The sequence below is a fragment of the Mercenaria mercenaria genome, chromosome 9, assembly GCF_021730395.1.
Source record: "Mercenaria mercenaria strain notata chromosome 9, MADL_Memer_1, whole genome shotgun sequence".
NCBI classification, from domain to species: domain Eukaryota; kingdom Metazoa; phylum Mollusca; class Bivalvia; order Venerida; family Veneridae; genus Mercenaria; species Mercenaria mercenaria.
The window spans coordinates 46,455,033-46,561,136 of NC_069369.1; the positions used below are offsets into that span (position 1 = coordinate 46,455,033).

The 106,104-nt window shown below is 35.8% G+C and overlaps 4 protein-coding genes across 4 annotated transcripts; 2 read left to right on the forward strand and 2 right to left on the reverse strand.

Annotated features, from left to right (window-relative positions):
- Nucleotides 1-5,383: 5,383 nt before the first annotated feature.
- LOC123547037 (WD repeat-containing protein 54-like) lies at nucleotides 5,384-23,602 on the reverse strand. The gene is made up of 9 exons (XM_045333786.2): nucleotides 23,317-23,602; nucleotides 20,855-20,920; nucleotides 19,947-20,016; nucleotides 19,397-19,453; nucleotides 18,814-18,891; nucleotides 15,885-16,017; nucleotides 12,319-12,478; nucleotides 11,632-11,697; nucleotides 5,384-9,459 (listed from the first exon to the last, which is right to left on the reverse strand). Exons 1-9 carry the CDS (start codon nucleotides 23,542-23,544, stop codon nucleotides 9,331-9,333), a joined length of 987 nt encoding a protein of 328 aa, XP_045189721.2. The 5' UTR covers nucleotides 23,545-23,602; the 3' UTR covers nucleotides 5,384-9,330.
- Nucleotides 23,603-23,630: 28 nt separating this feature from the next.
- On the forward strand, nucleotides 23,631-44,697 carry LOC123547036 (cell division cycle protein 23 homolog). The gene is made up of 13 exons (XM_045333785.2): nucleotides 23,631-23,744; nucleotides 30,996-31,077; nucleotides 31,411-31,591; nucleotides 33,346-33,445; nucleotides 34,828-34,960; nucleotides 35,996-36,173; nucleotides 36,558-36,737; nucleotides 37,159-37,323; nucleotides 37,736-37,844; nucleotides 40,253-40,390; nucleotides 40,880-40,958; nucleotides 41,541-41,666; nucleotides 42,229-44,697. Exons 1-13 carry the CDS (start codon nucleotides 23,644-23,646, stop codon nucleotides 42,412-42,414), a joined length of 1,758 nt encoding a protein of 585 aa, XP_045189720.2. The 5' UTR covers nucleotides 23,631-23,643; the 3' UTR covers nucleotides 42,415-44,697.
- A 5,851-nt stretch (nucleotides 44,698-50,548) lies between these two features.
- On the reverse strand, nucleotides 50,549-87,095 carry LOC123547034 (ectonucleoside triphosphate diphosphohydrolase 7-like). Its single transcript, XM_045333783.2, has 11 exons — nucleotides 86,982-87,095; nucleotides 70,585-70,958; nucleotides 68,305-68,455; nucleotides 66,315-66,478; nucleotides 65,619-65,749; nucleotides 65,045-65,144; nucleotides 63,700-63,844; nucleotides 61,034-61,445; nucleotides 59,883-59,965; nucleotides 59,367-59,528; nucleotides 50,549-58,040 (listed from the first exon to the last, which is right to left on the reverse strand). Exons 1-11 carry the CDS (start codon nucleotides 86,987-86,989, stop codon nucleotides 57,779-57,781), a joined length of 1,992 nt encoding a protein of 663 aa, XP_045189718.2. The 5' UTR covers nucleotides 86,990-87,095; the 3' UTR covers nucleotides 50,549-57,778.
- LOC123547035 (syntaxin-18-like) lies at nucleotides 79,086-105,871 on the forward strand. The gene is made up of 13 exons (XM_053551329.1): nucleotides 79,086-79,339; nucleotides 83,361-83,475; nucleotides 87,102-87,323; nucleotides 90,578-90,645; nucleotides 92,932-93,047; nucleotides 94,261-94,338; nucleotides 95,155-95,221; nucleotides 97,040-97,167; nucleotides 99,262-99,344; nucleotides 101,501-101,559; nucleotides 102,930-102,999; nucleotides 103,699-103,779; nucleotides 104,882-105,871. Exons 3-13 carry the CDS (start codon nucleotides 87,171-87,173, stop codon nucleotides 104,975-104,977), a joined length of 999 nt encoding a protein of 332 aa, XP_053407304.1. The 5' UTR covers nucleotides 79,086-79,339; nucleotides 83,361-83,475; nucleotides 87,102-87,170; the 3' UTR covers nucleotides 104,978-105,871.
- Nucleotides 105,872-106,104: the final 233 nt, after the last annotated feature.

The window sequence follows — 106,104 nt, forward strand, 5'->3', positions numbered from 1 at the left end:
AGTGAACATTACTCACGATGAGTCTTATACTCAGTGAGCATCATCCATGGTGAGTCTCACTCAGTGAACATTACTCACAGTGAGCTTACTCAATGAGCATCACTTGTGGTGAGTCTTACTCAGTGAACATTACTCACGGTGAAACTTACTCAGTGAGCGTCACTCATGTGAGTCTTACTCAGTGAACATTACTCACGGTGAGTCTTACTCAGTGAGCGTCACTCATAGTGAGTCTTACTCATGGTGAGTCTTACTCACTGAGCATCACTCATGGTGAGTCTTACGCAGTGAACATTGCTCACAGTGAGTCTTGCTAAGTGAGCATCATCATGATGAGTCTTACTTAGTGAACATTGCTCACAGTGAGTCTTACTCAGTGAGCATCACTTATGATGAGTCTTACTGAAGTGAACATCCCTCATGGTGAGTCTTACTCAGTAAGCATCACTCATGGTGAGTCTTACTCAGTGAACATCACTCATGGTGAGTCTTACTCAGTGAGCATTACTCACAGTGAGTCTTACTCAGTGAGCATTTCTCACAGCGAGTCTTACTGAGTGATCATTACTCACAGTGAGTCTTACTCAGTGAGCATCACTCACAATGAGTCTTACTCAGGGAGCATTACTCACGGTGAGTCTTACTTAGTGAGCATCACTCATGGTTAGTCTTACTCAGTGAACATTACTCATGGTGAGTTACTCACAGTGAGTCTTACTCAGTGAGCATCACTCATGGTGAGTCTTACTCAGTGAGCATCACTCATGGTGAGTCTTACTCAGTGAGCATTACTCACAGTGAGTCTTACTCAGTGAGCATCACTCACAGTGAGTCTTACTCAGTGAACCTTACTGTGAACTTACTCAGTGAGCATCACTCAAAGTGAGTCTTAGTGAGCATCACTCATGGTGAGTCTTACTCAGTGAGCATCACTCATGGTGAGTCTCACTCAGTGAACATCACTCATGGTGAGTCTTGCTTAGTGAAAATCACTCATGGTGAGTCTTACTCAGTGAGCATTACTCACAGTGAGTCTAACTCAGTGAGCATCACTCATGGTGAGTCTTATTCAGTGAACATTAGTCTTACTCAGTGAACATCACTCACAGTGAGTCTTATTTGGCGAGCATCACTCATGGTGAGTCTTACTCAGTGAACATCACTCACGATGAGTCTTACTCAGTGAGCATCACTCATGGTGAGTCTTACTCAGTATTACTCACAGTGAGTCTTACCCCAGTAAGCAATACTCATGGTGAGTCTTACTCAGTGAACATTACTCACGGTGAGTCTTACTCAGTGAGCATCATCCATGGTGAGTCTCACTCAGTGAACATTACTCACAGTGAGCTTACTCATTGAGCATCACTTGTGGTTGAACAATACTCACAGTGAGCTTACTCAATGAGCATCACTTGTGGTGAGTCTTACTCAGTGAACATTACTCACGGTTAGTCTTACTCAGTGAGCGTCACTCATAGTGAGTCTTACTCACTGAGCATCACACACGTTGAGTCTTACTCAGTGAGCATCACCCAAAGTGAGTCTTACTCAGTGAACATCACTCGCAGTGAGTCTTACTCAGTGAGCATCACTCGCGGTGAGTCTTACTCAGTGAACATTACTTTAAGTAAATACAACTCATGATGAACATTACTTGCAGTGAACTTTACACACTGAGCACTACTCACTGAAACTAACTTAAGGATCCACAAATAGGTAACAATTCGATGCCTGGTGACCTTATGTTTTTTTGGTATCATTTGAAAGAGTTGTGTCTGCTGAACAAGAATTAGTAAACAAGATGACCATAAATAATATGCACAAATCACTACTGTAAATAAGTCATGTTTTCTGACTGCGAAATGATAAATCTTACACTGTAATAACTGGATTTCTGTTGGAATATCATTGAAAACTGTACAGTAAAAAAACAAGAGGACCATGATGGTCCTGAATCGCTCACCTATCCTCACATGACCCAGTGTTGAACTGAGTATGACGTCGTTATTTCTATTATTTGACAAAGTGACCTAGTATTGAGCATATGTGACCTAGATATCATCAAGATAAAAAATTCTGACCAATTTTCATGAAGATCCATTGAAAAATATGACCTCTAGAGAGGTCACAAGGTTTTTCTATTATTTGACCTAATGACCTAGTTTTTGAAGGCACGTGATCCACTTTTAAACTTGACCTAGATATCATCAAGGTGAACATTCTCACTAGTTTTCTTGAAGATCTCGTGAAAAATATGGCCTCTAGAGAGGTCACAAGGTTTTTCTATTTTTCGACCTACTGACCTAGTTTTTGACCGCACATGTCCCAGTTAAGAACTTGACCTAGATATCATCAAGCTGAAGATTCGCACCAATTTTCATGAAGATCCAGTGAGAAATATGGCCTCTAGAGACATCACAAGAATTTTCTATTTTTAGACCTACTGACCTAGTTTTTGACCGCACGTGACCCACTTTTGAACTTGACCTAGATATCGTCAAGATGAACATTCTGATCAATCTTCATCAAGATCGCTTGAAAAATATGGCCTCTAGAGAGGTCACAAGATTTTTCTATTTTTAGATCTACTGACCTAGTTATTGACCGTACGTGACCAAGTTTCGAACCTGACCTAGATATCATCAAGGTTAACATTCTGACCAATTTTCATAAAGATCCTATGAAAAATATGGCCTCTAGAGAGGTCACAAAGTTTTTCTATTTTCAGACCTACTGACCTAGTTTTTGACCGCACGTGACCCAGTTTCAAAACTGACCTAGATATCATCAAGGTGAACATTCTGACCAATTTTCATGAAGATCCATTGAGAAATATGGCCTCTAGAGAGGTCACAATGTTTTTCTATTTTTAGACCTACTGACCTAGTTTTTGACCCCACGTGACCTAGTTTCGAACTTGACCTAGATATCATCAATGTGAACATTCTGACCAATTTTCATGAAGATCTCATGAAAAACATGGCCCCTAGAGAGGTCACAAGGTTTTTCTATTTTTAGATCTACTGTCCTAGTTTTTAAACCCACGTGACCCAGTTTTGAACTTGACCTAGATATCATCAAGGTGAACATTTTGACCAGTTTTCATGAAGATCCATTGAGAAATATGGCCTCTAGAGAGGTCACAAGGTTTTTCTATTTTTAGACCTACTGACCTAGTTTTTGACCCCACATGACCAAGTTTCAAACTCGAACAAGATATCATCAATATGAACATTCTGACCAATTTTCATGAAGATCTTATGAAAAATGTGGCCCCTAGAGAGGTCACAAGGTTTTTCTATTTTTAGATCTACTGACCTAGTTTTTGACCCCATGTGACCCAGTTTCAAACTTGACCTAGATATCATCAAGGTGAACATTCTGACCAATTTTCATGGAGATCCATTGAGAAATATGGCCCCTAGAGAGGTCACAAGGTTTTTCTATTTTTAGACCTACTGACCTAGTTTTTGACCCCACGTGATCCAGTTTCGAACTTGACCTAGATATCATCAAGATGAACATTCTGACAAATTTTCATGAAGATCTCATGAAAAATATGGCCTCTAGAGAGGTCACAAGGTTTTTCTATTTTTAGATCTACTGACCTAGTTTTTGACCGCATGTGACCCAGTTTCGAACTTGACCTAGATATCATCAAGTTGAACATTCTGACCAACTTTCATAAAGATTGCGTGAAAAGTGTGACCTCTAGAGTGGTCACAAGCAAAAGTTTACGCACGCACGCACGGACGCACGGACGACGGACGACGGACGCCACGCGATCACAAAAGCTCACCTTGTCACTTTGTGACAGGTGAGCTAATAAAAATTCTATAACATATTTTTGTCATGTTATTTACATTTTTTTTTTTCAATACTGTAGACAATACACTTTCAAATGATACCAAAATTATAGGAGCTTACCAGGCATCAATATTTGATATATTTTAACAGCACTGTTATATAGAACTTACTTATTTGTGGAGCGGATACCTCAACTTGCCAAAAGAAAATATCACTCATTTCATTATCTTTTTAAAAGTGTTTTCGCAGCTGTATGTTATCTATGTTTATAAAACTGTAAGTTTAAATTCATGCATTTACAGATTAATTAATTACATTTAAAAGAATGTTTTTTTTTCAAACGTTAACAAAACGTTTTTTTGTGCACTACTTGTGATAGACAGGAGTAGGCTTTGATTTGATTTGGTAGTGATAAGCTTATGTAGTAGCTAGATTTGATTTGGTAGTGATAAGCTTATGTAGTAGCTAGATTTGCTCAATATTTTTCTATTTTAAAATGATTGTTTTTACTTTTGCTTATAGACTAGCTGCTAAGTATTATTGTATTCAGTTAAGAGTTTCATTTGTCCATTCTATGCTTATGCCATAAATGATTAATGAATTGCTTACAAATTACTAGGTTGATGTCAAGTGTTGAATTTTTGTTTTGGTAAGGCTGTGTGAGCAAGTTTGGTTTCAGACAAATATGTGAACAAGTGCTTCCTCGTCAGCAATCAAACTTCAGAGGGCATTTTTTGTACAGAGGATTTTCTATGAAATGTCAGTGATCATCATTTTCAGGAAAATGTTTAGTGTCAGAAGGTCAAATGTCAAGGTTAATGTGAGAAATATAAACAACATCAGGTACTAATTTGCTGCCAGTAGATCAAAAGTCAAGGTTACAATGATAATGATTTTCAACTTCATATTTATGACAACATTCTGATTTAGAGTCAGAAGGATATAAGCCAATTACCATCAACTTCCTGTTTATGACAACATATCAATCTGGAGTCAAAAGCTCAAAGGTCAAGATCAAAATGACAAATGTCATTAACTTCATTTGAGATCAGGTCAAAGGTAGAAGTAACCTCCAAATGTAAAGTTTTTGTAACTACAAGCCTATACAGAATCAGTAGATCATGGGCAGTGGCAATGGTTAATTTGAGGCATACATTATTAATGAACATACACATATTTGGGGTCTGTGGACCAAAGGCCAAGGTCACAGGTTCAATGATCGAGCAATCGCTGATTTCAAAGGCAGATTGCTTATAAACATATACTGATTCAAGGCCAGTTGGCTAAAGGTTAAGTTGACTCTCACAATGAGGTTTGGTCAGCAAGTACCTAAATGTTTGGCCTTGTAGATATCATTAGGCCAGACTGTTAACAGTACTAGTGTTTTGATTATACTTTTAAATATCACACATATGTTCAAGTTTTTTTAAAATTACTCCCTATAGATCTAAATGGAAAATGAATGGAAATCTAGTAAAAACATATTCTGCTATGTTTTGGTTTTCTTATACTGTCACCAGCTAATTTTTTGAACAACTGAAGGATGTTTCAGTACAAACAAGATCAACAAATGTTCTTTTCTTAAAGACATTTATTTTCTTTCTGCATCACAAGATAAAACAATTGCACATAAGGAAAGAGGAAAGGGTGTTAATGAATGACAGTGTGGTAAGGTAGGGGGACAAACAAAACAAACAAGCTATTAAATAAGTTTGGCCATAGTTTGCTAATTATGTTCATTTCTTTTCAACCTGCAGCTAATAACACATCAACTCGAATGACTAAATAAATCTTAGAAAAGCTTTATCATGCATTATGATTTGTCTGCTAAGAACTGTCTTCATTTTCACAAATATGTTAGTTTGCATAAGGTATGATATGAAAATGTATAGAAAGAAAAATAAGTGAAAAAAGGAGTGCAGCATCTGAAAAACCTATTTCCGTTTATTATATTGAAAGCATACTCAAACTATTGCTATCACTAAATGAGCCATGCCATGAGAAAACCAACATAGTGGGTTGGCGACTAGCATGGATCCAGACCAACTTGCACATCCACGCAGTCTGGTCAGGATCCATGCTGTTTGCTTTTAAAGCTTATTGGAATAGGAGAAACTGTTATCGAACAGCATGGATCCTGACCAGACTGCGCCCATGCGCAGGCTGGTCTGGATCCATGCTGGTCGCAAACCCACTATGTTGGTTTTCCCATGGCACGGCTCAAATGTGGTTAATACTCCCAAATAAAGCTTTCAGGAAAGAAGCCAATTTTGAAACCCTACCTCATCAATTACTTTAAGTAATACTTCACTGGAATTATTTGATTTTCTGGCAGAAAGTACACTTTCTCTTTAAATACTGTGAAAATAAAGTGTATACAATTTCATGTTTAATATACAGGTACCACATGAAACAACTGAATGTATCAACAGAATAGTTCAACCACTTAAAGAAAGGCAATTTTCTCAAAAAAGGACAAAACAAGGCCAGTACATTTACAGCCACAATAAAATCAAATGGGCAAGTTTATGTGTAAACTTTTTTTTTTACAATAATCCAAAATATTTTTACCCTGGATGGCACAATAATAACTATCTGAGCAATAAGCATGGAACAACATCAAGCTGTAGACCACAAGTGCACACACTGAATATAAACACAGACTGTTTAAAATGGAACTTCTTTTAACAAGCAGAGCACTGGAAAAAACTAATCTTTCTCCTAGTACAAAAATTACACACAAAATTCATGTTGTGCCATAACCTAACTACTATTACTTAAACCAAAATATATAAGTATAATTTCAATATAGAGATTTCTGTCATAATTCAGAGAAATACGATAACACAATGTTGCAAGGTGAAAATACAAGATGAGATCAATTTTTTATATAGAAAGATATAAGAAATGGACAAAAAAAAAATATCTAGATTATTCTACAGGCAGAGTGTTCTAACTTTAAAACTGAATGTGGAAACTAGTCTCTAAACTGTGATGTTATAAAGCTGACCTTGTATATCAGTCAGGAAACTCCAGGATGTGATTGGTTGAACTGGAGCTCAGTCCTGAAACTGACCAATGGCTAATCTGAGATTGGTCTCAACAGAGTGGACACAGTCGCTTAGTGTAGTGACTGACTACAAAACCAGGGGTCATGAGTTTGAGCCACCACTCCTCCAACTAAAAATTACTAACATTGGGACAAGAGTCCCGTTTATGTGTGCTGTATACCTGGCCTACTATGAAAACAAAAAATCTTATGGAATTGGAACATTTTATACATCTTGCACTTTCCTCCAGCTAAAATTACTAACAGTCTCCTGGAGGAATCACCTATATGGGGTTCCCTTGTGGGGACTTTAAATAAGCTAAATATATACACACAAACACACATTGGTCTCAAAACATGGTGCTGTAAACTTGGTTTTGTAAACTTGGATACTGCTGTTGGTAGAGCTGAGCACAATTTGGAAAATGAATGAAGTGGAACAGTAGCGTTTTGGTCATGGTCCTCAAACTAAACTTACTGACAAGCCTTGAGAGTGGGGCCAGCTGATACTTTAGAAATTTATGTGCATGGTGACTTTATGACAAAATTAAGTGAAAATGAAAATAATAGTAAAAGCTGTAAAAATTTAAATATCAAAACAAAATGGATTTGGTTCACTAATACATTTTTGTAATTATCACAGTGTACAACAGACAAAATACAACAGAATTGTAAGCACCTGCACTTGTAAATTTTGACCATAAACTTCTCTGTCTGTATACCTATATAAATATACATTCATTACATTACAAAAATGGAAAGCACAAAATGATAATTTCTAGCTGTAACAAGCTCATTTGTATCTTTTCCCTCCATGGAGTGGACATTTCTATATTAAAAATTGTAACATACATGTATCATAATATCTGCAAACATTCACAATTACGACTATCAAACGAAATACTTTAGCGTGAACATTATCTGCTAAAAAAACATTATATGATGTAAAAGAATATTTGCTATCATGAATATCCATTCATAATCTTGCAAAAGAACCATGAAAACATTTAATTTAATTTGTGGATTCTGCCAAAACAGCTATTTGGCTAAGACACAGATTGATGGATTTCAAATTTTAAGATAAACACAACAGTTACAAGAAAATCCACAAAAAAATGACACTGCATTAATGGTAAATCAAAGTCATGAATGAGTCTCCGAAGTAAAAAAACAAACATTTTATTTGTAAACTAGACATATAACCCTGTAAAACGGAAATGTAAAATTTTGCTCCTAAATGTAAGACATGCATTCACTGCTGACATAACATTTTAAGCCTAATACAGACAGACAATCTAAAGAAATAAAAACATCTAGATTGTGTAGAAATTCTTAAGTGACATGTTGGTAAGAGTATAGTTAAATTATTCTCTTTTGTTTTACTTCCAACAAAATTCTAGCATTGTCCTTGGTTTAAGGTGGCCACACAATGCCACCCCCACCCATGTATTTCTGTGCAGGGTCAGTCAATTTCCATGCTGGGATAGCTTAAAGGTAAGTGGTTATTATTGGGTTTGTTAGTGACCCTCCATAGTAGTATGTTGGATAAGTATGATAAATATGGGGACTTTGTTAACTCCTCAGCCTCCATTTATCATACTGACCCAACATATTTCTGTGAACGGTCATTAACAAACCAAATAATTAATATACCTCCTGTGGTAAGATTCTATTTCAACTGTTTTTTTTTTTCTATACAGCTGCAAAAAAAAAGTTAATACGTTATTTTCCTTAAAATGTTAATACAGCAATGTTATCATAATCAAATGAGGCGAGTACATGTATAAGGCAGATTGGACATGAACAATATGTTACCTATACATGTACATTTACATGTACTCCAAAATAGGAGAAGTAATTTAACAATAACAGACTGTAAATATTCAGCTATTTGTGCCTTGTAAAAGTTTCGGAAGTTTTAATTTTTTTTATCAATTCCAAAATTGCTTAGCAACAAAAACAATGCTTACTGCATAATAAAACAATATCTGATATGTGATACAATAAAGTATGATATGTCACAAAAAACAATATCTGGTATATGTATGTCTTAAAACACTTCCAGTAAATCATATCTAGCATCAAAAGGCCATAACAAATAAGCTCAACAAACATCTTTATGGAATCCATTATATTATTACATTTATATGTTTCAGATAGACTCAACTCTCCATTACAAAACCCTTTCATTTTAAACCCTTAAATGTTCATTTTTATTAACACATATTTCATTAAATGCAGTAAATTTATTGTCTTATATTTTTTCAATTTGTCCAAACCTTGTCAAAGTTCATTTAGTATTCTAAGATTTTTTATCTTTTTAAACAGGTTTATTACATGTTTCACATTTTGTCTTGGAGATATAAAATCATAAGCAATGATGTTTTTATACAACTATTCTTAGAGATTCTTGTATATTTGTTAACATGATTTCATTAAAAATAATTTGTTTCTAATTTTGGTTATCTTGACTATTGCAAAAAGAAGTTCAGGTCCGAGCTGTCATATCCCGACACTACAAATCCTCGACCGGCAGGATGAATAAACTGTACACCTACGAGTTGTTGGTCTGTCACTGATTCGGCAAACTTGAATTCAATCTATAAAATAAGTCATAAAACATAAATAATAATTGTTTTTTCATATATGCATGGATATTAAAAACAATGGATAGTAAAATGATAAATTACATTAAATCTTAATAGTGATGGAACATAACATATGCCTGGACAACTCGATAAAACAACCATTAACCTTTATGGATTCCTAACATAAAAGAATCTGACCATATCAGTATTTTCAGAGCTTTTTCATCAGGAAATTGGACAGAAATCCTAGCCTTTCAAATTGAGACAGTCTGGGAATAAGGACATGTTACTGAACAGGACATCTGGTCCTGCTGTAATACAGGTATAAAATAGCAGCCAAAATTTGTGGTTTCCAATTAAAAAAAATGCTTATTATCCTTTGTGAAATATAATTGCCAAAGTAAAAATCAAGAGCACCGCAATGCAGAGCAATATACGCCCGAAGGTATGACCTTTGACCCCTGAGTGTGACCTTGACCTTGAAGCAAGCCATTTGAAACATGAGCTATGCATGTCGTCTCGATGTGGTGAACATTTATGCCAAGTTTCTTTAAAATCCTTCAAGCAGTTCAAGAGTTATAGAGCGGACACGAAACAAAGTCATATGACATTTGACCCTTAAGTGTGACCTTGACTTTGAAGTGATCCATCCAAAACAAGTGCTCTGCACATTGTCTCGATGTGGTGAACATATTCGTCAAATTTCTTCGAAATCCTTCAAGGGGTTCAAGAGTTGCAGAGCGGACACGAAACTGCTTACAGATGGACAGACCGGCAGACGGACACTGGCATAATGTAACATAATACGTCCCTTCGGGCATATAATAAGTATTTTTGTTACATTTTACAAATTAGGAAATGGCTGAAAATCAATCTCTAATATATAAAGGTTTCAGAAAAGTCCTGTGACAGCATTTTGTCTAAAATCATTGATTTTGTCCTCCACCTCTGACTCATGTGCAGAGGTTGGCTGTTACATATTTTTACCTTGAAATCGTACTGAGCTTTAACTGAAACTGAAACTGTTTAATTTAATTAAAGGCCTATTTCTATATAATGACATATTCAATGGCATTGTACATTTAATTTAACAAACCTTGAAAATACAAATGATGAAATGTAAAAACTCATAAAAAATTTAACAAGAGCTGTCTCCATAGGATGACACATGCCCCCGATGGCACTTTAAATGAATAGTTATGGCCGATGTTCGAGTTTAGGACCTTTGACCTACGGAGCTGGGTCTTGCGCGCGACACGTCGTCTTACTGTGTCACGCATTTATGCGTAGTTATTTTAAAATCCATGCATGAATGACAAAGATATGGACCGGACACGCCCATCAATGCACTATCATGAAAAAAGACCTTTAACATCTAAGTGTGACCTTGACCTTTGAGCTACGGACCTGGGTCTTGCGCATGACACGTCGTCTTACTGTGGTACACATTCATGCCAAGTTATTTGAAAATCCATCCATCGATGACAAAGATATGGACCGGACACGCCCATCAATGCACTATCCCTTAATGTCTAAGTGTGACCTTGACCTTTGAGATACGGACCTGGGTCTTGCGCATGACACGTCGTCTTACTGTGGTACACATTCATGCCAAGTTATTTGAAAATCCATCCATCGATGACAAAGATATGGACCGGACACGCCCATCAATGCACTATCCCTTAATGTCTAAGTGTGACCTTGACCTTTGAGGTACGGACCTGGGTCTTGCGCGCGACATGTCGTCTTACTGTGGTACACATTCATGCCAAGTTATTTGAAAATCCATCCATCGATGACAAAGATATGGACCGGACACGCCCATCAATGCAATAACCTTTAATGTCTAAGTGTGACCTTGACCTTTGAGCTACGGACCTGGGTCTTGCGCGCGACACGTCGTCTTACTGTGGTACACATTCATGCCAAGGTATTTGAAAATCCATCCATCGATGACAAAGATATGGACCGGACACGAAAAATGCGGACAGACTGACAGACCGACAGACCGACGGTTCAAAAACTATATGCCTCCCTTCGGGGGCATAAAAACTAATGCCTGCTGTGATTTACTTTTGCGTAATGGGAACGGCAGTTCATTCCACAGTTTTGGACCGATAGTACAGAATAGCTTACTGGGCAGGCCTGCTATTAATGACAAAAAAGAAAATAATTCTGACTTACAGATGGAGAATTTCCAGGGATCAGCTGCCATACTTTAACATAGGAATCCTCACTTGCAGATACAACCTGTTAAGTAAGTACATGTAACAATATACCAAAGTTCCAAGGACAAAGCTTTACACTGTAGTGCCTTTATATTGTTGTATATAAGTATATATCCAACAAAGAAATCTTTGACCACTTACTTATCAGTATTTTGCAAATACCATTAATGTTAACAAAATACTGACATTTAAACTACTGTGAAACCATTATTATTCATGTTGGACTAAGTTTCAAGGATTTCACAGTTGAGTCAATTGACGAAATCAAATCTCCGTGTAAAGAATCAACTTCCAATTCATTTTATCTCCAAAGTTTGAACTCGACAAAGTCTTACCCCTAAGAAATAGTTGTTTTGGCTAAAAGCATGATATTTTATATCAACAAAATTAGATGATTTCACAGTACATGTATATATCAAACCATAAAATCCAGTATTATCGGTATTCCTTTTTCAACCTGATGCTAGTTTAAAGACATAGAATAAACAAATTACTGTACTGCATTTATTAAATTTGTTAATTCAAAATTCTCTAACTTGCAAGTTATCAGTTGCTTAAATCGTCTTGAATCAGCATGTAATGTGGCTAAAAAATTACCACTGACAAATAATTTTTTGTTAAAATATCAAAACATGTAACTTACCATTCCTGATTCTTTGGCAATATCTATAGCATTAATCCATCTGGCATGAGCATTTACTGTGGCCGTGAGTTTACCAGCGGCAGTGTACACACATATCTGACCATTACCAAATGATGCAACAATTATACCCTTCCATATACCCAGGCTTGTACATGGCTCCCTGTGAAAAACAATTCATCTATTTGGTATATCACAATGTATATATGAAAGAAGCATTTCAGACAAAAGAAGACAAAAAGCACAAATAAAATGGTAGATTTGTTTTAACCTGGGCTAGACAGATATCACAATGTATTTCAACATCAGTTATAATATAGCAATTCCAATTTCCTATATTTCTAACAGTAACTCATTCATTGCCAGAAAGAGTCTGTTAGACTTTCTCAAAATGTAACAACAGCTGAGAATGACCATGATGAAACCATTTAGAAGACAAATGCTATACAGTGCTTTGTGACACTATGGCATGGTCTTATTTCAAACAATTTCACTGTAGACAGTGTGGTTTTAAGGTAAATTTCATTTTTATAAGTAAAAAGGTAAACAGTGGTTAACAGTCATTTTCAGATAATAGAAAATTTTTCTTCACCAAACAAATGTCTAAATGAATTCTAAACCTGTAGCTACTACAAAATTTGTGGAAGAATAATAAAATCTGTGAAGGTACATTACAAGGGAGACTATACAATTTTACATGATAAAACACTGATATATATCTGGTCATTTCACAGAGAAATACATCAAATACCTTTTTTGCTGGTACAGAACTTCAATACCAATAAGAATTGGTGTAAAGCAAAACAAGAGCACTGCTATGCGGGTGCAGACACTCATCTGATTTTTTTGTCTCTGTATAATAGAAATATTGTCCTGCCCATGATCTTCTAAGTCCAAAAGGGGCCATAATTCTTGCAAAAATCAATGCAAAGTTACAGTACTTGCTGTGCAGAGTCAGCTTTCAATGGCGAATAACTGCTCCCAGTTTTAAAGCAATAGCTTTGACTGTTAAGGAGAAAAGTTGACTTAAAAATAACACTTAACCAACAAATCTGATATTTTCTAAGTCCAAAAGGGGCCATAATTCTTACAAAAAGCAGGATGGAGTTATGTTTTTTTGCTGTACAGAATCAGCTATTGATGGTGAACAAGTGTTGCAAGTTTTAAAGCAATAGCTTTGATAGTTTAGGAGAAAAGCTGACCTAAACATAAAACTTAATCAGGCAACGCCAATGCTGACGCCGACCAAGTGATGACAATAACTCATCATTTTTTTTCAAAAAATCAGATGAGCTAAAAAACATAAAACAAAAAAAAATATGCTTGTCATGAAAACAAGCTCTTATATTTCCATTTATGGCTAAACCATTGCATCTGGCATGAGGTATTTCCCAAAGAAATCAATGAAATAATGGAGTCATAAATGTTCATAAATAAATAGATAGCTGCATGCACTTGTGTCTGTAGATACATTTACATTAAAAACATGAACAATTTACCTGTCCACGACATAAAAATACCTGTTAATGAGTATTTTCAGTTCCAACAATCGTATAACCAAAATACAGCTAACACATGTTTATTTATATATTACAATTTTCATTTGCATGCAGACCTTGACCTAAATCATCATCCATTATATACAAAAATTAATGAAACTTAAAGAAAAAAGGCCAAGACAAGTTTAAAAGATATAAATTGCACATTTAAATGAAAGACAAAACTTAGTCATCTAGTGACTTTATACGTCCTGAAAATTACTCACTAATCCAGTATGGCTGTTTTGCCAAAAATAGCAGAAAATTCTGAAAATGTTAAAATAATTTCTGTCCAAATTCAAAACATAAAAATCTTTTCCAATTTTTGTGGTTCTTTTAAATATAGAAAAAAAAGAATAACTCGACATAATGGGTAGTAGTTTGCTGACTATTTTCTGCTTAATTTGACCAAAACAGCCTTACCAGTGGTAATTCAAGGAAATTTTTGGGGGCATTCAAAAGTTTGCACAGCTAAATTTTGTCACTTACAGACACTTGCAATTTAACATCCTGTAAACTTATTTAACCTTTTTTTTTTGAATTTCTCATTTATAGGAACTAATTCCACCCAAAGTCACACATACTTTTTTCAAGATGTATTTTACTAGTGCAAACTGTACCTCACCATAAGACACCATCATAGTTTGTTAAAAAATAAAACTAGAGTTCAGAGACCAGTCTTAATAACAAGCATGCTATTGGTCAAGTTCAAGATTGAGTACAGAATCATCCAGTCAGATGCTCGAGTTCCCAGACTGGTCCCCTAACCTAGTTTTATAAATTCTGATCCAATGAAGCAGACCAAAAAGCATAATTAGAAATGCAAACTAGAATTTAAATTTCAACTGAGCAGAAATAAATTCTTATTAGAGATTGTTTTTCACAAAAAATGTTTGTCTTCCACAACTTATCAATCACAAATTGTAAATGCCACATATTCAGGGCCATAACTCCAGGGAAAATCACTGAACCATAACATTCAAACAATATACACAACTAGGCATGGCAATGGTAACTCCTGTGAAATTTAGTGAAATTCCAATCTGTAGTGTAGGAGTCATAGCAAAAACATCAAAGAATCAAGGTCATGACTCCGCTGAAAATCATTAAATCAGAACATGATGATGATATGCACAATTACGCTTTACACTAATCACTCGTGAGGGTTGGCGAAATTCAGCCTTTTGGAATACAGCATGTAGTGTAAACACAGTTAATTATGGCAAATCAAGGGGCATAACTCTACTGAAAATTACTGACCAGGAACATGCCAATGATATGTATAACTAGGCTTGGCTCTTATAACTCCTGTAAGGTTTGATGGAAATCTGTCTAATCTGGTGTAAGAATCATAAAATTTGACAAATAAAGGGCCATAACTCCCCCGATAATCAATGAACTGGAACAAGCGGATAATATGTATAACAAGACTTGGCGCTGATCAGTCCTGTAAGGTTTGGTGGAAATCCACCAAATTATATAAACGAAGTGGCCAAAAGGTCATAAAATTTTAAGAATTAAAAGCCATTAAGGCTGAAAATCACGGAATTAGAACGATTGCTGACAATATGCAGAACTAGGCTTGGCAATTATCACTTTTGCAAATTTTGGTTTACTGGAGCAGTTGCGCATACAAGGTAAAAAAGACAAGTCAAGGGCCGTATCTCCACTGCAAATCACTGTTCCGAAACAATGTTACATGCAAAAAATCTGCACTATGAGGCTTGGCACTGATCATATATAATAAAAGAGATATGTCCAAAACATTATAAAATTTGTTGAATCAAATACCATAACTCAGCTGAAAATTATCAAACCGGAAAATGCTGACGATATTTACTACTAGGCTTGACAATGGATACTCTTGGGAAGTTTGGTGTAAATCCCCTTAGTGGTTTCAGAGGAGTTGCGTGGACAAACTTTGTGACAAACAGACAGACATTATGACTGACAGCACTAAATCAATATGTCTCAAAGTAGTGGGAGACTTAACTATTAAATCAATTTCCACACAGAGGTCAAGGAACCTACCCATTTCCTGGTATTTTGGCAGTCTGTTGAACACTTGTACCAAACACTTTCCAGATGATTATGTGACCGTCTTCATCACTACTGACTAGAACATCGCCTTCTGCAGCCAAGTCACACACTGCCCTGTTATGACCTGCAAATAAAGCTTTTGCATAACACTGCTAGTTACATACACTTAATACACTTTCAGAAATATTCATGTGCACTAAACAGAGCTGCAGCAAGTAAAATTGCATTATGTAAAGTGCTAGTCTAAATTTCAGACAATAATTTTCTAGTGGATTTCATACCATTTTCAACAGTATTTCAGTGATGAAATGTTGGTCAATTCCTTAATCTTGTATTCCTTAATTCTGTGAAAATAACTTTGTTTGACAATTTACCCACATGAATAAGAGACAAAGACATGTGGATTTAAACACATTGTCTTCTGTAAAGTTGTCACAGAAAACATGGCCACTGAGGTACCAATCTTGTAAACTCATAGTTCAGTCCTTTGCTCTTCCTACCGCCTAAGATCATTGATGGATACATGCCCTGCATGTAGCTTTATTTACAGTAGAATCTCATAAAGTTTAAATATTTTATTTGTTTGTTTTGTGCTTAGCACTGATTCTCAACAGTATTTCATTCATGTGATCGGGGAAAGTTAACCTAGCCAGTGTTCCTGGATTCTGTACCAGTAGTAAGCTGTTCTCTGCAAGTATCTGCCAAACTTCTCCACATGAATCATAGGTGGAGGATGAATGATTTTATACACAATGACTCTCATCAAACATAAGCCTCAACCAGGGATCAAACTCCCAACACCTCAATCCACAGATATGTGCTCTCCCTATTGAGTTAGAGAATGGGATACTAAGCTAGAGAATGGGGGCACAGGCAACCAATAACTCTCCCTTTTGAGCTAGAGAATGGGGGAAAGGGCAAACCATAACTCTCCCTTTTGAGCTAGAGAATAGGGGAAAGGGCAAACCATAACTCTCCCTATTGAGCTAGAGAATGGAGGCATAGGCAAACTATAAAACTCCCCATTGAGCTAGAGAATGGGGGCACGGGCAACCTATAACTCTACCTATTGAGCTAGAGAATGGGGGCAAGAGCAAACTATAACTCTCCATATTGAGCTAGAGAATGGAGGCATGGGCAAACTATAAAACTCTCCACTGAGCTAGAGAATGGGGACATGGGCAAACTATAACTCTCCTTATTGAGCTAGAGAATGGGGGCACGGACAAACTATAACTCTCCCTATTGAGATAGAGAATTGGGGCACAGGCAAACTATAACTCTCCCTATTGAGCTAGAGAATGGGGGCAAGAGCAACGTATAACTCTCCTTATTGAGCTAGAGAATGGAGGCATGGGCAAAGTATAACTCTCCCTATTGAGCTAGAGAATGGGGGCACGGGCAAACTATAACTCTCCCTATTGAGCTAGAGAATGGGAGCAAGAGCAACCTATAACTCTTCCTATTGAGCTAGAGAATGGAGGCATGGGCAAACTATAACTCTCCCTATTGAGCTAGAGAATGGGGGCACGGGCAAACTATAACTCTCCCTATTAAGCTAGAGAATGGGGGCAGTGCAAACTATAACTCTCCCTATTGAGCTAGAGAATTGGGGCACGGGCAAACTATAACTCTCCCTATTGAGCTAGAGAATGGGGGCAAGAGCAACCTATAACTCTCCCTATTGAGCTAGAGAATTGGGGCACGGGCAAACTATAACTCTCCCTATTGAGCTAGAGAATGGGGGCAAGAGCAACCTATAACTCTCCCTATTGAGCTAGAGAATTGGGGCACGGGCAAACTATAACTCTCCCTATTGAGCTAGAGAATGGGGGCAAGAGCAACCTATAACTCTCCCTATTGAGCTAGAGAATGGAGGCACGGGCAAACTATAACTCTCCCTATTGAGCTAGAGAATGGAGACATGGGCAAACTATAACTCTCCCTATTGAGCTAGAGAATGGGGGCAAGAGCAACCTATAACTCTCCCTATTGAGCTAGAGAATGGAGGCATGGGCAAACTATAACTCTCCCTATTGAGCTAGAGAATTGGGGCAAGAGCAACCTATAACTCTACCTATTGAGCTAGAGAATGGAGGCATGGGCAAACTATAACTCTCCCTATTGAGCTAGAGAATGGGGGCACGGGCAAACTATAACTCTCCCTATTGAGCTAGAGAATGGGGGCAGGAGCAACCTATAACTCTCCCTATTGAGCTAGAGAATGGAGGCATGGGCAAACTATAACTCTCCCTATTGAGCTAGAGAATGGGGGCACGGGCAAACTATAACTCTCCCTATTGAGCTAGAGAATTGGGGCACGGGCAACCTATAACTCTCCCTATTGAGCTAGAGAATGGAGGCATGGGCAAACTATAACTCTCCCTATTGAGCTAGAGAATGGGGGCAAGAGCAACCTATAACTCTCCCTATTGAGCTAGAGAATTGGGACACGGGCAACCTATAACTCTCCCTATTGAGCTAGAGAATGGAGGCATGGGCAAACTGTAACTCTCCCTATTGAGCTAGAGAATGGGGGCAAGAGCAACCTATAACTCTCCCTATTGAGCTAGAGAATGGAGGCATGGGCAAACTATAACTCTCCCTATTGAGCTAGAGAATGGGGGCAAGAGCAACCTATGACTCTACCTATTGAGCTAGAGAATGGAGGCATGGGCAAACTATAACTCTCCCTATTGACCTAGAGAATGGGGGCACGGGCAAACTAAACTCTCCCTATTGAGCTAGAGAATGGGGGCAAGAGCTACCTATAACTCTCCCTATTGAGCTAGAGAATAGGGGCACAGGCAAACTAAAGAGACAAATTCCTACTTAACTCAAACAACAATGTGTGGTGCAGCAGTTCACTACAAAGATTTACATAGATTTCAAACTATAAATGTTAAACTGTAAACATTACCTTGACATGTAGTTGCTAATGATACACTAGCTCCTTTTGGTGGAACATCAAATACTAAAATTTGACCTTGCTGAGTACCTAAAATACAAAACAGGACAAAACTATTATTTAATTTGCTTTATCATATATTACTTAAGCAAGTGGCAGAGGTTAACTTATAATAACTTAATAACTTATGTCATTTTCATGACTCCAACAAGAGTATGAATCACTGAATGGCAGTCATGATATTATTTATTCTAATAAAGAAAATAACACAAGAGAAGTTATTCAAATACAGTCAAATGTGTCTGCAGACCACCACTGGGAAATCAAAGTGCCCTTTGTCAACAGGTGGTCTCTTAACACAGTTTACATTATTAACAGTAAACCTGGAAGAGAAAATAGTGACCTTTATAAGCAGGTTTTATAGTAGTGGCTTTATTGAGAGGTGGTCTTCAGCACAGACCTGACTGTACATAAAAGGGAGATTTGGTAAAGGTGTTCAGCCATGGAGGTTACAAGTTTGAAAATATAAATGTAAATATATATTGTTTTAATTGACTGAACAAAAAAAAGAGCTTATAATAAACTAAATACATACCAACACAGACTAGACCATCACCAGCTGCAGCAATACCCCTTCCAAAATTTGCACTTTCTGCAGCAAAGAAAAACCATAAATAATACAAAACTTTGCTTTTCAATCATTGTTTCATCAGTTTGCATGTGGTAAGTTCAAAGTATGCATATTCTTACTAGCTCACTTCAACAAACTAAGCAAAGTAGATAAATATAACTAAGCCATGTATGGAATCATGTTATGTCATCAAATAATAATGAAATTTAGAGGTCATAAATGTCACCTTGGATATATTATAGCCTTCATCTGCATGCTTGTTAATTTTACTCTGTTTCAAAATTACACAATCATGTTCTTAAGGTGGTGAACTGGACTGACAATCAGCAAGTTCAGATTGATTACATATTCTCTGTTTTGGCATTTCCTTACTGGTACATAAAACTTAAAGATGAGCCACATTAAAAATGCTGAAGTAGGTTATGGAGAATGCATAATCACACAGACATTGCTGAGTGTTGTAACTGGTTACTTCCCCTGAACGTTTATAAACTTATATAATGGCCATGCTTACCTGAAGATTCAGACGATACATCTCCTGTAGCATGCCAGTAAATCATTGATGTTCCATCATACTCAAACATCTGAAAATAATAAGTTTTAAAGATACTGTACACAATAGTGGGACCGCTTGCAGAAGCTTGATTGGTATATCAATGAAATGGTATTGAGAGGCCCACACTGAGTTCTTGTACAAAGGTAACAAAACTCAGTTTTGTGACTTTTTCCTGAACTAAACTTAAACAGTGATCAGTTTCAAGTTTGGGCTCAAATTCAATCATTCAGGTCAGGTCTCAAAATGTTCGTGAGTTTATGAACCCTGTCTGACAGTACACTTTTCTGCACCCACATTTCTGCATCCAACATACAACGATGACCGTATTAAATAAAACTGCTATAATTATCATTATTGTGTAATGGAAAAGTAAGACACAGTAGTGTAATTCATCCATATTATCATATTTTGGTCAGAATTAATGTGTGTACACTACCCAACAGCAGAGTATTAAACATGTTAGAATGGTTCTAAATTATTATTATCCTGTCACATTTCTTGCTACAGATCATTTCAGGTAATTTCAGAATCAAGAATGCTAAACAGTCATATATCATTCAAGAAACTATTGATCATGAAATACAACTGATATCAGCCCTACATAGATAGCGAACTAAATCAACTGAAGCAATCTGACATGTAGCTCTGCACATATTGATGTTTTCTGATGAATATTTCATTATCTTAATTGAAAGAACCATTTAACTTGAATTTTCATCATGGCTTTGCATTGTGCTTATTTTGAAACTTTTAACATGCTGAACACAACCGTAAAATATTAATGAAATGTTTAGACCGTATAAGAGCTATTATATCAAACTTTAAAAAGACTTAAACAAACTTTATAAAGAATTAAACAAACTGACCTGAATTCCTTTTAAAGATGTTAAAACAAGGACTGTTCTACCATTTGCTAAGTGTACCCATTTAGTCTGAAAAAATAATACAGAATTAAGCTTCATGCTATGTATTATTCAGGTAATAGCATAAACTGCACAAATAAATTGTCAGCTGATGTGGACAGCAGTTCTATTCATACAATGAATATTCAACATATGCATGCATTGTAATACAATACAAACATCAAGTCAGTAGTCCAGTAAAATGTAAAATAATTTTGATTTCAGTCTATTTCAAAGTGGCGTTGCAAGTCAGCATCAATGAAATAAATTGTTTTGGACAATCTCTATCAATCAAACTAAACATTGCGAGTGGTGGAATCAGTGCTGGATATAACTTTGTAATGACTGATTCTCTAAAACAATGCTAATATTATGCGGGAATTTATTTTGATACTTAAACTTAAAAAAAATTCATAGCGATTCATTTTGGTAGTGAACAAGGCAGTCTGAAAGAAGCTAAATCCCCCGCCACTGTTATGGGCAGTGAAATGGTAAACCTTTGATCTTGAGCTGTGACCTTGACTTGAACTGACATGGCTGACTCATGAATTCTGCACATTGTCTTGATGAGGTGATCATTTGACCCAAGTTTCATGAAAATTCTTCAAGAGGTTTAGGAGATACAGAGCTCAAACCTTTGACCTTGATTTGTGACCTTGACTTGACATGGCTGACTCATGAGTTCTTGATGAGGTGATCATTTGACCAAAGTTTGATGAAAATCCTTCAAGGTGTTTAGGAGATACAGAGTGGACACAAAATGGAAGGCTCAAACCTTTAACCCTAAGTTGTGACTTTGACTTTAATCGGCCTGGCTGACTCATAAGTTCTGCATATTGTCTTGATGAGGTGATAATTTGACCCAAGTTTTACAAAATTCCTTCAAGGGGTTTAGGAGATATAGAGCGGACATGAAATGGAAGGGTAAAACCTTTGACCTTGAGTTGTGACCTTGACCTTGAGCTGGCATTGCTGACTCATGAGTTCTGCACATCGTCATGGATAGGTGATCATTTGACCCAGGTATCATATGAATCCTTCAAGGGGATTAGGAGATCCAGAGCGGACACAAAATGGAAGGCTCTAACCTCTAACCCAGAGTTGTGACCTTGACCTTGAGCCAACATGGCTGACTCATGAGTTCTGCACATCGCCTTGATGAGGTGATCATTTGACCAAAGTTTGATGAAAGGCTCAAATCCTTCAAGGGGTTTAGGAGATACAGAGCGGACACAAAATGGAAGGCTCAAACCTTTGACCCTAAGCTGTGACCTTGACCTTGAGCTGACAAGGCTGACTCATGAGTTCTGCACATTGTCTTGATGAGGTGATCATCTGACCCAAGTTTCATGAAATGTGAAATGTCAGATCAAATCAGACATGACCATGATGACTAGATCTAGTATAATGATAATCATAGGATCTTCCTAACAAACCAATATATAGCTAAAGTATACAACAGCACATAATTATGTACTACTTTCAGTACTATGTCTCCCTGAAATTTCAAATGACCCCTAAATTCTAACCCTAGGAGGACATAATATTTATGTCCCCCATTTTGAAAAGTCTAGGGAAAACCCTGGAATAATTTAGATTAATTAGAGTATTGATTTAGAGTATTAATTTAGAGTATTGATTAAAATTAAATCTTGTCATTTACAACCAAATTCAAGATGTAAATAACCAATAATATCTGGAAAAAGGAGGTTTATACTCCTAGAATCCTTGACCAAATTGAAAGCGTCCAAAGGAGAGCCGCCCATTGGATCAAGACCGACTATGGCCGTACTTCCAGTGTAACAGACATGCTACACTCCCTAAACCTTTGTCGACTGAATTTAAGGCGTACAGATTCTAGGTTATCACTCTTCTATAAGATTCATCATGATCTGGTTGCTATCCCAATCATAGATTACCTGACCCCAATGACCCGTTGTGTCCGCTATGGCCATTCCCTAAGTTACAGGTTAATTATGGTGAATTACTGCAGCCACTGACTATTACAATTTTTCTTATTTTCCGAGAACAGTGTACCATTGGAACCAACTTCCCCCCAGTGTCACCCATCTCCCTACCCTAGAGCAGTTCATTGCTGCAGTTTGCAGCCTTGAACATGTCTCGCCCTAGTTATCCTTCAAGCTCAAGTTTTAACATAATCACCAAAGTTATTTTTAGTTTCTTCCACTCTACATTTTTATCACTATATTCTTTCTCTTTTTGATTTTGACACGCAAAACGTCTACGTTCCCGCAAGGGGTTTGACGTCAACAGCAGATAGATAGATAGAACAGAATCTTACTACCCTAAAATCTTCTTCTTGTGGTACGGATCCCTAGAAACTTCCTTCCAAATAAATTTAGCCACAATTCATGAAAAAAAAATGAAATTGTTAGTTTGGTTATGCTAATTTTCTTTACATTTACCTGCATTATCATTGAACTACTTTGTTGTGTGGCTGATGGCTCTTTACAGATTACTTGTTTATGTGTGACTTGGGAACCATCTGTTGAGGTAGACACCATGTTGATCAAATATTTGTGGACTGATGCATAATTTAATGAGCCGCGATCAGCATTGTTCAAAACTGTTAGGTTATTGCCGATCATAGATGCACTGCTTTTCAAAGCAAGGGATTTCGATTTACGATACATTTTAACAAAATATGTTCAGAAAAATTCCGGAAATCTTGGTTGCCGAGAACGCTTTCAATCCGGTGTTCGTTAATTTGACAAACTGTGCGAATTACAATCATGGCGGACATTTCAAGCTGGAACCTTTCTCAGATTAAAAATGACCTCGTTTTAGCCAACAGGGAGTTTTCATCTCGACGATTAATGCACAGTGCCAAATGGTTAATATCTGACAATAACTTGATGCACAGAAGACCATTTTGACCTTATTTGTTCCTGTTTTTACTGAAAGTGTCTCAGTATTCGGATGCAATATAAATTGGAAGTGGCTATTCCTACGGTCCCGTAAGAATAGCCTCACAGGCTATTCCTACGGCTCTCCCGTAAGAATAGTGAAATAGCCCGTAGGTGGCTATTCCTACGGCTCTAAAGACAGTTTGTATGTCCACCTTGTATTGCATTGTACTGAATTAATTCAACTGGTATATTTTCGAACAAATTGTTTACCTTTCAGTTTCACGCCCAGGGCGCCCCCTCCCAATAATTTGACCAATTAAGCTAATTCTCTTAACAATCTTTTGACAACGAGTCAATTTTAGCTGTGTCCTGCAGTTTTGTAGTTGTTTTTGAGGTTTTAACAACAACTTTTTTTTTTTAAAAAAACACACAAAAAAAAACGTTGTTTAACATTTTATGGAACTGGGTTTGTTATAGGTCGGCTGACTTTCAAAATGTACGCCGCCCTAGCTCCCGTCCCCACTCTAAAAATGCTTCCTACGTGCCTGCCTATAGATTCTACTTTTTGCACAAAAAAATTTTTCACCCTTATTTTTGGCTGGCATTTGCCTAAATTTGACGTAAGATTTACAATGGGGTAGGGGTAGGTAATTTCAAATATCTATGAAAGTAGATCAGACTTGGTTTTGATATTTTCCTGAATGACACATATAACAATAAGCTGTAACTGAAATAAAACTCTTCAAGATAGCTCTTTATTTTATCTAGAAAATATAGATTAAAACAAAAAGAACAAAAAATATCAAAATTTACCAGTTTTTAACAGTTTTTTCTTAATAAATCTCTTAGATGCACGGTGACCCCAACATTTTTTCTGTCCATTTTGAAGCATTTTTGTATGTCATTAAAGCTGCAAAATATTTTGAAAATCTTACCGTCAGAATTTTTTTTTGCAGATCTAAAAACATTTTTTCCATTGAAAATAAAGTGGGTGGGGTAATTATGTCAACATGTAAAAATGAAAGAGATTTGTTCGTGACATTTATGCTTATATAATACTGATATCACCTTGTATTCATATTAACCTGTAAGACATGAAATCCCATTAACATTAAATGGGATATTATATGTTTTATAACATACCACCATTTTTACAGTTTTACAAAATTTCAGAAATGCTCTAACACGGGGTGAAGAAAATGCCCTATAAAAATAAAACGAGTTCGGTGACCTGTGTTTTTTCTTCTCTTGTTTTTCTTAGAAACTAATGTTCTTCAAGCTCACAGAGCATGAAAAAATTCTGACCGTTAGAAAAAATTCGCTCCTACATCCTTAAGCCACGTCCTTTAACAAGTGCATGTACTTGTTTCACATCTGCCAAATAAGTATCTATTGTGAAATTGGCGAATTCACCCAGATTTTCCCCTTTTCAATAAAAACATGAAAATGTACTCAGAATGTGAAACCCCTTATCTAATGCATTGTTTTATAAGAAGACTTATAATATTTTCTACATGTTCACAAGCACAGGCAGTAATTGTGGTCTAAACTGAAGTAAAACTCTTAAAAAGAAACTTTGAAAAATTAAACAAATTCCTTGAAAAACAGTACAAACTATTATCTGATGAATTGTTCTTCCACCGCTATAAACCATTTATCTACCTGGTACTAACAACATACCGGTAATTATTGGTTTTTAACCGATATTTGCGCTAAGTTCAGTGATTTGAATATTACTTCCTTTTCTTTAAAACAATGTAAAATAACACTTACATATCTTAAAGACAATTATATCTAAGTGAACTGAAAAAATAAGGCAATTAATTTGGATGGCAAGATATGGGAACCACAAACTGTGGTTTGAAATGAAATGATAATAACTTTTACCAAAGTGCTCCCTGTAATCTTTATGACTTTATGACTTGATTTTGCATGTCGATGACCATCTGGCAAAATCAACACTTGTATATACTTTTCGTTTCTAATTAATACTTAGTATAAGTATATTTTTTCTTGAAAATTGGCATGCACACGTAGAAATATATACTTAATAAAAGCTTAAAGGGATTTTAAAAAGTATTCAACACTTTAGATTTTATGTCTTGATTTTGCCTTTTACTTGAGATTTCTTCGCATATAAATTCTGTCCAAATCAACACCCTCAAACGTTTTTCGTGAATAAAAGCTTAAAATGATTCTTTAAAAAATTATCACTTTAAATTTTATATCTTGATTTTGCCTGTCATTTAAAATTTCTGCGTATACAGTAGAATCTGGTGAAATCAACACCCGTATATGTTTTTCGTTTCAAAACCACCTTATATATAACTATTTTTTCTTGAAAATTGACATGCAAAGTTCTCTCTCGATGTGATACTAAAAGGTAAACAATTTGTTCGAAAATATACCATTTAAATTAATTCCGTACAATGCAGTTCAAGATGGACATACAAAACTGTCTTTAGAGCCGTAGGAATAGCCACCTGCGGGCTATTTCACTACTCTTACGGGAGAGCCGTAGGAATAGCCTGTGAGGTTATTCTTACGGGACCGTAGGAATAGCCACTTCCATATAAATTTGGCAGTGGCTAGAGAACCGGAATCGGTTCCCTAGACTGCGAACTTATTCGTCCGGAACCGGTTCTCTAAGCAAAATACCGTGCATAGGCTAGGGAACCGGAATTTTATTTCTATGCACAATACTGCCGAAATCCACTTTGTTTCTTGGTAAATGTCATGCATATTATTATCTTAATTAATTTTACCATGCCCTTGCATTTATCTGCGTTTTCTGTCTCCCAGAGTGTACTCGCCGCATATATACCGTGTCTGCCGTATTCAAATGATATAAACTAGTACGAATGAATGCGTGAAAACTACTTTGCAGTTTTTAAATGTTATTTGCTTTAAACCTGTATTATGTTTAAATTATTTAAATATAAAATAATACTGGTTTGTATTTGCGTCATTATATGTTTATAGATGAATAAACTAATTTAATTGCCCTTAAAACTTCATACATATTCTTTGATCACTTTAAATACTGGTTTGTAACACGTCGGCATTTCACGTTCAAAGATATGTAATCAATACTGAAATTACTTATTTTGTTTTAATCGTTTCTTTTATTGTCTTATACCTTTTAAGTTCAAATTTCAAGTTTTTTCGGCTCCAGTGTCGACGATTTCGCATTCATTCGTACTAGTTTATTTTATCATTCCAATATGGCGGACAGTATGCGGCGAGTACACTTCTGGAGACACAGTAAACACAAATAAATAAAAGGGCATAGCTTGCTGAAATGGTAAAATTAATTAATTAATTAAGATAAGAACATGCACATGATACTTACCAAAAGAAACAAGGTGGATTTCGGCAGTATTATGCATAGAAATAAAATTCCGGTTCCCTAGCCTATGCACAGTATTTTGCTTAGAGAACCGGTTCCGGATGAATAAGTTCGCAGTCTAGGGAACCGATTCCGGTTCTCTAGCCACTGCCTATAAATTTTGGATAATTTGCATACTTTAGTTATTCAAACTTATTGAAAAAAAGTCAGTATCTTTAGAAATAAGTCTCTCAGTATTTGAATTCCTTACAGGATCAAATGCAAAGTTACATTTATTGCATAAATATGTTGTAGAAATGTAGTCATTTAAAATTAATAAATATGATATTTTTTTTAGGAAGTGTTTATCGGCACGACGTTTGTGCTGATTATTTTTCTTATTTGCATGACGGTCGTGCCGATTAGTATCTTTATCTGCACGATGGGTGCTTTGATAGCTTTCTATTTTTGACGTGAAGTATTATCCTAGTTAAAAGACTATTTCATGTTTATTGTTTTAGATGTTAAATCACTATAGTTAATTAGGTATTAAAACAACACCATAAAAATGATAATATAACATACTGTTACTCTTTTTATTAGACTGATTAATTATAAATTCATCAACTGCAGAAGAAATAAATCAAATGAATGCACAGAAAACTAATATCTGCATACCTTAATTTGTTCATTATCATACCTTATTTTTGTGTTTCTAATTTTTACATTATGGTTTAATTAAAAAAATCAGATATGAGTTAATCAACATAATAATTGTAGGCATCGTAATCATGGGTTTTTAACTAACCAAAAGGTGCATGCTAGAAATTGTCAAAAAATCGATACTATGGGATCTGTTCAGCAGTGAAAAACTTCAGAAAAGCTTAACTAAATTTTACATAAATAAAATAACGTATGTATACAGATTGTTTAGTCATATGGATAACAAAAATAATTGGCATGACTTTCAAGGCATGATCATCATGGGAATAAGGAATATAATCGGTACAACTGTTGTGTGAATAACGAAAATAATCGGCACGATGGTCGTGCGGATAAAGAAAATTATCGGCCCGAATGTCGTGCGGACAGTCTCGGCCTTTTTTTTTATTCTGAACATATATTTCAACTTCCCTGTTTTCAAACTGATGCAGTCAGTCCGGGTCTCGAACCTGTCACCATTCACTTTCAGTGACTAAACTAACTACCTGCCTGACACATGATTCTCTCAATACCGTAACGTGACCAAGTCCGTACCATGACATACACCCCCACAAATTGGAAATTCATCCTCTAATTCAGGAGGTACATAATATTGCATGCGTCATAAGACTGAGCAAGCAAGCATGCCATGGCCCCATGTTGGGTGCCAAATGTCACTGGGTGGTAAAAAAGGGCAATCTGTCCGGCATTCAATCCGGGGATCACTGGCTTACAGGGCGAGTGCTCTACTGACTGAGCTAACCGGCTGCCTGACACATCAGGGTTTTTTTCTAGCTAATTTGGGAACATAGCCTATACCCCCAAAATGTTCCAAATTGGGAAATATTTGGTCCCATAGGATATAGTAAGGATGTGTTTAAGCACTTTCTCATACGCTTGTTTCACATTGTACAACCTCTTTAAATACATACTTTTTGGCATTGGGAATATAGCTGAATAACGGCTATAAAAACGGCCAAAAAAAACCCCTGCACATATTCTCCCCTTACGTTACCAGCCCATACTATGACATACACACCCCACTGGCCATTAATCCAATGTCGTAGTCTGGGTTCTTACGCCTTGGGTTGGATGGGTACTAAAGTAATGGGTCTTCAGCAAGTAAAGGCATGATAAAATCATGTGAGCCACAGTATTCTCTATTTACTGAAGTGCGCATGCGTGACTTTAGATTGCGGGAAAGTTGAAAATGTTTGAGGCAATGTAAAAATGAAAATGACAGATATATGAATGACTGTATTGGATATATATATAGGGATATTAGCAATATAGGATGATACACAATTGACATTAAGACAGTACATAAGGATAATACATAAATTATACCAAAGACAGATACAAAAATAAAGTGGGTATCAGACCCTGTGGCAAAACAGAACATGTTTTCAAACCAAAAACATATTCTCTGTTTATTAACTCACCTGAGTGAGCACAAAGTGCTCGGGGTGAGCTATTGTGATCGTTCACCGTACGGCGTCCGTCCGTCTACACTTTCCTTTAAACAACATATCCTCTGAAACCGTTTGATGGAAGTTCATGAAACTTGGCCTGGATGTTCCTTGGGTGGTCCCCTTCCAAAATTATTCAAAGAATTGAATTCCACACAGAACTCTTGTTGCCATGGCAACCGAAAGGAAAAACTTTGAAAATCTTCTTGTCCAAAACCGCAAGGCATAGTGCCTCAATATTTGGCATGTGACATCATTTAATGATCCTCTATGAAGATTATTCAAATTATGCCCCTGGGGTGAAAAGAGGCCCTGCCCTGGGGGTCCCAAGTTTTACATAGACTTACATAGGAAAAAACTTTAAAAATCTTCTTGTCTGAAACTGCTTTTGATATTTGGTATGTGGCATTGCCTAGTGGTCCTCTACCAAGATTATTCAAATTATGCCCCTGAGTTGAAAAGAGGTCCCACCCAGGGGGTCCCAAGTTTTACATAGACTTATATAGGAAAAAAAACTTTAAAAATCTTTTTATCTGAAATCACAAGACCTAGGCCTTTAATATTTTGTATGTAGCATTGCCTTGTGGTCCTCTAACAAGATTGTTCAAATTATGCCCCTGGGGTGAAAAGAGGCCCTGCCCTGGGGGTCCCAAGTTATACATAGACTTATATAGGATTTTTTTTTAAAAGTCTTCTTGTCTGAAAGTTCAAGGCCTAGGCCTTTGATATTTGGTATGTAGCATTGCCTAGTGGATTTCTAACAAGATTGTTGAAATTATGCCGCTGGGGTGAAAAGAGGCTCTGCCCTGGGGATCAATTGTTATATAAGTTATATAAAAAATTATTTGATCATATTTCCTAGAGTGTTTAATTATAATTACCTGATGACACCAAGTAATTAGGGGTCACCTGACTGTGACCTTGACCTACTGACCTACTTTCCTGTTTTTTAAGATACAGCCTTGAAATTTGGATGACATGACTGTACAGTTTTGCACACCGATCTTAAAACTGACTTTCAGTGACCATGAATATGACCTACTGACCTACTTTCTTAATATTTTAGTGTTAGTTTGACATTTGAAACATGTAGTTCATACTACTCAGTTGAGCAATCCATGGTCATCATGACCCTCTTGTTTTACTTTTAGCAATGAATGATACCAAGAGTGACATTTGCAGGTACTCGGTACATAAGGTACCTCATACAGCAGCTACTTTGTAGTTTTTGAGGTTGCATTAAAGACACTTGCTGCAGTTTCTTGTATGAGAGATGGGGCAAAAATTTCCCAATAATAGAATTTGTTCAAACTTTGTATATGAACACAGTTTCATGTTAGAAGCAGAAAAATGCAAAAACAATCATAGGTTACGGTGCTTGTTTTGGAATTATCTGCCCTTAAAACTAGATTTTTCTTCAAATTTGCATATTCAAGGGCAGATAACTCCTGAACAAGCATGGTGACCTTCGATTTTTTCTAACATGTACACTGTGTTGATGTACAAAGTTTGAACAGATCCTGTTATTGGGAACTTTTTTACCCAAAACTGCCGCAACCTTAAGTCAAAGGTCATGGTTATTCAAAATTACCTACCCAGATGTCTCTGACAGGCCATTAAGGGAGCGTTATAATGTTTTACAACAGCTCTTGTAGTTGAAGGTCAAGTAAAGTTGTAAACTGTTATTTTTCTAAACTTTAAGAAATTATAGAAGTGTGATTAATTGCTGTTTTCAGGTGTGCAGAGTTATCGCTTGCATTGAGCAAGTATGCAGATAAACAGCAACTACTGACAGTTCTACAGAAAGAGGAGGATGAGGTATGGACCGTATTCCCCCCAAAAATATGCCTCTGTGGCATTACATTTTGAAAAAGGGGGTATTTACTAAAGGACCTAACCTGATAAAAATAGAAATATATGTCATGTCGAGCAGTTTTCAGTGGTATTAAAACACACTGGAATACTGTATGGCTAAAAATTAAATTGACCACCTTATTGTGACAGAAATACTGATCCTGAAAGTCAAATTTAAACCAAAATGCAACTAAGACATTATACTGTAACTGTAATATTATAAATAAGTAATATATTTTAACTATCTGTCATATATCAATTTGTGAGAATTTGTTTTGGCAAATGTTTGCTTTTCAGAAATTTTTGTTGGAATATGATCAGTTTAGTTTGGCAACATCCTACTTTGATCTGAAAGAGTATGACAGAGCAGCATTCTTTCTGAAGGAATGTACAAGCCCAAAGTGTTATTTTCTCTACATGTACTCCAGATACCTGGCCGACGAGAAGAGGAAACTGGACAAAGCTTCAGATTCTATTGGTACATTGTAACTTAATAAGTACTGTTTTGTAAAAATCAAAAACTTGGTTTATTAGACTGGATGGATTGGCGTCATCATACCTTCATACCCCTAATGCTTACCACTACCCCCACTTCTTCTACCACCTCCTCAGTAATCACTCCCTTCCCCCCCCCCCCCCCCCCAAAATAAAAATAAAAAAACTTTCTGAACACTAACTCACATGTAATGTTCTACCTAGATTCCTTCACACCCTTCTACAAACCTTCCAAACCCTCTTGCCACCTCACTGCTTTTGACTGAATCCCAGGTCAGTGAAAATTATTTCACTTTTCACACTTCGAAAATTGGTGTTTTTTTCTTAAAATGTTGTTCATTAAGTCAACTTTTCAAAAATACTGAAAGAGCATTGTTACCTAATACACTTGTTTATCATCATGAGTTGAATAAGTAGACTAAGAACCATGAGTGATGCATTTTGTCAAGTTCGATCCTCGGGCGAAGCATATGTTCTCCGTGAATATTTGATAAACGACATTGTGTCTGATTTCATTAGTCCGCCACCTCTGATTCATGTGGGGAAGTTGGCAGTTACCTGCGGAGAACAGGTTTGTACTGGTACAGAATCCAGGAACACTGGTTAGGTTAACTGCCCGCTGTTACGTGACTGAAATACTGTTGAAAAATGGCGTTAAACCCAAAACAAACAAGATTTTGTCACTTTTTATACGCCCGTCTCTGAAAGAGCAGGGCGTATTATGTGAACACTTGTGGCGGCGGGCGGGCGGCGTCCGACTCCAAAGCATGTCCGCTTCTCGGTCTAACCGTTTTCATCGGATCTTCACCAAACTTGCTGACAATGTTTGTGGGCATAATATCTCAGCCAAGTTCGATAACCAGCGAAGTCGTCCTAGGCACTCTTGGATTATGGCCCTTGAATTACTCGAAAAACAGCGAATTTAACCTTGTCCGCTCTCTAAGTCCAACAGTTTTCATCCAATCTTTTCCAAACTTGCTGACAATGTTTGTGGGCATAATATCTCGGCCAGGTTTCATAACCAGCCAAATTGCCCCAGGCATTCTTGGATTATTGCCCTTGAATTACTCGAAAAACAGCAAATTTAGCCTTGTCCGCTCTCTAAGTCCAACAGTTTTCATCCAATCTTTTCCAAACTTGCTGACAATGTTTGTGGGCATAATATCTCGGCCAGGTTTCATAACCAGCCAAATTGCCCCAGGCATTCTTGGATTATTGCCCTTGAATTACTCGAAAAACAGCAAATTTAGCCTTGTCCGCTCTTTAAGTCAAACAGTTTTCATATGATCTTCACCAAACTTGCTGACAATGTTTGTGGGCATAATATCTGGGCCAACCAAATCGCCCCAGGCTGTCCTGGATTATGCCCCTTGAATTAGGCCAAGTTCGATGACGGGCGTATTTTATGACAGTCTGGCACTCTTGTTTACTTAGGGAATAATGGGTATTTCTTGAAAAAAATATTGTGTGAACTATAAGTCTTGCATATTGCCTAATATCTGGCCCTAATTTCAGAGGAACGTTGGCACAAGTAGGTGATGCTCGTGTTTTGTTTCATTTTGCAGTAAGAAAAGAACCATTTCATGAAGGTTGACACTACTAAATTTTGCACAAAACTTTATTATTTGCCATTATCCCATTATCTCAGACTTACCAGAAGATGTTTATAGCCTCTATTGCGCTGTATTTGAAAAAAAATGTATTTTGTAGATTTTTATCAAATGTCTTTCATAACAGGACCCCCTGACCACTTGGAGAATGAACATTTAAAGACATTGAGGATAGAACTAAGCAAGAAGTATGCTAACAGAGAACTTGATGGCTATTCCCTGTATCTGTAAGTCACTACTAATTGATCAGTTATGTTTGAAAAATATGACTTCTTATCACCATACTGGTTGATATTAATATACAAACTTACATGTACTTGACTGAAAAAAAGTTCAATGAATGTAAAGTAAAGGGCTTTATTGAATTCATTATGCCACTCCATTGATCAGATATTCAAACAGGCAGAACTTTTGTCCTCTCTTTATTACTTCTTCCAGGCAGTTTTAAACTTAGAAAATTGAAAAATCCTGAGTATGGACATTGGTTTTAGATTTTTATCATGTTGTTGAAAATGTGTTCTGAAGGTTTTGTTTCTCAGTATTTACAGCTGTCAGACACACCAACTCAATTGTTTCAAACTGACAGCAGTGAGAAGCATGTGATTTAAAGTCAGTGACCTTAATCACTCAGTCACAGTGACTTTAATCACTCAGTCACATTGACCTTAATCACTCAGTCACAGTGACCTTAATCACTCAGTCACAGTGACCTTAATCACTCAGTCACAGAGGCCTTAATCACTCAGTCACAGAGGCCTTAATTACTCAGTCACAGTGACCTTAATCACTCAGTCACAGAGGCCTTAATCACTCAGTCACAGAGGCCTTAATCACTCAGTCACAGTGACCTTAATCACTCAGTCACAGTGACCTTAATCACTCAGTCACAGAGGCCTTAATCACTCAGTCACAGAGGCCTTAATCACTCAGTCACAGTGACCTTAATCGCTCAGTCACAGAGGCCTTAATTACTCAGTCACAGTGACCTTAATCGCTCAGTCACAGAGGCCATAATCCCTCAGTCACAGAGGCCTTAATCACTCAGTCACAGAGGCCTTAATCACTCAGTCACAGTGACCTTAATCACTCAGTCACAGAGGCCTTAATCACTCAGTCACAGAGGCCTTAATCACTCAGTCACAGTGACCTTAATCACTCAGTCACAGAGGCCTTAATCACTCAGTCACAGAGGCCTTAATCACTCAGTCACAGAGGTCTTAATCACTCAGTCACAGTGACCTTAATCACTCAGTCACAGAGGCCTTAATCACTCAGTCACAGAGGCCTTAATTACTCAGTCACAGTGACCTTAATCGCTCAGTCACAGAGGCCTTAATCCCTCAGTCACAGAGGCCTTAATCACTCAGTCACAGAGGCCTTAATCACTCAGTCACAGTGACCTTAATCACTAAGTCACAATGACCTTAATCACTCAGTCACAGAGGCCTTAATCACTCAATCACAGAGGCCTTAATCACTCAGTCACAGTGACCTTAATCACTCAGTCACAGTGACCTTAATCACTCAGTCACAGAGGCACAGTGCTTAAGGAAACACTTGTTTAGATCAGATATGTACATAAGGACACCTATTTCATGTTATTATATAGGTATGGCGTTATTTTGAAAAAGCTAGACTTGCTGAAAGATGCCATAGAGATACTGGTGGAGTCCCTGCAGGTGGAACCGATGCACTGGGGTACATGGCAGGAGCTAGTTCCCCTCATCACAGACAGAGAAATGGTAAGATTTTGTAAGAATTTATGGCACATTGGGGCTGAGATTCTTACCAAGGCTCAAATCAAGCTGCTTTCAGATGAAAGTCATTTTAGAAAATAAAGTCAAAAGCTGCTCTAGTCTGATCACTAAGCTCAATATTAAGAGCGCAGATTTTTAGATTGCGTTGTTGAGTTTGATCCCCAGGCCAGGCCTATGTTCTCTGTGATGAGTGATAAAAGACATTGTGTCTGAAATCATTTGTCTTCCACCTGTGATTCATTTGGGGAAGCTGGCAATTACTTGCAGATAACTAGTTAGTGCTGGTTAAGAATCCAGGAAAATGGGGTTATGCTAACTGCCCGCCATAACAGAACTGAAAAAACTGTATGAAAATTGGCATGAAACTCAAAGCAAACAAAGCAAGCAAAGCTGATCTCTAAGACATATAATACTCTTTATTTGGTTGCAGAACGGAAATAGATTTCAACAAAGGCGTTATGGACCATAAGTTGGTTTTTAGGTCGACTATTCGAAGAATAGAGGAGCTATCCTGCTCATTAGCGTTAGCGTTAGCAGGAGCGTCACACAAATGTTAAAGTTTGCGTACCACCCCAAATATTTTCAAAGTCCATTGAGATATTGCTTTGATATTTTGCATACTTGTTTACCATCATGACCCCAGTCTGTAAAAAGGAGGAGGCAACTCTATCAAGCATTTTTACTGAATTATGGCCCCTTTTCGACTTAGAATATGCTTACTGTAATGTTAAAGTTTGCATACAACCCCAAATATTTTCAAAGTCCACTGAGATATTGCTTTCATATTTTGCATACAGTACTTGTTTACCATCATGACCCCAGTCTGTAAAAAGGAGGAGGCAACTCTATCAAGCATTTTTACTGAATTATGGCCGCTTTTTGACTTAGAATATGCTTATTGTAATGTTAAAGTTTTACTCATAGCTTATATTATACTGTCAAGCACTGAGAATAGTCGAGCATGCTGTCAACTGACAGCTTTTGTTTTTTGACGTAGTTTTGTCACAATTGTTCTTACAGCTGGTGTCATTAAGCTTGCCAAGTCACTGGATCAAACAGTTCTTTGTTGCTCTTGTGTACCTAGAACTACAGCTGAATGAAGAAGCATTGAAGATATACCAGGACATGGAGGAGAATGGATTTCATAAGAGCACCTATATTGTAGCTCATATTGCTGCGGCCTATCATAACATGAGAGGTGTGTAGACATGTTGAAGAGAGCGGCCTTTTTATTAGCATTGTTTTAAAAAATTGGCTTAGTTATTAATGATCAGGTTTAACTTGATTTCATGAATGTCTGAATTAAGATTATTACATCATGTCAGTAGATACACAGTTTTAACAGCATTTTATTTCAGAAGCACTCCCTCTCTGTCAACATTTAATAATAAGACAGCCTCTCCTAGTTTGGCTTTGTTGTGTTAGAGCTGAATTTAGGATGTGAATGTCTAATTGAAGAAGTTGAATGAGTGTGTGTTAGTGATGGTTTAAATCTGTTTCAGGAGAAGTTACACTGTATAGTTAGTTACTCATACTGTAGTATTGATTTTGAAACTTTATGTTAAAATTATTTTTTCTTCAGATGTTGATGCAGCATTGAATTCATTTAGTGAACTACAAACGTTAGATCCGTACCGTTTAGAGAATATGGACACATTCAGTAACCTGCTGTATGTGAAGGAAATGAGATATGACCTCGCTCATCTTGCACACAAATGCTGCGATATAGATAAATACAGGGTAGAAACCTGCTGTGTTATAGGTATTTTATTATTTTTTATGAATTTTATATAATCATTTTACATCAGATAAACTCCAGAATTGATTTATGACTGATAAGTCTTGGTTTAAATAATTTTGCCTCTTGCCATCAGATTAATCACCAAGGTTAAATACTTGTTATTCTTATAATTAAATGTAATCTTTGTAAAACCTTGTTTGTTTTCTTATATACATGTACAAACAATTTAATCTGTGCTCATTTGTATTATATTCAGATCTCAACAAAAGAACTGTTTTAGGAATAACCACAAAATTTTATACCCACGGAGTTAAATGATTTCACAGTATACAGTTGAAGATATAACTGATGTACAAGGGGGTAGTCATTGAGTCAAATGTATCTGTTGCTGAATTTCAAATCTAGGGTCTGTGTTTTTCAGAATGTTTTGGTATGATTTCAGGTAACTACTATTCATTGAGGTCACAACATGAGAAGGCAGTGCTATATTTTCAAAGATCAATCAAGCTCAATCCCCTGTATCTGTCAGCATGGACATTGATGGGACATGAGTTTATGGAAATGAAAAATACAAATGCTGCAATACAGGCGTACAGGCAAGCTCTAGGTATGTTGTTTAGTTTTATTACATGATCACATTAACATTTTACAGGTACCAGTAAATAGTCTTTCTTGCAAGGTTGCTAGGAAAATATTTGTCTTGTTTTATGTCATTTTTGCTTTTGTGCCATAAATGTAGAAGCTGTAATGACAAACTGTTGCAGATAAAATAAAAATTTAATTGTCTTGGGGCCTTTCCAGAAAATGTACAGGTTTTTGCCAATAACAAGTTTTGAAATAAAGTTCATGGTCACAGAAGGCAGAAAAGATTGCTTTGTAATCATGTCACAATTTCTGTCAGTAAAATTTAATGTACATTTTGAGGTCTGAATGCAAAACTATTGTAACTACATGTATATATAAATCAAGAACAAGATACATTAGTTTTGTGTTTAGTCCTTGATATTTTCTTATTTCAGAAGTTAATAAGCGTGACTACAGAGCCTGGTATGGTCTAGGACAGACCTATGAGATTTTGAAGATGCCATATTATTGCCTGTACTACTACAGGAATGCACAAAAACTAAGGTATATTTAGATGTCCATACCTGTCCAAATCGTATATTACACCCTTCTCCAAAATCCATTTACAAAATTTGTCATCTAAATTGTTATATAGAACAATATTGAATTACTTAATGCTTTATCTACCTAATCATTTCAGCATTTTTCACTAATTGCCACTTCATTCCACAAGATCCGTATGCAAGTTATACATACAAGGCTGGAAGTAGGATCCTTGCCAAAAATTAATTTTTGTAGTAGTAAACTCCATTGGGGCCTGTATACTGTAAGGATGTGTGAGTTAAATTTTCATTGAAGATTCCCTACAATTTTGATAAAGGATAAATATTCTTAGTACAGAAAAATATTCTGGAAATAAAAGGTAAAAATACCCTAGTTTGATTAATAACAGTTCTGCCCAAAGCCCAAAATGATTAATGCTCAGATTACTTACAAAATAAAGGGTGTGGGATAAGTTGGCTAATTGACTGGGTAAATAAGGCATAGGAACTACAGCTCAATATATTTATACCTACAATAATTTTACCTTTGATGAACAACACCTGTTCATAACCGACATTTTTTACATGCCGTAATGTAGTATCTTCACTGTAAAATACTGAGTGATACATCATGTTATTATTGAATTGTTACAAGTTAATTTTTAAGTAAGTTAGATGACAGAAATATCTAATGCAGTGATTCAAAGGTAAAATATACACAGATGAATTTACCTTATTTGCCTTTGTTGTGGAAACAAATTGTATATTATGTCTAAAGCCATTTTCATTTTTAGCTCATCTGATTTTTTGAAAAAAAATGATGAGTTATTGTCATCACTTGAGCGGTTGTCGGCGTCGGCGTCTGCGTCTGCGTCGGCGTTGCCTGGTTAAGTTTTATGTTTAGGTCAGCTTTTCTCCTAAACTATCAAAGCTATTGCTTTGAAACTTGGAATACTTGTTCACCATCATAAGCTGACCCTGTATAGCAAGAAACATAACTCCATCTTGCTTTTTGCAAGATTTATGGCCCCTTTTGTACTTAGAAAATATCAGATTTCTTGGTTAAGTTTTATGTTTAGGTCAACTTTTCTCCTAAACTATCAAAGCTATTGCTTTGAAACTTGGAATACTTGTTCACCATCATAAGCTGACCCTGTACATCAAGAAACATAACTCCATCTTGCTTTTTGCAAGATTTATTGCCCCTTTTGGACTTAGAAAATCAGTTTTCTTGGTTAAGTTTTATGTTTAGGTCAGCTTTAATCCTAAACTATCAAAGCTATTGCTTTAAAACTTGCAACACTTGTTCACCATCATAAGTTGACCCTGTACAGCAAGAAACATAACTCCGTCCTGCTTTTTGCAAGATTTATGGCCCCTTTTGGACTTAGAAAATATCAGATTTCTTGGTTAAGTTTTATGTTTAGGTCAACTTTTTCTCTTAAACTATCAAAGCTATTGCTTTGAAACTTGCAACACTTGTTCCCCATCATAAGCTGATCCTGTACAGCAAGCAACATAACTCCATCCTGCTTTTTGCAATAATTATTGCCCCTTTTGGACTTAGAAAATCATTTTCTTGGTTGAGTATTATGTTTAAGTCAACTTTTCTCATAAACTATCAAAGCTATTGCTTTAAAACTTGCAACAGTTTTTCACCATCATAAGTGGACACTGTACATCAAGAAACATAACTCTATCCTGCTTTTTGCAAGAATGATGGCCCTTTTTAGACTTAGAAAATCATGGGTAGGACAATATTTCTATTACACTAAAAAAAATCAGATGAGCGTCAGCACCCGCAAGGCGGTGCTCTTGTCCATTTAATTACTACTGTGCAAGTGAAGTAAACTAACAGATATCAATGCTTGTCAGTACCTGATAAATACCTACACTTGAGGCAAAAATTGTCGTTCTTCGCAAACACTGGAATGAAAAATGTATCAAACTTCAACATTTGATTCAAAGAACTTTCATGAAATATTTCTGTAAAATAATTCTTAAGTAAGTTATTTGAAGGATTTAGAAATCAAAAATTTCTATGCTTTAATTTCATGTGTTTCTGTGTTAAGGTTCTACCTTATAGGTAATTTACAGACCTTTCAATCTGAGCCACGCCATGAGAAAACCAACATAGTGGCTTTTCAACCAGCATGGATCCAGACCAGCCTGCGCGGATCCACACTGTTCACTAATGGTTTCTCTAATTGCAATAGGCTTTGAAAGGGATCAGCATGGATCCTAACCAGACTGCTCGGATGCGCAGGCAGGTCTGGATCCATGCTGGTCGCAAAGCCACTATGTTGGTTTTCTCATGGTTCAGCTCATTTATTCTTCATTAGCAAAATGAGCTAAGTGGAACCTGAATATATCACGTTGATCTCAATATTTATGGGATAAATAGATGCGGATTGTTATTTCTGTTTTCAGACCAAATGATTCTCGAATGATAATGGCTCTAGGAGAATCGTATGAGAAGTTGGATAGATTACAGGAGGCAAAAAAATGTTTCTGGAAAGCACATAGAGTTGGTGATATAGAGGGTGCTTCATTACTCAAACTGGCCAAGTAAGATTGTTTCAGAGTGAATTTGTTTTAATTTGTTCAAACAGAATATTTATGATTTCTTGTGCTGCCCTTAATGCTCTCTATATTCACTGGTATATGCAGTATGTGTGCCTCTCAAGGAAGCTTTTTAATAGGATAGCACAGAAGCCTATGGTGAATAAACTTAACAGCATGCTTATCAGCCTGCGGTCAGGAGATGACTCCCAATTTACTTGGAGTATTCAGTTAAAGGTCAAGGTCACAGCATTATTTAGACTGAAAATTACATACCTAGTATATTCCTACAGACCTTCATGTTGAAGATACATGTATTACAAACAGTTCTTGTTTAATTTTTTACTAGATACACTTACATACTAGTCTTCAACTAAAGATATATGTATACATGTATGAAAGTAAACTATAAAATTGGGAATACGTAGACAAATCATGCTTTTCTACACAATTTTCTTTCAGTTTATCAGTTGTTTTCATTACACTGTATTTCAGGTTACATGAGAGACTGGGGGAGGAGGAACAAGCTGCAGGAGCATATAATGAATTTATAAAGGAAGCCAATGCACAAGGGGTAGGGAAATATTTGACATTTCTGATCGGTATTTACTGCACTTTTGGTGTCCTGTAACCTGATAGTGTAACATGCACTTTGCTTGTAATTTTGAATGACTGTCTAAAAGCTGCTTCCAAGTTTGAAGTGTTTAGATTTACCTGTTTCGTTTTCTGGCTGTTCTTCACTTTGGAAAGAGGTGATGTAGGACAGAATTGTTCAGACTCATTTTAACATATTTGAACAAAATCCTTCTTTCCATATTTTTGAAATATGAATTGTGCTTGTATTATAACCATGAATTAAGTTTATCATATTTCAGTAAATGAATTTTATTGTTCAAAATTTAACATAAGGTATTTTAAACTATGTAAAAATTAGTGGGAGGTGTGAGATTTTGTCAGGACACATACTGTGTGATCTAAACATTATCATGAATACTCATTAAATGTTATGGATGTTTTTCTCACTTTAGAATAGTTGACTCTGATTAGGCTTAATCCAGACTTGGGAACAAGCAGTTGATTATAACAAGTCAGTGACCATAGCCACTTAAAGAACTTTTGATACAAGCAAGATTTAAAATACATTTTTATGTTGCAGCTTGGTAAATCCTACAGTTACGAGGGTCAGAGTGAAGCTTACAAGTATCTTGCCAATTATTACCTGAAACATGAACAGTTAGACGCAGCCTATCAGGCTGCACAAATCTGCTCGGAGTACACAGAGGTTAGAAATTAGTAGTCTAAGTAGATTTCCACAATTTAATTTAAATTTTCAGACAATATCAAGAATTGGGATTTGCAGACTCGCGTCCTTTCTCAAAAAACGTTTTGCCACTTATTTATCCTTTTATGTGCTTTTATGGTAAAGTTTTACTGATATTAATGCAAAGTTATATCTTCTTAAATAAATAAGCAATGTTCTTTATTTTAACTAGGCAGATACATGTACTTCTTTAACCTTTAGCCTGCTGCCAGCAAGTGATTATGTCTTTGCGACAAGACCCAAGATCAGCTTGCACATCCGTGCAGTCTGATCATGGTCTGCACTGTTCACTATTCTGTCAGTAAATATTTTGTGAAAACCCCTTCGAATAGTAAATGGTACTGCCCAAATTGAATGATGGACCAGTATATTTTAGAAATTTAGCAGGGTAAAGTTTAAAAAAACTGTATGGTGAAATCCTTTATAAATGTATATGTACAAGCATTTAATCTTCACCTCTGTGGAAGAGATAAAAAAAAATAAAAATGTTACAATTTATGGAAATATTAATAATATTTTTTAGACACGTGAGGAAGCTAAAGCCATACTGAAGCATATTCAACAGTTACGACAAGAACGTCCTAACCGACAGGAAGTGAGAATGGATGATACATTTGGCTCGATACAAAATGATTCCTTCCAGTCCCACAATAATACACCAATCATGAACTTTCCACCTGTTATGAATCTCAGATTTAATACACCTTGATATATAATGTGTGGATTATTAATTTTGTAGTTTTAAGTGACGGTTAGTGCAATGGAAAGTTATGTTGTCAATGAGACGCGTTGTACAGTTGGTGAAAATACAACACTTAAATGTAGATCTTTTTTTAACAGCTGATGAAAAGGTTAAGCTTTAAGTCTTAATTTTTTTTGTTCTCTGATTATCTGTGCTTCAGAATGCAAAAATCTACAATTTTGGCCTTTGTTGATTGTTCGACTGTGGATGCTGTTCAGGAATGTGGTTACCCTCCCTTGAGTTAGAAGACATCCAATAAAATCCATTGTTACAAATGAAATTACTGGTTCCTCTGCTGCTTTTCATACAGCATAAGACCAGGAACCAGCAGACTCTGGTGTGACTATGTCAGACCTACATAAGTCAGTCAACTCACACACCTTTAGTGCTGCAAGTGTCAGTCAGTTGAAAATTTGTACCCTAGTCAAAGTAGGCACTTCGTGTTTGAAGCAGTCATTGATGTTGAGTATTGTCATGCTTAGTTGGGAGAAATTCAGATTGCCAGAGTAGACTAGAATTTAATATCCTAGTATATATTGCAGATGTAGTCCAGCAAGTAACTGCAAGATTTGTCCTCCATCTTTGCTTTGTAGAAACTTTGTCAGCACTTGTTGGAAAGCTGCAACAATTGATAATTTATGAAGAGCATTAAACTAAGGTCACTTTATATCATTCACTCTGTGAAAGGTTTAGGTGTTTGAAAATAGAGTAAATGTATATAAGAGAGTTGAGAGATGCAGAAGCTAATATTTTATTTTTCTGCTTCTCAAATGCATGGATCATTAAGGAATGATGTTGTTGGTACCAGTCTATAGAATACCAAGGTTATACAACTGAGTTTATAGACCAGGCTCAAAATACAACTTTACCATTGGTAAATTGTCGAGAAACAGCCATTCAGATGCAGGAGTTTTGAGACTGGTCAACCATGTTAGATTTACAATATTAAGCTCAGTTTCCCAGGGTGTAAAACTGAAATTGGAGACCAGTCTTGGAATACAGCCTTACCATTGGTCAATTTCAAGACCTGAGTTACGAATGAACTAGGCAGATGCTGAAGTGTTGAGACTGGTCTCAAATGTCAGATTTATAATATTGGGCCCTGGTGCCCAGGTTATAAAACTGAAATTGGAGACCAGTCTTGGAATACAGCCTTACCATTGTTCAATTTCAAGACCTGAGTTAAGAATGAACCAGTCAGATGCTGAAGTTTTGAGACTGGTCTCAAATGTCAGATTTATAATATTGGGCCCTGGTGCCCAGGTTATAAAACTGAAATTGGAGACCATTCTTAGAATACAGCCTTACCATTGTTCAATTTCAAGACCTGAGTTACGAATGAACCAGTCAGATGCTGAAGTTTTGAGACTGATCTCAAATGTCAGATTTATAATATTGGGCCCTGGTGCCCAGGTTATAAAACTGAAATTGGAGACCATTCTTAGAATACAGCCTTACCATTGTTCAATATCAAGACCTGAGTTACGAATGAACCAGTCAGATGCTGAAGTTTTGAGACTGGTCTCAAATGTCAGATTTATAATATTGGGCCCTGGTGACCAGGTTTTAAAACTGAAATTGGAGACCAGTCTTGGAATACAGCCTTACCATTGTTCAATTTCAAGACCTGAGTTAAGAATGAACCAGTCAGATGCTGAAGTTTTGAGACTGGTCTCAAATGTCAGATTTATAATATTTGTCCCTGGTGACCAGGTTTTAAAACTGAAATTGGAGACCAGTCTTGGAATACAGCCTTATCATTTTTCAATTTCAAGACTGAGTTATGAATGAACCAATCAGATGCTGTAGTTTTGACACTGGTCTCCAGTCTTCAGTTGATAACATTTGAGTCTAGTTGACTTAGGAGTCTAAATTAAATGGCACATGAGATATAGATCTAGTTCCAAGGTTATGAAACAGAATCATGAACTCTGCCTCAGTACTCTTGCTTCTGACTGATAAGCTTAGTCTTGAAGCTGACCAGACTTAATGACAAAGCTGCATTCTTGAGGCTGGACTCAAAACTCATTTTTTTTAACATCTGAGCAATTTTTGACCACTTATTACATGCAGGAAACTACCATGAAACCAGAAATGAGATTGGATAAATTTTAAAATGTAAACTGATGTTTGTAATTTTCAGTCAAACCATTTCTTTCATATATTATTGTATTGCTTGTTGCGCCTTGAATGAGGGAAATAAAATTGAAACACCATGGCATTACACCATAAATATATATAGAAAAATGATATTTTTGTTGAGTTGCCTTTATTTCATACCCGGATCCTGAATTGATGAGAACGCCAGTATTTGACTGCATATAATTTCTCCAATCTATCTTCATTTGATTACAGATTAAAAAGACGGCACGGACAATTTCCAGATTGAAAATGTCTGTTAATTTAAGGGGATGGAATGTCTGACCAGAAGTTGATTTTGTGTGAAAGTCATTGACCAGACATCAATAAAGCTGAAAGAATTTTCAAAATCAGACAACTGTTGAAAAGACAAGGCAGTTTGAAAACTAAGAAAATGACTAACCATGGAAACAGTCACTTCAGGGTGTATGACTTCATTTAAAACTGCTAATTCATTAATTTACTTATCGAGTTTTATGAAGATCCATCAAGCAGTTTATGAGAAGATGTTGTTTAAAGGTTTTTCTGTTTTTAGACCAAGTACGCCCATTTGAATGAATTTCGGAGAAATCTTATAATGGTGCTACAAATAGAAGCCCCCAAAGTTAGGAGAGGACCTTAAAGTGATGTCACAGACAAAGTTTGATGAATATCTATCAAGCAGTTCATGAAAGGTTGTTTAAATATGTTTCTTTTTTTGGCTCTAGCAGCCCCTAAGGGCGGCCAAGTGTTTCCAGAGAAACTTATAGTGTTGCTATAGACACATCAATGATCCATCAAGCAGTTAATGAGAAGAAGTTGTTTTTGAAAGTATTTCTTCTTTACGCTCTGTCGACCACTTAAAGTGGCTGAGTGTCCACATTTGAACCTTATAATGATACTACAGACCAAGTTGGATGGAGATCCATCAAGTGGATCATGAGAAGTAATTTAAAGGTTTATTTTTTTTTGACCCATTTGAACAGACTTGAGAAAAGACCTTGCGGGGATGCTACAGACCAAGTTTAGTGTTATTCTGACTAGTTTTTTCAGAGGAGATGAAGTAAAAATGTTGATGATGGAAGACGGATGCTGAACCATTCATTTTTTTAAGTACAGGAAAGGACCACAGTTGTGACAAAATGCAGGTCACAGTTACTGTTTTTGACCCGTGTACATTCTGACAAAATAAATGTAGAAGTAATGGTTCTTTGACAATATACTCCCCAAAATGATAATAAACAAAGCCCTAATAATGGTGAACAAATTTGCTAAATTTCAAAGCTAAGAGCATTTAAGTTAAGTGAACCTCAACAAAAAATTCTAACCAAGAAATTCCAATTTTTTGAGTATAAAAAGGGCCATAATTCTGACAAAATGCATGTGAGAGTTATGGCTCTTGCCATTTTTAGCTCGACTATACGAAGTATAAGGAGAGCTATCCTACTCGCCCCAGCGTCGGCGTCGGCGTCTTTCCGTGTCCCCACCTTGGTTAAAGTTTTTTAACACTTTCTCTTTTTTCAACTTATCTCAGTAATTACTTGATGGATTCGATTCAAACTTGAAATACTTATTCCTCATCATCATCCACATCATCTGAGATAAAGGCCATAACTCTTGCACCAATATTTCATGAATTATCCCCCCTTTTCACTTAGATTTTCAGGTTAAAGTTTTGATTCACTTTCACTCTATCTCTGTTATTACTGAATGGATTTGATTCAAACTTAAAATAGTTGTTCAACATCATCACCCACATCATATGACACAAGGTGCATAACTCTGGCACCATTTTTTCATGAATTATTCCCCCTTTTTACTTAGAATTTCAGGTTAAAGTTTTGGTGCCTTTTCACTCTACCTCTGTTATTACTGAGTGGATTTGATTCAAACTTAAAATAGTTGTTCAGCATCATCACCCACATCATATGACACACGATGCATAACTCTGGCACAATTTTTCATGAATTATTCCCCTTTTTACTTAGAATTTCAGGTTAAAGTTTTATGCACTTTCACTCTATCTCACTTTCACTCTATCTCTGTTATTACTAAATGGATCTGATTCAGACTTAAACAATTGTTCAACATCATTACCCTTATCATATGACACAAGGTGCATAACTCTGGGACCAATTTTTCATGAATTATTTCCCCTTTTTACTTAGAATTTTAGGTTAAAGTTTTGATGCACTTTCACTCTGTCTCTGTTATTACAGAATGGATTTGATTCAAACTTAAAATAGTTGTTCAACATCATCACCCACACCATATGACACAAGGTGCATAACTCTGGCACCAATTTTTCATTAATTATTCCCCCTTTTTACTTAGAATTTTAGATTAAAGTTTTGATGCACTTTCACTTACTGAATGGATTTGATTCAAACTTAAAATAGTTGTTCAACATCATCACCCATACCATATGACACAAAGTGCACAACTCTGGCACCAATATTTAATGAATTATGCCCCTTCTTGCTTAGGATATACTTATATAGTGTTTTGATACATTTTATCTTTACCTCTCTTATTACTTTAAGTTGATATTTTTGACTCGGGCTATTGTGCAATATCTTCATCCACAATTGGAGTCATGAAACACTCCAGTGACAGCTCTAGTTTCCTCAGATGTGCCCAGTTTCACTATCCGGCATCGAAATAGTCGAGCGCGCTGTCTCCTGTGACAGCTCTTGTTAGCTCACCTGTCACATAGTGACAAGGTGAGCTTTTGTGATCACCCTTTGTCCGTCGTCAGTCCGCCCGTGCATGCGTCCGTCAACAATTTCTTGTCTGCACGATAGTGGTTTCATTTATGATTTTATTTAAACCAAACTTGCACACAACTTGTATCACCATAAGATCTCGGTTCGTTTCTTGAACTGGCCAGATCCCATTATGGGTTCCAGAGTTATGGCCCCTGAAAGGACCAAAATTAGCTATTTTGACCTTGTCTGCACAATAGCAGCTTTATTTATGATTTTGATTTTTACCAAACTGGCACACAACTTGTATCATCATAAGATCTTGGTTCCTTTCTTGAACTGGCCAGATTCCATTATTGGTTCCAGAGTTATTGCCCCTGAAAGGGTCAGAATTAGCTATTTTGACCTTGTCTGCACAATAGCAGCTTCATTTATGATTTGATTTTAACCAAACTTGCACACAACTTGTATCACAATAAGACCTTGGTTCCATTCTTGAACTGGCGAGATTCCATTATGGGTTCCAGAGTTATGGCCCCTGAAAGGGCCAGAATTAGCTATTTTGACCTTGTCTGCACAATAGCAGCTTCATTTATGATTTGAATTTAATCAAACTTGCACAAAACTTGTGTCACCATAAGATCTTGATTCCTTAGTTGAACCGGCCAGATCCCATAATGGGTTCCAGAGTTATGGCCCCTGAAAGGGCCAAAATTAGCTATTTTGACCTTGTCTGCACAATAGCAGCTTCATTTATGATTCGATTTTCCAGCCAGATTTCATCATGGGTTCCAGAGTTATGGCCTCTTAAAGGTCCAAAATTGGCTATTTTGGCTTTTGCAGCCATATAGAGACTTCATTTATGGTTTTATTTGATACAAACTTCCAAAATAACTTCAACAACTGTTACAATAATTCTTGGATTCCATGACAAATCAGTTCCAAGCGTAGGTTCAGTTATTTTATTTTTATTACTTTCCTTTTACGTTACTATAAATAGCTTATATTTAGTAACTTTTTTATTATTGGCCGTAGGGAAAAACCGAGACCACTTTTCTGTGGTACAACATGGATGGTACCTCCAATTTTTAGGTGTATTTTGACATATCTGTATCTTGTAAGAATTTTTTTTCCTTTTTGGTTAAATTTCTTCCCTTTGTTGTTACTTGTCCTCAAGTGCAATGATAACAGGTGAGCAATATAGGGCCATCATGGTCCTCTTGTTACTCTTCTATTGATGAAAAGTGTAAAAGCTGTAGCTGAAAAAAAAGAGGACCTAAACACAAATCTTACTTTGCGTAGATGCTGACACAGACAGTCAAGTGATACAATACCTCATAGATCTTTTTTAAAAATCAGACCAGATAAAAATATCTACTCCCTAATGAACTAATTTTCAGAACAGCAGAAAATAAATAAAAAGTATACCTAATCAGGTAAAATAGATGCTTATTTGCAATAGTAACATGCAGACTCAATCAATGCTGTTTTAATTAATGAATGCAAACAGTTCATTTTCATCTTGCTTAAGCAATACAGAATGTTAATCATTTGTAAACAGTGATAAATTTTGTGTTTTCAAATTGGACACTTGGATAAAAAATATTGTATCATCGACATATTATAACCCTATCTACTTCAGACTGTAAGTAAATATGTTTTTAGGTTAAGTGTACCTAAAATTACTACCTATTCTTCTGTGTCAATATTCTGAAACCAGAAATATTGTGTAACTATGTAATGGTACAAAAAGTTAGAGTATAAGGGTGCTCATAATGATGTCTTGCTATATGAGCTAGCTTTTATGAGGACATTGTAGCGTCCACTTTGGGTGAGAGAGGTCATGGGTTTGATTCCCAGTCGGGGCTTACCAGTGGTAAGTATTTTCAATTGGTTACAATTGAAATATGATATATTCAAAAAGATACCCCAAGTGTACAGATTAATATTATATTGGGAATCTGAAACATTAGTGAAATTATGATAAAAGTGCTTTCAGTAGGGCCCAGTTGTGCAGGTAGAAATGTATGAACAAGGGTGATAATCCCTTAACATTTTATTTACTGAATCCCAATACAGCTGTTTATTTTGTTTTTGTTGGGGGTTTTAAATCACACAGACACAAATTTAGGTTATAGGGTGACTGCAGCTTTTGCTGGTGGAGGAAGACTGCATGTGCCACTCTGGACATTATTTCAGGCAAGAGCGTATACCTGGGTAGAACCATCACCTTCCATTAGCCAGCTAAACTGTCTCCATTCAACATGGCTAAGTGAGGTTTCTAACCTACACACACACACGTGAAAACTAATACAAATCAACAATATTTTTGTTCTTGCATTTATTTTATTTTCTAAAAGACTTCAACATATTTTAAAATTATGTGTTTAACAAAATTGTACATCAGAATCCCTGATATATAAACAACAGAAACAAACCATTATATCTACACAAATATATTACCCCTACAATATATAGATATTTAAAATCTTTAAACACTTAACATGTGAAAGTAATACAAACCATACAAGTGTTAAAGGGTTCCTTTGCATGTAGATAAAATATTAACTGTATACTTGACCCAAATTTCATACATGAATATATGAACTATTACTACATACAGTTTATGTAAAAACAGTACTATGCATTAAGTTTAAAAATAAATATATAGCTAAACACAGTATAAATGTGTGCTACCACTAAGTAACTGCAATTTTTTTATTAACAAACTAGTGTTACTGCATGACTTTTAATTATGAATGTAGCTCCACCTACATAATTTTATATATTTAGTAATGTTAAATATAATTCATGACGATTTTCTACATTTGAAGTAAATATGTAACAATGAAATCTATTATAGTGAAAGATCAGCATTGGACAATAGTAAAAAATAGGAGTTCAGCCAAACATGTCTGTATAGACTATGGTTGAAACTATACGAGGTCAGTCTCAAACTTCAATACCTTACTGGTTGACTCGAGGCTCAGTTTGAAACTGACCAATGGCAATTTTCAGACTTGGAATTTAATGCTACATTATCATCAAAATTTCATTAAAATGCAGAGGTGTGTAAGTATTGGAAGAAATTTTTTTTTTTTACAAAATTACAAGTCGGGATGGCATGAAAAATATGGAGGTGGAGTGAATGATAATCAAACAATAAATTTATCATGGCCTGATAAACTTTGACTAGAGAGAATGCAAATAGAAAGTGTATAAACTAAAATATACCTTATGAAGAACTAGCAAATATATACTATAATGTATGGGATGAAGAATACCTTTTCAGAAGCAGTGCTTGTTCACTTAAATGTATATAATGTGGCAAATATTTTATATGTAATATCATGAATTAAGCATCGCAAATCTCACATTCTATAAATAGTAATGTTATAGTAGTCAACAATCTTATCTTTCACATTAACACTTGATTATCTTAGTACTTCCCTTTACTAAATACATCATGTTAAAGCCATTAGACCCTTATTAAATGAACATCTGCAAGTCTCTTGTCAAATATTACCCTATATTCCATACACCTCTCTGCCTATACAATGTACTTCACAAGGCATAAATATAAGCACCAAAGTTTTATCGTTGTTTGGAACCAGCCTGAATGTGATTAAATTTTACACAATTTTACAAAGCTGTTTTGCTGATAACATCACAATGACATGATTTTATGTCATATGGTGACTTTACAGCTTTCAATGAAGACTCCAGTGGCCCCTCTAGGTAGAACCACCAACCTACCAGAAGCCAGCTCCTTCAAATGAAAGAATTCTACACCACATGTAAGATTTTGAACTCGGAGAGGCAAGAGACAAGCTATTCAGGCAGTAACCTGCACTGCTTGCTCCAATAGGTCCCTAATTTAACAAGTGACTGAGTATTGCAGTGGCAATACTGAAGTTCCCTACCGGTGAAAAAACAATATTACTTGACCTTCAATAGTTACCTTGAGCTTTGACTGACAACCATGGGTCATGTGCGCGACAAATAGCCTAATTATGGGGAACATTGCTGTGTAGTACTAAAAACTACAAGCATAAGTCATGTATGTGCATAATCTACATATTGCCCTCTATTCACATACCAAATTTCATGAACTTAGCTTAAATACTTTTTGAGTTACCGCAGGGTCCAGATTTGCAGATGGACAGACAGATTGATGGATGGAGGGCATTCCATGAGTACCCTCCGGTGTTCCAACTAAAAATGTCTGTTAGGTATAGGTTTTATGGCTTAAATACATGACTCTAAAGAATAAATATTATTTACTTATAAGGCCACAAAAATTGATCAACTTTCAAAATATTTACCACTCCAGAAAACAAATTTTTGGATGTTTTCACCGGACATATGCACTTGTCATAACAAACACTGACGATTACCAATGTAAAAGCCGCACCTATATTTTAGGCATTTTTTCATCATTTAACATAGGAATAAGTTATGCATATCTAAATCACTTATCAAATCAGAAAATCATTTGATAAAAAAAATGAAATGAACAAACAAATGAAAGAAAATGTACAAACAAAAATGAACAAGAAAGGCCTTTTCTATAATATTATAACTACAGTTTTTTGCATGATTTCAAGAATTTCCTTTAACGAATTTGCTTCCCTGTAAGTTTTCATATGTCTGTCATACTGATACATACCATCCTTGATTATCATTCAGTAACAACAAACATGTTCTTTGTAAAAATACAAATAATCGTGTTAAATACCCTCAGCATAACAGTAACTTTTACTGATCTATTCAAAGAAAACCCTCAAATTCCTTAAAATATAGCTTATGGTTTAAAGAAGCTTTTTCCAGTATATAAGATCTACTGGCCCACAAAACAAAAGAGGTTATCTACTGAACATAGACAATAGTCTTAAGAAGTCTGACTACTTACGCCTAAAATTCTAATAATTTTCAGTTAAGTTTTTAATCTTTCTTTTTTACTGTGTATTTAAGTTCAATAAAGAATTTTGAAAAAAGAACAAGTAAAAAAAAACTTCTTCTATTTTACTCAAAATCTCATAACAACTGGGTCATGATGACCCTATATTGCTCACCTGTTAAACTTGGCTGATAAACATTCTGACCAAGTTTCATGAATGTGGCCTCTACAGTGTTGACAAGCTTTTCCTTTGATTTGAGTGGTGACCTAGATTTTGACCCCACATGACCCAGTTTTGAAGCTGGCCTAGGAATCATCAAGATAAACATTCTTACCAAGTTTCATGAAGATAGGATCATAAATATGGCCTCTAGAGTGTTAACAAGCTTTTACTTTGATTTGACTGGGTGACCTAGTTTTTGACCCCATATCACCCAGTTTTGAATCTGGCATAGGAATCATCAAGATAATCATTCTGACCAAGTTTCATGAAGATAGGGTCATAAATGTGGCCTCTAGGGTGTTAAGCTTTTCCTTTGATTTGACCTGGTGACCTAGTTTTTGACATCATATCACCCAGTTTCGAACTTGGCCTAGAGATCATCAAGATAAATATTCTGTGCAAGTTTGTATCAAATCAAAGCATAAATGAAACCTCTATATGGCTGAAAGGGCTAAAATAGAAAATTTTGCCCCTTTCAAGGGCAGTAACTGTAGAACCCAAGAAGGAATCTAGCCAGTTTTCGAAAGGAATTGAGATCTTATTGTGACTTAAGTTGTGTGTAAGTGTGGTTTAAAATCGAAAATAAAATGTCACTTCTATTGTGTTCGCATGGTAAAAATTAACAGCTCTATCAGGGGCCATAACTGTGGAACCTATGACTGGATTTGACAGATTCATCATGGAATCCAAGATCTACTGTTGTTAAAGATATTTTTTAAGTTTGTATCAAATAAAACCATAAAAGCCAAAATAGCAAATTTTAGCCCTTTAAGGGGCAATAACTCTGGAACCCATGATGGGATCTGGCCAGTTTTCAAAAGGAACCAAGATATTATGCCAACACAAGTTGTGTGCAAGTTTGTTAAAATCGATTGCAAAATGTGGTCTCTATAGTGTTCACAAGAAATTGTGGACGGACAGATGAAGGGCGATCACAAAAGCTCACCTTGTCACTACATGACAGGTGAGCTAAAAATATGGTCCACCTGAGCAAGACACTAAAAGTATTCAAAATTCATCCAGTTGAAATGTATGATATATAGAGGATATTTGTAAGTTTCAGTGTGTGATTGAAATATCTTTCACAATTGAACACTAGTCTAAGATGCAATATTTTCACGTAGGAAAAATGTAACATATGGTGTTCATGAGTGAAAGATATTTTGATCTTACATGTAAAACACAAATTTTCCTTTTATTTCATGATTCGACTAAAATTACCCATTTCACAGTGAAAATATCAGATATATTTCACTCTAAGATATCAAAAATTCACAGAAAAACGTAATAAATGTAAGATATAAATCGTCACCTCAACGCAAGAAGCGGTTAACTGCATTGACTTAAAGAAGGACTTATTCACTTTTTGCGCTTAGGTGACGAAATATTCTTCAACAACAGCCTGCAGTGTCAACATTTGTAACACTGCTATTTTAACAAGTTTTGCATACACATTCATAACACACATGTAAAACGTAATTCTGCCATTCAATACAATGTGCATATAGGTGTAGTGAGTTTTCTGACTAACTTTTTAAAAAGGAATGCAACATTATATACAGTTGAACCTCTGCTAAGTCCATCTGTGAACAGAAGCAACCTGGCTCTAAAGAACATTTTGTTTTCCTTGTAAAATTTGCAGTACATTCTAGCCTGTGAATAAAGAACATTTGAAAATAACAACCACTTTCCTGAGGGTGGTTTTTAAAGACGGGTTTGACTGTACAGAAAATCTGTTATAACAATTTACATGAAGATGTACAAATCGCGGGTTAAATTCAAAATTGCCATAACTTCTATTAGATAAAGTAGCTATAACACTTCAGTGCTCAATCCACTAAATAATGAAATATGACCCACTACATTATGTGCAGAGCATAGATATATTACCCTAATATGTGACATTAAATGTGGCAGTGATGATTTAGAGACAAAATTACCAACAATGAAAACAAGACAACAAATTACAATAAAGTACAGTATACATATGATATCACAGTAAATTGTAACAAACCGGCTCCTTCATACAAACTGTTTCGGAAAAACAGTTTCTTATTAAAAACTAAAGCTGTCACTAAAGGCACTGAATAACCCCAGATGCCGAATGGATACAGGAAAAGTAAAATTTGTTATCATGACCTTTGACATTCGAGTGTGACCTTGACCTTGAACCTAGTGAAATGGGTTGTGCACTCGGTATGTCCTTTAGATGAGGTTGAAAACTGATGCTCATTTTATGTAAGTCGTTCTAGTGGTTCAGAAGATATGGAGTGGACACATATCTAAGCTATTTGATCTCTGACCTAAAAGTGTGACCATGAACTCAGTGACCTGGAACATGATCACCAAAAATGCCCTTGACCTTCAACCTAGTGATGTGCTTTGCAAATCGTCTGGATGAGGTCAATACTTAATGCTAGTTTTATGAAAATCTTCAAAGCAGTCAAGAAAATATGGAGTATCACAAACTTAAGCTATTTGACTGTCAACTGCCAAGTGTGACCTCGACCTTGGATCTAGTGCCTTGGCTTGTGCACTCTGCATGTCACCTGAATGGGGTAAAGGAAGGATGCTAGTTTTATGAAAATCTTCCAATAAGATTTGAAGCAGACAGAAATTTAAGCTATTTGACCTCTGACTTCACAGTGTGACCATGACCTTCAACCTAGTGACCTAGGTTTATAGCTCTGCATTTCATCTTGCTGGAGGAAATATTGATGCAAGCTGTATGAAAATCTTTGGTTTAGTCAATATGGGGCAGATAATGATATTTCATCGGTTTTTTTGGCATAAATTTTTAAGGCTTACTCAATCCTAGGAATATCTATCATACATGTACACCAATAAGACTGGAAGACATTTTTTTAGCCTGTTCTTAATACTTTTCCTTGAATATTATGCATAAATATATTTTGCTTCACTTTTCCAAGGGACAAATTTAATAATGCATATTCCAACAGAAGTCAGAAATAAAACCATTTCTGATATATTTACTGAAAATGCACTCTAACTCAAATAATAAAACTTAAAAATATTTTTTTTAAATTAAAACACAGTGATAAAAAATCCACTACTAAATATTCTTTGGTTAAGCAGGTATGAGCTATTGGTATATGTACAGTCCCTTATACCCTGGACAAAAATTGCTTTTACTCAGGCTGACATAATCTCACATTTTCAACCTATTCCATGACAGGGTTTTTCATGAATTGCAGCTTCATGCTACAAGATCCAGACATAAACTATACATCATTCTGAACATCTCCAAGGATGGTATAAATATCTTTCATAATGTTAATTTTACTGCCCAAAATGTATTGTTCTCATTGTAAAGATTCAACAAAATCAAAATTTCTATTTATTTTTAGATTTTTTTTTAAATGTCTGCATAGAAATGTTGCATTTACGCAAACTAAGACATTCTGAAAGTTTTATAATGATCCATTCTAAAATAAAGTCAGAATTCTTCAGAATGATGCATAAACTAGATGGTATTGTGTGATATTTATACAGATATCAAGAAAACCTATTTATACAAAAAAGTGGACAGTAAGTTGACATTTTATTGGTATGATATAAATAAGCATTTTGTAACAAATGCTATAGATACCTTTTTTTCTGAAGTCTACAAGTACTACCACCCTCAGAGACCTTTAGAATGATGTGAGTTTATGGAGGGATCTTGCTAAATAAAATTGCCATTCACAACAAACCATGTCACAGATTAGTTAGAACAAACAGTAATGATATATGTAATTAAGAATCCTGGACTATTTGTAAATACTGCTGATGCTTCATATTTTAATTAGATGTATGAAACAAGAGCACCCCAATGCGAAGCAATATACGCCCAAAGGTATGAGCTTTGACCCCTAAGTTTGACATTGACCTTGCAGCTAGCCATCCAGAACATGTGCTCTTGCACATGATCTCGATGTGGTGAACATTTGTGTCAAGTTTGTTCGAAATCCTTCAAGGGGTTCAACAGTTACAGAGTGATGACCTTTGACCCCTAAGTGTGACCTTGACCTTGAAGAGAGACATCCAGAACATGAGCTCTGCATATCATCTCAATGTGGTGAACATTTGTGCCAAAACTTGGCACAAATGTTTACAATCCTTCAAGCAGTTCAAGAGTTACAGGATAGACACAAAACACACTCATTTGACTATTGACCCCTAATTGTGACCTTGACCTTAAAGCGAGCCATCCAGAATATGCGCTCTGCATCATCCTGATGTGGTGAACATTTGTGTCAAGTTTCTTTGAAATCCTTCAAGGGGTTCAAGAGTTACAGAGCAGAAATGAAACTGCAAACAGTACCATAAAAATTTGATTTTCTACTCTTTTCCAATGCTAAAAGATAAAATATATTGATATAAATACACACATTAACTTTTTTAACAGTATGTCTATATACATTTAAATAAAAATTTACTGTATTATTATCATAATATTATATATAAAATATAAAACATTACCTCTTGATTCTTACATTAGCCTGCTTAATGCAAGTATATTTTTCAAAGATTAACTTTGGGACTGAGTGTTGACAACATTACAAAAATGTTGTCCATTTCATCATTGGAAGACTAAACTATCTTCAAAAAGAAGCACCATTTTTACTGTATTGTTTAGCGATTGAAAAGAACCACAGCAGCATATAACCAAGTCCTTTACAGTTGTCAAACAATCCAGAATTTGATAAATTATTGTTACATGCAACTCCTTTCTCAGCTGGCTTGATAAAATAAGAATGGACACGCCTGCTTTGGTTATAACAAATACTTTTTTGTAGAATTAACCATTGCTGAGCACAAGTGTAATTCTTCATCAGCCTGACTCCCTTCTAACACTGATCTATTTCTGTCATAACCTATGACACTGACATCACACAACATGTGTCAGAATGCTGCAGCTTTGATTAACATTGTTTTAAAAACTGAATATGTTCTGGACATAAATTAAGGATAAATATATTACGACTATGACTAAACACAGATCTGGTGCACCTGATATATTACAAACTCCAGTATATACTGGATTCACACAATTTGAATATCTTGTATCTTTAATGTATGTATTTTGTAACCCTCGTAATGCTAACCCTAACCTTTAGTCAGTATGCTATACATATTGTACACTGAATGCCTGCAGACATGCAAAAATCTGCATATTTTTGCTGTGCGCTCCAATGATAATAATTTTGTGACATGCGCAGAATGACTGCACCAGATCTATAATGAGAAACATCGATATATTACTTCCTGCTCAACTTTATCCATTCTTGTAACAAAATAAGACATCCATTACATGACTGATGTCAAAATGCTGCTGCTTTTATGGACCCGATTTTAGAAACCTAATGTGTACTAAACTATATATCATGGATGTGTATAACTGTTCATCAGTCGTACTCCTTGCTCAACTTGATCCATTTCTGTCATGAAATATGACATTGACGGCACACGGCTCATGTCAGAACGTGGCAGCTTTGGTGAACACAGTTTCAAACGTCTAATGTAGATACAAATTGCCATGGCCACAACAAAAAAGCAAACAAGTAACAGGTATTCATTGTAAATGATATGTGAAGTTGAAAACCAGCTTGGCTTGAAATCTGATTCCCCATAACCCTCGATTTCTCTGAAAGAGAAGCAAAATTTATACCTGACACATAATATTGTTTAATGGATAAAGGTTGATATAATTCGGCTGAAATAGCTCTAAATATTCTGTTTAAGGGGCATATGCCTAGAACATTTTTTAAATGTAAGAAAGTATATATCAAATTATAAAAGTATATTTGTTTTGCTGGGTTTTAACATTTACTGACACAATTCAGGTTATATGTTAACTTTCCAACTTTCAATAGCAGAAGAAGACCCAAGGTATCCGTGTGGGAATTATTTCAGGCACCTTAGGTAGAACCACAAACCTACTACAAGGCTGTTGGATGATTTTCTCACATGACTTCACAAACAGAAATCAACCCACAATGGTGTGGGGCAAGTCAATCAAAGTCAGCAACCTTAACCACCCTGCAGTGTTATTTGTTAAGACTGACTTGAAAACATTTTGTCCTAAGGTAAATTTTCACAATGGGTTTCTATGTAAAAATTCCGCTTTTAAATGTCATTTTTGTATACAGAAAAAGTTCCAGTGTATGAATTTTAATTGAACACTTCACAGTGGTAGATTTTCCTATATTCAGTAGTATGGAAAAATAAAATGTATAGATCTTTGCTCGATTTTTCACAATTCGCCTGCCAAATATCAGTTGCGGCCCTTACATTGCTGCTTATTTCATGTTATTACTTTTAATTACTTTAAATCAAAACCAACCTATTGTCAAAATTAACCTCAAGAAAGACGGTAGTGCTGACTGTTTAGTACTAAATATACTGGATACAATGGATTCCCCACAACATTTACGTTACCTGTAAAACAGCTACAAAGGATTATTCTAGATTTTCTGGATAAATGACCTTATCCTGTCACTTCCCGGTTAATTGTTTTCTATTGTTTTTTGTTTACAGTGTAACAAAGTTCTTTCTTAATAGAAAACAAGAGATGTCACTAATGGTGACAAATGCCCCCGCAGCGCCTTGACCTTTGACCTGGTGACCTTGACTTTTGACCTGGTGTCCCCAAAGTCAGTAGGGGTCGTGTACTCAATAAGAACTATCAGCATGTGAAGTTTGAAGGTCCTGGGTGCAGCGGTTCGCGAGTAAAGTGCCTTCATGCAAAAAGTTAACATTGTGACGAACGAACAAACTAACGAACGAACGAACAGACGGACAGTTGAAAACTAATATGCCTCGGTTCGGGGGCATAAAAATAATTACTTCAGAGATGGCCCTGAAAATTCTTTCTGAACATAACTTGTATATTTTAGGCCTTTACTTAATGACTGGAGTAAAACTGAAGCCCGTAAGAACAAAGAAATTCAGTACAGTAAACAATGAATACCTGAGAGGTAAATATCGTGTTCTGTGTATCAGAGCTCCGAGTGTCCACTGAACATCTCTGTTGTTCACAAACTGGACAGAAATCAGGTTTTTGTAAGTTTCAGGAAACTTGAGGCCTCTGTGTAATACTGTAGTCATCCAGGCTGACTTGAAGCACTGCATTCTGCAATAATATCGTGAAATCATACATAATGTTTTTACACAGATTTTTAAAATCTGCTTTTGAAAAGTTTCATAATCATATCACCATCTAAGCCTACTTGCTTTGTTTTCATTACACTTCATTGTTTACAAGCCATAACTGCTTTCTTCCATCTTGTGTAAGAACCTGGGTAATACCTCTGACTCAAGCAGGAGCCTGGATAGAAACAATGAACTGGAATTCAACAAGATGAGAGTATAAATGACTCTCTAGCTTTCACCATCGGCCAAATTATCTCTAATTTGAAAAGCATTCAGGAAAATGGATCATGGATTAGTCATTTCATAACTGCACAACAAGATATTAGATGCTCACCTAAATCTGTTTTCATCAGCTTTTTTGTACAGTCCCTTATTGTATCTTTCTTGTAAAAGTGACCATCTCTTCTCACAGAAATCCTAGCAAATAATGAAAGGTAAATACATGAATAGGGTATGCCCCCAAGAGTTAACATTTGGCTTATATTTAAACAAAAATCAATTTATTTTCCTATTCAACAAAGAGGACTGAAACTGTGACAAAATTATGCGGCCAAAATCACTATGTATGTCACAATTATTATGTCATAGTGTCAAACATCATAGCTGCTCCTTGTAAAAGAAAACCATACAAAACAGGACAACAAAACATGCAAATAATTGCTGGATGTCCTCAACGATGTAGATAATAATCCTTGATACTGCGTTAAAATCGAGAAAATGATTCTGTCACTGAATAAAATCATTGTCCTTCAGATCTATATCACTTTACCATTCAGGCTGTATCAATGTAATATAATCTTTATATAAATATATAATGATTTATTCAATGGCATTCTTAATTAACAACTAATTTTACAAGTTAGGTCACAAAACTGTGAATTTAACATTACAATTTGCCATGTCCAATATCTACAGAAAATAACATTTCAATTCTCAATGAAGCTTGATAAAAATTTGATACAGCAAAATCTGACATAAGTACAAAGGTCAGGGTTGGTATTATCTTCATGAACAGGTATCAGGTTCTTGTAATGTATATGATTAAGGCTTGGTGCCTTCTGGGTTTCTGACCAGTAATATTTGTGGATACCTATTCCATGACTGAATGGTTTTCAAATCTATTACCTCTAGTTAAAGAGTAACACTTTATCTCCAAACTAATGCACCTCCTTTTAACATAAGGGAACAAGTTTCAAAAGAGTATGAAAAACCTATACATAAGACATTTTGCAAATACCATGGCATTTATTACTCCTGATTTTGTTAAAAATACCAAGCAAAAATAATGAAAATAATGTGAAATACTGATTGCTTAAGAATGCAAAAGGAGGAAAAAAAGTGCTTAAATTATCCTAGACTCAAGTGATCTACAAACAGAAATGTAAGGAAAATGATGGGGGACCACATAATTTCTTGGTGGAGTCCCAATGCTCAAGCAATCAGTGCTCGGGCAAGCAATGTTCCACTGTACATAAGTCTACTTACTGTAGCCTGTGCATCAAAGACATCGTGTTCATACTGGCCGCCTATCCTGAACACGTCTTCCATCGTATACCACAACTCGGCGAACCCATAAAACTCACTGTTGCCGAAGGATATTTTTGGTTGATGAACTCCATTCATTGAACACGGGGACATATCACATGGCTGAGAGAGATTCAATAGGGGTAGTACCGCTTCTTGACATTTATGATATTCCCCTGTTCCTGAGAATGTCACCTTTTTACCGTTGATCGAGATCTCTTTTGCTGGCAAAGTAAGGCCTGGTTGCAAACATGGGTCAGGAATGTTTTGGTATGGGTCTGTGGAAGGGGGAGGGGCTTGCTGCAGTCTGACAGCTGGTCTATCTCTCCTCCCTGATGATTTTATAACATATTCTGGGGACTTGTTGAACAATCTGTAAAACAAACAAGAGCTGTCAGTGGGCAGCGTGCTCGACTATTCTCAGTGCTTGATAGTATAATATAAGCTATGAGTAAAACTTTAACATTACAATAAGCATATTCTAAGTTGAAAAGGGGCTATAATTCAGTCAAAATGCTTGATAGAGTTGCCTCCTCCTTTTTACAGACTGGGGTCATGATGGTAAACAAGTATGCAAAATATGAAAGCAATATCTCAATGGACTTTGAAAATATTTTGGATGGTATGCAAACTTTAACATACAAAAAGCATATTCTAAGTCGAAAAGGGGCCATAATTCAGTCAAAATGCTTGATAGAGTTGCCTCCTCCTTTTTACAGACTAGGGTCATGATGATAAACAAGTATGCAAAATACCAAAGCAATATCTCAATGGACTTTGAAAATATTTGCGGTGGTATGCAAACTTTAACATTTGTGTGACGCTCACGCCGACGCCGGGGCGAGTAGGATAGCTCCCCTACTCTTCGAATAATAGAGCTAAAAACAGCAGAATCAACATCTAATTAAGGGTGTTAAAATTTGTGTCAAAATATTACACAATCATAACAAGTATATTTCTGTAAATGAAATTATTAAATTTTGGGCAGTTCTTTTTGCAGGGAAAATGGCTTACATGCACATAAATATTGGAAAACATACTTAAAAAATTTGACCCTGACTTTCTACAAGACTGCAAACAACAAACAGACCACACCATGTGTTTGATAGCTCTACACTAAAATTTGAAAAAGGAGCTGCGTTCAATAAACGCTTGATGGCCCCAGTGGCATCCTTGTTGATAGATTTTGCACCTAAGTCCAAAACGAGGTCAAGGTCAAACTGAGGTCTGGTGATGTTTGAAGATGAGGAATGGTCACAGGTTACATCTGCATTAGTATCAAGTCATTCTAGTAAGGGGTATTGATGCTAGACGAAACGGTCCCATTTGGTTAACCAAGAGATGGCCCATATAAAGCAACCTAAGTCCAAAATGAGGTCAAGGTCAAGGTCAAACTGAGGTCAGGTAATGTCTGAAGATGAGGAATGGTCACAGGTTACATCTGCATTAGTATCAAGTCATTCTAGTATGGGGTATTGATGCTAGACGAAACGGTCCCATTTGGTTAACCTCGTATGGACGGCAAACGGACGGACAAACAGACTGACAGGACAATCACTATATGCCTCCCGCATCAGTAGATGCTGGGGGCATAAAAATTTATATAACTTAGCTTTACTACATGCGTTCTTATAAAAATTGTCAGTCCATAGTTTGTGATATATGACCAAACCACATTAAACTATATATTTTGCTAAAAATTTTGCTCTATTTTCTTGCAACAATTCACTTATGGTTGCTGGTCAACAGTTTTTGTTACTGACTAGCACGCCATACAGTAAGTGTAAAAGTCTGATTAGCTCAGCAGGTATTGAGCTTGAGTAGAATCTCCAAGCTACTTTGATCGCCTTGAAGTCTTTCTCTGCCTCAAATTAATGTAAGGAAGTTGTTTCTTAACTGCAGGAGTGGTTGGGTTCGTTTTTTGTTCAGTTTACAGTCCGGCAAACACAAGTCCCCAGGTGCCCTCCGTGCATTGTTTCATCATGGGCGGGCACCTGTGTAGAGCCACTGCACCTGTGTAGAACCACCGACCTTCCGTAAGCCAGCTGGATGGCTTCCTCACATAATGAATTCAATGCCCTGAGTGCAGCTTGAACCCACATTGGTGAAGGGCAAGTGATTTTCAAGTCAGCAACCTTAACCACCTGGCCAGGGAGGATGCTTGTGGGTTCAAGCCCAACTGGAATCACAACAATGCTTCCTCCTATGACACATATACTGTTTTTTTTTAGGAAACAAACTTGCGAGAGATTCAAATAAACATTCTAGCTTTCAACAAAATCAAGCTAAAATAAACCAGTATAAACTAATTGCACAGAACAAGCTAAGCTTGTACAGACTCCAAGAAAACCAGGCAGGTAAACGGACCATTGTCACATAGCAAAAAATACTGTTACATCATTTACTTCCGTGGACATGAAATTTCATGGCCAAAATGTACATTTTGTAGGGGTATGAATTTGCGGAGATTGAATGAAAGAGAATTTTATTTGTTCATTGGGATTTAATTTTGTTGTTTGACTCAACCATCAATCCACTGCAGTCAGCCCTCCATAAATGTTACTGATTCCACTGTACTGTTGAAAAATGGTATTTAACAAGTACGAACCAAACAAACAAATACTTACTCTTTGGCAATAATTTCATGTTTTTCAGGGAATGATTTATCTCCAACAGCTGCTCTTCTTACTCTATCACTGTCTTTTTCTTTTTGTTTTATTTTTGATACAAGCATTGCTTCATATCTCTCCCTGGCTTCATTAGCACCATAACCTAGGAAACAAGAATATGTAAGAAGGTCATGTGTTAATACTAGTTTTTCAAGGCAACATCCTTTTCAGTGATATTTTCAGGTTATTTCAAAATCAGCACTCTTAACCATTTCAAAGTCAGCATCATTTACCATTTTAAAGCCAGCACCCTAAACTATTTTAAAGTCAGTACCATACAATTTCAAAGTTAGCATCCTTTACCCCTTTTAAAGCTAGCACCCTAAACTTTCTTAAGGTCAGCACTCTAAACCATTTCAGAGTCAGCATTTCAGAGTCAGCACCCTTTACCATTCCCTTGACCATTTTAAAGTCGTAACATGTTCCTTTCAAAGTCAGTACCCTTAACCACTTCAAAGTAAGAACACTTAGTCACAGAGGACATTCTAACTAAACAAACAAGAGGGTCATTGACCCTCAAGCACTCACCTGTGTACAAGGCTTCAAGTGTGTTTGTATAAGTACAGAGTTAGGTTTCTTCTACGTTAGCCTATATTATATACATGTCACAAACACTTTTGAACCTAGGGCAATAATTTGAACAATTATGGTAGACATTACAAATCTGATATCACATGCCAAATATCAAGGCTCTAGCTATTATTGATTTAGAGAAGAAAAGTGACCACGCATTCTGGCAGCCATGGTTTTTGACATACAAAAAGATTTTTAAAGTTTCCACTAAAAACATCCTGGTAAAGTGACCACGCCCTCCAGTGGCCATGTTTTTTGACGAATCTGTATAATTTGAACAATCTTGGTAGAGGGTCACATAAGGACCATTTGTATGAAATTATTTCAAAATCGGACCATTGGTTTAGTAAGACATGTCTATTTTTAGCTCTGGCAGCCCCTATGTGCAACCAAGCGGAACCGTTAGAATAACTTTGGTAGAGGACCACCCAAGGAACATTATGGCCAAGTTTCATTAAAATCCATTCATTGGTTTTGGAGGAGATGTCGTTTAAACACAAATGTTGACGACGGACTGAAGACTTGACGGACGGACGGACGCACACACAACAGACGCCGGATACATCGTGATCACAACAGCTCACCATGAGCACTTTGTGTTCAGGTGAGCTAAAAATTAAATATTATGAGTAGATTTAAGCATTAAGACTAGTCTTAAGTTTTCATTAAAATCAGCTTACACAACATTAATTTTACAGATACAATTTTACTTATAAAGATATTTCATTACCTAGGAAAGTTGTTACATAAACTCTGTATGTGTGGTCTACATCTGAGTTCAGACACCCTAGATTGAATTCAGCTATCAAATGCTTTGGTACAGAATCAATCTGAAAAATAAAATATCAGTACATCTGGTCAGGAGTCTTGCAAATGATCCAGGAGAGCGAAAACAGAACCTCCCCTGCCACGTATTTGTAGTGTTTATCAATCTGAGTAAATGTTTGTCACCAATTTCTTTGGTTCCCTTGAGAATACCTTTTCTCTCCAGTATGGTTACAGTAGAGTAAACTGTCAACAATGTTTATTTTTCATGCTATGTTAGAATATCTGTTTCACTTGGCAACTCTAGTCAACAGCAAAATAAGCCCCCATAAAAACTTTTGTATTTTGTAAACGTTACTCACTGACTCAATAAAATTTTTGGAGGGCTCAATATTTGCCAATTCAGGCTTAAAATCATATCATTTCTATCTGCTCTATTTTTACGACGAAGGTCATAGGTCTTAATGAAAGTTTTAATTTGGACAAGTTTCAGTAATCTCAAAGACTGAATAAAAGCCACGAGTATTTACATCACTTACATTGGCTGTTAATTCATAAGCAATCTGCATAGATCCACCTCCGATGTCAATCATTCCAACAGTTCTCCGCCTTACATGCTGTCTGACTGCCCCATTTTCACCAGGAATATCCACAGCAACCAATGGGTGATCTAGAGTGAGAAAGACTGGAAATGTTACACTTCATGACCTGCATTCAATTTGATTTATGATTTAAACATTAACTTTCACTGGAGACTAAACTTTAGTTTTTGTTAATTTCTTGGTTGTATCAATCTATAAAATAAAATCCCAATGAAAAAAGAAAATTCCTATGTACTTTCTCTTCAAACTTCGAAATCTATGAATTTTAGCAACCATGAAATAGTTAAAACCACAAAATTTTATCCATTGGCAAGTGAACTTAATATGAGTTCACAGTGTATCAAAACTGCAGGTCAAGCTAGGTATCAAACTGAATGAAATTTACAATTAGTTTGGCGACCACTGGACAAGAATTACTCTAGTTAGAGAGCTGACATAGTCCATATTTGCAATATTTAGTAATTCAATTGCCATAACTTCTGAGTCTTGTATAATGCCATCAACATACTGAATGCTGATCAATGCTCAAGTTAGTGAACAACTTCAAAGAATGTGCCCGCCCACGCAGCAGGTGACCAAATCATACATAATATCTACAGCTGCAATACAATCATCGTTAACAAGAAACATTACCATCATCTCCATGACTGAACTTCTGTAGGGCATAGTTGGCAGCAATCCATGCATAAACCCCCTCTTGTTTACCACTGATTACTTCAAAGTTATTTTCAGCGACAATAAAATCAAACTGTTTTGGAATGTCCCTATGTAAATCTTGCAGAATTGCTTTTTGTGATCTGAAAGAGAGAAGTAGAATAAAATTTACTGAAGAAGTTGTGGATGCAACAATTTCATTAAGCTGATATAACACCGATTCATTAAATGAGCCACACCATGAGAAAACCAACATAGTGCATTTGCGACCAGCATGGATCCAGACCAGCCTGCGCATCCGCGCAGTCTGGTCAGGATCCATGCTGTTCGCCAACAGTTTCTCTAATTGCTATAGGTTTTGAAAGCGAACAGCATGGATCCTGACCAGACTGCATGGATGCGCAGGCTGGTTTGGATCCATGCTGGTCGCAAATGCACTATATTGGCTTTCTCATGGTGCGACTCAAATAAAGGTCCTAGTATGTCCTCTACCCAGTCTCAAGAGCTAACATTAAAGCTTTTCTTTAATCATAGCTGTTAGTTAGATTTAAACCAGTCAGAACCCAGAATACACATATATCTGCCCTAAATGGTATGAAAAGGATATTGTCACTAGTAGTTGTAAATAACAAGTGCCCTTACTTTTGATCTTGGCCTCAAAGGTACAAACCTGACTCTTGTGTGCAACATACTTCTCATGATGCTTAACCTTTAGCCTGTTGGCGGCAAGTGATTCTGCCTTTGCGACCAGTGCAGACCAAGATTAGCCTGCATATCTGTGCAGGCTAATCATGGTATGCACTGTTAGCTATTCAGTCAGTAAATTTTCAGTGAACACCCCTTTGAATAACTAGAGCTATCACTAAAGGTGATGAATGTACCCCCCACATGCACTGACACAGTACATTGCAATTTGACGCACACAAGATTGCATAATTATGTGGACTGTATGTATATAGACTGTATGTACACAGTATATTAAACAAAAAACAAAGTCCCATAACTATGCAGAATATTTACCTAAAAGAACGTAACATGCACCATGCACAACTAGGGTTGGTACTGATCACTTGTGTGAAGTTTCATTAAATTGTGTGCAAGGGTTCGGAAGATTAGGCGCTCACAAGATTGCATATGCAGACTGTATGTACATAGTATGTAAACAAGAAACAAAGTCCTGTAACTCTGCAATTTTTGTCGTTGAAACAACCTTACATGCCCCATGCACAAGTACTGTTGTTACTGATCACTTGTGTGAAGTTTCATTATATTGTGTCAAGGGGATGAGGAGAGATGGTGCGCACAAGATTGTCTATGTATATAGTATAGTAACAAAAAACAAAGTCCCGTAACTATGCAAATTTTTTTTCTGAAAGAACCTAACATGCCCCATGCACAACTACTGTTGTTACTGATCACTTGTGTGAAGTTTCATTAAATTGTGTCAAGGGGATGAGGAGAGATGGTGCGTACAAGATTGTGTCTACGGACAGACAGACGGACAGACAGACAACCTGAAACCAGTATACACCCCCTTACAACTTTGTTGTCGGGGGGTACAATAATAAATGGTATTGCCCAAATTGAATGATGGACCAGTTCATTTTAGAAATTTAGCAGGGTAAAGGTTAACAATCATGTAAAGCTGAGACTCACAGTGTTAGTTATAGCCCTTTTGAGGCATAAAAAAGCATCAACTTTAGACTTGGTAATATGTGCCACTGTTTTAGCTAAATATGTACTTTCCGATTCAAAAACAGTCATTAATATTGACTGGAATTTTGACCAAAATGTAACCAATCGAGAGTTACAAATTCTTAAGAATACAAATAAGGGTGCTGACTATCAAATCATGAAATAAATGCCATACAAAATATACATAATCCACATTATGCCAATGCTACTAACTGTTCCGCAAGTATGTACAGTAATATCTCTATGCATTTTTGTATATTTGAACTGTACTAACTGTTCAGGTAGTAATCTCATTCCTGCCGTGGCAAGTATATACAGTAATGTCTCTTTGTGTTGTTTCTTTGGTATATGTGAACTGGCAAACTCAAGCAAGGGACGTAAATATTCACTGGCATCTTCTGGATGATCTTCAAAAGTATCTAAGCCTGAAAATAAATTGGTATGCAAATATAATAACTGAAGATGTGTTTAACACATTAAGGTTTTGATCCACGTTTACATACTTGAAACTGAACAGAACCAAATCATCTAAAGTAGGCATTTTTTTATATGAAAACTGAACCTCAAAAGTAACATGTCATTTATGCTACCAGATTACTGACTAATGCCACAGAATCTGAAAAACAAACTCCAGGAAGAAGCCATCCTTCAAGAAACAATCATAATAAATCCAGATAGTTCAAAGTTTTTCATATGATACTGTAATAGTCCTAGAACTAGATCTATGTATTTTTTCATGTATTTGCAATAATGGCAGAGCCCTAAAATTGAAAAATACCTAAGATTTTCGTTGATATAGTAATTTTTGCTGTGAGTGAATATGAAATTTTTGACAGATTGCCATTTGCCATTAAATCCAAGAAACTACTTTAAGAAATGAACATAATGACTTTATGAAATTGACATGATTCAACCAATAAAAAGTAAATACAATGTACTGGTATATTAATTATAAACAAGGAGCTGCGTTCAATAAACGCTTGATGCCCCCGGTGGCATCCTTGTCGCTACAAAGCAACCTAAGTCCAAAACGAGGTCAAGTTCAAGTTCAAGGTCAAGGTCAAACTGAGGTCAGGTGATGTCTGAAGATGAGGTATGGTCACAGGTTACATCTGCATTAGTATCAAGTCATTCTAGTTAGGGGTATTGATGCTAGACGAAAAGGTCCCATTTGGTTAACCTCGTACGGACGGACGGCGAACAGTCAGGACAATCACTATATGCCTCTCGCATCAGTAGATGCCGGGGGCATAAAAATGAACTTCTAACAACTGTCTATTGTCTGTAAGTATTGACATGGCACTCATTAATCTTCGTCATATTTTCGAGCGTTTCCGTTATTTTACGCTATATTTGTTTTCTGAAAATCTCTGCATTAATCAAAATAACCTATACAATTTACTAATGGCACGGTGGCAAAGTGGTAAGCTCTCTGGCTTCCACACACGTTACCATGGGTTCGAATTCAGTTCAGATCGTTTTTATAAATTCAATGTACATTTTTGTAGTGTAATTTTATCGATATTGCTTTTAGTATACTTGGTGATAAAGAAACGTATAATTTATCTTGTATTGCTTTTTCAATATTTGTATCGATATTTGTATCGCTATTTAGGTTTGGATGCCAAAAATTAATTTACGGAAACACACGGAATATTCATTAGTGCCAGATCAATACTTATGGACAATAATACATAATTTACCATACTGTTCTGCATAACTGGAACTTAAAATATTATCCAAAAGTTGTTCCCTTTTAAAAAAGAATGCCATTTGTAAAGAAATAATAATAAACAAAATTCAAAATTTTCTAAAAAAACATGTTGAAGCTAGTTATGTGGAACATAGAGATATGTTACATTTCCTTGAAATTGATTTTTTTAAAGATGTTGAACTGCCCAGAAGTGTGGCCCCACCATGCAGTTCTTTTCCAGATTCAAGCCATATTTCAGTAAACTGACAATTGTTTTGTAGAATAATATACATGTTATATTCTGTTTAATTTTCATGCAAAACAATTCCTTCTTTCTTTGATTTGGTGATTTTTTAATTTATTTTTTTACAAAATAATTGGTTCAAAATCGTTGAATAGTCTTTACTTCAAAGAGTTGCAGTCTGTGCTTAAATTCAATCTAAAAGACAAACTTTCTTTGTAATTAAACCAGACAGTATTCTGAATTTACCTGTATTAAGGTCTCATCTTTGCTACTGTTTATGATTTGAAATTTAACAGTACACAGGTAAACTGGCATTTATACATAGTATATACATAATGTACGTGCTATATATCATTTACAACTGAAAATTTGTTTGTAAACAGTAAAGAAAACACAACAAAAACATACATAGATTTATTACGCATTTTCACCTCCTAAGTTTAAAATTTCCTTGAGTTTACCAAACTCTTTTTCTGCTAGACAAATATATCTTTTTTCTTTCTTTTTTTTTCCAACAAAGCAATTTTCCTTCGTACAGGGGCCTGTGGCTTTAAAAGTCTTTTAAGGGAGAGAGATTGTCAATAATATTTTGCCAACTTGATTGTTTAAAACTATACCTGGTGAGATTTTTTTGACTACAGGTTGATTGTGCTGGTCTTTCAACTGTTGTATACTGAGTAAATCTTTCGGGTTACCGGAATGTGGCGGCCAGACGTATACATAAACACGGGTACCACTGCTTCCACAGTCCAACACAACCCCATAATGAACGTTGGGACCATATGAAAAGAATGCCTTGCCAGGTTTGTAGTTTACGGTGGGTAAGAAATGTTGTGTTGTTGAGTTGACGTCACTGTCATCTAGGTAGTATGAGTGAATGAAGAGAATGACTAGAATCAAAATTAAGAACACTCCACATGAGAGTACCATCCACTGTTTGAGAGTCAGCATATCTTTCAGGCTGCTGCATTGTGGCAGGCGAAGATAAATTCTGAAACAGAAAAATACAGCATTGAATATTATTTATAAAGGACTTCGGACACTATCATATGCTTCTAGCCTACATTTCAAATGCAAATTTCTCCTTAAGTATTTAAACAATACCCAAAGCGTTTCGAGTCAGTGATAAACCAATGTATTAGTTAATTTATTACAGCAGAAACTGATTTGTATCTGTTCCTATCAAGATGTTTTTCTTATTTTATCTGGGCCAGGGTATATTTTCTTGAAAAAATAAAATGTTTAAATTTCCGTGAAAATATAATATCATCACTTTACGGAAGTTTTAAATATTTTAATTCCAGTCGAAAAAAGTGACAAAATCTGTTTATTTAAGGAAAAAATAACATTTTAAGATTAAAATCCTATAGATAAATAAAAAAGGGAACGATATTTTTCCAAACAACCTGTACTTGTTTTATCTATACACTGTTCATAATGTAAAGTTATTGACGCATTACATTGTGTGAATAGGTATACACGTATAAGTGACCGGTCAGTTTTATTACAGTGGTTCAGGTAGTTATTTAAGTACATGTACATGTCTGTATAGCTCTGTTATAAGTGATGGCAGCTATTTGTGTGATGTATAACATTAATAATAAGAAAAGTCAGTAATCTTATCAAGGCCGTAGGGTGGGATTTTGTTTAGGATAAATACCAGTGGCACACATAATATTTGAGCCGCGCCATGAGAAAACCAACATAGTGCAATTGCCACCAGCATTGATCGATCCTGACCAGCCTGCACATCTGCGCAGTCTAGTCAGGATCAATGCTGTTCGCTAACGGTTTGTCTTATTCCAATAGACTTTGAAAGCAAACAGCATGGATCCTGACCAGACTACGCAGATGCTCAGGCTGGTCTGGATCCATGCTGGTCGCAAAGCCACTATGTTGGTTTTCTCATAGCACGGCTCATTTCGCTTAAACATGTAATAAAAATGTATCCGAAATGACAGTTCTATCTGAGGCTTGCCTAAGGAAGCTGGATCGGAAAAAGTTAAATCCGGATAAGTCTGACAACAACCCATCTATAGATAATGTTGTCTATTCAGGGCTGAAGTTGTGGGCAAAACATATTCGAAAAGTTGAAGCAGGTCGCTGCTTAAAAGTTCCACCTGAAACTCGGCTGGACCGTTTAGTTCGTGTTCGCGTCTAGCCGTATTTGTATATGCCATCTGCATGGAAAGCGACTTGACACATCACTTTTCGTGGCATCACACTGAATGTGAAATCGTCACTGATATGACCTGCCAAGAAGCTACTGTTCTTGACCTATGCATCACAGGCATATCAATGCCAAGCTTTATTTCTGTTGGATAGACTATAGTCAGGATCAGATAAAATGCTGTGCACATATTGCCCCTTTTTGTTGTGTTTAGGCGTGTCACATGTAGTATGTGTCTAAAAGAAATAAATATAAATGCACAGAAAAAGATGAAGAAATAAAGAAATGAAAAATATATAAAAAATACAAAAACCAAAAAAATAATAAAAACAAAACGGAAAACAAATTACATCCTGGTGTGCGCGTCGCGAGGAGGGCATGCAGAAGATTACCTGGTGTGTTGCTAGTATTTTACAGCATACATTTGCCAATCTACTACAACAAACAAACAGGATATGCGAATGAAAATTTAACCCAATGAATAATAATGAATTAACAGTATTTGCTTCTCTCACTACTCTACATGTATAACATGCCTATATGTGCCCATTCAAACATTTGTATAGTATTTTAGTTACAAACAGATGTAAAAATATGTGACTATCAAATTATTAAAAATGAATATAAAAAGTATTGGTTACTTTACATTTGGGAACACCCTGTAGTTATATTTTTTGTTTAAAAGTACTGTTCCACCCCTTGCATCAACACAATAGTCACAGAAAATGTGTATAATTAATATCTACATATGCTGGTCAAATATGGTTTTGATGCAAGGGGGGGAACAATGTTCTTTAAAGCAAAATAGCTTTTATATGTATATAACAGGGTAAGTAATTCTATTTAGAGCAAAAATTACCATTTTATGAAAAAATATTGAAAAATTTGACTTTAAGAAATAATCTCAAATATGTATTTTGATGGTATATGTAATTAAATACTTATTTCTTAGTGGTTTATTTTTCACTCTTGGAGTAGGCAAATTCATATAGAAAGTGTCCGAAGTCCTTATAAAGTTTTATCACTTCTGAACACATTCCACATGATTATACAAAGAAGAAAAAATACTTAGATGAAAAGCCTAGTTCATGATTCTCGCAAAATTTCTTGCTCTTGAATAAAGTACAACAAATGTGTGACATTATCATGGCTAGAGTATGCCTTCCACATTTTATGGAGAAAAAGAGGAAGAAATCTTAACATTGGTAGGAATTTGTCACTCTTCTGAAAAATATTGCTTTTATCATGGTGCAATTTTCCCCCTATTTTAGTGGTTATGGCACAAAAACTTTCAAAAACAAGAGGACCATGATGGTCCTGAATCGCTCACCTCTTCCCACATGACCCAGTTTTGAGTATGACGTCGCTTTTTCTATTATTTGACATAGTGACCTAGTTTTTGAGCTCATGTGACCCAGTTTTGAACTTGACCTAGATATTATCAAGATAAAAATTCTGACCAATTTTCATGAAGATCCATTGAAAAATATGGTCTCTAGAGAGGTCACAAGGTTTTTCTATTATTTGACCAATGGACCTAGTTTTTGAAGGTACGTGACCCTGTTTTGAACTTTACCTAGATATCATCAAGGTGAACATTCTCACTAATTTTCATGAAGATCTCATGAAAAATATGGCCTCTAGAGAGGTCACAAGGTTTTTCTATTTTTATACCTACTGACCTAGTTTTTGACCGCACGTGACCCAGTTTCGAAACTGATCTAGATATCATCAAGGTTCAGATCAATTTTCATGAAGATCCATTGAAAAATATGGCCTCTAGAGAGGTCAAAAGATTTAAATAATTTTAGACCTACTGACCCAGTTTTTGACCGCAGTTGACCCAGTTTCAAACTTGACCTAGATAACATCAAGATGAACATTCAGACCAACTTTAATACAGATCCCATGAAAAGTATGGCCTCTAGAGAAGTCACAAGGTTTTTTTATTATTTGACCTTCTGACCTAGTTTTTTATGGCACGTGACCCAGTTTCAAACTTGAACTAGATATCATCAAGGTGAACTTTCTGACCAATTTTTATGGAGATCCATTCACAAGTATGGCCTCTAGAGAGGTCACAAGGTTTTTCTATTTTTAGACCTACTGACCTAGTTTTTGACCGCACATGACCCTGTTTCGAACTTGACCTAGGTATCATCAAGATGAACATTCAGACCAATTTTCATACAGATCCAATGAAAAATATGGCCTTTAGAGAGGTCACAAGGTTTTTCTATTATTTGACCTACTGACCTAGTTTTTGATGGCACGTGACCCAATTTCGAACTTGACCTAGATATCATCAAGATGAACATTCAGATTAACTTTCATACAGATCCCATGAAAAATATGGCCTCTAGAGAGGTCACAACATTTTTCTATTATTTGACCTACTGACCTAGTTTTTGATGGCATGTGACCCACTTTCGAACCTGACCTAGATATCATCAAGGTGAACGTTCTGACCAATTTTCATGAAGATGTCATGAAATATATGGCCTCTAGAGAGGTCACAAGGTTTTTCTATTTTTAGACCTACTGACCTAGTTTTTGACAGCACGTGACCCAGTTTCGAATTAGACCTAGATATCATCAAGATGAACAGTCAGACCAACTTTCATACAGATCCCATGAAAAATATGGCCTTTAGAGAGATCACAAGGTTTTTCTATTATTTGACCTACTGACCTAGTTTTTGATGGCACGTGACCGAGTTTCGAACTTGACCTAGATATCATCAAGGTGAACGTTCTGACCAATTTTCATGAAGATCTTGCGAAATATATGGCCTCTAGAGAGGTCACAAGGTTTTTCTATTTTTAAACCTACTGACCTAGTTTTTGAAGGCACGTGACCCAGTTTTGAACTTGATCTAGATATATTCAAGGTGAACATTCTGACCAATTTTCATGAAGAAATTGTGAACTATATGGCCTCTAGAGAGGTCACAAGGTTTTTCTATTTTTAGACCTACTGACCTAGTTTTTGACCGCACGTGACCCAGTTTCGAACTTGACCTAGATATCATCAAGATGAACATTCTGACCAACTTTCATAAAGATCCCATGAAAAATGTGACCTCTAGAGTGGTCACAAGCAAAAGTTTACGGACGCATGCACGGACGCACGCACGAACGGACGGGCGACGGATGACGGACACCGCGCGATCACAAAAGCTCACCTTGTCACTTTGTGACAGGTGAGCTAAAAACACTGACAGATATTCACAGCAGAATTTACTATAACGTTCTGCTGTACAATAAACATATATTGAAGTAAAACCTTTTTCTTGACTTTTACAGTACCACCATCACCAACTGACTACCTAGAAATGACATACGTTCAATTCAGTTAATACCTCCTATATGAACAAACTATATAAACAAAAATAATCGACACAAGCAGTGTCAAAACAAGGTTAAATAGATTTAAAGATACATGAGACACAAACTGTAATGCTCCTTTATGCATATTTTTTACGAAGTCGAGGGCCATAACTATCATCTGGTTGATTGAAATCTAAAAGGCCTTGTGCTCAACTTCATATGCTGAATAATATTCTGGTAATGTTTCATAGTCCTAAGTCTTTTTGCGTTACATGCGACACAAACTTTTAGGCCCTTTTTATGCATATTTTTAGTTAGTAAAGGGCCATAACTCTGGTCTGGCTGTGTGAGATCCCAATTAATACATCAGGTGCGCATGTCTAGTAAGTCAAATACATTTTGAGATACTGCCCATGACACAAAAGCAGATGGATGGGCAGACTGACAAGGGCAACCCTAAGTGCCATCCAAAAAATTTTGAGAACAATGTGTGGGGGGCGCACCCAGGGGTGGGGGGAAGATGGAAGGGTGCTGGGTGGGGGGGGGCACAAAGTATACTCTGAACAATGAAAACATTTCACAATCTGGCAGTTGAAACTTGAAAGGATCTTAAAGCCTGGATAAAGCCCTGATTCTGTTACTACTTTGCAAAAACATCCTTCCCATACCAATACCACTGTCACCTAATGTTTAGAACCACGTGATGTTCCGAAAATTCAGGTGTACTCTCCTGACATGAAAAGTTATATGAAAATGTTCATTTCATGTGAATTCATAGATCGTTCTTTGCTGGCTTTAATAATAAATTTCACAACCACAAGTAATTTGGTGATTTTCATGCTTTTGGTGAAGGAAATCCCAGGTGCCCCTCCAGGCATAATTTCGGGCATAAGTGGGCAACTGAATAGAATCAGACACACTGACATCCGACAGCTGGATGGCTTCCTCACATGAAAGAATTCTACATCCAAAGCATGGTTTTGATTCAACACTAAAAAAACTGAAATATATTTTTACTATTTTTTATTTGCGTCCAAAGAAAGTGGCTATTGTTCTTTAACCGGACCTCTAGACCTAGTAATCAATGTACATGTACTATTATTACGTTTAAATTTTTGTAAAAGTTTTTACATTTCAACATTTATATTTTCAAGGTTACATGTCAAATTAAATGTACTTGCTGGTATAGGTAGTGTGTAGTATTTCTTTTTTTTTTTAAATAAGTGATGATACAATTAACTAGGGGGCTTGAACCTCTATATGCAGCCTGGGCGTACCATGTAAGGCTTTAAGCACTGGTATTCGGTAATAGGGGTAAAATGGCCTAAGGGTGCAGGGTGTGGTCATGACTGTTTGTTTAAATAAAGTTATTATTATTATTATTATAATCATCAATATCATTATCAATATTATTATCATTGTCATTATTATGTACAACGCCATTGAATATGTCATTGTATAGAAATAGGCGTTTAATCAAATTAATCAGTTTCAGTTTAAGTAATCAATACACATGTACTACTATATACATGTACTGTATTACCGGTGTACTGGTATATGGAATCTGCTGAGGTAAATCTATGATTATCTGTCATACAGTTGTTCTTATTTTTTGTAGATATTTTTAATTAATAGCTCTCACTTGGGTTGGAGTTAATATGAAATTTTAATGCTCCACAAAAACACTTTGATAATGGAACACACAAAAAACAGGTCTAACTTAAAAATAAAGGAAACACGCACTTACTAGTCACTGTTATTTACTCAAGAAGTAAAACAAACTAAATAATTTATGAGGCCATAATTAAACAAGAGGACCATGATGGTCCTGAATCGCTCACCTCTTCCCACATGACCCAGTTTTGAGTATGATGTCGTTTTTTCTATTATTTGACCTACTGACCTAGTTTTTGAGCTCATGTGACCCAGTTTTGAACCTGACCTAGATATTATCAAGATAAAAATTCTGACCAATTTTCATGAAGATCCATTGAAAAATATGGGCTCTAGAGAGGTCACAAGGTTTTTCTATTATTTGACCTATTGACCTAGTTTTCGAAGGTACGTGACCCTGTTTTGAACTTTACCTAGATATCATCAAGGTGAACATTCTCACTAGTTTTCATGAAGATCTCATGAAAAATATGGCCTCTAGAGAGGTCACAAGGTTTTTCTATTTTTATACCTACTGGCCTAGTTTTTGACTGCACGTGACCCAGTTTCGAAACTGATCTAGATATCATTAAGGTGAACATTCAGATCAATTGAAAAATATGGCCTCTAGAGAGGTCAAAAGATTTTTCTAATTTTAGACCTACTGACCTAGTTTTTGACCGCAGCTGACCCAGTTTCAAATTTGACCTAGATATCATCAAGATGAACATTCAGACCAACTTTCATACAGATCCCATGAAAAGTATGGCCTCTAGAGAGGTCACAAGGTTTTTTTTATTATTTGACCTACTGACCTAGTTTTTGACCGCACGTGACCCAGTTTCGAACCTGACCTAGATATCATCAAGATGAACATTCAGACCAAATTTCATACAGATCCCATGAAAAATATGGCCTTTAGAGAGGTCACAAGGTTTTTCTATTATTTGACCTACTGACCTACTTTTTGAGGGCACGTGACCCAGTTTCAAACTTGACCTAGATATCATCAAGATGAACGTTCTGACCAATCTTCATGAAGATCTTGTGAAATATATGGCCTCTAGAGAGGTCACAAGGTGAAGAGAGGTAGGTACGGAAGAATGTTCGTTGTCCTCCCCCTACAAATGTTAGAAATATATGAATGAAATGGTGGCCTCTGTTACATCTTTTGATAGGAATGAAATGTTGGCCTCTGTTACATCTTTTTTTAATGATAGGAATGAAATAGTAGCCTCTGTTACATCTTTGATAGGAATGAAATGGTGGCAACTGTTACATCTTTTGTCTAAATTCTGAGTACCACCTGATATTATTAATCTGGACACAGGAAGTGATGGAGGCATATAAAATCCACATTATAGTTCAACATTTGGTGGTAGGTATAGATCGAGGGTCCGGAATTTTTTAAATACAAGTGTGAAATGATGGGTTCTGGTGCATTTATTTAGTCAAAACTTTGGTAAGTGTAGGTCACTTCTCAGGCGACTAGGGACAGGGGAGCAGCTCCGGCCAGGCGGCCTTCCACACCCTTCCCCCCTTGAATCCAGGTCTGTGTAGACAAAGGTGATTTTGACCAGCTGTGGCGTTCTCATGCAATGTTGGGCGGTTAAAACTGGCGGTTTTAACCGGTTAAAACCGCCCCGGTCAATACTCCCTGAAGTGGTCAATACCGGTCAATACTGGTCGATTGGTCAATACTGGTCAGTTAGTCACTCAGTATCAGTTCATATTTTCAGGCCGAGTATTTTTCTCTTGAAAATTGCACTAAAGCCTTATTAACAGCTGGTCAAATTATCATCAACATAAGAAGGATATGATGATTTATAGTACATATGCTGCTTGTAAAATGTTTGAGTCTCGTTTAGACCGAAAGTTTACCCCAAAATATTGAAATTTTATGTGCAGTCAAACTCCAAAATAAAAAATATTACAAAGACAAAATAGTTAATTTCATAGTACAATATGTATACTGCAAACTCTTATGGATTTTTGTCGAAATTGTTCCTGGTTATTGCATTAGACACAAAAAGACAACCCCATGTAAATTTAATTTAAAATGTTGTTTGTACATGCATTACTGACCACAGGTAGCCAGGTAAACCTATACATAATCCTAAAATATCACCTGTTTATATACATGTAAATTATGTGTGAACAGATAACACAAATTGGATAAATTGATGGTGTTGGGATTTTTGTGTATAATTCAGTAATCAGGTAAATTTTCAAAATAATTTCTGAAGACTTTATTCTTCACGGTCTGCTTTACAATTGGCTGTAATTATCTGCACGTAAAATTGCAAAATTTTGTCATAGAAAAATATCGAATAAAGGCATAATACAGGTAGTGAAATGCACATCCTTCTACTTGCGTATGTTCACATAGATACTTAAAACATAATTATGACAAATTTATTGACTTTACTGTAACCACTTAGTCATCTTTTATTTTTATGAAAATTTGCATGTAAAATTTTGAGTCAAATGGCCACCACTGTAGGCGATGCCTTAAGATATTTTGCAGACTTTATGAACAATTTAAATAATGACTGTTAAGAGCATTTGGGGCTTGATGACGGTATTTGCATGCATTATATTTAGTTCAAGCAACCAAATTAATACTCTCAAATTAGTCAGAAGTGGTCAATTTTTCAGCACTGGTTGATACTGGTCATTAGACTGCTTATTTAACTGAACTTCATTTGTAGAAAGTATTTCATAAACTGTAGCAGTTAAGTGTTTGATTCACAAGTGATAAATCTAATTATTTTTACTGGTATTTAATTCAATGAAAAATTGCTGCCTACAACTGGACCCTTTCATTGAAGTGGTTTAATTGTGTTTTGATAGCAAGTGTCACATTGCCTAATTGACACCATGTCTTACAATATACAACAGATTATATGTTTCAGGCCTGTCTATCTAGTCACTAATTAGCTGTCATGATCAATAATCAAACTGTATTAATGAGGTGCCTGAACATGGTAACTTTATCTAAAAACAAGAGCTGTCTCCATAGGATGACACATGCCCCCGATGGCACTTTGAATGAATAGTTATGGCCGATGTTAGAGTTTAGGACCTTGACCTACGGAACTGGGTCTTGCGCGCGACATGTCGTCTTACTGTGCCACACATTCATGCGTAGTTATTTTAAAATCCATGCATGAATGACAAAGATATGGACCGGACACGCCCATCAATGCACTATCATGAAAAATGACCTTTAACGTCAAAGTGTGACCTTCACCTTTGAACTACGGACCTAGGTCTTGCGCGCGACACGTCGTCTTACTGTGGTACACATTCATGCCAAGTTATTTGAAAATCCATCCATGGATGACAAAGATATGGACCGGACACGCCCATCAATGCACTATCCTTTAACGTCTAAGTGTGACCTTCACCTTTGAGCTACGAACCTGGGTCTTGCGCGTGACATGTCGTCTTAATGTGGTACACATTCATGCCAAGTTATTTGAAAATCCATCCATCGATAACAAAGATATGGACCGGACACGAAAATTGCGGACAGACTGACAGACCGACAGACTAAAAATTAGTTATGTAATCAAAGTACATAATTATGTATTCAAATGACCAGTATTGACCAATATATGTGTTGATCAGGGATACTGTGTAGGACAAAAATTTGAATTGACCAGTACTGCCATTTCAGTGAGTGTAATTTATAGTAATATTTTTTTTTTAATTAATTCAAAATAAAGGCTATACTTTAAGGTTATAAAAGCATTTAATAAACTAGTATTGAACACTGACCAGTCTAAGTATATTGTCCAGAACTGAGCCTGACCAGGACACATTGCCAAGGACCAAAACTGAATGGTCCAGTATTGACCACTAATCCACTGTACTTTTAAAGAAAAAAAAATTAATATTATTCAGGCTGCTTTATAATTTTTACATTACTGTTACAGCTTGATCTAATCTGTGAATGTGCATTATGTAAAAGTGTTGAATAAACCAGTATTGACCACCCAACAGTGACCAAAGTATTGAATCGACCAGTATTGACCAGTACTGACCGGTTTTAACCAGTATTGACCGCCGGCCCGGTCAATACTCATATTGACCGGCTTTTTGCCAACATTGTTCTCATGCTTAATTTTTTGTATCTCTGTTTAGTGAAAATTGAAAGGCTTCACTTTTAAACACAAGCTAAAGTATTACACTGTTCGAAAAAGGTCTCAATTAATACATGATTGGAATAGTTATAATAAAGTTGCCGAATATTCCGTTGCATGATCAAAAATGTAGATGTCTATTTTATAAACTTTTAAATGTTGAAACTAATCAATAGAAAATCAGAATCAATTTTTAGACCGTAGTCATGTTGACTGACTCATTGGTCAGTTCCCTGGGGTCATAATTCAGACGACATTGTTTATTGGAAAGTTGTTTATCAAATGTACATAGGACACCGTAAAAGATCTAGGATCATGCAAGAAAGGCTTAGTCAAGAATTTCTGAGCGACTTTCTCACTTGGATCGTAACTCTGACTTCCGAAACACCCACAAAGTCGGAAGTCTGTGGTCGCGTATAATAAATGCTGAGTGATCTGACGAGTGCCTGTATATTAAGATACATGTATAATTATATGGAAAGGAAAACATTTGCTGAAATTACATACATGAAAAAAATTTTGCCCCCCTGGACTGCGTTAAAAAAATTTGGGTTGGGTCGGGTTGGTCGGAGCACTACAAATTAATAATTTTTTAATAATGGCCTGATCACAATCCATGTCATACTAAAGGAAAGCACATGTTTAACATTTTAATCCTTCAGTCCTCGGAAAAGAAACCCCACAAATTTGGTAATTTTTCCATTACTGCACCCAAAGTGCTAATTACTATTTATAATAAATTGATCAAATTCACAGTCATGCTTTTCTCAGGATTGAAGGACTATAAATACTTCTGTTTCCTGTCACTTGAAGTATCTTTACACCAGACCTGGGGTAATTAAAAATGTAATTGTAATTAATTGCAATTAAATTACATTTCCTAAGTAATTGAATGTAATTTGTAATTGGGTCATTTATCAATTACATGTAATTGTAATTTCATAAATTACAGAGCAGTTTTAGGGTGTAATTGACAATTACATTTCAATTACTTTCCAATTACATCCATGGCACATGATAATCCAGTTTGCTGAAAAAATAGTATACATTGTATATATGTTTATTACCAGTGACACGTCACTTTAACATGCTAAGCTGTGAAAAATGATAGAATATTATGGTAGGTGTACATCCCTTGGACATAGCTCCTTTGTTCTGATATAATTATTTTATTAGAACCAACTGGTAATCTTTGATGATGTTTGTCACTATGTTTTTGGAGACAGTGATCAAATTATGATTTGAAATTGTTATTTGCATCATTTTTTAGATTTTTATCGAAGCAAAAATTGAAATGCTTAGCATTTAGTTTAATCATTTTTATCTGTGATGAAAATGCGTTGTATTAAATGATACAAACAACATAGCATTTGACACCACAGCTCTAACAAGATAAAAAATATAATTATTATTGTAAACATTATGAGTAGTCTACAATTTTAGTTATTCAAGGATGGCTCATGAATGTTTTACAACTTATTTTCAATGTGGTCCTTTGAATAACATGTAGTGTCCAGGATAAAAACTTTAAATATATGTTTAAAATGTAAATTATGAAATACTGTAATATACTAGTTAAATTTGAAACTTACTGCAGATATAAACTTCAGACCTCAGAGAAATACCTGACTTTACATGCATCTTCTCTAACCGAATTATGCTTAACAATGTATTAACTATTAATTAGGGCTGACTTTTAGCTCCTTTTGCAATAATATTAAAGACTGAGTGATGTTCTCCCGCAAACACAGATTTTACTTTGAGCTTAAATTCAATTTTGAAATAATTGAAAACAGTTTACAGGTGAATTATCATGTATATGTAGTACAAAGTAAAGAACTTTGCTACAGTGTTCATGTAAGAAGCACCACATTAGGTATTGTAATTTAATGTAATTAATTACAATTTGCAATGTAACTGTAATTTAATTAATTACATTGCTAAATTAGATGTAATGGTAATTGTAATTTAATTGGATATTTCTCAATGTAACTGTAATCTAATTAATTACATTTAAAGTAACTGACCCCAGGTCTGCAAAGTTTACACAACATAAAAAAAGACACATTTAAATCATATTCATTTTTGTTAAGGTTGTCTATTGGTCTGGTATCCACACACTCTATAACGTGATAGCGCGACACCACCAGATAACGTGACACCACATCGGACAACGCGACACTCTAAGGATATTGTTGTCGTTTTGAAGTAAGTATTTTCAATTTTTTCTATATACAATGTGAATCAATGAAAACCAGATTCCTACCATGTTTCAAGGATAGAAAGAGGCATCTAAAGGAATGCTTTCTGAATTAAAAAGACCACTAAATAGTCATACAGATGGCTAATCCACGGCCAGATTTTCATTGTTTTGGAGATTGAACCGAGGATTTTTTGAAGCAACAAGCTTGGCATTACCCTAAATAAAAGTCCAACATTCTCTCTCTTTGTCTGCCAAATATCCCGGCGAAATCTCCATTACTTTCGACAATACGAGGTGTTAAAGTCTGTATAATGTATAGTTACAAAGACATTCTGTCCGATTTTTTGACAGTAAATATTTCACAATAAGAGTCGCCTCCTGAGAAAGTAACAAGACTAGAAACAGGCTGAAATGTCTATATAGATTAAAGATATATAGAGGATATTACATGAGTGTCTTTTCATATTGAATTTATTAAATGAGTTGAATAAAATGATAAAATGCGAGGCTTTGCCGAGCATTTATCAATTTTATTCAACGAGTCAAATAAAATTAATGTGGAAAGTCACAAATGAAACATTCTTTTTATCACATATAAGCTTTTCCTGTCGAAACATTAAAATTTCTACTTTCTTTAACTATCATAAACAAGTCAATTTGACCAACGTGTCCTATATACTATAAACGACTGGTGTATTACCATTTTTATGTAATGGCTTTATTATACTCCTGCGACGCCAAACATGTGATAAATTTATTTTTAAAATTGAACGCTACACGCAGATCGCCGCTCAGCTAGCATAATACATAGAACACACAAGATCTCAAAGTAGGTTCGATTACCTGGCGAGGCGTTCTTGTGGAGAACAGCTTAAGACTTGTAAGGAACCCAGGGATACTAATGCAGTTAACTGATTAATTTTATCACAGAAAAAGTTGTGAAACTCTACTTTCTCATCAAAATTTTGACATTGTTTATTGCAAACTCCGACAGTGTTCTTTGCCTTATCGGTGCAGTAGATTGTTTTGACAACACTCCTGTACAGATGTTGGGTATTTTAAGGCAAAGTCGATACAGTTGAAAATATATTTAGTAAAACAATTATGTGTGAAATTTGTTCTTTAAATACCCTTGTCTAAAATAATACCGTACATTCCTTACAAAACTTGGTATATGTGACCAAAGGTTTAGAGTTTAAGTTGAGCGTAACTCTTAACATTTTAGAAGTCATCGCTGAATAAATATTAGACAATTGTTTTTATTTTATTACGGCATAATGTCTGATGTAATGTAAATACTTTTTAGTAGGCATTATACCGTTGGCAAGGGATAAAATTCACTTAATGTGGATATATATTTCCTATGATGTTTAGCAACAGACAGCTTGTGGGCTATCAGATACACAATCATGCAGTTGGTCGAAAATGATGTCACTAAATGCAAAGAGCTATAAAAATAAATAGATCGGCAACTTGAAAGGCATATAGAGCAAATCTCGCTAACATCCCGTGCATAACTGAATGAGATCTCGTTTACCGTAAGTGATGCTTTCTCCACGCGCCATTTTGTATGCGAAAGCAATTATTCAACGGTAAATTAATTATCACCGTTACCGTATGACCATGCTTCTTTTGATGGCAAGAAACGTGTACTTTGTGTCTTAAGACTATTTCACATTAAACTAATGTTGTTTTAGAAGCCAACATGCATTTTAAATGTAGTTTTAAAGGTACAAATTGTAACTCCATGCTCGCCGATGTTTGTTTTTACTGAGATAACGCCGATTCACGCTCTGACATGAGATCACGCGAGATTACAGCCAGTTTCCATCCTGTGTATTTTATACTTCTTTGCTAAATGGATTATACACGACTTACAATATCGTAACTACATGTAACTAACAATACCTTAAGTTACGAACTCTTTACGAGGGCGTTAAGAGGTGTTTGGAGATAGCTGAATAACGCTACCTTAGTCTTACCTTAGCAGGGTTTTTTCTTTCTGTTTTGGAAACATAGCCTATACCCCAAATATTGGGAATTTTGATGCATAAATGTTCCAAATTGGAAAATATTTAGTCCCATTTGATATAGTAACGATGTGTCTAAGTACTTTCTCATACACTTGTTTCACATTGTACCACCTGTTTAACATTTAACCATTACAAAATTGTCCATAATTTGGTCAATGTTTGTGCAATTTTGATGAAATTTTTTACAGAATGTAGATTGGGAATCTTTGCACTCATTTTGGGAAAAGGAAGTGTCTAGCCTTCCGGTAACCGGACGCCTAGCCTGCGTTCTAGCCGTCCGGTTACCGGACGACTAGCAAATCCTCAGGGGATTTTCTAGCCGTCCGGTAATTGATTTCCGAATGAATAAATAATGATTTTATATAGTTTTAAATGTTATTTACTTAAGATATCAATACTTATCTGATTTTTCAGTCAATAAAATGAATGAGATCGTGTTTGTATACAAATCCGTTGATATTCTTTTTTTAGAAATGATAAAACATTGATCGCCGAACGTCCATGTTATTTTTTAAAAGTGATGTTTTTCTAACAACCTAAACTTTAATTCTTAAAACACAAAATATATTTGTTTTGAAGAATAGAAAGCTTATAAAACAAGCAATTCATTGATTAATTTTGACATTATTTCGAAATAAAATGGATTAATTATAAACGCTTAACTACTGTTTACTAAAAGTTTTGAACATCACACTGCCGCTATTGAAATTAAATGTCATTTGAAACAGTTATTCATTAAAAATATTTGAATATATACTAAATATGAAAATTGTAAGTAGAATCTATTTCAAAACTGTTTTAATTTTGAAAATCCAGTGAAAAAGTTGTTAAAATTTAAATATTCTGAAAATAAAAGCCATCAGATGAACAGATTTTAATGAGTGACGTCACGGCGATCTCACCATTATTGATTTCGGCAAACTTCCGTTTTATCGGCTGATTAATGCAGTGATTTTTTTTGTAAATCTTCAATTGTTTTCACTCAAAATTTTGTTTGCAGATAACTATCGATATCTTAAGTGAATTAAATTAAAACTATATAAAATCATTATTTATTCATTCGGAAATCTATTACCGGACGGCCCGGACGGCTAGAAAATCCCCCGAGGATTTGCTAGTCGTCCAGTAACCGGACGGCTAGAATGCAGGCTAGGCGTCCGGTTACCGGACGACTAGATACTTCCTTGGGAAAAATACATACTTTTGGCATTGCCCATGATTGGGAATATAGCCCAATAACGGCTATAAAAACAGTCGGAAAAAAACCCTGCTTAGGTTTATCGTAAATCGTACCTTAACTTACCATATGAGTAAGTTTTCGAGACAGTGGCCCCAGGTCTAGAGGTACAGTTACCGGACCCCTAACTGCTGCCTTGTCCAAAATTTGCTGGTTGAACTTTACTCAACTTTTATCTTGCTTGCTTATTTGGGCAACTCTTCATCTGAAATAAACATTTATCAAATCTTAAAAATGTTACCTTGCCATAAGACCCTCCAGTGTCAATGGTGAAAAAAAATATCCAACAACTGCTTAAAAATAACTAGAAATTTCATTATTTACTTTTTCGACGTGTTACCATTTTGGTTCTCGGTTTCAGGCCACTACTTGCTAACCAGGCTGGGAAACAAGGATCTGAATCATATGGGCGTTTGAAATTTTTGACAACATGGCAGATGTCACTAATCTATTTAATGCAACTGTTAAAAGCATTAAATCAAGAAACAAAGCTCAAGGAAAAGGGACAAGGAAAGATGAAAAATCCTCAATATTTCCTGCAGCCAAAAACCGCGGACAATTTGAAACAACTGCAAGAGAAGTGGTTTGTCATTAGTATTCGCGACAGTGGTTTTGCTTCAATACCTTCCTCAACTAAGGCATAAGCAAAATAAATAGCTGGTCTTCTTTATTCTGTATGAATTTGAAAAACTTCCAATTTCTGCAACACACACCAGGACCCATTTTATTTGTCTGTAACTTACATTTTCTTGAAGAATTTTGTCAGTGCTAAATAAAACTGGTCCCATAAAAGTCACAAATTAGCTATATATCTAATTCTAGCTATATACAGACTTAGTACTGTTAGATTTCTCATGTAATAGAAGCGGAAAAATGTGCAGCCCGATACAGGACTCGAACCTGCGACCTTCTGCTTGCAAGTCAGATGCTCTACCAACTGAGATAATCGGACAATCAATATCTTAGACTAATTATATACATTATATACACACTGCTACATTCCTCCCTCCTTTTTTCAAAGACAAACTCTGATTCTTTTGACTAACCCAGCCATTGCTTCACCCTAGCTTTAGGATTCCAAGGCTAGTCACCACACTCACGACGGCACCAATGTAATAGGAGCGGAAAAATGTGCAGCCCGATACAGGACTCGAACCTGCAACCTTCTGCTTGCAAGTCAGATGCTCTACCAACTGAGCTAATCGGACAGTCAATATCATAGACTAATTATATACATTATATACACACTGCTACACTCGTAAGCATTCGATAAGGTCAACCACCTGAAACTTCTCTTTAAACTTCACCAACATTGCGTCCATTTGCAATGGGTCAAATCTTTCCTAATAGTAATAGGCCGGCTCCAACTTATCACATGTATGCTGACGACACTGCTGTTTACATCACCGTCAAAAACTCTTCCTATGAAAGTATCCTTCAACAAGACCTTAACAGGTTACAGGTCTGGGAAAGCAAATGGGACATGGAGTTTAACCCATCAAAATGCACAGTGATTAATATCACTAGGTCAAAAAACCCATTTAGGTCCAAATACTCACACCATGGCCAAATCCTTGAAACAGTAAGTGATATGCCAAATATCTTGGAGTCACTATTTCCTCAGACCTTAACTGGAACAAACATGTTAACCAGGTCACCTCCAAATCTAGTCAAACCCTTAACTTCCTGAAAAGGAACATCCCCACTAATAACCGAAAAGCAAAAGAGTTTGCTGACAGAACTCTAGTCAGACCCCAACTTGAATACTCCAGCTCTGTTTGGAGTCCATATACCAAACAAAACATCCATAAAATTGAAATGGTTCAGCGCAAGGCAGCGCAATGGGTTTCAAACGATTACTCCACATACAGCAGTGTCTCCCACATGTTAATTAAACTAGGGTGGCGTTCGCTTGAACACAGAAGATCTGATGCCAGGTTATTAATGTTCTACAAAATTGTAAATGGACTGGTTGCAGTGCCCATGCCCCCTTATGTTTTACCCCCTACCCGCTTCACAAGACATATGCACCCCTTGTCTTACAAGCAGATCATAACACCCTGTAATTATTACAAATTCTCCTTCTTTCCAGCTACTATAGGCCTATGGAACTCTCTTCCGGCCAAGGTTGTGCAGGTCCCTACCCTGGAACAATTCAGACAGGGAGTGACCAAATGTTAGTACGCGATATAGAGTGAAGAATGCTGTTTTTAATCTCTTTTAACTGTTTATACTCTTCTTTTTATCATCTGTCATCTTGATTTTTCAATACTTCACAAATACATTAGTATTGCTTTTACCCTCCTGTACATTTCTTCTTTTATATTTCTCGCACAGACGCGCACCTGCACGTAATACTCAGAAAAAGGGCGTGGCAGTATGAATAGATAGATAGATAGAATTAGCTATAAAATCAATAAAAATAATGCATATTATGTCAAAATCAAATGTAAAATGTCACAATCACATCCCAATGGTTTATTAGATGAAAGAAAATAACACATACAAACCTAAGATCTTTGCAGTCATATTTTCAATAAATACAGCAGTATTTTGCGATAAACCTTGAAAGAATATGTCTCTTGTGAGAATCATCATTGCATAAGACTAATTTAGTAATGACTTATCTCAGAAATTTGCAACATGTATTTAAACTGAAACTGCATAGGTCTCTGTTCTTTGTGATTTTCTTTTGTCTTGCAAACCATTTGGATGGGATAGCTTTGTCCAAAGAGCTATAAAAATAAATAGATCGGCAACTTGAAAGGCATATAGAGCAAATCTCGCCAACATAACGTGGCAACTAAATGAGATCTTGTTGTAGTAAGCGTCTGTTGATTTGATCACGATTGATCAAGTCGGCAAATGCTTTGAAATAAGATAACTTTCTATCAGATCGTTTGTTTATAATGATAATGGTGCTTTTTTAATGTTATTAGTATTTTCTACATGGGCAAGGAATGAATTTATGATTGGAAGTCTGAGAAATCAACAGTTGTTTGGAAAAAAAATAGCAATGATTTCCTGATATTCAAGTTAAAATGTTCTGACTAGTTTTATTTTACTGACTTCAGTGTGTTTAATCTTTGTACAACAAGAGTTGCTGAAGGACAGCAATGCTTGGCTATTTAAAGCCTTTTATGATACTGTGATAATAGATTACACAAAGAAAATTGCTAAGTTGAAAAAAGGGTTTAACTGTGTGAAAAATGCAGAACAGAGTAATGGACCCTGTGCATTGCATGTCATATCAAGTTCAGCAAGTGTGTAACGTTTCAGTCCATTCTGACAAGTGGTTACTGAGATACCTGCTTACATACAGAACATAACAGAAAATTGCAAAGTCAAAAAGGGGCATAACTTTAGAAAAAAATGAAAAATAGTTATGAAGCCTTCACACTGCATGTCAGACCATCACATTGAAGAAGAGTGTGAAATTTCAATCCATTCCCACAAGTGGTTACTGAAATACCAGCTTGCTCACAAAAGCTTATTTTAAAATAATCAAATTTGCTAACTTTGTTAAAAAAAGGAAGACAGAGCTATGGAACTTATTAGCTTTGCATGACAGATGATCACAGTGAGCAAATGTGTTAAGTTTCAATCCATTCCTTTTAGTGGATACAGATATACAAGCTTACATGCAAAACTTAACCATTTTTAATCAGGACACGGAAGCAAATGCATGGGTTAGTTCAATAGCTCCGCCCACATTAAATTTTGTGTATTCTTCGAATAGTTGAGCTAAAAAATTGCATGTTTGAAATGTAGGATAATTAGCTGAAATTTTCTCAGATTGATCATTGATCTCTAAACTGTCACTTTCAACCTTTGCAGGTTTCTACTATAACAAAGCTGAAAAACTTCCTTCTTGAACACAGGAAAGATTATGTCAATGCTGGCAGGTAAAATATATTTGTTGTTACAAAGTGGAATATGTCTCGTATGTTTTTTTTTTACTCCAGATCTCTGTAGGTTCATTATTTCATATAAAAAAGTACTTTGTTTGAAACAAGTAACTTTAGTCAGATTATCAGTAAAACCTATAATTATGAGAAGATCCTTTTGAAGCATAGACTGCAACCAAGAAACATAATAAAACACTCAGTTTTTAGAGATGGTACCTACCCAAGAAAATGAAGTGGGATAACTCTGAATTGACCAATAAACTGAAGCCAACATTAAACATTGGTCAAAAGTGAAAGAAAAAATCAGATAGGTCTTTTTTCAAACAACTTATCAGGCAGACAAAATATGACCTACATTTGTTTAAATCCTTTTGTATTCAATATACAATATGCACGCTTTTCTCATGACTTACACTGACAGTTATTTTGTAAGTTGTAGTGAGGCCCTGATAGAAAGTTTAGTAATGCATGAAGATGATACAGAATAATGCATAAATTCTTTTGAAGAAAATTTACGACATTAAGAAATGTTATTAAGTTTTGATCTTTTAGCCAAAGTTATTTATTGTTCTCAATGGTGATACATTGGTTTACACAACATTTATATATTAAAATGTATACATCCAAAGATGAGAAATAACAAAAAAAAAGTTAATTTGGTAACACAAAAATTTATTGTCATCAAATATAATTACAATGTTTTAAGGTAGTGGTTGTAATTACAACATTTTAAGGTAGCTGATAGGTAATGACTCTATGTAATGTATTTTATTTTGAAGCAATTCTCAATTTAAACTTTCTCTGAAGGGAACTAGCACGATCATAAGCTTTCCTTGAAAAACGAATAAATGCTGAAAAAGCATATGGAGATTACTTTAATTGATGATTTTCATTACAGGTCAACTACCCTAAACAAACAATAATTTGTTTTATTTATTGTTGAAAACAAAGTAATTGGGTAACTTCAGATATCAACGTTAATTTACAACTTAAACTGTTTACACAACTTGAAAAAGGGTTTTTGTTGGGGCCTCTCATTTACAAATACATCCACAATTATCACCTGAATTGAGTGCATTCATGAGTGGAAAATATTGATGGTAAAATGATGTAGGGGTTTGTTTACAATATAAAATCTTTAATAACTTCTTTAAGGTACATTTTTGGTATGGTTTTGGTAAGCTTATGATAAAGAGCATTTCATTCACTTTCACTCAGATTTTTTTCAAGCGTTTTAGACTCTTGGCTAGTCTTGGAATTTGACTTTATTAAAAGACAAAAGGAAGTTCAGTATAGGCTCTTTCAAAATGTTGAAAGTAGAGTAAACTTACATTATACTCTATTGAATTTATTTAGCTTTGGGAACTTTTGATATAGACTATAGTTGGGGAAATCCTAAAATCATTGAAAAACGGTTAATACAAGAGTTGTCCATTTTGCTTCAGATATTTTGAGAAAGTCATTTTTTAGATATCAAATATTTCTATTTTTGAAATGGAGAAGAGGAAAACCATCAATATATTTAGAAAATTGGTGCACTTAGCTATCATTTTACTGTGAAAAAAACCTGTAAAGATGAATTTGAATTTTTTAGGTACCATCTCTACAGTTTTATGGTGCTATTTCATTAGAGGTAATGGAAAGTGCCCCTTAACACCAGCATATGTGAAATTCTATTACACAGATATTGAATGGACTCCATGGTCCTGAAAGACCAGAAACTATAGCAACACCGAGTGCAAGCCTTATTTCAAGGTTGTCTGTTGCTCGTTTCCTTTCAAGCATTCGATTTTTCATGGCCTTATTTCCTTGGAACAGGAAACTGTTTCAGGTATTTCAGATATTTCTGCACATTGTGTACACCAGAAGTCACAGCATTATAACATCATTTATTTGGATAACCTAAAATACAACCTAGATTCGACAGGTTAAAGGTCACCAGTTGTTTTCCCATATACCTCCATTGTAACATAACAACATATGATAATGATGTGCGATTGTCCATAAAGTGAATCATTTATATTTAATCATATATTTGAAATGGATTACCAGTAAGCCTTACCTTATCCCCAGGGGTACATTTACCTTATTCAAAATAGGTCACCTTTTGTTGTTTGAATTGGTGGTAATGGGAAACATAAAATACGCCAAATAAATTGCATCTCTTATATAAACTTATAAAACTGGCATTGTCATTTTTCTGCTTAAGATTAAATCTAAATTTGATAATAAAAGTGTTCCTTTAGTAACACAGTAACATAATGTTCTTATATTTTCATGAAGTCACCTGACAGGGGAGGCATCTCATATGACAGATTCAGAGAGGGAACATATTGATACCGAGGCACAAAATATCATCAAAAAATGCCAAGACAGCCTTAATTCTGTGAAGAAAAATGGTAAGTGACTAATTAGGCACATTTAAAATTGAAAAAAAGTTCTGATGTATTTTATCTGTACAGTAAATTAAAAAAAGAAAGTAGTTAAAACTCAATTTACATGATATTCTGTTAATAAGGAAGACTTGGAAATTTTTATTAAGTATTAAAAATAGCTGTTGTTCATAGAAAAGTTAATAACAAATTAGACATGTTCTACTTCTTGATCAATGCCTGTACATTAGGAATTCCGAGTCAGAAATTTAAACTCTGACTTTATAATTTTATTTTTATGCCCCCGGCATCTACTGATGCGGGAGGCATATAGTGATTGTCCTGTCCATCCGTCCGTTTGTTTGTCCATCCGTACAAGGTTAACCAAATGGGACCGTTTCGTCTAGCATCAATACCCCTTACTAGAATGACTTCATACTAATGCAGATGTAACCTGTGACCATTCCTCATCTTCAGACATCACCTGACCTCAGTTTGACCTTGAACTTGACCTCATTTTGGACTTAGGTTGCTTTGCATCGACAAGGATGCCACCGGGGGCATCAAGCGTTTATTGAACGCAGCTCCTTGTTCTCTTTGCTGTGTATGAAGACAGTACATATTTTGATAAAGCTTTTTTTGCAGCAGTAAAAAGCTCTGCAGAATTCCAGTTGTTTACATCTAAGTTATGGCAAGTTAATTTTTATAAGGTTCGAAGAATTTTAGTTACCTATGGTCCATACTGAGTTGGAACCTGAGGTAAATTTTCAAAATTAAATGCTGACATTTTTTGACTGGTCTCTATAATCAGCTGTATAACCTAGGTGCCTCATTGACTGTCCTATCACAGTCTGTAAGTTTGCTGTTAGCATGGTTGCATCCTCAGACTGTACCCGCTGACTCAGTTTTTTTCAAACTTGGAAACAGAAGAAAAATCTGTATCTTATATGTTTATATTGATTATTCATTATATTGGTTTGTGGTCTCTGTGACCGAAATGGTTGCTGACTTTGAATTGCCTGCCCATCACCACTGTATGTTCGAAACCCCACTTGGGGTGTAGAATTGGTGGTTCTACCCATGTGCCTGAGTGTGATGAAGTAATGCCCTGAGCAGCATCTGGGGTTGTCCTTCACTATCAAAAGCTAGAAAGAAGCCAAATGACCAATAAATATCAGTGTGACTTTAATTGAACTCAGTAAAAACAAAACAGAATAAATGTTTTTTTATTATTTTACAGCTGAAGCAGAGAGAGTACATCCACAAGTTAAAGAACACAGGGAAACAGTACTTACTTTGATCAACACCTATCTAAAAGGTTTATAATTATATACAGTCTAGTAGTATCTAGTATTATCTTTCATCAGAAATATATTAGTCCATTTCTTGTTGAATGTTGAACGTTCTTTGACACAATTAAAATATTCTCTTTGCGTCACATATTAGGAAGTGTATGCTGATAGGCCAAACCTGTGCATATTATTTTCCCCCCCAAAAAAATTGTTTGACAATAAGAAGAAAAAAAGAAGCATTCATACCATTTGCAAGAGACAAATACTAATTAAATCTAAATGATCTCTCAAATAAGCTTTATGTAACTTTATTTTCTGGTTTTGGGCCAAACATTGGGAAGGGAAGGGTGCCCAAAGAATATACCTGCAACCCTCCTTGTGCATAAGCAATACGCCTGCCAAACTTGAGGATTATACATCAAGGTGTTTTCAATATATACCGAGTGGAAAAAGTTTGTGTACTAACACAATCACTGTGGTTGGACCTTTGATCCTCTGGTCTCAAATCAGTAGGGATTAGCCACTATTTTAATGACCAATATGCATTTGGTTAAGGTATTCTTGAAATATTGAGCAGAAGCAAAATTGCTATCAGACAGACATACAATCAGCACCATCACATAATATGTCCTGTAGAGTGTATAAATAGACCCTGTTACAATTACACAGCTATTTCCCAGTATGAGCAGTTTTCATATGTGAATTGCCCAGTTTGAAAGGTCAAGGCCTCTTCCCAATTACAGGATTAAAAGCCCTGAAATCTGGTGATGATTAGAAGTGTGGATGAAATATTTATAAGAATTACTGCCTTTAAATAATTTTTTAAAAAATACCTTTTTCAGTTGTATGCAAGATATACAGTGAACAGAGGGCAGTCAGGGTGAAGCGAGTGGTTGACAAAAAAAGAATGTAAGCATTTTGTTGACTCTGATGTTTTGCTGAGGTTTTGGTTGCAGTCACACTAACACATTTATGGTGACTTTCCAGTTTTTTTTAGCTCACCTAAATCAAAGGTTCACTGTGAGCTATTGTGATGACCCTGTGTCTGTTGACAGTCGTCCATTGTCTGGCGTTAGCTTTTCACCTTTAAACAACTTCTCATGAACTGTTGAATGTATCATCACCAAACTTGGTCTGTAGCATCCTTGTAAGGTCTTCTCTCAAGTATGTTCAAATGGTTCTGCATGACTGAATTTAGGGGTAGCCAGAGCTAAAAATAGAAAAATCTTTAATCACTTCTACTCATGAACTACTTGAAGAGTCAACACCAAACCTGGTCTGTAGCATCCTTGGAAGGTTTGCTGTAAAGTTTGTTTTTTTTTCAAATTGTTAGGCTTGACTGATGGAGTGGAAGCCAGAGGTAAAAATAGAAAAACCTTAAAACAAATTCTTCTAATGAAATGTTTGATGGATTACCCAACTTGGTCTGTAGCAGCCTTACAAGGTCCCGTCCTATATTTGTTCAATTTGTTCAGCTTGACTGATTAGGGAAGGCGGAGCTAGAAACTTTGAAACAACTTCTTATCATGAACTGTTTGAACGATCTTTATCAAACTTGGTCTGAAGCATCCTTATAAGTCCCACTTTCAATTTGTTCAAATGATTCGCCTTTGCTAATCTTAGGGGCCACTCAATTTAGAAATAGAAAAAAAATGACATCCTGTCATGAATTGCTTGATGGAACATCGCCAACACTTGGTCTGTAGCATCTCCTAAGGTACTCTCTCAGATTTATTCAAATGGTTCCACTTTACTGATTTTTGAGGCTGCCAGAGCTAAAATTAGATAAAAGAAACTTTAAACAACTTCTTCTCGTGAACTACTTGATGGATCATCACCAACCTTTGTCTCACTCTATTTTTAAGTATTTTCACTTGACTGATTTTGGGTCATTAATAGAGAAAAAAAACTTTAAACAACTTCTTCTCATGAACGGCTCAATGGATTTTTACCAAACTTGGCCTGTAGTATGCTTGTAAGGTCCTCTCTCAATTTAATTCCAATGATACAGCTAGACTGATTCTAGGAGCTACCAGAGGTAAAAATAGAAAAACCTTTAAACAACTTCTCCTCCTGAACTGCCAGATGGATCAACTTGGCCTGTAACATCCTTTTCAAATTTTTTCAAATGGTTCTGCTTGACTGATTTTAGGGGCTGCCAGAAAAACCTTTTTAACTAAACACATTTATTACCATTCTTGGTTTAATATATCATACATATCAAGGTCAAATAGTTTCAGATGAGCAAATCTGAGCCACTGTGATCCTCGTGATACTATTTTAGGAAGACCCCAATGATGAGTAGCATCTAAAAGATATGTAGTATTTGATAGAAATCTAGGGCAACGAATGCAAATTTATTCATTACTGGGCTACATACGGTTAAAATGTAGTGGTAACTTGATATTGTAAAGCCAGATATTTTCCCATGGCAAAACATTTTCTCTGTTTGAAATTTAGCAGGTTCATATGATAAAAAAACTTGTGATCTTATGCCAACATGATAAACAGTTACAACTGTTTATAACGAAAAAAATCACTTTCCCAAGTTTTTGTTTTCATTAAGATGGGCTGCTTGCAAATATAGATAAAATATTTTTTTTTAGAATTGTATAAACTGAATTGTGCCTTATGACACCATAAGTAAAATTTTGTAAGGAGACAATGTGCAGTATATTCAGATTGTTTAAATACCAAAGATAATGCAGAGCTTGTTGTCTTTTTCAGATCACGCATAGAGCCTGAAAGACGGTTGACACGCCGATTATCTAGACAGCTGTCGGCAGACTCTGACAACCAGTCAGCAAATGCTCAATCTTCATCAACATCATTACTATCCTCAGACGATTCGAAAAGTATGCACAGTAAAAACTCTTTGGGCTATAGTGTAACCTGTGTCAGCTGCAGTATCTTCTCTGTTAGCTTTTGTGATCACCCTTCTTCCGTCGTCCATCGTCAGTCTGTGCATGCGTCCGTCAACAATTTCTTGTCTGCACGATAGTGGTTTCATTTATGATTTTATTTTAACCAAACTTGCACACAACTTGTATCTCCATAAGATCTTGGTTCCTTTCTTAAACTGGCCAGATCCAATTATGGGTTCCGTAGTAATGGCCCCTGAAAGGGCCAAAATTAGCTATTTTCACCTTGTCTGCACAATAGCAGCTTTATTTATGATTTTATTTTTACCAAACTTGCACACAACTTGTATCACCATACAATCTTGGTTCCTTTTTTGAACAGGCCAGATTCCATTATGGGTTCTAGAGTTACGGCTCCTGAAAAGGCCAGAATGAGCTATTTTGACCTTGTCTGCGCAATAGCAGCTTCATTTATGATTTTATTGTGCACCCCCTTCCCCCCCCCCCCCCCCCACAAGTGGTGGGGGCATGAAGATTTGGTCTTGTCAGTTCAACCGTGCGTCGGTCCATCCATGCATCCGTCCGTCCGAAGTTCGTGACACGCCTAGCTCAAAAGTATTCATGCTGATAATTCATGTGGGGAAGTTGGCAGTTACTTGTGGGGAACAGGTTTGTACTGGTACAGAATCCAGGAACACTGGTTAGGTTAACTGCCCGCTGTTACATGACTGAAATACTGTTGAAAAACGGCGTTAAACCCAAAACAAACAAACAAACAAAAGTATTCAATATATATTGATGAAACCTTGCATGAGTCTTTATCATGATTGCGCACCTCCTATTTTTCATCTGGCTCCGCCCCCTATTTTCAGAGTTATGGCCCCTGAAATAGTCAAAAATGCACATTTTCACCTTGTGACATGCCTAGCTCAGAAAGTATTTGATATAAATTGATGAAACCTTGCATGAATCTTAATCATGATATGAACTTGCGCACCTCCAATAGTTCATTTGGGTCCGGCCCCTATTTTCAGAGTTATGGCCCCTGAATGAGTCTTAATCATGAAATGAACTTGCGCACCTCCTATTTTTATTTGGGTCTGCCCCCTATTTTTAGAGTTATGGCCCCTGAAATAGTCAAAAATGCACATTTTCACCTTGTGACGCACCTAGCTCAAAAAGTGTTTAATATAAATGGTTGAAAACTTGCATAAGTCTTTTTCATTATATAAACTTGCACACCTCTAATTTTTTGGCTGGCTCCACTCCCAATTTTTAAAGTTATGGCCCCTGAAATAGTAAAAAAATGCACTTTTTCACCTAATTATGTGCCTAGCTCAAAAAATATTAGATGTAAATTCAGGAAACCTTGCTGGAGTCTTTATCGTAATGTGACCTTGCACATTTGGCATTCCTCTTGAGAATCATAGCTCTTATTGCAGAGTTATGGCCCTTGAAATAGCCAAAATAGTGGATTTTTTGTTTGTGATGCTCATAGCTCAAAAAGTATAGGGCCTAGAATAATGAATCCTTTTCATAAAATGTTTGTTGAGGCAATACCCCATTAAGACTGCAAACATTTGAATTATTGCCCTTTATTTGTGACATATGTACCAGTCACTTTTGTTTGACCTTCTTGTCCTTAAGTGCAATGATAACAGGTGAGTGATATAGGGCCATTATGGCCCTCTTGTTTAATTTATGCCAGTAACTGTAATGCTATTGAAAATGCCATTAAACTTTTTTGATTCATGATGATATCTGAAATACTAATGAAAATGCCATTAAACCTTTCCCGATTAATGCTGATAACTGTAATACGGTTGAAAATGCCATTAAACCTTTCCTGATTAATGCTGTTAACTGTAATATGGTTGAAAATGTCTGATGCTGTTAACTAAATATTAAGATTGCCATTAAATCATGCTTGGTTTGTGTCAATAACTGATGTGGTGTTTATCTGTCAGAACAAATTTACATCTTTATAATTATCACGGTTTTATTCACAGTATTAAATATATATCACCGATATATAACTAAATGTTGAAATTTGCATTTTCTGTAAAATTATTCCACCGCATTTTGTAGAACCAGTAAGAAGAGTTCCAAGTGATGAACAACCGATTTTCCATGACAGTGATGAAGAAATATCTCCTGAAGAGGCTCAAATGGTAAAAAAGTGTGAAGTAATTTAACACTTTCACAGAGTTGTTGTTCCTGACCTCATGTTCATTGCAACCGATATCTACTGAATTGTTTATCAGTGTTCCGTATAAATCAGCAAAAAATTTGATGGTCACTATTCAAATGGCAGATGATATAATGTAAAATACATTGAAAGGAAACAAAATTATATGATGATACTGTTATTGCCAAATCCTTGACTATGTGCAGTATAAAATTATGAAATATAATAAATTTTGTCGCAAGTAAGAATTAACAAAGAAACGTCGTAACACATAACATCCTTGCTACTAGATCTTATAAACCAACTCAGATTATTAGTCCCCTACTGGTTGAAAACCAGTTTCGGGGACTATAGGAATGCACTTTTCCGTCATTCCGTCCGTCCGTCTGTCCATCCGTCTGTCCGTCCGTCCGTCCGTCCGTCCGTCCGCAATTTCGTGTCCGGTCCTTAACTCTGTCATCCATGAAGGGATTTTAATATTACTTGGCACAAATGTTCCCCATGATGAGACGACGTGTCATGCGCAAAACCCGGACCCCTAGCTCAAAGGTCAAGGTCACAATTGGAGGTCAAAGGTCAACAGGGCTTTTTTCCTGTCCGGTCCACAACTCTCCCATCCTTGAAGGGATTTTAGTATTACTTGGCACAAATGTTCCCCATGATGAGATGATGTGTCATGCGCAAATCCAGGACCCCTAGCTCAAAGGTCAAGGTCACAATTGGAGGTCAAAGGTCAACAGGGCTTTTTTCCTGTCCGGTCCATAACTCTCCCATCCATGAAGAGATTTTAATATTACTTGGCACAAATGTTCCCCATGAGGAGACGACGTGTCGTGCGCAAAACCTGGACCCCTAGCTTAAAGGTCAAGGTCACAATTGGAGGTCAAAGGCCAACAAGGCTTTTTTCCTGTCCGGTCCATAACTCTCCCATCTATGAAGGGATTTTAATATTACTTGGCACAAATGTACCTCATAATAAGACGATGTGTCATGCACAACTTTCAGACCCCTAGCTCAAAGGTCAAGGTCACACTTAGCAGTCAAATGTTAACATAGCATGAACAGGGTCTGTTTCGTGTCCGGTCCATAACTCTGACTTTCATTAAGGGATTTTAATATCACTTAGCACAAGTGTTCCCCATGATGAGACGACGTGTCATGCGCAAATCCCGGACCCCTAGCTCAAAGGTCAAGGTCACAATTGGGGGTCAAAGGTCAACAGAGTTTTTTTCCGGTCTCGTCCATAACTCTGCCATCCATGAAGGGATTTTAATATTACTTGGCACAAATGTTTCCCATGATGAGACATGTCAAGCGCAACACCCGGTACCCTAGCTTAAAGGTCAAGGTCACACTTTGAGATCAAAGGTCAAGAGGATTTTTTTCCTGTCCGGTCTATAACTTTGTCATGCAAAGCAGGATTTAGATATCAGTTGGCACAAATATTCCCCTGGATGAGACAACATGTCATGCGCAAGAACCAGGTCCCTAGGTCTAAGGTCAAGGTCATATTTAGAGGTCAAAGGTCAAATTCAAGAATGACTTTGTACGGAACATTTCTTCTTCATGCATGGAGGGATTTTGATGTAACTTGGACCAAATGTTCACCACCATGAGGCACCCTTGTTTTTAGAATTACGTCCCTTTGTTTTACTATAAATAGATTTTATTGTAACTTTTTTATTACTGGCGGTAGAGAAAAATCGAGACCACTTTTCTGTGGTACAGCATGCATGTTACATCCAATTTTTAGGTGTATTTTGACCTATCTCTACCTGGTAAAGAGTTTCTTGTGGACTTATATTATATAGATTTTTTTTTTTTTTTTTTTTTTTAAAGATTTATTTCCCTTTTTTTTTACTATAAATAACTTACATGATAACATTTTTATAATCAGCCAAAAAAATTCAATATGAAAACAACTGTGGGTTTTTATATATGCACATTTTAATCCAAGTGTGTTGTTATAACATATTGTATATGTAGTACAATATTGTTTATACATCATTGACAGATATCAGTTCATTATGTTATACTGCAGTAGAGAAAATTAGGTGCCTTCCAGTAGGGGACTTTGTATTGCATGGCAATACTTCATTCACTTGTTTATTTATGTAGTCAGTAAATTTTTTGTTTCAGTTTGAAGAAGAGAATAAAAGTGTTTTTGAAGAGATGAACAGTTTATCAGAAGAAATTAGGTTTGTTGAATTCTGAATTCTCAAAGCACAACTATATCATGACTGAAGCTAGAAAAGTAATACATGTAAAATCCTTCCATTTTTGAGGACTAAATTTCATGATTTTAGCCAAAATTGCTATTTTCTGGGGGATGAATTCTTCAACCTTTACACAGCTAAATTTCTAAAATTGACAGGTCTGTCATTCAATTTGGGCAGTACTATTTATTATCTGAAGGGGAGTTCAGTGAAAACTTTTTGATTGAATAAGGAACAATGCAGAGCAAGATGAGCCCGAGATGTTCAAGCTGATCTTGGTCTGCACCGGTCCCAGAGGCAGAATCACTTTCCATCAGCAGCATATGGCTAAAGGTTCAACATTACATGAATGAGAATATTACATGTTTGCGGGGATTTAATATCATTGATCGACTTTACTAAAAAAACCATAAAAATGTGTCACCAGTTATTAATGGAATTTTTGACTTGCTGTTTATTAGTAAGATAGAAGACAAATATTTTCGATAAATACTTCTCTTAATCATTGGCTGGCTGCATATGTTAATCTAGGACAACTGTTTAGTTTGTAACTTGGCAAAACATTTAGCCCAAGAAACATGGCCAGCAGAGGAAATATTGGTTTTACTATTTTTATATGCCTGTTTTGAAAAAACGGACATACATTTTTGTATGTGATGGCACATGCGTCCATCCATCTGTCAGTCATAATTCGTGTCCTGAGCATAACTTCATAACCATTTAAGGTATTGACTTTAAACTTGGCATATAGGTAGATGACAATGAGAGGATGTACAGAGCGCTTGAACTAACTCCTTAGAACAAAGATAAAGGTAACAAAGCTAAAAGGTCAAAACTGTCCATCGTAATTTGTGTCTGGAGCATAACTTATTAACCATTTAAGATATTGACTTCAGACTTGTCATGTCGTTGGTAGTGATGAGATGGTGTGCAGAGAATATAAACCTAGTCTGTAGGTTTAATGTCATGGCCACAAGTTGAATTCAGAGGTCAAATCTGTCCATCATAATTATTTAATTGTTCAAAGCATAACTTATTAACCATTAAAGATATATCTTCAATCTTGGGATGTAGGTAGGTAGTGATGAGATGATATGCAGATTGCATGTTTCATGGTGGTAAGTCAAAGGTCAAGGTCAAATCTGCCCAATATATTTGGTGTCCAGAGAATAACTAAAAAATATTAAAGGTATTGATTTGAAACTTGAAATATAGGCAGGTAGTGATAAGGTAATATACCCAACCTCCCCATACTACTAAAACAATCAATATCTTGTCTGTTTTTTTTTAGTATTTTAGTATTGCCCTGCTTGGCTGAGCTCAAGTTAATATTGGTTTTTCCATTCTTGCAGTAAAATACAGGGAAAAGTTGTTGAAATAGCAAGTTTACAAGAAGTATTTACAGACAAGGTTCTACAGCAGGTGAGTAAATACTTTACACAGATTTTTCAGGGAAAAAAATCTATAAAAACGTAAACAAATGAACTTGCCTGGTGCAAAATCTCACACAAAATAGATTTTATATATTAATGAATTGATTGATTGTATTAAAGTAAAATCGCATTGTTTTCTCCATAAAATGAACTGGACAATTAATACACATTTTTCAAAAAAGGAGTTTCTTTTTAGAATTTCACTGTACGCGACCAGAGGTATGGTTCTTGACTTAGTCAAAAAATGCAGTGTAGGCATAAAAGTTTGTGTCCCATGTATCTCAAAATGTTCTTGACATAGTGTCATAAAACATACAAGGATTGTGAAGTTGTTCAACTAGTGTTCTATTTTGAATGTCACTCAGCAAGACTGGAGTTATTGTCTTTAACTAGTGTTGCATATAGGTATGCTTTAAAAAATATTCTGCCTAGAGTCATGAAACCTTGTGAAGTGACCAAATGTGGGGGGGGGGGGATCAGTGTCCTATGAACACATCCAGTGTCAAATTTTGTGTCATTTGCTAGTGAAGTACCTCTGTACAAGTTATCAATATTGTACTTTACTACAAACAGCATTTGCTATCAGTGAAATCAGTTTTGATTAACATGTGCTGCTAGTATGACAGTGTGCAATCGACATGTTTCATTATGTTTGTTTAGTGTATGGTATTTTTGATAACACTTTCAGGAAGAGGAAATTGTTAAAATTGCCGACACTGCAGTTTTTACAACAGAAAATGTTAAAGGAGGAAATGAAGAGATTAGAGAGGTAATATTTTTCACAAGACTCTGTAATATTGTACTGTACATGTAGACTTTAGTTATGTTTGCAAGCAATGTTACACTCTATTTTAAACAGTCACAACCTTAAGTCAACCTCTATGGCCAAGTTGTTACGGTTGCTGCCCCTCAGTGGTGTACATTTGAAACTTGTCTTGGGGTGTAGAACTCTTCATATGAGGAAGCCATCCAGCAAAGTTATGGAAGGTTGCTGGTTCTACCCTGGTGCCCTCCAATACCTGAAATATAGCTGAAGGGGCACTTGGAGTCTTTCTTCACCATCAAAAGCTAGGAAAGTCACCATATGACTTTAATTCTGTTTGTTTGACTTTTAAACCCAACAAAATCATGTCAAAATATGTTACAAACTTTTAATCATGCTTAATAAACAAACTTTATTTCAAAATAAAAGGGATAAGACAAAACAATAAAGAATATTGTTCCTATTCATAATTAAAATGAAAATTCTCAGTTTACTCACAATGTTCAGTACACATATGTTAATACTTTTCTGGAAGAGTATAAATTTGTTGGTCCAGTTCTTGTCTTTAGCCTGGCTTTTGTTAAATCCTTAAATACAGGCAAGTCGTTAAGCTAAATAGCATAAGGTCAGTGATTCTGTGTCCTTAAAATAAAGCAGATGTGCAGAATGTCTTGGAGTAACAGAATATTTAGCTATAACCTCAAGAAAAAAAAATATATTCAAGATTCCAGAAGATGATCCTTTTGAAGCACAGAACGCAATGAAACAAACTACTTGCACACTCAGTTTGTCTGTTCAAGAGAGTCATATGCCAAACCATGTTTATGATGTTATATGTAAACAGTGAATGAACTCCATTATCCCAAACAACTAGAAAAAAATAACACCAATTCTAAGTACATAGTGACTTTTTATGGCTGCCTCATGACTGAAATACTGTTGAAAAACGGCGTTAAACCCAAAACAAACAAACAAACAATCATGGCATTTAAAGACTGCTGCTGTGATATAAATGTAATCAGAAGATCATTTAAAAGCATGGAGTGAAAGTATTACCTGCATGGTATTTAAAGGCATTGTTTATAATTTCATTATTTTTTGTTTACAGGCAATGAAGAAGAATGCTGGTTTCCGAGTGTGGATTTTATTTTTTTTACTAGTTCTCACATTTTCTCTTCTATTTCTGGACTGGTACAGTGGTTGATGATGTGTATGTTAAATTCTTAGAAATACTTTGACAAAGCAGTCTTTTTTATATATGAGTAATAAACAGACATAGCAGATTGTTAGGTGAGGAAATTATTACGAAACCATTATTTCCGTAATTTTTGAAGGACTGGATCCTTTATTGAACAGAGTACCTTTGAGCTCGCAGCTGGAACATTCTAGGTCAAAAGCTAGATCCTAAGTTTAAACAGATGATATTTAAAAGACCCTAGTTCATTCAATCTAGTCTAAGACTTGAAGTAAAGTGGGTAAAAAGGCATAAACACTGTACATGTTATAGTAGACATGTGACAGCCCGCCCGCTTAGCTCAATAGGGAGAGCGCAGAGCTACGGATCTCAGGGTCGTGAGTTCGAGCCCTGGGCGAGGTGTATGTTTTCCCATTACGATTTGATAAAAGATATTGTCTGAAATCATTCGTCCTCCACCTCTGATTCATGTGAGGAAGTTGGCAGTTACTTGAAGAGAACAGGTTTGTACTGTTACAGAATCCATGAACACTGGTTAGGTTAACTGCCCGTCTTTACATAATTGAAATACTGTTGAAAAACAATGTTAAACCCAAAACAAACAAACAAGAGATATGTGACATACATAGATTTCTTTTAAAAACAGTCCAAGGCAAGTTACAGAGAAGTGCCAAGTGCGTAAATGGTATTTAGTAATATGTGTATACAGTCAAGCCAGTAATTATACTGCTTAAGGCAAATGGCTGCTTATAACACATGGTTGCTGAATTAAGTTCTGCTTTATATGTGTATTTCTTTATTGTTGTATGTGTAAATGATTAATGTTTGATTAATTTCTATACAATGCTTAAATGGTTAATGGTTGTTGTTTGATAAAATTAAAGTGCAATAAGTAAAATGTAATTTGATGTTAATATTTTTTGTTCTAATATTCATAATGCACCATACCAAGAGTGGGATTTCAGGGTCAAGACATGAGCCCATATAGTCTGATAACCCTTGTCTGTGCACTCATTTTTGAGTCCCATCCGGGTTACACAAGAGAGGAAAGAGAACTCTTTCCAGAGATCACTTGTTCTATTTAAGGAAAACGATTTTTGTTTTATGTATGTGGAAAAATAAAAAAAAATTACAAT

Coding starts and splice junctions, on each gene's coding strand:
- LOC123547037 (XM_045333786.2), bottom strand. CDS start 23,544: ATGTATCGTAAATCGAAATCCCTTGCTTTGAAAAGCAGTGCATCTATG. Junction 19,454..19,946: donor TGTATCGTCTGAATCTTCAG/GTAAGCATGGCC, acceptor TCTTTGCTGCAG/AAAGTGCAAATTTTGGAAGG. Junction 16,018..18,813: donor ATTAGCAACTACATGTCAAG/GTAATGTTTACA, acceptor CTTTATTTGCAG/GTCATAACAGGGCAGTGTGT.
- LOC123547036 (XM_045333785.2), top strand. CDS start 23,644: ATGGCGGACATTTCAAGCTGGAACCTTTCTCAGATTAAAAATGACCTC. Junction 31,078..31,410: donor TACAGAAAGAGGAGGATGAG/GTATGGACCGTA, acceptor TTTGCTTTTCAG/AAATTTTTGTTGGAATATGA. Junction 40,391..40,879: donor TCATTACTCAAACTGGCCAA/GTAAGATTGTTT, acceptor ACTGTATTTCAG/GTTACATGAGAGACTGGGGG.
- LOC123547034 (XM_045333783.2), bottom strand. Junction 65,145..65,618: donor CTTATGAATTAACAGCCAAT/GTAAGTGATGTA, acceptor TTTATTTTTCAG/ATTGATTCTGTACCAAAGCA. Junction 61,446..63,699: donor CATGAAATTATTGCCAAAGA/GTAAGTATTTGT, acceptor TTTGTTTTACAG/ATTGTTCAACAAGTCCCCAG.
- LOC123547035 (XM_053551329.1), top strand. CDS start 87,171: ATGGCAGATGTCACTAATCTATTTAATGCAACTGTTAAAAGCATTAAA. Junction 97,168..99,261: donor ATCCTCAGACGATTCGAAAA/GTATGCACAGTA, acceptor CGCATTTTGTAG/AACCAGTAAGAAGAGTTCCA. Junction 103,780..104,881: donor GAAATGAAGAGATTAGAGAG/GTAATATTTTTC, acceptor TTTTGTTTACAG/GCAATGAAGAAGAATGCTGG.